Genomic DNA, 144,179 nt, shown 5'->3' with positions numbered 1-144,179 from the left:
TGTTACCCACTGTAATTGTCGTCTGGCCAATGTAGAACATGCCACATTGACAAGATCCGAGGGTCACTCTAAAAGAAATGCATACTATTTTTGTAAAAATACAGTTTTCATTCTGCATGTGCGAAAGTTTTAAAGTGTGTAGATACATCCTTCCTACTTGTTTTCAAACTTAGGTCAACCTGTTCCCGTGAGTGGCGCCGTCACAGCATGTCTTCAAGATGGCTGCTACACTTGACGTTCGTCAGAAGCAACGTGCTGTCATAGAATTCCTGTGCTGTGAAAACGAGACAGTGGGAAACATCCACAGGAGGTTGAAAACGGTGTATGGAGATGCTGCTGTCGATCGCAGTACAGTTAGTCGGTGTGCAAGCAGGTTATGTGATGAAAGCAGGCACAGCAATATTGAAGATTGTCCTCGCAGCTGCAGGCCTCGTACTGCACACACTCCAGGCAATGTGCAGAGAGTTAACGAATTAGTGACTGCTGACAGACGCATCACAGTGAACGAATTGTTCACGCTACACTGGGATAGGGGAAGGAAGTGTCTGCAGAATACTGGAAGTGTTGGCGTTAAAGAAGGTTTGTGCCAGGTGGGTACCCAGGATGTTGACAGTGGCTCACAAAGAAACAAGATAAACGGTATGCAGCGAACGTTTGGAACAGTACGAGAATGGTGGAGATGAATTTCTTGGAAGAATTGTGACAGGTGATGAAACATGCTTCCATCATTGTTCACCAGAGACGAAAATGCAATCAATGGAGTGGCATCATTCAAATTCACCCAAGGAAAAAAAAAATTGAAAGCCACACCTTCTGCTCGAAAAGTTATGGCTACGGTGTTTTTCGATTCCGAAGGACTCTTGCTTGTGGACATCATGCCAAGTGGAACCACCATAAATTCTGATGCATACGTGACGACACTGAAGAAACTTCAAGCTCGACTGAGTCGTGTTCGACCACATCGGCAAAAGCAGGATGTTTTGCTGTTGCACGACAATGCACGACCACATGTCACTCAAAAAACCGTGGAAGCGATCACAAAACTCGAATGGACAACACTGAAACACCTGCCTTACAGTCCTGACCTGGCTCCACGTGACTATCATCTCTTTGGGAAACTGAAAGACTCTCTTCGTGGAACAAGCTTTGAAGATGATGACTCACTTGTCCACGCTACCAAACAGTGGCTCCAACAGGTTGGTCCAGAATTTTACCGTGCGGGGTATACAGGCGCTGGTTTCAAGATGGCGTAAGGCAGTTGAGAGGGGTGGAAATTATGTGGAGAAATGAAAATATTATTCCTAAAGGATGTATCTACACACAGTAAAACTTTCAAACATATAGAATAAAAGATGGATTTAAAAAAAATTTATGTGCGTTTCTTTTGGAGTGACCCTCGTATATTGTAAATGCCTGGTTTCCGTAACTCCAGGTCATCTTTAACATTTCCCACAAGTCAGAGCAGATAAGCACTTATTAGCATGTCATTTAGATGGTGATTTGTCTTCACTTAGTTTCAGTAAAAATGATGTAGAGGAATTATGGGCAAAGTTTAAGCAGATTGTAAATCGTGGTCTGGAGGGTTATGTGCCTAGTAAGTGGATACAGTATGGAAATCACTCACCATGGTTTAACAACGCAATTCGGAGAATGCTGAGAAAGCAATGACTGTTGCACTCTCGGTTCAAAAGGGAATGTACAAATGACGACAAGCGAAGGTTAGCAGAGATTCGTGCATCTGTGAAAATATCTATGCGTGAAGCACACAACTGCCACCGTCACACCTTAGCAAAATATCTGGCAGAGAACCCGAGGAAATTCTGGTTGTACGTAAAATCGCTAGGCGGGTCTAAGGGTTCCATTCATTCCCTTGTTGACCAGTCTGGTGTGGCAGTTGAAGATAGCAAAATGAAAGCGTAAGTTTTAAATTTCACGTTCAAGAAGTTGTTTACTAAGGAGAATCGTACAAACATACCGTCATTTGACCATCAGACAGACTCTTGTATGGACGACATAGTAATAAGCATCCCTGGCGTAGAGAAACAACTGAAAGATTTGAAATCAAATAAATATCACTTCGATTTTACAAAGAGTACTCTACTGCATTGGCTCCCTGCCTAGGCTGCATTTATCGCGAATCTCTCGTCCAGCAAAAAAGTCTCAAGCGACTGGAAAATGGCGCAGGTGACTCCAGTATACAAGAATGATCAAAGAATGAACCTGAAAGATTACAGAGCAATATCCGTAACTTTTGTTTGCTGCAGAATCCTTGAACATATTCTCAGTTCAAATACACTAAACTTTCTTGAAACTGAGAAGCTTATGTCCACGAATCACATGGCTTTAGAAGGCATCGCCCCTGTTGTGTAGGTACATGGGGAAAGACCCTCCGGATATAGTAAAGCTAAAATTTATTAAAAAATGAAACAGCGATAACGATATAATCAAAGACCGACTATATGCGTCGCCAAAGCATTAACTATGAATGCACAGTAATGCGCAGACAAATGACCCTAAAACACCATTCACTTTTTTGCACATGACTTTGTTTCACTCTCTCGCATGTAGTTTTGTTACGCTGTACAGCACGGAGTATGATGGGCTATGAGTCATCATATGTGTTTCTGAAAAGAGAAGACTTAATAACAGTATTAAGTATTTTTATTGAAGTGAAACAGAACTAAGTAAGAAGAATTTCTTTATATTTTATCTCATCTTGAGGGTCACTGATGTTCCCTGGAATCTGCTGCCTGCATCTACAATTGAAGTTGAGGAAAAGAAGTCCACAGTCATATTTTTCGTAAAATTGACAGAAGGAGCTTTCAGAAGACGAGAAATATAATTAAAATATATATAGTGATGGACTCAGAAAAAGAAATGACGCAAGGTAAAGTGAATGAACAATAACACCATTTCGTACACGCAGAACATTGCATAACAATGCAATTGTACTAATATTCCTTTTTCCTTGCAAGAGAAAAGACAATTACCAATTTCTTTCATTCTTTCTTTTAATTATTTTTTATTATAATACACTGTGAAACTCAGCTTGGCCTTTTCTCACATGATATACTGCGAACTATGGATATAGGGCAACAGGCAGATCCATATTTCTAGATTTTCGGAAAGCATTTGACACGATGCCCCTGCTTGCTGTTAACGAAGGTATGAGAATATGGAATAAGGTCATAGATAGGCGAGTGGCTCGAAGACTTCTTAAATAACAGAACACAGTGCCCCAGGGAAGTGTGATAGGAGCGCTGTTGTTCTGTATATACATTTATGGTTTGGCGGACAGGGTGGGCAGCAATCTGCAGTTGTTAGCTGATGATGTTGTGTTGTACAGTAAGGTGTCGAAGTTTAGTGACTGTAGGAAGATACAAGGACTCAAGACAAAATTCCCAGTTGGTTTGATGAATGGCATCCAGCCATAAACGTGGAAACATGTAAGTTAATGTGGATGAGTAGGAAGAACAACGCTGTAATGTTCAGATAGAGTATTACTAGTGTCCTGCTTGACACAATCAAGTCGTTTGTGTATCTGAACGTAACGTTGCAAAGCGATATGAGATGGAACGAGCACGTGAAAACTGTGGTAGGGAATGCGAATGATCGACTTCGGTTTATTGGGAGAATTTTAGGAACGAGTGTAGAGGAGACCACATACAGGATGCTGGTGCCACCCATTCTTGAGTAGTGCTCGAGTGTTTTGGGATCCGTACCAGGTCGGATTCAATGTTACCAATGTTACCAATAGATACGAATAACATGCAGTTGTTATGGAGATCCTTCGGGAACTCAAATGGGAATTCCTGGAGGGAAGGCGATGTTCTTTTCGACAAACACTACTGAGTAAATTTATAGAACCGGCATTTGAAACTGACTGCCGGAACAGTTCTACTGCCGCCAACATACCTTGCACGTAAGGACTATGAAGGTATGACACTACAAATTAGGGCTCATACGGAGGCATATAGACACTCGTTTTTCCCTCGTTCTGTTTGCGAGTGGAACAGGAAAGGAAGTGACAGGTAGTGGTACAGGATACCCTGCGCCACGCACCGTACGGTGGCTTGCGGAATATACACTCCTGGAAATGGAAAAAAGAACACATTGACACCGGTGTGTCAGACCCACCATACTTGCTCCGGACACTGCGAGAGGGCTGTACAAGCAATGATCACACGCACGGCACAGCGGACACACCAGGAACCGCGGTGTTGGCCGTCGAATGGCGCTAGCTGCGCAGCATTTGTGCACCGCCGCCGTCAGTGTCAGCCAGTTTGCCGTGGCATACGTAGCTCCATCGCAGTCTTTAACACTGGTAGCATGCCGCAACAGCGTGGACGTGAACCGTATGTGCAGTTGACGGACTTTGAGCGAGGGCGTATAGTGGGCATGCGGGAGGCCGGGTGGACGTACCGTCGAATTGCTCAACACGTGAGGCGTGAGGTCTCCACAGTACATCGATGTTGTCGCCAGTGGTCGGCGGAAGGTGCACGTGCCCGTCGACCTGGGACCGGACCGCAGCGACGCACGGATGCACGCCAAGACCGTAGGATCCTACGCAGTGCCGTAGGGGACCGCACCGCCACTTCCCAGCAAATTAGGGACACTGTTGCTCCTGGGGTATCGGCGAGGACCATTCGCAACCGTCTCCATGAAGCTGGGCTACGGTCCCGCACACCGTTAGGCCGTCTTCCGCTCACGCCCCCACATCGTGCAGCCCGCCTCCAGTGGTGTCGCGACAGGCGTGAATTGAGGGACGAATGGAGACGTGTCGTCTTCAGCGATGAGAGTCGCTTCGGCTTTGGTGCCAATGATAGTCGTATGCGTGTTTGGCGCCGTGCAGGTGAGCGCCACAATCAGGACTGCATACGACCGAGGCACACAGGGCCAACACCCGGCATCATGGTGTGGGGAGCGATCTCCTACACTGGCCGTACACCACTGGTGATCGTCGAGGGGACACTGAATAGTGCACGGTACATCCAAACCGTCATCGAACCCATCGTTCTACCATTCCTAGACCGGCAAGGGAACTTGCTGTTCCAACAGGACAATGCACGTCCGCATGTATCCCGTGCCTCCCAACGTGCTCTAGAAGGTGTAAGTCAACTACCCTGGCCAGCAAGATCTCCGGATCTGTCCCCCATTGAGCATGTTTGGGACTGGATGAAGCGTCGTCTTACGCAGTCTGCACGTCCAGCACGAACGCTGGTCCAACTGAGGCGCCAGGTGGAACTGGCATGGCAAGCCGTTCCACAGGACTACATCCAGCATCTCTACGATCGTCTCCATGGGAGAATAGCAGCCTGCATTGCTGCGAAAGGTGGATATACACTGTACTAGTGCCGACATTGTGCATGCTCTGTTGCCTGTGTCTATGTGCCTGTGGTTCTGTCAGTGTGATCATGTGATGTATCTGACCCCAGGAATGTGTCAATAAAGTTTCCCCTTCCTGGGATAATGAATTCACGGTGTTCTTATTTCAATTTCCAGGAGTGTATATGTAGGTACAGATGTAGACTTAATAAATCATTCACACAGGAGGGCTGTACAAACATACCGTTGCCTGACCGTCGTACAGACTGCTGTATAGAAGATATAATAACAAGAACACTGGCACAGAAAATCAACTGACAGAGATGAAAACAAGTTGCCAGACGCATGTGGAACTGCAGTTCGGCTTTACATGGAGTGCTCTACGGCACTGTCCCCTTACTTAGTTTTCATTTCTCGCGATTCTTTTGCGCATTGCGAAGTCCCAAGAGACTGGAAAAAGTTTCAGGTGGCTCCTGTATGTAAAATTTCCGTCAGAACAGGCCTCGGCAAGCCCAACGGTACCGACCAACCGCAGTATCATCCTCAGCTGATAGGAAATGGAGTGGCATGTGCTCAGCACACCACTGTCCTGGTCATTGTCCGTATTAGTGACCGGAGCCGCTACTTCTCGATCAAGTAGCTCCGGACACTCACCCATCCAAGTCCTACCCAAGCCTGACAGCTCATAACTTCTTTGTTCTGACGAGTACTCGTGTTACTGCTGCGGCAAGGCCGTTGACGACTCCTATCCAAAAAGGGTAAAAAATGCACCAACAAAATTACAGTGAGTATTCTTAAAATAAGTATGCTGCATAATTCCATAACATATTCTAAGTTCGAATATAATAAATCTCCTTGAGATGGAAGAGCTTATCCTGTGAACCATGGATGATGGGTAACAGCCAGATTCCATATTGCTAGACTTCCAGAAAGTTTTTGACACAGTGTCCACTGAAGACTGTTAACAGAGGTATGAGCTAGGGAACAGGTTCACAGATATGTCTGTGGCTCAAAGACTTTTAAGTAATAGAACCCAGTACACTATCCTCGATGTCAGGTGTTCATGAGAAACGAGGGTATCATTAGGAGTACCCATGGAAGTATGATAAGATCACTCCTATTCTCTATACACATAAATGACGATGATGGACAAGGTGAGCAGCAGTTTGCGGCGTATGGGAAAGTGTCATCATTCAGAGACTAGGAGCACACAAGATGACTTAGATAAAGTTCCTATTTAGGTGTGATGAATTGCAGCTCGCTCTAAATGTAGAAAAATCTAACTTAATGGAAATAGGTAGGATACACAACCATGTAATGTTCGAACAAACAATAGTAGCGTACTGAATGACACATTTACATGCATAAATATCTAAGTGTAACATTGCAAAGTAATATGAAATGGAATGAGCATATAAGGACGGTAGTAGGGGAAGGCAAATAGTCGACTTCAGGTAACTGAGAGAATTTTAGGCAAGCGTGGTTCATTTGTAAAGGAGACCGCATTTAGAACACTAGTGTGACCCATTCTTTAGTACTGTTCGACTGTTTGGGATTCCCATGTGGTTAGATTAAAGGTAGACATCGAAGCAATTCAGGGATGGGCTGCTAGATTTGTTACTGGTAGGTTCAGTCAACACGTAAGTGTTAGAGATTTACTTTGTGAACTCAAATGGGAATCCATAGAGGGGAGGGGTGACGTTTTTCCTTGAGGAACACACTGCTGAGAAAATTTAGAGAACCTCCATTTGAAGCTGACTGAACGATTCTTCCGTCATTCGGTGGCTCGCAGAGTATGATGTACATGTAGAATTCTTATACTGTCCAGGTCTCGTTTTCATTTATTAACTTGCCTCGCATTTGCTGCATTGCGATGCCATTATTTTCCACCCAATCTGCTGTATCTATTATTCAAAGTCTCCAGAATATCCTCGAAATACATTTCTGCATTCAGAGCTAATACATCCATGACAGACATCTTTCTTTTACACTCTTGCGGATTTCAGGCGATATCACATCTTCAGCCTCATTCCTTCCAAGTATTTCAGAAGGACTTTTAGAGCGATATAATTCATATGCCCTAGCCTCTCATGCCAGATTTGCAGTGTTTATATTGTTTTTGACGAATTTCACCGAATTAGACTGGCTTCAAAACGGTTGTTCCAGTTTTTTGCAGCGTTAATAACTAGCTGTCTTCCAAGTATTTGCACTTTATCAAGTAATTCACAAAGTTTTCACTTGCTGAGTCCAAGTACCAGGAATCCGATTCATGAAATGCATCAGCCGAAAATCAAATTGCTTCAGAACTTACAGAAGCCTCTTGAGAATTCCAACTAACTGAATTTGCAGAAACTTTTTTGTTTTCGTTTCTTTAATTACAGTCAGCTGTTTTGTGTACCAAGTCACCACATTTATGACATTTAAAACTAAACCGGTTTTTTCATCTGAAATGTGTATGTCACTTTCGCTAACATTCGTGAATTTGGATTTACTTTTAGGTTTCCCATGACTGAAACTTTTTATTTACATACTAAACACCACATTCTGTCCCATGTATATTGCAGGTTTCTTCTTAGAGTTTGCACGTTTACTTTGCGATTCATCAGCATATTTTACACGTAGCTTAGCTTCAGACCTTCCGTAAATAGTATCTCGATTGCAGTTAGAGTGTCAGCGTATTCTTGTGGCTTTGTGAACCAAAGATTACACACAGCATCAGTTTCTTCAACCAGTCGACCAAATGTCACATATCAGTTTGTCAAATTCTAAGAGGTGCTCACTCATTGAACTTTTTGTTGGATTTAATTTGTAGAAGTAGCAGACTAGCAATGTTTTTTGAGTAAAAAGTGTCACACAAGGTTTTTCTCCATTCAAAACAGAACTGCAGCGTTTCATGTATTTCAGGTGTCTGATCTCAATTCTTTCTGTTGTATTTTAACATTTTTATTACATTTCATGAGATTTTTAGTTTGTATTTTTCAGGTTCTTTAATTCCCATATCAGCATATAGAAACATCTCTTGTATTGTGTATCCTTTTGTAGAGGGATCTAATTCAACTGTATCTTGGATTTTGAATTTCCAGCTTCGAAATTGTTTCCATCGAAAAGTGGCATTTGCTTTTATATTCTTGTGATACAATAACTTTCTAAGCTGACGAACCAGAAATATAAAAAATAAACATTTGCACATTAGTTACGTTTTAAACTTCCAACTATTTATTTTCCATCTCGGGACCGATAAACTGATGAAAAAAGCGATAGCAGAATGTGGTTGCAAGGGAGAAATTTTAGTTTTATTTATTCACTGAAGAAAGAACAATATGTTAGACATACTTTACAGCATCACATAATATTTCCACAAATCAAGTTGATACTCCGAGAGATGGCTGACAAGAGCGGCTGTAAATGAGAAATGCGTTTACGTTTATTCCCGTCAGCCACTACGCTGCGTGTCAAATTGCCTTTGTGAGTAGTAAGGTGCGTGTCCACTCGCAAGTAACTTCCACTAGTAACTTCTGCACATCCTTGTGAGGTGTTTACGTTATAACGAAACTCTGTAATAGTTTATTTCTACAAGTCGCTTTTGATGGATAATTTCAAGAAATAGCTGCAAGCACACCTACTCGCTGAAATGTTTCCACTGGAGCTGCGTTATGAGATATCAAGTGGAAGATTATGGTATCATGGCTAAAAACAGAGCAACTGCCCTGTTGTTGCTTCATTATTATTGAAGAAAAAGCGCTACAAAAAGCAAAATTAACCAAAAAATATATGTTTGTGTGAAGAAACGGATACAGAGAAGTACATGTTTAAGTTATAAGGAAACACTACTGAATCAAAAAAGAATCAGAGGGCTTATCTCAGATTAAATACTTTCTGAGAATGTCGTATGCTAGTTTCGAACATCTCTTGTCTATTGTACAATCAAATATTCGAAAACAGGATACAAAAACTTGGCAGCCTATGCCTTTTTAAATACTCTTCGATTTTTGCAAACAGTATTTATCACTTTCATTAGAGTGCATTTACGGTTATGTTAAAATGTAAAAATCTGTTTAAATTTAAAGATGTCTGTACTGTCATTACACTTCTCTTCTGGTGAAATAAAGTAATCTGCAAATTAATTTCGTACTTCCACGGTAGTGGTGGCTAATTATATATGTTTTGAGATTCCAGTGCCGTAAAACAAGGTAACTTTGGGACAGCAAACAATTTTCAGCATCTGAATTACGCGTCAACGCTACTCGTTTTCCATTTACATGCGTCACTGCTACTTTAAAGCTAGTACGTGCTTCCGTCTGTTCAACATTTGGGAGCTATCGCGCCATAGTTGTCTGAGCACATTGGATTTGTTTCTGGTGACAAATTTACAACTTTGTTTGTTTTCCGAAAAGTTTCATACGGCAGCGGGAAACTCTGGGAACTGTGCATGTTACTCGTACATTATTGACCCACAGTACTCGATTTTTGACGTTTCGCGCCAGTAACCCATAACAATACCTCTGACGAAAAAAAATCGTAACTGCAGATATTGAGATATGTTGCGATAGAACTTTTGTTACGGTTGAAGCGACGTAAAATTATGCCTACATGGTGCGAGACTAGATTGTTGTTTATCGAGACGAGTGCAGTGGCGGACATTCACCTCGTTTGCATGACGCCCCTGAAACCGGATGACGTAAAACGATTTCCCAATATCACTGCTGGGTGGTCATGTAAACACTTCAAATTCGATTCTGGAAATCTGCTTCCAGTTACCGGTTTTCCGATTCTGCAATCGATTCTCCCTCCTGGCGATTGACGTCATTCATTAAGACGTTATGAGGCATGGCCTGTCGCAGGCAACAAGGACATCACCCCAAAGTACCATTATCCAACACGTCGCATTGTGACGCGATTGACGTCATTCAAGATGACTGCCGTGACGTCAGTTGATGACGCGAGTACTGCTGCCCAAGGTGGCTGGAAAGTGCCACAGATCCCCTGCCAAGCCCCCATGGAGGGAAGCTTCAATTTTGTAGGGAAGATAGGTCAGTTGGGCTACCTCTAGACGTCGCACTCCGTAAACCATATTATTACTGCTGTTACCATAACACACCGCACACACTGGATGATTTTAAATAAATGTCATTTACAACATAAGAAAATTGGAGGAATTTTACAGCGTTGGCGTGGGTTTCCAAACTACATTTAAACTCATCTGTCACATTGACCCAATAGCTGATGGCTCTGCGTTCCGTTTCGACTTACTCCTCATATTTCAGACATTTATGCGATCATTGTTTCGTTGCTACAAATCCTCAGAAGGTGTCACCCCCCCCTCACCCCCCCCCCCCCCCCTCACAAAACTCCTTCTCCAACTCAAACAAGCACCGTCAGTCAGTCATTATGTCATAACCAACAGCGTGCCAGTGGACGGATGGGATGGGAAAGACACCATCGATGTACTCTAATAATGAGCATCACAGTTGATAGTGGGAAAAATTTTAGCAATTTTACTGTAATTTCAACACCGACTAGTGATGCGACAGCATATTTCCCAATTTCAGTATCATAGCTAAACCACCCCTTCTCCACTTTGCGAGTATCATTGTGAATGTGGATAGATGACTGTGCAGTAGGTCCATTCATTGTTAATTCTCGAACACATATACAATCAAAGTATATCAGACAGCGCTCTACATATTTCTAACACCTCGGGCATAGTGATTAATTTACGGTCTGTCTCTCTGTGTATGGGAGTCACAGAGAATTCTCGCTGTCTTAGGGTAAAATTAGAGAGTGAAAGACCCTCCTCACACTGCCATTGACCAACCTGCCCTGAAGCACCATCAGCAATTTAATCTGCAACTTTCTTGTAGTAGGCCGCTACATCCCATGTCTCATGAATGAATGAGTCCTCACCAATCCAAGTGCATAAGATTTCTCGAGATGCACCCATGTCGAGGAGGTTAGCACTCCTTATCGATGGATAGTAACAGATTTCAAAGCGTCGTGATGTAATAGCAGATGGTTAAGAAGAACAAGAAACGGATGATTTTTATGCGCAATGGAGCTCCAGATGGATGGATTTTTACGCAAATTAGCCAAGCTATCAACCCTAAAGTATTGTTCTAGAGTCCAGGATCAGTACCTGGAAGGTATTGGTAAGAGAGAACATAAACACACGCACTACTAAGGCTGCAATTTTCTGCACTTAAAACGGACTATAATGTTATAATGCAACCTATCAGTTGCATGGAATGTAGCGCTGTTAATATTCCAATGTAAGAAATATATTTCAGATACAGGACATACAGCCTTCTTCCTGGTTTCTCTATGATAAACTATGTTATTGAACCGTAAAACGAAAAAACTACTTCCTTAAAACATTGGCTCTGTATGATACGAGTACAATATAGCTTTCCGGAGATGTGTAGCGCCCACTGTTCACATCCGATCATGGTTTGGAAATTACACAATGCCTCCATCAGCCCTATATAAAATGATCGTTGGTAACGGCGAATACCTCTTACAAGGAAACAGATAAATGCATAGCACCAGGGCCGAACATGTGAAAATTACAAGTCATTCCGTCACTAACTCTGTAAACAGCACACCTGTCAGGCAAATGTGTGCACGGGGATTGCACTGCCTCACAAGCACCTATCGCTAACTTAGTTATGACGCTGACGTCTCGATTTTACACCCAAAATGCGACAGAGGGGATGGAGTACATTGCGTAAATCAAAGTTCGTTTAGAGGAATGTGTCACGTTTCATCACACATGAGATGGAAGTCCTCTGATGACCGACAGGTTTACCATTAACGATCGCAAGTAGACAGTGCTTTAAACCACGTACAGAACACATGGCTGTATACAATTAGAACGCAGGCTACGTCACGCAACTGATGCATCCTGACAGAACAATGGAAAAATTGACCTGCAGCAACTTCTTCCTCTCTAGAATGCATATCAGTCAGCCATTAAATCGTACCTGTTACAGCTCCATCTCATTCGATCACCCCGTCCACTCTCTGTTATCCTTTAACGCAGATGCAAGTAAGTTTAGTGACGGATGGTTCTCTATCTTCCTGAAAATCATCAGATACAGTAGTCAACTCGCGTGTATCACTGGTACCTCGATAGACATACAGTATAATGCTGCCTCGATGGAGAAAAATTGACTGTTCCCTTCCCTTCGCTTCGATGTCGACGTTTTTCGGATTTCTCTTGCTTCAGATACTTATTCCCATGTACAAATTTTTCGGCGCGAACCAGAAGATACGCAAGTACTTTCTCAATTTCCCCGCATTTCGGTGTGTATTCGGTCTATTTATACATATTCCCTCGTCATTTTTCGCAATTTTATCGATTTTACGTCAGATCTATCCATGCGATCATGGCATAACCCCTCGTCTGTGATCTAAAATTGCTTGTAAATGTAGCACAGATGCCAACACATACTCCAATTGCTCTGATCGGGAGGTGTAATATAGCACTGTACTCGATTGTGTCCAGTCGCCTTCACATCTGGAGAGCGTTTGCTCTGTTTTCTGTATGTTTGTGTATATACATGTCTCACAGATGGCTCCCAGGACGTGTAGTAGACCCGAGTTAGCGTTCGAGTAAGGATTCGCTGCGCGTTATCTCAGGATCGATGTCGGGATGCGGATCCACAATATGCCGCCCACAGGATAGGGTTTGCAGGTGGATCCACTCCGCACAATGTACGAAGCGGTGTTGGGATGCAGATCCACGATATACCACATTCGAGTTACCGTTCCAGTGTGGATCTGTGGCGCACTATATATATACATATCTGGACCGATGTTTGGAGGCAGAGCCACCACACATCGCATCTGGGATAGGGCTCGCAGGTGGACCAATCACGCGCTGCTTACGAAAACGTGTTCTATGTTCGAGGTTTGGTCCACCAGGGAGGGAATTGGATCCTGGGAGCCTTCCGCGAGACATGAATATACAAAAACACACAGAAAACAGAGCAAACACTCGCCAAATGTGGAGGCGACTGGACACAATCGATTAGAGTGCTATACTACACCTCCCGATCAGGGCAATTGGGCTATGTGTTGGCATCTGTGCTACATTAACAAGCAATTTTAGAACACAAAACGAGTGGTTATATCATGACCGCATGGATTAATCGATAGAATTCCAAAAAATGACGGTTCGATAACATAGTTTATCATAGAGAAACCAGGAAGAAGGATGTATGTTCTGTTCTTGAAATATATTTCTTTCGTTGGAATGTTAACACCGCTACATTCCATACGACTGATAGGTTAGAAACGTAAGCGATCTAACATCGTAGTCCGTGTAACGGCAGAACCTTTTATCAGTAGGAGTGCGTGTGTTTATGTTCTCTCTTACCAGTACCTTCCAGGTTCTGATCCTAGACTCTAGAACAATACTTTAGAGTTGATAGCTTGGTTAATTTACGTAAACATGCATCGAACTCCATCCGTCTGGAGCTCCATTGCGCATAAAAATCATCCGTTTCTTGTTCTTCTTAACCGTCTTCTATTACATCATGACACTTTGATATCTGTCACTATACATTGATAAGGAGTGCTAACCTCCTCCACATGGGTGCATCTCGAGAAATCTTATGCACTTGGATGGGTGAGGACTCGGCAAGCTCCATTCATTCACGAGACATGGGTTGTAGTGGCCTACTTCTAGTTGGTTACAGATTAAATCGGTGACGGTGCTCCAGGGCGGGTTGGTCAATGACAGTGTGAGGAGTGTCTTGCACTCTAATTTTACCCTAAGAGAGCGAGAATTCTCTGTGACTCCCATACACAGAGAGACAGATGGTAAATTAATCAGTATGCTCGATGTGTTAGAAATATGTAGAGCGCTGTCTGATATACTTTGATTGTGTATGTGTTCGGGAATTAGCAACGAATGGACCTACTGCACAGTCATCTATCCACATTCACAATGATACTCGCAAAGTGAGAAGGGGTGGTTTAGCTCTGACACTGAAATTGGGAAACATGCTGTCACATCACTGGTCGGTGTTGAAATTACTGTAAAATTGCTAAAATTTTTCGCACTATCAGCTGTGATGCTTATTACTAGAGTTCATCGATGGTGTCTTTTCCATCCCATCCGTCCACTGGCACCCGCTTGGTTATGACATAATGACTGACTGACACCGCTTGTTTGAGTTGGAAAACGAGTTTCGTAAGGGGGGGAGGGTGACACCTTCTGAGGATTTGTAGCACCAAAACAATGATCGCATAAATGTCTGAAATATGAGGAGTAAGTCGAAACGGAACGCAGAGCCATCAGCTATTGGGTCAATGTGACAGATGAGTTTAAATGTAGTTTGGAAACCCACAGCAACGCTGTAAAACTCCTCCAATTTTCTTATGTTGTAAATGACATTTATTTAAAATCATCCAGTGTGTGCGGTGTGTTATGGTAACAGCAGTAATACAGTAATATGGTTTACACAGTGCGACGTCTAGAGGTATCCCAGTTGACTTATCTTCCCTCCAAAATTCAAACTTGCCGCCATGGGGGGGGGGGGGGCTTGGCAGGGGATGTGTGGCACTTTCCAGCCACCTTGGGTAGCGGTACTCGCGTCTCAGCTGACGTCACGGTAGTCATCTTGAATGACGTCAATCGCGTCACAGTGCAACGTCTTGGATTATGGTACTTTGGGGTGATGTCCTTGTTGTCTGTGAGAGGCAGTAGATCGGAGCGTCTTAATGGCTGTTTAGAACCTGACAAAGACCTCAAAGTCGTGGCAGAAAATCAAAATGTTAAGCAGTGTACAAAGCGTATTAGAGCAGAAAAAAATAATGTTTCAAACAACGAGACAGGGCCACAGCGAGCGTCTCTTGCGGCTTAGTCTGTGGGATAGGGTTATCCTCCTACAGTACAGGTGATGGAACTTCAAACTGGCCTGTGCAGTTGATCAATACCTGTATGTTTAATAGTATTGTCACACGTGTTCGTTGCCAGCACGCATGTGGTATTTGTTTTCGACGCATGGGAGGAGGGAGATGTGGTAAAAATCTTATCTAGTTATCTATCGGATGAAGTTAGTTGAGATTTTATAGGTCGTAATTTTTCTGATTGATGGTACAGAATAACGAAGATAGCATGTTGAGGAGATAGATGTCAATGGACTACAGTATTTGTATGTAGTATTGTATTGTATTTAAAGTATTTGTATGTAGATTGGAGAAGCATCACAATGCAGTAGCAAAATCCACATCTTTCCCCCAGTTCCTTATTGTCTTTTTTACTACTTCATGTTGCAGGAGCAGGCTTCATTTCGGTCTAATGGTCAAAACACAGTTCTGTAGCAGTTACTCAGCTTCGTCTGTTTCTGCACGGATTGCAGGAGGTGGTAGATATAGTTTCCTTTGACCTCTACTCAGTTCTGACTTACACTGGAATGATCACGTGTGCAAAGGTGCACGGATGGTAGTGTAGAGTCTGAGGAGGCATTTGCACGATGCATAGGGGCTACCTAAAATGAGGCAGTAATTTTACTATAGCAGATAGATTCGAGAAAGGTGACTTGTTTAGAGATATGAGAGTGCCAGAAATATGATTCACTACTGGCTGTAATCATTAATGGACTTCTCCATAGGAATCAGCGCAGGTATGTGCTTGAGTGGAAAGACTTGATTCCAAATTCCAGTCAGTGTTTCTAGCGGATAACGTGGCATTAGAGATCTGAAAAGCTTGTGTACATTCCTTATGACCTCAATCATCACACCATCTACTACTGTTTGTGATCCTTCTGAATCAACCATTGCCTATAGCCCAGTGGATATATCACCAACCCTCTGACACTGCATCGAGACAGAATGTGTTACAAATACTATAGAAATATCTAGCTGGGGCGGTGCTAGGGAGTCGCAAATACTGCTTACATACCACGTTCCTTAGCCGAATCACTTTCATAATACGGTAATTTTATCAGGAGTTTTCGTTGTGGGCTATGTGTAACCATAGTGCTGGTCTGATACTATACACTCCTATGATCACCGTCTTGATATTTGTCTGGAAAAAACCACCTCATTCAGAGGTAATGTAGTACCTCGATTTATAAAGCCAGTATAGCTTTTAACACGGATACTAGTGTGCACATGTAGAACCACGACCACTTGTGACAGTAACATAAGCAGTTATTGCGATCGGGCTGATTACGTCTCTCTTTCTAAGACACAGTGGTAGCACTTGCAAGACAAACTTACGAGCCATGTCCACCCATCGCTGATTTTCTCTCAGTATTATTGATGAAGTATTATACTTAGTAGTAGTAGGGGCTGCATGATAGGTTCACCTTCAGCATCAGGCTTATAAAGTATGTGTTTGTGTTCCAAAATATGCAAAGGGAAGAGTATGTCAAGTCATAAGAATAGTACAGATATTTCTGTTTCTAGAGCCATAGCCATCAGCAGGATGCATTTCCGATACTTCGCTCATTGTCGAATGTTGTTCAACTCAAACTGCAATCGTAACATTTAAATATAAGTATAGCGATCAAATATACATGTGACTGATTTCGTAGGATGATTCCATGTATGCATGGCCTGTGGTGGGAGTGATTCACGTTTCCAGCTAACGGCAGAGGCCATCTGAATAGAGACAGCCGAATAATGAACTAATACTTAGAATGTGTTGGATAGCTTTGGTTATCGCACAGAAGCTTGAGAGGATTGAATATTGAGGTGTGTTTGTGCTGTATCTTTATTCCCTCCCATGTAAATTGTTTGGTTGACTGCTTCCACACATTTCCCGTCTTTATTTAGTTGAAAGAATATCGATTGTCATGTGTGCATCTAGCAAGTGGAAGATAGGTTTGCTGGTTCTCTAGCCATGAAATACACCGTAGTTGAGTTTGAAAATTATAAAGATGATTTGGAATCTATAACATCACCAACATCGTTATTTGCAAGTGGAAATATCAGTTTTCTCTATTCATTCCTAGTTACTTAGTGGTCTACAGCATGCACCACCTAGCTAAAGTTTTGGGTTTGTTGAGAAATAATTCCCAGTCTGCATCCTCAGAATTATGTTGCATGAGCGATCGGTAGGATAATGCTGTGTGCAAAGCAGGCGAAAATATATTTGTTCTTGTAATCCCAGAGTCTGGAGATAGGTGTAGAAAAAAGCGAGCAGGGAAGCAGGTGTGGACCAGAAACAGTAACGCGTTTGTGTCAGGGGGAAACGAGTCAGAATTTGTAGAACAGTTCTGAGAGCTACTTTGGCCAGCTGAGGGCGTTCTGGTCACCTGTCTGGAGTGTATGACCACTGACCTTGCAGGGAGATATCTAGTGCCGCCGTGAGTATATCTGTGGTGCTGTCTGTCGTCATGGTATGTGTACAAATGATGTTAAAAGGACGATTTTTGTACGACATAGGATACAAATTGTATGTTTGCTACATCAACATGGTACGCAGTGATATATTGCTGGGTTGGAGATCGGTTTCACGCTCTGATATTCAAGCTCCTGTCCTCAGTGGGATGGCAGTATAATTGAGTCTTTCCGTATTTGATGATATGTATGGCACATTGCGAGGTTTAGTTGTGGGTGCAATATGGGGATCAGTGTAAAATAGTTTTTTGCCACTGAAAGTCTCATTTGCAGAAAGAAAAAGAAAAGGTGGATGGAGCTTCCACACCGATAGCATCAGTAATTCGGTGGGTAAAGAGTCAATCATAATCCCACATTCATTCACAAGACATCCATTGTGCTGGGTTATAGGTGTCTCTACATAGTGGTGTGAACATTTGTGTATGTTGAAAGCAAGAAGGGTAACACATGATGGACAGGGTGCTATGTTAGGACCGCGATGAAGAATGAATTCGCATTTTCCTTGTTGTTCTACTGATAGTGGTGATGATTACAGTACACCAACCCATGTCGGTGATGTCTTTCCAAGCATTACGGGTGCAGTATTCTTTATCATTCATAGCACCTGACGCCTGTACTTCAAAACATTTGTTTGAGAGAATCTTGGTGGGATGCAGCACCTTCCAGAAGCGCTGATTGTAAGACTTTGTCAGATAATTTCCTAGGACTGAGGAGAGTCGAGACATATAGCCGGTGTGAGTGTTGGCATACCATAATTTTTTCGGGTGCTGTACAGATATAAAAGATAACTGCACTGTTTGTATATAATGTTTATATATTGCATTGAAAGTTACTGTGGCTTATGTTGTGGCATGAACAGAGAAGATGAGTGTGTGTTCTATCGTGAGGTATGTATAGATTCAGCACATTGATAATTGCGAAGGTATGAGAGAAATTTTTTATGTGGAAAATTATGTGCGCTGTAGATACTGAGATTCCTTCCAGAACCACAGCCATCAAGAGGAGACATCGCCTGTACATCGATTGGTGTCAGACTGTAGCATCAATCGTAATATTTAATTGTAGTTACACTGGTAAATATGCTCCTGGATTCCGATATTCTTGTGAGTTTTGTATGTATTTGATGATCCGTAGACAACTTTTGTGGGTTTAACTGTCAGTGCAATTTAGCGATCTGTGCAAATTAATTTTACCGCTGAAAGTCTCGTCTGCAGAAAACAATTGCGAACGGTGCTCCCACTGGACCCGCACTGCAGCTATACATCATCGCGCTAGGAAGGGTAAACTTTCACACGCCATTGGCAGTGGTGAGAGAGCGATGGGTCGCGCTGGCTTGCGTCCAGTGGTGGCTCACGGCGGCGTCTTCACTCCCACTCAATCATATCAGCAAGAGTGCCTGGGTGAACACGTATTTCGAGAGGAATTTCTCAGGAATCAAGTATGAAAGAGATGTCGTCACCTCATGCGTGCAGGAACTAAATGGGCAATTGTGTGTGGTTTGACAGCTGACAGCCATGTCACTTTGTGAGGCTGTCGGTAGCCTCCTGTGTGGCCTGGTGGACAGGGGGCGGCGGACGTCAGTATATGCATGTGGGCTAGATGCTGTGTCGTCACTATGCACTCATGGGCTACACACATTGCGCGAGTACCGTTAGAATCGCGGGAGAGAGAAAGCAGTCGAACAGATGAGAGGGATGATAGGACTCTCTGGTGGTGGTATTGTGTACTAAGTCAGTTGGAGTCCGGATCTTGTGGTGAACACACTGGATGGCCGTACTGCATGAAATTGTTTAAATAAAGACTTATGTCCAGCACTTCTCGAGTCCTTTTCCTGCGAATTCCTAGGTGGAGGTAGCGGTCGGGTGACTTAAGTTAGTAGAACTGCCCTTCCTTATCCGCCATTTTCTTAGTTTGGTAGAGATAGCCCAATTGACCTATCTTCCTGCCAAAATTCAAACTTGGCGCCGGTTCCTAGGATGAGGTGACGGTTGGATGACTTTGGTTAGTGGAGGTAACCCAAGTGACCTTTCGTTTCCGCCATTTCTTAGGTTAGTAGAGCATTTGAACTTCCCACCAGTGGGGGTGTGGCAGGGGGGGTGTGGCACTTTCCCGCCATCTTGGATAATGATACTTGCGTCATCAGCTGACATCATGGCTGCCGTGTTAGATGACGTCATCAACTGACGTCACGGACGCCATACGTCATCGACGCCATCTTGGATAACAGTACTTTGGGGCTGTACCTACCTTGGGCCTAGGTGACATCATCGCCGCCATCTTGGATACCGTACTTTGGGGCCGTACCCCCCCCCCCCCCCCCCCCATGCCCCAATACTTGTGTGCTCCACTACTGCCAATTGCCATATTACTTTATTTCTAGATCTGTGTAGTTTACCTGTCATGACTGGATGAACTACATCAAAATTACGAATATACATACATATGAGTTGTTTACAATTTTTCATACCATGTATAAAAAATGGTTCAAATGTCTCTGAGCACTATGGGATTTAACATCTGAGGTCATCAGTCCCCTAGAACTTAGAACTACTTAAACCTAACTAACCTAAGGACATCACACACATCCATGCCCGAGGCAGGATTCGAACCTGCGACCGTAGCAGTCACGCGGGTCCAGACTGACGCGCCTAGAACCGCTCGGCCACACCGGCCGGCCCATGTATAAAGAAATTGTTTACAATAAGGACACAGATAACGAGTGAAAACAGTATTATATTGTCCAGTCACCTTGGTCACTTTTGAAAAATTTTCCAATACAGTATAATGGGTGCTGTTAGAAGCCCTGTGCAATTTTCCTTTTGAATAATCCTGGCAGCAGACATTGCATAGTTCAAGGCAGTGTGTTGTACAGTTTTGGAGAAACCATTGGAAGACTATCTTGTGTTCCACGCAGTCAACAGCTTGGTATTTCAATGTTCATCTTGTTATTAAGTGTTTCTTGTCTCAAGCTAAAAACCCCATGATTTTCGTTTCAGGCAGTTTATTTGATTCGACTTGGTTTTCTGTATCAAGTGCCCACTCTACGCGTGACTGTTCAGTTGTGCTCACTCAGTTCCCTCAAGTAACGTTCTAAAATCAAAGAGTGTTAAGTTTTCAGTAACCATGTACAATGGATAAAAGAATTATTTTAGTAAAAAGGCGAAAATATAGATGGAGAAGCTAAAAAATGTTCACCGCCTCCAATGGAAAGAGTTCAAATGGAGTCACCACTGCCTGCTTCACCCAGCATCACATCATCTTCTTCTATTGAGGACGTCAAAGAAAATGATTAAAAGTGGTCAGACTGTTCGACTTTTGAATAAAAGAGCGAGTTTTGTAAAATAAATGCAGTTGGCTTATTCCTCGCAACAAAAAATTTGGCTGTGAGATCTGCCTAAACGTCCGACCTCTGGGCGTTGATAAAAAAAAAGTTTGAAAGTATCTAAGCAATAGGCTGGATCTAATATTACTAGTTTTGGGGCGAATTCGAGCCCCACAACAAACAGCACTGAGAAAAAAGACATTTGGCCACAAAGACAATGCTGCCAATGGAGCAGCTTTAAAAATTTTAGCACAGTCCCAGAAACAAACACCGGAAAAAGTTTGTTTGAAAACCATATCAAAAAAGTAAAAAGTCATGGCGAGAATCTTTTGCACAGTCTATAAGGTTGCAAAAGTGAACCAATCTTTATCACCTTTTAATCAGAAATCGATGTTCAAGAGCTCATCAATTAAATACAGGCAGAAATCAACATTCAAATAAGGCGTGTATGAATATCAATAAGCCCATAAGTGCTCAAGGACACCCATACCAGAAGACAAGAGGGGCTGCCTTCCCCACCCCCCACCCCCTAGCTCTTAGTGAAAGGAAAAATAGCGCAGTCAGGAAAAATAGCGCAGTCAGGCGTTTTTCTTTCAAGAATATGATTTAAATGTCGGTTTTACATATGAGTTTATCTATTGGTACTTACAAGTCGCCATTTATGTTCCAGAATATTAAAAATACTCCTTACTTCCAGGTCTTTTCCTCCCTCTCCCACTAGAACCATGCTATGGGCGCTCTTGTCAGTGTAGAAATGAGAAAACATGTTTCACAGGAAATAGTACAAGCAGACAATAAGTTTGCAATCATCATTGATGAATCAGCCACTTTAAGCAAAAGATCAACTCTAATTTTGTACATTACATTAAGTATGAAACCCCCTGTAATTTTATTTTTGGGTCTAGTTTAACTCTGAAGTGTGACCTCTCTTAGTATTTTTCATGCTATGTTTTGTTGCCTTGAAGGATGCAAATTAGATAAGAAAATTTTAAAAAGTAGACTAATTTCCATGGCGTGTGACAGAGCTGCAGTGGTGATTGGACGAACATGAAAACTAAAGAACTGTTCATTAATCCCGTTGACTTTTATGACTACCTTTCACAAGTGATTGAAAAGAGAATGCTGAGTGTAGAAGATGCGAATTTGATTAATTCAGCCTCTACAGTTGACACAAGCACGGAAGACTGTATTTTCGGCGGAAAAGATGCTGAGTTACTTGCAGTTCACTTTCAGTTGAACAAATTGAGATGCTATTAAAGCATTTTGCGAGTCCGTTTTTTACAACTGTACTTTGATAGAAATTGTGAAAACAAAACAAAGTAAATCATACCACAAATTTCCTTCTGTTGAAAAATCCATCAAGATACTTGCAGTGTCATCTAGTGTGTATGAAAGAGGATTTTCCCAAATGAATCTGATCACTGCTGACGGCTGAGTCTCTCTGTTAACAAAAACTGTTTCTTTATACCTCTTCTGAAGCCTAATGGCATACCATTGACTTGTTTTGACCTTCCAAAATATGTGGATTCTTGGCTGCTTTGAAAATAGCCAAAAAAAAGGTTAAAATAACATGTTAAGAAGTCTAAATTTCAGGAACATCACCTGAAAGATTATGGCACTGGAACCTCAGGAAATCATGCCCTGCTAACACAAAAGTAAATTAGAAACAATGAATATATATTCCTGTTGAATAAATTCCAATCTGTGCATTCCACTCTGCTATGGACACCAACACCAAGAAAACAGAGCGAGGAGGGATGTGCAACGAAAATATTTCGAAACTTCTGACAGTTTTACAAACTGTAATTTAAAAAATTCAAGTTTTTTCTTCTTTTTCAGTACCTTATTGTTCAAATTTACATGTGTTCACCTTACTGTAATTTCATTTTTGTAACCAATCCTGAAACGAGAAATAATATTTAACGTAATTAATAAATAATGTAATAAAAGAGCATTGGTGTATACGGGAATTTAATTTTTAGCGGTACAAATACTATATTCACACTTTTAAAATGTTCAAAAAAGTGTTCAAACAATATTTTAAGAAGCCTAAATTTCAGAAACACCACACTGAAGGTCACAGCACTGGAACCTCAGGAAATCATGCCCTGCTAACACGAAAGTAAATTAGAAATAACGAATATATATTCCTGTTGAATAAATTCCAATTTGTGCCTCTAGAAACTATTACCTGATATCTTAACCCATGTCATATCATGATGTCTCTTCTTCTTGTCAATGTTCTCCACATGATTCTGTGGAGTAACTGCTCATTTCTTATCTTATCGATCCACCTCTCTTAATCCTTGGTCTTCCTACAGTTTAATCACGCCTTACAATGCATTGCTCCACAAGCACTTCCCCAGAAAATTCTTCCTTAAATTAAGGTCTATGTTTGATGCTAATATGCTACATTTTTCCAGGAATGCCTTCTTTGCCTTTGCTAGTCTGCTTTTTGTGAGTAGGACGGTACTGATAATTTGGGCTAATGTAGCACTTTTTTGATCTGGTGTCAGATTACACCTGTGGCAGTTGTTTTTGCTAAATTCAATACCACTTCCACTCCCCTACCCTCTAAGTCTCATCCTGTTCGCCTCCCCCTCGCCCCTGTGTAGCTCTTAGCCAATTGCAATATAACTCTCATGGCCAACAGCACACAAGTTCCCCTCCCCATCCTCCTTTTTCAATCTAAAAATTCAATTACCTCTAATTCGAGGTCTGCACACAGGATCACCAAGAAACACAGTCAGTAGGTACTTGTCACTACCTACAGCCAGAATAAAAACCAGAAGAAGGTTGTCAGATCCAAAAGGAAGTCCATCAGTTACTATACATTTATGAATACGTTTGTTTGTACTTAAGTTTTGTTATTTTCACAGCAGTGCAAAGTGTCCCTGGTGCAGTACCGGCAGAACTGCAGGATCAGGCCACATAGGTGTTCCCTACATCACCATGGCAGTTGCGGATGGCAGGTAGTGTTATTCATCAGACCTGCTTTGTTTCATATTTTATTAAGACAGTTAGCAGAAAAGTATTGTGAATTTTTTCTGTAAGCACTCCACTTCCCATTGCAATCTGAAGATAGGTCATTCACCTTACACAAAACTGGGTAAAATAAATTAATTTTATTTATTATTTTAATTACACAAGTTTTCGTCATTCATGGTGTTTACACTGTATTGAGAAGACCATCAACAGTAATCATACCTGCAAATATTACCATAATTTATGATATAAGATACATTGATAGTATCAGTTAATGAAGTCATGGCATATTCTGCTAGATTTAACACCAATCTTCTCATTCACGATGTACAGTAGTATAATTATTCGATAATTTCCATCAATTTTAATTATATGCATACTGCATAATGTATGTCTGATGAAAAAGATCTGCACATTAAGCCAAGAAATGTCTATTGGTATGTGTAAACCAGTAAATGGCCAGTATGACACCTAGCGCTCTAAGGGGGAATAAAATAGAGTAAGAAAACATGTAATTACAATTAACGTAACACAACATGATATTTAAACAAATAGACTCTTGAAACTTCCTGGTAGATTAAAACTGTGTACTGGACCGAGACTCGAACTCGGGACCTTTGCCTCTCGTAGGCAAGTGCTCTACCATCTTTTCTCTTTCATTTTCTTCCGTTTTGTTCGTTGCATTTGGTCTGGGTGGACGTCACAAGACATCCGTTCAAGTTGATAGTTGATTCGTTTACTCAGTTTTTTATTACAGAGGGCGAGCAGCCCTCTGAACGAACACACTGAGCTACAGTGCCGGCGCCATCTGAGCTACCCAAGCAGGTCCCACAGCCCATCCTCACAGCTTTACTTCTATCAGTACCTCGTCCCCTACCTTCCAAACTTCACAGAAGCTCTCCTGCGAAACTTGCTGAATTAGCATTCCTGGAAGAAGGGATACTGCGGAGACATGGTTTTCCCACAAATGGTTCAAATGGCTCTGAGCGCTACGGGACTTAACAGCTATGGTCATCAGTCCCCTAGAACTTAGAACTACTTAAACCTAACTAACCTAAGGACATCACACAACACCTGGTCATCACGAGGCAGAGAAAATCCTGACCCCGCCGGGAATCGAACCCGGGAACCCGGGCGCGGGAAGCGAGAACGCTACCGCACGACCACGAGCTGCGGACGGTTTTGCACAGCCTGGGGGATGTTTCCAGAATGATATTTCACTTTGCAGTGGTGTGAACGCTGATATGAAACTCCTTGGCAGATTAATACTGTGTGCCGGCCGCGGTGGTCTAGCGGTTCCGGCGCTGCAGTCCGGAACCGCGGGACTGCTACGGTCGCAGGTTCGAATCCTACCTCGGGCATGGGTGTGTGTGATGTCCTTAGGTTAGTTAGGTTTAAGTAGTTCTAAGTTCTAGGGGACTTATGACCTAAGATGTTGAGTCCCATAGTGCTCAGAGCCATTTTTTTTTAATACTGTGTCCCGGACCGAAACTCGAACTCGGGTCCTTTTCCATTCGCAGGCAAGTGCTCTACCATCTTTTCTTTTTTTCGTTATTGCTCGATGCGTTTGGTCTAGGCGGACGTCAAAAGACATCCATTCAAGTTGATATTTGATTCGTTTACTCAGTTTTTCACAACAGAGGGCGAACAGCTTCTGACCAAACACGCTGAGCTACTGTGCCGGCGCCAACTCAGCTACCCAAGCGCGACTCACAGTCCGTCCTCACAGCTTTACTTCTGCCAGTACCTACTCTCCTAGTTTCCAAACATCACAGAAGCTCTCCTGCTAAACGTACTGAAGTAGCACTCCTGCAAGAAAGGATATTGCGTAGACATGGCTTTGTCACAGCCTGGGAGATGTTTCCAGAATGAAATATTCACTCTGCAGTGGAGTGCGGGCTGATATGAAACTTCTTGGCAGATTAAAACTGTGTGCCAGACCGAGACTCCAACTCGGGTCCTATGCCTTTCGCAGGCAAGTGCTCCTCAATATATATATATATATTTCATTTTGTTCGGTATTGTTCGTTGCGTTTGGTTTGGGCGGACGTCACAAGACATCCGTTCAAGTTGATTGTTGATTCGTTAACTCAGTTCTTCATTATGAGGGCCAGCAGCCCTCTCACCGAACACGCTGAGCTACCATGCCGACCCCATCTGAGCTACCCAAGCACGACTCACAGCCCGTCCTCACAGCTTTACTTCTGCCAGTACCTCGTATCCTACCTTTCAAACTTCACAGAAGTTTTCCTGCAAACCTTGCAGAACTAGCACTTCTGGAAGAAAGGATACTGCCGAGAGTACTTTGCTCGTGAAAGGCAAAGATCCCGAGTTCGAGTCTCAGTCCGGCACACAATTTCAATCTGGCAGGAAGTTTCATATCGGCGCACACTCCGCTGCAGAGGGAAAATCTCATTCTGGAATCATCCCCCAGACTCTGGCTAAGCCGTGTCTCCATAAAATCCTTTCACAGGAGTGCTAGTTCTGCAAGATTTGTAGAAGAGCTTCTATGAATTTTGGAAGGGAGGAGACGAGGTACTGGCAGAAGTAAATCTGTGCTGACTGGGCGTGAGTCGTTCTTGGGTAGTTTAGTTTTTAGAGCACTTGCCCGCGAATGGCAAAGGTCCGGAGTTCGAGTCTCGGTCCGACACACAGTTTGAATCTGCCAGGAAGTTTCGTATCAGCGTACTCTCCACTGCAGAGTGAGAATTTCATTCTAAATAAACTCTTGCTTGCTACATACCAAATGTATGTCGCCCTTGCATTGTTAATATATACACTCCTGGAAATTGAAATAAGAACACCGTGAATTCATTGTCCCAGGAAGGGGAAACTTTATTGACACATTCCTGGGGTCAGATACATCACATGATCACACTGACAGAACCACAGGCACATAGACACAGGCAACAGAGCATGCACAATGTCGGCACTAGTACAGTGTATATCCACCTTTCGCAGCATTGCAGGCTGCTATTCTCCCATGGAGACGATCGTAGAGATGCTGGATGTAGTCCTGTGGAACGGCTTGCCATGCCATTTCCACCTGGCGCCTCAGTTGGACCAGCGTTCGTGCTGGACGTGCAGACCACGTGAGACGACGCTTCATCCAGTCCCAAACATGCTCAATGGGGGACAGATCCGGAGATCTTGCTGGCCAGGGTAGTTGACTTACACCTTCTAGAGCACGTTGGGTGGCACGGGATACATGCGGACGTGCATTGTCCTGTTGGAACAGCAAGTTCCCTTGCCGGTCTAGGAATGGTAGAACGATGGGTTCGATGACGGTTTGGATGTACCGTGCACTATTCAGTGTCCCCTCGACGATCACCAGTGGTGTACGGCCAGTGTAGGAGATCTCTCCCCACACCATGATGCCGGGTGTTGGCCCTGTGTGCCTCAGTCGTATGCAGTCCTGATTGTGGCGCTCACCTGCACGGCGCCAAACACGCATACGACCATCATTGGCACCAAGGCAGAAGCGACTCTCATCGCTGAAGACGACACGTCTCCATTCGTCCCTCCATTCACGCCTGTCGCGACACCACTGGAGGCGGGCTGCACGATGTTGGGGCGTGAGCGGAAGACGGCCTAACGGTGTGCGGGACCGTAGCCCAGCTTCATGGAGACGGTTGCGAATGATCCTCGCCGATACCCCAGGAGCAACAGCGTCCCTAATTTGCTGGGAAGTGGCGGTGCGGTCCCCTACGGCACTGCGTAGGATGCTACGGTCTTGGCGTGCATCCGTGCGTCGCTGCGGTCCGGTCCCAGGTCGACGGGCACGTGCACCTTCCGCCGACCACTGGCGACAACATCGATGAACTGTGGAGACCTCACGCCCCACGTGTTGAGCAATTCGGCGGTACGTCCACCCGGCCTCCCGCATGCCCACTATACGCCCTCGCTCAAAGCCCGTCAACTGCACATACGGTTCACGTCCACGCTGTCGCGGCATGCTACCAGTGTTAAAGACTGCGATGGAGCTCCGTATGCCACGGCAAACTGACTGACACTGACGGCGGCGGTGCACAAGTGCTGCGCAGCTAGCGCTATTCGACGGCCAACACCGCGGTTCCTGGTGTGTCCGCTGTGCCGTGCGTGTGATCATTGCTTGTACAGCCCTCTCGCAGTGTCCGGAGCAAGTATGGTGGGTCTCACACACCGGTGTCAATGTGTTCTTTTTTCCATTTCCAGGAGTGTATGTGACGCCATAGTAAGTGTTAAAATACGCACATTGTTCTAGCAACAGAATTAGTATAATTTAATTATGTCATGATATTGTCTGTAAGCACTACAAAGCACGATTATAGCTTAGTATTCCAATTACATCTCTGAATATGAGATACTTGAATGTTTCACAAATTCTCCAATGCATTGCTTAAGAACAAAAGCATATCAACACTACATTACCCTGCATTATTAGTGTGACGTTACTATAACACTACCTTAGTGCAATGAAAGTTGCAAAATCGGAGTATGTCCACCTGCTACACATCGATATTTACGTTTTTATACCTACTTTTTTCCATAGTGTTACAAAGACCATATAATAGAAATGAGGCTGGACAACAAGCACACTGCAGTATGAAAAGCTATTGCTATAAATAACAGCCATGCAAACATCATGCCCCACAGCACATATCTGAATGGGGAAATACAGCCACCGTATACACACCAGCAGAGGAAGCACAGTGATGAGCTATCTGATGTAGAACAACTGTTCCTGAACATTGAGCTCTCGTTATCGTTTACTTCAGCACCTCTTGTCAGACTGCTACCATGTCAAATATCACCTATTAAGGTGATGTTATTCTGTGTAGTGTGCAATATAAATGTGTGTAATTAAAGGTTTATGCTCAGACCACAGGTTCAACCTAGTGGTAAAGATTGAAAATCCTCCATATAATGATATCAATGCAGTGCTTTCACACAACGAATGATGTGTATTATGTCACAATTTCTCAGCTATCTATATGTGAAACGTTCAATGGTTCAGCACCTCATGCATTACTAGGTACCTACTCAGTATGTGTTGGTGACAATCCAAGAGCAGTTAAGATATATATAGTAACTGTAATTCCGAGGAGTGCACTCATATTCAGAAATCAACATACAGAAAAAAAAGTTGTGTGTGTCATAGTGTCTTTTGTAAAAAAATTTTGATGATTTTTGTGCTTATGTACAAATTATGTATGGTTTGTCATCACCACCTGATATCGCTAAAAAATTAGGTGCATATCTGTATATATATGTACACCTCTCTAAATACGAAGAATATATTCAGAAATAAAGTGTTCTTAAAATTTCATATACTAGCAAAGCTCTCATGTCCTGTTTCTCAAGTAACAGTAGAGCAGTAAGAGAGGAGACAACATCCTTTCTATGACAGCATCATTGATGAGGTAGCACAAATGAGCTAATATATGCTGTAGGAACCTACATAAGTCTAAATGCTACATGGCACCATTAGTTCTGTTAGAAATATATTGCAAACAACTGTCTTAGCAGTTGACAGCGTCCAATGAAAACTCACCACTCCAGCAAGGTCTGCCTGTTAGAAGTTGCAATTGCTCCATAGATGAAAGAGTGAGGCTGTCTCCTCTCTCTCTATCACTCTCTAACACACGCACACACACACACACACACACACATACACACACACACACATATTGGTGTTCATTCTACCATCTCAGCATTTGGTGCTCGATATGCCATTAGCATCACATTGAATGTGGTATCCCTTTCTCTACAATGTTAAATGTGTCGTTACAGAAGTGGCGGGGACGCTAATCCAAACGCTCCACTAGCCGAATTGTGTGTGACAGAGCATTATCCTATTACAAATGGTAGCCAGTACTACCATAATTAATGTCCACCCTCAGGTTTGATATCTTAATTAACGGTATTAGCTGCAAAGTATTGAGTATTTCCTGTAATTTGCTGTAATTTAAGATGATTTTCGCAAGTCACCCTATCTAAGTACAACGCTGAAACTATCACTTCGAGGTGACTCATCCTTGTGTATAACATCGCTATGAAACTGCCCCTACTACACTTAAAATGATGAAAAAAAATCACTCAACACTCAATCACACACACACACACACACACACACACACACACACAACACACACACACACACACACACACACACACTACTGTAGTCTGTTGGTCGACTTAAATAACAGCTGGCATATCCAGCCAATGTTGCTGATTTGCAAGGGTTTGCCGATGTTGACGCTTGTGAGTGTGTGTTAACTCATCATAGGTGGTTATGCCCTAGCTAGTAGTGTCTTTGACCGCTTATGTTTCCACCTATGGTTGTGAACATAGTTTCCCAGAGTAAGGATGAAAGGAGTGTCTCGAGTGCCTGTATAATCGTGTGGCGAATTTTTGGATACTTCCTTGACAGTTTCAAACCGGTATTCATTGTGAAGATCCACAGTGCGGGTGTAACGTGAAGCATTGCTAATGATGTGTAGCACTTTCTTCGGTATGATCTTCACGTGGCTCAGGCGTGTAGGAGCTGTGTATCCCCAAAAGGGTGCTGCGTACATGATCAGAGGTCGAATCAGTGTCATGTATATAGACCTCGACACCCTCCTATTCAGTGTACTCTCCCTGTTGAGAATTGGATAGAGATATCTGAGCCTCACGTGCGCTCTGTTGGCAACATATTCTATGTGTAAGTGTGCATATGTAAGTTTTCGGTCCAGCCAGACATCGAGGTATCTGACTTTCTCTCAGAAACATATTGGGCATGTAGTGTACCTGTCTCGAGTGTCTGACGTTTGCACAGTAGCTTTGGTCTGCATGTGAACAGAACTGCTTCGCACTTGTCGATGTTTGCTTTAATATGCCATCGTTCCAACCAAGGTCGGCAGTTCCATCTGAATTCGTGAATTTGTGTTCGACGGTTTTCAGTCTTGCACAAAGATGGCTGTGTCATCTGCGTAGATGGCTAACGTTGTGTTTTGTGTTGCTGGAAAGTCATTAAGGTAGAGGTTGAAGAAGGTGGACTCCAGAATGCTTCCCTGGGGTACTCCAGCTGGAATACCGTGTTGTGTCGGTTGCTTGTCCTGCATGTCAGTATTGAAACGTCTGATCGTGAGATATGAGTGTATGAGACATACGAGTCCATCAGGGAAACCAGCATCGCTTAGTTGAGCCTCCACCGCCTCATCAGTTTGTTGCATGTTGTTAAATTCGTGTGCGTCTGGAATATGACTATCAAGCATTTACTTGAGCAGTATCCAATTCGTGCACTTGTGGGTCAGTATTCCGAGTGGTTCTGTGTCCTGCAGTGTTTCTTCCGTGTGTGTTATTACAAGCATGTGGTCTGAGCCCAGATCGTTTTCAACCATAAGGTTAAGTGTGCATGTGATGTCTTTGGTGAGGGCTATGTCTAACACATCTGTTCTGAGTTGGGCCTGTGCTGGCACGTACATGGGGATGTCCGGACAAAGTATAATGTAGTTTCGACCTAGAGCATGTTCATAAAGTTCCTTGCCATTGGAGGTACATATTCGTGGATTCTAGTATGGGAGTTTTGTGTTTAGATCTCCAGTAGCGGTTACCTGTGGTGCTATGCTGAGAACGGAGCTGATACCACGTGTTACTATGTTTTTAGGTGGGTTGTATAGCGATACCAGTGCGGCATTAGTTTTGTTGAACTTGATCCTGATGGCCGTAGCCTCTAGTCTCAAGTGCAGGTAGCCCGATGTTCGTGTGTTCTGTGTCTTTGTGTATGACAATGGCTGTGCCTTCCCCCTTCCTTACCGTCCGCTCGGTCGGTACGATAGACACAATAACCTGAGATATTCTGCTGTTGGTGAGGCGCAAGCAGTGTTTCGTTCATAAGGGCGATTCGGATACCCTTTGGCTCCTTGAACACAACCTTTTTGGTTCTTTTGTTTACGATCCCATTGCATTCCAAAACAGGATATGTGAGTTAGTGTTTGTGTTTGCGTTTCCGGTCTGGTGTGGCGTGTTATCCATAAGAAAAGAAAGAAACGGAGAAACATATATCATCGGAAGAAATGGATTTGCCGATCCAGATATCGGCAGCGAGAGTTAAGACGGAACATATTTATTCACCAGACCCAGGATCCTCGATGGTTAATTTGCTACCAACAGAAGCCACAGAAAATAATGTTCAAGAGAGGGTCCCAAATGCGCGAAGCGGGAACGTTAAGGTTCCATCATTTTGGATCACGAGACCGCAGCTTTGGTTGATACAGGCTGAGTGTGTTTTTCAGCTCCGCAAAGTGTTCGCAAACAGTGATAAATTCAATATAGTGGTCACACATGAGCTTGGAAGTTACAAAAGAGACAGAGGATACTTTGGGACAACAGAACCACGTCACGCTCAAGGAGACACTCATACACTGATGTACATTATCACTGGAGCAACGTTTACGAAAATTTTTTGCAGAAGACTGTATGGAGGACAAGAGCCCATCGCAGATACTCAGAAACCTTCGCACTTTGGCTGCACCGAATCTTCTTCTTGAACAGTCCTTACAGGTGTTATGGTTACAAAGACTTCCAAACAACAACTTTATTTCCGTGACAAACGCTTCGTTACAGGACCACCAGACATTGTCGCAAACAGTTTAGGGCAGGCCTCTAAGTATGCAACAATCAACAGTAGGCGAGAAGAGGGTACTGAGACAGGATACAACGAGAATAGTATGAACACCGTAGCAAACACGAAGTATTAACGAACTTCCAGCATGCTAGTATGACTGCAAGTCAGGAAAGAAAGTACAACGGAAAACTAGCCAAAGTTGCAAATTTCACATTTTTTATTTATTCGATGACTAGTTTAGAGCCGGGACCCATTTTCAAATCATCTTACATGACAGAAAACCAAACTTACAATCACGTACAGTACAGGTATTACCAAACTTTTAAGCAGACGCCAAAAATATAGAATGTATTGTTTCAAGATTTCCGTATCAGTTAGTGTGCGCTGTTACTGTTCTTTTGCACTTCATAATACGTATATATTTTTGACATGGTATTTGTATTTTTGGAAATACCAATTTGACTATCTTGTACGTAAATCTTGTAATGATACACATTGAATTTTAGCATGTGCTTAAAAATTTGATAATAGCTGTACTGTATATTATTATAAATTTGGTTTTTTGTCGTGTAGGATGATTTGAAAATGGGTTTTGGCCCGAAACTAGTCATCAAGTAAATTAAAAAAGTGAAATTTGCAACTTTGGCTGGTTTTCCGTTGAACAGACGAAGAATTCACATTTACAACGCATGCCTACAGGATACACTGTCGAACAGCTTGTCAGCACAAGTGTCCAAGCTCACCCTGCAAGTAGCTATGAGATATATAGTTACAACTGGACGAAGAGGAAGAATACTGAACCACAACCACCGGATGGGACAATGGTGCTGGTATTGCAAATGTTTTTGGGACCTTGCTCGCCAATGCACTCAACCCTGCAGTTACCCAAACTGCAAAGACGAGCGTTATATGACCCTAACGCTCGTCCGCAAACACACAGGCGCCAGGAACGGTATAAAATACGCGTAAATACAAATGCGATGTTGACCTCCAGGTATAGTTTCCAATGAATGGTTGTGCATGACTATGCTTCGGGTGAGAAATTTCTGATGGACACAGGGTCAGAAATCAGTGTCTATCCAAGAAAGGCTACAGACACAAGGGCAACTCAACACAACATGTATTGACAGCGGCCAACAATTCGAGAATTCCGACATATGGTGACAGATAACTGGAATTACAACTGAACCAAAATTTTCATCCTAGATATTTGCAGATGTACCTAGTCCTATCATAGGTGCATATTTTCTTTGCAATTATCGCCTCAAGCCAGATTTAGTCAACTGTCGATTGCTGCCAATTCATACAGGAGAAGCAATGTCTACAATGCGTTCCGAGTTGGGATTCTTACAGTGCGAGGTGCCCACAGCTTGCCACGTGAAGATGTACGGTACCTCTTCTGCTCCGGGATTCAATGCTGCGATTCTGTACCCGCAATGTCAAGGACCAAACATGGGTGCGCCGCGCAAAAAGAACCCCAGAAGGCAATGCGATTCAAGTTGATAGGCAACGTTTCAGCACTATTAGCGTACACCCCGTTTCACAAATTCCTGCAAGAGTTCCCAGGACTTATGGAACCTGCAAATGCCAGTAGCAAATGCAAACACTGAACACATGATATCTGTACAAGTCAAGGGCAACCTGTCTCCTGTAATCTGTGATGCCTGGCTCCAGAGAAGCGACTCGTAGTGCAGGCAGAGTTTGATCAGCTGCTGAAAACAGTTATTGTAACCAGTTCTGACAGAGCAGGGTCATCACCAATTAACATGATTCCAAGAAAAGATAAAGCCTAGAAGATGTATGGCGATTACAGAGCACTCAATGCACGGACAGTTCTCGACCGGTACCCCATTCCTTACATGATGGACTTCAGCAATACAATTAGTGCCGAGACAATATTAAGTGTGACAGATGTGCAAAAGCATATTCTTAAATTCCCATCGCTACGGTGGATATTAAAAAAACAGCAGTGATCACACCTTTTGGATTTCTCGAATACTAGTTAATGCCATTCGGTCTCAGGAACGCTGAATAGACATGGCAGATGTTCATGCAGAAAGCACTACAGGAGTTGCCATTGGTGTTTTGTCACATGGATTACATTTTAGTATTTCCTACTTTGGTACATCAGCATGCGGATCATCTGTGACAGCTTCTCTGCTGTCTACAAGTTTATGGCATCATTATTAATGAAGCGAAGTGTGTCTTGGGAAGAGTGAAGTTCATTTTCTGGATTACTTAGCATCATCAGCAGGGTTGACACCATACCTGAACTGGTCGAAGCTGTACAGCAAGTGCATCTTCCCATCATATACAAAGCCCTTCGCAGATTTTTGTCATGCTAAATTATAATAGATGTCATCTGTCTGGGCTAGCAGTAACCTAAGAGCCACTCACAATGTTGCTCACCTCAAAGAATACCACAGGCAACCGAAACATTCCATGGACTTTTGAGGCTGAGACAACATGCCGGATTTTTTAGGCTGAGACAACATGCCAGGGGCTCAAAGAACGTCTTTCGTGAGCAATGCTGCTATGATATGCAAAACCAGGAAGTGCTTGTAGCTGTTACGGTAGATGCAACCCAGACAGTGGTAACCACAAACCTGCAACAAAAGACAAATTGTAAGTGGCAGCTGCTTGCATTCTTCTCTAAGAATTTGACGCAACGACAACGAAAATGAAGCAACATTGGCTGTGAACTGCTTGCACTGTACCTGGCAATCTGGCATTTTCGCACAGCTGTAGAGTGGAGATATTCACAGTCTTCATGGACCACAAGCCCCAAGTTGCCATTTTTCAACCAACCACAGAGCTTACACCTCCATGTCAGTACAGGCACTTGAACATGCTTGTATAACTCAATTTACAACAGATGTGCGGCACCTACCACGAAAGAAGAATGCGGTCGCAGATCGCATGTCAAGGAACTGTGACACTCTATGATCTATTCACTGAGACAAGTTAGCAATCGAGGAGCACGTCAATTCTTTTCTACATAGTCTTCTCCAGGAAGGAGTGATTGAAAATGGAATGAACATATAAAATTAATTGTTGGTAAATGAGATGCCAGACTGAGATTCATTGGAAGACTCCTAAGGAAATGCAGTCTGAAAACAAAGGAAGTAGGTTACAGTACACTTGTTTGCCCACTGCCTGAATACCGCTCACCGGTGTGGGATCCATATCAGATAGGGTTGATAGAAGAGACAGAGAAGATCCAATGGAGAACAGCGTGCTTCGTTACAGGATCATTTAGTAATTGCAAAAGCATTACGGAGATGATAGATAAACTCCAGTCGAAGACTCTGCAAGAGAGATGCACAGTAGCTCGGTACGGGCTTTTGTTGAAGTTTTGAGAACATACCTTCACCAAGGAGTCAAGCTCCCTCCTATGTATATCTCACGAAGAGGCCATGAGGATAAAATCAGCGAAATTAGAGCCCACACAGAGGCATACCGACACTCTTTCTTCCCACGAATGGTATGAGACTGGAAAAGAAGGGAGAACTGATAGAGGTACTCAAGGTACTCTCTGCCACACCGTCAGGTGGCTTGCAGAGTATGGATGTAGATGTAGATGTAGAAGGGCTCATGGGGATTGTAACTGAAATGAGCAGCATTTCCAGAAGTCTCAGAACGAATTTGGTGTGACGTGGCAAGAAGTCAACACCACTCCTATATTCCATAACCTTTTCGCTAGAAGGTTTTCGAAATGCTGCACAATCTAACACACCAAGGCGTGCAAGTTACAGCTAAGATGGTCACTGGCAAAGTGGTGCAGCCCAAGGTGCAGAGCTTCTTGGGTGTGGGCATGCATGAGCTTAATATGTCAGTGAAACAAGGCTGGAAGGCATGTGTTCATACCTGCAGACAGGTTTTCGCATTTCCATGTGGACATTGTTGGTCCATTGCAGAGCTTTACTGGACAACAGTATTTGTTAATAATCAATGACCATTTTGCATACAATGACAAGTGGCATATACAAGAATTCAAAAATCCAAAAGGCGTAAATATGTTAGTATTAGGAATGTCTTCTATTGCCATTGGAATCTGGGGATACACATTTTGACAGTTGGTAATACTGAATATTGAAGCCTCATGCAACGAGTGAGCTAAGTCCTGTATTAGGAATTGGATACTATCTACTTTTGTTCTGGCATTCAGTGCCCTGTAGTCCCCACACATTCTGTATGTGTCGCTCTTCTTAGGCACTAAATGGATGAGTGAGGCCCATGCATAACCTGATTTAATAGTTCTACAGCAGCTGCTTTTGTGATGTGTAACTTAGCTGGAGTTAGAGGTCGTGCATTCTGGAAGACTGGAGGTCCTGCAGAAGTGTTTATTCTGTCAATAGTTCTGTCTCTAATGCCATATTGTGTTTGGAGTGTAGAAACACTAGATGAAAGGCAGTTAACATTAGAAAGGTGAGAAGATCCACTGATGTTACAGTCACTGACATGTATAGGCTCCTTGCCTACTGTGTGAAGTCCATGGTTGAGTAGAGTGCTTATAATCACCAACAATTCCAGATGGGTGATACATTCTGCCTCTTTCCCTAACCATTTGAAATCCTCGTTACCTCCATTATTCACAAATTCTAAGTCAGCCAGAAGTGTTACACATTTGTCGTATAAAATCTCCACCAAAGATGACGCCAGATCATCTTTGTAGGTGGTACAACCAGGCAGCAAATGACACACCTATTAAGATGCTTACGCTCAGAAGTCAAACCAGTTTGCCTGATGGGTCCAAGCATAGTGGACATTTATATGTTCTTGATAGAAATACAGATCAGTATCATCAGTATTGTCTTGACAACATGGGCTCTGAAATTGTGTTTGTGTTTCTTGTCAGGGTATTTACATTCTTTGTCTTCCTCAGAGAATCCACTGAAGTTGATTGTCATAATCTTTAATTTATGTATGATAGTCTGAAGATGAGAACAAAGAAGTGGGCAATGTTTGGTGTCAGAAATTGGGTTAATCCTTAACAGTGAGAACCAATGTTTGACATCAGCTAGTCCACTGTGTATGTCATGCAAAGATTTGTGTAACACCAAAATTTCATCCTCTAATTTTGCACATTCCATTTTCATGTCTATGTACATCTGCTGCACTGTAGCCAGCTGTCTAGTTAGTGAATGCCATGAGTCTTTAAATTTTTATCACAAGTATCTCAGTTGTGAGGTATTCAATCTGTTAAATTTGGACAAAGGTGGAAACAAAGGAGAAAACTCTCTCTCAACAATGTGATATCTGCCACCATGAATGTCCATACACATAGTGTGCCCAGACTTAGTAGACACTGCAATTGGTAGTACGATACATCTTAATAGGTGTGTCATTTGCTGCCTGGAGCTGTAGAAAGGATACTGAAATTGAAGGTCTGGTAGCTGTTTTTGGGTTTGTACTTATTTCAGAGCCCATGTTGTCAAGACAATGCTGATGATACTGATCTGTATTTCTATCAAGAACATATAAATGTCCACTATGCTTGGACCCATCAGGCAAACTGGTTTGACTTCTGAGCGTAAGCATCTTAATAGGTGTGTCATTTGCTGCCTCGTTGTACCACCTACAAAGATGATCTGGCGTCATCTTTGGTGGAGATTTTATATGACAAATGTGTAACACTTCTGGCTGACTTTCTGTTTCCGTCTCCATGTCTGGTGGATTGTGAACTATCAGCTTCAGTAACTAGGATGAAACAATCACTCACATCCATACACTCCCTCCTCTGCCATATGGCTTGCAGCAGGTATTTGTCCACAAAGCTTTGAGATATTGTTGCCACATAATGTTGTATAATGACAGGATCCAGGCTGCCCAACAACCATGTGATAGACCTCATAAAATGCTACAGAATGATGAACAAACACTTACTATTTTGCTTAATGGCAACCCCTCAACTATCTCTGTTCAGGGGCTTAAACCAGCATGGGTCCTGCTAGATGAAGAAAATGATGACTAGCCCATCAACAAGAGAATCTTACATCTACATCAGATACACGCCATGATGGTCTGCTGCTCTACTCCTACCCCCAGTTAGGGAGTTTGTACCGACATCATAACTTCTTTACACTATCAAGCTGTTTGGTAACAGAAAAAGTTGGGGAACTAAAATACAAATTACTATAGTATAAAATTCATGTTTGACCATCAGCTGCATTTTTATTTAAAACCCAACTATCAATTGGTTTCAGTCTCAGACCATTTTCACGGTTAGAGTTAAAACAGTTTAAGCCACATCACATCTGTCATTATTTAAACAATGGCCACATCTCATATGTAGACCATGTCATAAATTCCAGTACAACACACAGGACTTTTAAAGCCAAACATACTAATAATACGTGAAACAGAGCGGTACTGTGGAGCACTGTGTGAAAGCAGAACTTATATTTCACATTGCTTTGACTGAAGGGGAAGAAAGAATGCTGTCGTAACCAAGCACCTTGCTGGTGTAGGAAAAGGAAAAACGAAAATTTATCCATTATAGCCATGCTTAATCAACATTGAGAACCAATGCAAGTTCAGTAAAGTTTTCATATAACAACTTAAGTTAACTTCTCTTCTTCTTCTTCTTCTTCTTCAGTAGCTCTACAGCCCTTGGTGAGCCTTGGCTTCTTCAACAATCTTCCTCCACACTTCTTGGTTATTTGCTGCTCTTTTCCACCCCCGGACTCCCATATTGCTGATATCCATTATTACCTCATCGATCCATCTTCTTCTAGGTCTCCCTTTTCGCCTAACTGAATGGATCATACCTTTCATCATTTTCTTTGGAATTCTATCCTCTGCCATTCTCTCCAAGTGTCCTAGCCATCGTATTCGCTGTGATTTAACAAATTTTACTATGTCCCTGCCTTGTATTAACTCCTGTAATTCAGCATTGTAGCGTATTCTCCAGCCTTCTTCCTCCCTTATTGGCCCATAGATTTTGCGTAGTATTTTCCGCTCAATGCTTCTTAGAGCATTTTTATCGTGTTCTGTCAATGTCCATACCTCTGAGCCGTATGTGATAACTGGGCGGACTAGGGAATTATATATTAGCAATTTAGTTTTTCTTGTAACAAGGCTACTTTTGAAAAGCTGTTTCCTGCTTGTATTCTTTCCCTTATAACCTTTCCAATACTGTTATCATTTGTTATTAGGGCTCCCAAGTAGTTAAAAGAGGACACTCCATTGAAGTATTTCCCATTGATGTTTAGGTTTTTAGGGGTTCTTCTGGCCTCAGATTGTGACATTACCATATATTTTGTTTTGTTTACATTTACTATGAGGCCAATTTTTAAGGCTTCTGTTTCCATTGCCCGGTACGTTTCTAGGAGTGTATTGGTATTTCTTCCTACTATAGCAATGTCATCAGCGTATGCACATTTCTGGCTAGTTTTCATAAATATGGTGCCTCTTTTGTTGATTTTATTTACTGCACTATGCAGGGCAATGTTGAATAGGACAGTGGAGAGACTATCCCCTTGCTTCACACCTTTATTAAAGTCAAAGCTTTCACTTGTTCTGCTAAGGACCTTTACTTTTGCTCTTGTCTCTGTCATTGTCATTCTGATTAGTCTTATTAATTTAGCACATATACCAACTTCTTTCAGTACTCTGTATAGTTCTTGCCGATTTATGCTGTCAAAGGCTTGTTTGAAATCGATGAATAAGAAATGCAGATCTATATCATATTCATAGAACTTTTCCATCATTTGCCTTATCACAAATATTTGATCAGTTGTTCCTCTACCCGGTCGAAAGCCACACTGATATTCCCCTAGTATGCCTTCTGCACACTTCCGTATCCTTTCGTTTAATATACTTGTGAAGATCTTATAAGCTGTACTTAGGAGTGTTACACCTCTATAGTTTTCACATGCTGTTCTGTCCCCTTTCTTATAAATGGGGACTATTATTCCAATTTTCCAATTATCTGGCATAGTTTCTGTTTCCCATATATCTGATATTAATTGTGTGCAGTTCCTTTATTACAGCCTCACCACCAGTTTTTATTAATTCAGCAGTTATGCTGTCTTCCCCAGGGGCTCGATTATTTTTTGACTTGTGCACAGCCTGGGAGACCTCTTGTAGTGTTGGTTTTCTTGCCTCATTGGTTTCATTGTCTACTTCCAGCTCCACTCTTCCCCCCTGTGCGGCTGTCTCTTCATCTTCTAGGCTGGTGCTTAGTGTATCTTTGAAATATTCTGCCCATCTTCCCACTATCTGTTCTTCCTCCCTTATCATTTTCCCATCTTTACTGGAACAGGCCATTGTTTTTGGTTGGAATCTATTCTTCATTTTGCCTATGGCATGATAGAACTTTCTTATTTCACTCTGTTCCTTTAGTTCTTCTAGTTCTTGAAATTTCTTCTTATTCCACTCTCTTTTCTTTCTCTTGCACAGTCTGTTAGCTCTTCTCCTTAATTCTCTATATTGCTCCACATTATTTCTGGTTTCTCTCAGTAGCATTTTTGTTCTTGCCCTGTTCTTTTCCTCTATTGTTGACCTGCAATCTTCATCAAACCACTCCTGGGTTCTTCTGTTCCTTCTTATGCCTATTATTTCCTCTGCAGCATCCTTAATGGCTTTTTCAAACCTGTTCCACCTTTCATCTACTCCTACTGTGGTCTCTTCATTGCTCAACTTTCTGCTTAGTGTTACTTGGTATTTTTTTACTTCATCAGGGATGTTCAGTTTGTCTGTATTCCATTTCATCATCTTTCCCATTCTGTTGCCCTTTGTTAGTGACAGTTTCTCTCTCAAGACTGATTTTATCAGAAAGTGGTCTGAATCACAGTTTGGTCCTCTGCAGCTCTGTACATCCGTAACTGATGTGGAGTGGCGTGCAATCACTAAAATATGATCAATCTGATTGACTACTCCATTGGCTGCAGACTTCCAAGTACCCAGATGGATCCTTTTACGTGGAAAGCAGGTACTTTTAATAATCATATTATTCCTTGCTGCAAATTGGCGTAGTAAGTCTCCATTCTCATTGTTTTCTTCATGTAGTGAATATTTTCCAGAAACTCCATACAGATGTTCATTCCTCCCTATTTTTGCATTAAAATCTCCTATTACTAGCATCAGGTCATATTTAGGTACTGCACCGTATACTTTTTCCAAGTCTTCGTAGAACTGTTCTTTAATTATATCCTCTTTTTCCTCTGTTGGTGCATGTGCATTAACTATTGATATATTCCTAAATATAAAAAATGAGATGGACAGGAAGTGCAAAATGGCTAAGCAGGGATGGCTAGAGGACAAATGTAAGAATGTAGAGGCTTATCTCACTAGGGGTAAGATAGATACTGCCTACAGGAAAATTAAAGAGACCTTTGGAGATAAGAGAACCACTTGTATGAACATCAAGAGCTCTGATGGAAACCCAGTTCTAAGCAAAGAAGGGAAAGCAGAAAGGTGGAAGGAGTATATAGAGGGGCTATACAAGGGCGATGTACTTGAGGACAATATTATGGAAATGGAAGAGGATGTAGATGAAGATGAAATGGGAGATACGATACTGCGTGAAGAGTTTGACAGAGCACTGAAAGACCTGAGTTGAAACAAGGCCCCCGGAGTAGACAACATTCCATTGGAACTACTGACGGCCTTGGGAGAGCCAGTCCTGACAAAACTCTACCATCTGGTGAGCAAGATGTATGAAACAGGCGAAATACCCTCAGACTTCAAGAAGAATATAGTAATTCCAATCCCAAAGAAAGCAGGTGTTGACAGATGTGAGAATTACCGAACAATCAGTTTAATAAGCCACAGCTGTAAAATACTAACACGAATTCTTTACAGACGAATGGAAAAACTAGTAGAAGCCGACCTCGGGGAAGATCGGTTTGGATTCCGTAGAAATACTGGAACACGTGAGGCAATACTGACCTTACGACTTATCTTAGAAGAAAGATTAAGGAAAGGCAAACCTACGTTTCTAGCATTTGTAGACTTAGAGAAAGCTTTTGACAATGTTGATTGGAATACTCTCTTTCAAATTCTAAAGGTGGCAGGGGTAAAATACAGGGAGCGAAAGGCTATTTACAATTTGTACAGAAACCAGATGGCAGTTATAAGAGTCGAGGGACATGAAAAGGAAGCAGTGGTTGGGAAGGGAGTAAGACAGGGTTGTAGCCTCTCCCCGATGTTATTCAATCTGTATATTGAGCAAGCAGTAAAGGAAACAAAAGAAAAATTCAGAGTAGGTATTAAAATCCATGGAGAAGAAATAAAAACTTTGAGGTTCGCCGATGACATTGTAATTCTGTCAGAGACAGCAAAGGACTTGGAAGAGCAGTTGAACGGAATGGATGGCATCTTGAAGGGAGGATATAAGATGAACATCAACAAAGGCAAAACGAGGATAATGGAATGTAGTCGAATTAAGTCGGGTGATGTTGAGGGTATTAGATTAGGAAATGAGACACTTAAAGTAGTAAAGGAGTTTTGCTATTTGGGGAGCAAAATAACTGATGATGGTCGAAGTAGAGAGGATATAAAATGTAGACTGGCAATGGCAAGGAAAGTGTTTCTGAAGAAGAGAAGTTTGTTAACATCGAGTATAGATTTAAGTGTGAGGAAGTCATTTCTGAAAGTATTTGTATGGAGTGTAGCCATGTACGGAAGTGAAACATGGACGGTAAATAGTTTGGACAAGAAGAGAATAGAAGCTTTCGAAATGTGGTGCTACAGAAGAATGCTGAAGATTAGATGGGTAGATCACATAACTAATGAGGAAGTATTGAATAGGATTGGGGAGAAGAGGAGTTTGTGGCACAACTTGACCAGAAGAAGGGATCGGTTGGTAGGACATGTTCTGAGGCATCAAGGGATCACCAATTTAGTATTGGAGGGCAGCGTGGAGGGTAAAAATCGTAGGGGGAGACCAAGAGATGAATACACTAAGCAGATTCAGAAGGATGTAGGTTGCAGTAGGTACTGGGAGATGAAGAAGCTTGCACAGGATAGAATAGCATGGAGAGCTGCATCAAACCAGTCTCAGGACTGAAGACCACAACAACAACAACATATTCCTAAATTTACCTTTTAGTCTGAGTCTGCACATCCTTTCATTTATGGGTTCAAATTCTAGAAGGCTTTTCCTAACTTCCCTAGTTATTATAAACCCTGTTCCAAGTTGGCCTGTTCTTTCTTCTGGTCCACTATATACCAATGAGTACTCAGGTTTATCTATCTGCCCATTCCCCTGCCATCTTATTTCCTGTAGCCCTACAATATCATATTTGAATTTTAAAATTTCATTGGCTATCTCTTTCATCTTTCCAGGCTGAAGCATTGTCCTCACATTCCATGATGCTACTGTTAGATCCTTTATCCGTTTCCTTTGCCGGGGTCGTGATACATGCTTTCCATCCAGTTTCCGAGGCTTCTGTTGAATTTCCGTAATATTCTTTTTTTTACAGTATGGGGTTATTAACCCCATGCCCAACCCCCAACCTGGAGGACCAGGATTTGTATGAGGTTTACTCCTCTAGGGAAGCTGGCTTCACTACGCCTCTAGAGCCCTCCCTGCCCTATGTTGTGGGACACACTTTGTCTGGCTCCTCTGTCGGGACCAGTCCGGCTTGGGAGACCCTGCCAGTAGCTATGCTACTGCCGGCATAGCTCTCGACTTCACCGAAGAGAGGGACTTAAGTTAACTACGCCCCCTGAAATAGAAATAAAGTTGGCGAAGAGTTCTCGGGCTTCCAGCCGGGTGGCGGTGTCCTCAAACAGCGACGTTTCGACGAGTGACATACTCATCATCTTCTGGCAAAGTTCTAGTACATTGCTGGAAATTATATGAAATAGCCAAGCAAAAACTGTTCTGCACACAAAATTAAACTCAAATAATGTCAGATTTCTTAACAGTCTTTGCACTGCTCCTGATGAGGTTTAAAAAAGATGCCCACCTGAAATATTAATTGTTCTGCAACCATACTGGCACCCAGAATTAAAAGTCCATGCAAGTTCATGCAAATCACTCTCCAAACCAACATAGGTTCATACTGTGTCGTCTTCAGAACCATACCGCTGACCTGCTTGGTGTGATTCATGAGGTAGGTCTGCATGTACATTTTACAAATATGTCATGCAAATTGGCTGAACTATGATGAATTAGTCCCTACCACTGTGAAAACAATGTCATAGCCATCTAGTGGTGATTGGCAGAGCCCCTTGGAATCGCCCATACAGATGAAAAGAGTAAGGCCGCTAACTGCTGCACGACACCAGTGTAAGCTGTTGCTATTGGGAGGCTGGAAACTGCTGACTTCCTAAATGATCTGTGATGCCAGATGTTTCAGATATTAAGCTAATAAGAACAGATTTTTGGTGGTGGTGGTGGTGGTTAGTGTTTAACGTCCCGTCGACAGCGAGGTCATTAGAGACGGAGCGGAAGCTCGGGTTCGGGAAGGATTGGGAAGGAAATCGGCCGTGCCCTTTCAAAGGAACCATCCCGGCATTTGCCTGAAACGATTTAGGGAAATCACGGAAAACCTAAATCAGGATGGTCGGAGACGGGATTGAACCGTCGTCCTCCCGAATGCGAGTCCAGTGTGCTAACCACTGCGCCACCTCGCTCGGTAGATTTTTGGTACTGAGTAAATGTTAAAGGGGTGTGATGAGAAATGTGGCAAACGTTCGCACAGAAAATGTTGCTCACACTGGACTGACACTGGAGTAGGGTGGCTGGTAAGTGCCATAGCTTGTGCCGAACTCTGTTGTGATCAAATATACTGTGCCATTCTGGCACTGCAGTCGGACAGCTGGCAAGTGCCATAGCTTGCATCAAACTGGCGCTGCAGTTAGCTGGACCAGGTGGTACAGTATCTCATAGCTCCCATTTCAATTCAACTAAGTATAAAGTTTTTACAATTACAATTTTTTTAGTTTACATTATTTCTTATTACATTGTAATTTATGATAAGTCCAAGTTATAAGGGCATTTTCGGATAAGCCACTCCTTGACTCACTTTTTAAATGTATCCCTGTCAATATATTAACTTCATTTTGTAACAAGTTATTAAAAAACTGCTCCTTTGACATAGGGGCTTTTCACTGTCAAAGTTAATCTTCTGTTAAGCATATGAAAATCTTTCCTATGCCTTGTTCCATTGTTGTAAATATCCACATTTCTTTTTATAATCTTAGTGTCTTGTTTCACAAGCATTATAGTTTCTTGTATATACATGGCATAAACTGTGACAATATTGTGTCTAGTTAATAGGGGGTTGCAAACAGTACCCCCACAGCACTGATACAGTAGACAAGAAAAGATACGCTAATCCATAATACACAGTCCTTAGGGTTTCAGAATTAAGATACAGTGATAATCTTCTTAGTGCATATATACAGGGTGGTGGTGGTTTTTTTTTTTTTCAGATGTAATCAGCTTGATGCTTCCATGAAAATCGATCATCTATGCATAAACCCAAGAATTTACAATCTGTACAGGTTTTTGGTAGATTTTCATCAGTCACAATATTTTGTCTGCTTGGACCACTTGGTTTAAAATGAATAATATTAGTTTTTTCTATGTTTACTTTTAGGTTCTCTCTTTCAAAGTGAGCTCTTGCCTTTTCAGTAAAGTCATGTGTCTCTTCCACTAGGCTGGACTCATTCTCTGCATAGCAGACACCAGATGTATCATCTGCATACATAGTGCTTATGTCAAGAGAACTTGGGAAATCATTTACATAGCATATGAATAGGCCTGGACCTAAGATAGAGCCCTGAGGAACACCAAAATGTATATTTCTTATAATTGACCTCCTCCTCTCCAGTATTTCTCCATTAGAGTACAAAATCTCCATGCACTGTTGTCTATCCTTTAAATATGTTTGTAGCAATTGCATGAGTTTTCCAGTGACACCACTCTTCGCAGTTTTTGATAAGAGCACGTCATGATGTACTCTATCAAAAGCCCTTGAGAGGTCCAAGAATACTCCTGCTGCTTGGGATTTTTCTTATATTTTTTCAAGTACATTGTGGACAAATTGTACTGCTGTTGACATGGTACTTCGACCTCTTCTGAAACCATGCTGGAAATCAATTAATATGTCAGCATTGTTGTAATGTTCAAAGGTTTTTTAACATTATTTTCTCTATCAGTTTGCTGAAAGTTGAGATTAGGGAAATGGGTCTGTAGTTCTGTAAATGTTTTACTTCCCCCTTTTTGAGTATTGGTTTCACTACACAGTTCAACTTGTCAGGGAACACACCACCTTCGAGAACACAGTTTATTAGATGAACTAGTGGTTTCATTAGTTCATATTTACAATTCTTCAGTAGATATGGAGAAATTTCATCTAATCCTGCTGATTTTTTTCTGAGGTTATCAGTAAGCTGCAGCATGTCATATGTGCTTCTGTGTGTAGTGTACTGCAGTTCTGTTTGTTACAAGACTCAAATGAGTGCTGTATATCCTGTTTCATAAAGACATCATTTTTGACAGTATCTATGAAGTAATTATTAAAAATATTGCTGACAAGAAGGGGATTATCAAGACGTCATTTTAAATGCCGATTAAATATGGAACTGATGACATCTATGCCTCCTGAGATCTCTCCTGCCATGCACTACTTACATCATTCAAATTATATTAAAATGATGATATTTAGATACTAATGTTAACTCTGCACAGTGGACCACAAACAAAAATATCTCTATGCCAGAAACTCATCCAGCTGTAGATCTTTAGAGCTACTCATAAGAAGCTGGGATGGGTCACTAGTACTATAATAATTTTTAAAGTATTGAATTTTGTATCTGATTGTGTTTGTATTTTGTGTGCCTTTACTGGTGTATCAGTATTTTTTCACACAAATGTACGAAGGGCAATTTAATAAATACTGCACATTATTTCTTTTGGTTACACACTTATACTTTTTCAATATCCCTTTGCTGTCCTTCAGTACAGCCTCACTGCTTCACTGTGACTGAATCCCAACGTCTCAGAAGCTCTGGTATTCCATCCAGGACACAACTTCTACTCATCTGTTGAACGGCTCAGGTAGTGATGGTAGAAGGCTCTTCCAGAGAAAGATAATAGGTTTTATCAACTTCTGGAACAAATCAAAGTCTGGTTGACTCATATCCAGGCAGTAGGGAGAATACGGTAACAATTCCCATCCATATTCAGACAGTTTTTGGGCTACAACATGAACGATGGTGGTGTCTTCCAGGTAGGCCACTGCTGTGATAATACCATGCTACCTTGCAGCTTCGGCAGTGTCCGCACGCAGATGACGGCATCTTGTCTTTCACCGGCTACATCGGTAACATTGTGCAGCTTCGGCGGCAAATTCAGAAACTTATCATTGGTTTTCCTGGCCACCTTTTTTGTAGCAGCCTTGTACTTGCAATAGTCACTCCCAGTGTCCATTACATGCTTAATTATATTTTGACACAAGAGACCAATCAGTGCAACGATACGGTAGTGTGTGCTTGCCTAGATTGGCATTCTTCCGCTCACAGTAGCCAGTCTCATCTACACATGAATTCCAGTTAGGGTCCACAAGTCTATTGCCAAACAATCTAAGTTCATGTCAATGAAAAGTTATACAGTTGAAGTTTCTGTTTATATGTATGTCTGTTTTCTGTTGACCTTGATATTACTTAATAAATATCTTTGTGATACTGTAGGTCTTTGTTTTTAATTTTTCAACAACATGCATTCTCATTCCCTACAATGTCATTTATTTTGTTGTGAGTTTGATGGAATTAAATTAATTTTATATCAAGTTAAACAACTCATTAGGTGATGCACATGGGGGCCACTTTTTAAGGAATGTCAGATTTCCTTGTGATATTGATAAATGTGGTACCTCTTGGCTGTCGTTTGGCAGATGGAGAACTCCTACCACCATAGGTCAGCTTGCAAACATTGCTAATATGTGGGCAAGCATTGTTGGGGAGAATGTGTGGCCCAACATTGAGCAACTGAGGTTGGGTTTTGTGCAGGTATTGCATGAAGTTATGATAATACACTGCTGTGACACCTGTTCCACATGAGACACTATCTGTCATGATGATTCCTTGGTGTTCTTCAGCAAAAATCATCATTTGCTTGAGATTTGATTGAGTGTGTCGAAACTTGTTTGGGTGTGGAGCATCTGAAGCTCTCCACTCACTGGATCATGATTTGAACTCTGGTTCAAAGTCTCTGATCCACATTTCATCAATAGTGACAGTTCAACACAAGAATCCTTGACCATGGTTGAATAGTTGTTTGAGCAGAGTTTCAACGTCCAGATGTTTCTGCTTCTCTTCAGCAGTCAAACAGAGGGGACCCACCTCGAAAAAATTGTTCTCTTCTTCAAATCATTTGTCAGAATACGGAATACTGATGTGGGGGATTTCCCATGGCTTCAGAGAGTTTCCCATAGGTCACACTGCAGTCTTCTTCCCACTGGTTTCTCTGATATTCACCTAAATAAGGTGGGGGGGGGGGGGTGACAAACAGGGTGCACTTTTAGCCCTTATGGCTCTCAGCACTGTATTTCTACTCTAGTCAAGCACCCTTGTTGGTAGATAGTACTAACTGAATTTAACAATTACCGCAAATGGCAGTTTGTATTTGGAGCTGGTTGTTTACCGTGCAGGAATTGGCTTTCCTTTGCAGTGTCAACGTGGACTCTGTTGAACCTGTATTAAGCACTAACAGAAAAGAAAATTATCAGGAAAAGTTAGCTTCAAAGGTAGTAGGGCCTCCCAGACCAGATCTGTTGTCTGAGAAAGTGACAAAATCAAATAAGCGTGACTACAAGTGAACATTTAACAGAGAAGTGTATAATAAGCATTAAGTTCTTGCGTGAGTACACTGTACGAATGCCTGATTTTCAGCCTGGAAGTTAATTCATTAACTAATACATGAATTAGGGGCCTTGTACATTTGTCCAAAAAAATTTAAAAGAGCATGAAAACTTCCACTTACACAAAAATGTGAAACGGGGAGTAGTGAAAACTTAAACATTATTTCGTCCTTACCATAAACTGTACTTAATTACGTGCAAAATAACAAAATTCCACAAAAACAATTCTTCTTTTTTCCGACAAGTTATGCATATGATTATTATTATTATTTTCGATTATTCCCATTTAAGAGAGCGTTTGAACTTGAATTCCTTTATGATGATTGTTTGTGTTTTTTCTGAGCCCAAATTTTCTTCATGTGTTCACTGTGTTGTTTCTTTCGCTCCGCTGTTCATTTGCATCCTGGTCTCTTCTGTGTTGTGGTGTCAAATTTATGTTTTTTGATGATGTTCCTGAATTCAGTTCTGTTTTCTGCATCGTTTACTGTTATTTGTGCTTGTCTGAGGTCCTCTTCAACTTCTTTTATCCATTTTGTTTTTCCCCTGCCTGAGTTGATGACTTTAAGAATTCGCTTTGAAATTCTGTTTTCATTCATCCTGTGGATATGTCCGTAGAACTGCATTCTTCTTTTCCTTACTGTATCTGTAATCTTGTCTGTGTATTTATATAATTCTAATGTTGGTCTCTTCTTCCAGATTCCTTGCTCTTGTATCGGGCCAAAAATTTTCCTGAGAATTTTCCTTTCTTGTTTCTCTATTTCTTTGATTTTAGTTTGCCCACCTATTTGTGTTGTTTCAGATGCATACAGTGCCTCCGGAAGTACGACAGTGTTGTAGTGCCTCAATTTTGCGTTAGTGGATATGGACTTTTTGTTATAATAGTTCCACGTGAGTTTATATGCTTTCTGTAACTTTTTTATTCTTTCCTCATTGGCCTTTAGGTTGATCCCTGATGGCTGAATGATTTCTCCCAGGTATTTAAAATGTGGTACTTGTATGATTTTCCCATGGGTTGTCACAATAGGCAATTTGTCTTGTGGCACTCTTTCTATGTACTGGGTTTTCTCATATGAGATTTGCAGGCCAGTTCTTTGTGCAATTTCGTGTAACTTCTCTATGGCGTTAGTGGCTTCTTTTCTATTATTTGTATTATTTGTATTATTATTATTATTGTTATTCTTATTACTGACAGTGGCTAAAGTTGTATAAATGCTAATAAGCATAATTACCATACAGCAGAGGCTATTAACTTTGCACTCTGATATTTATGTGAATTTAAAAATTTGTAAACACCCAGAATGTATACCTACGAGCCGCCACTGTGTAAGTTACAAATTTCTAAATAAAACTGCCTAGAGCTGGAGTTGATCATAACAACTTTTTTCAGCTTGTGTTATGCTATCTGTAGGACATTTTATACCTTTAGGTATGAAATAAAAGATTTTGCTAACAATATTAAACACCCTCGTTTAACCTAAAGTAAATTTTAAAAAACAATAATGAAGGTCAGTTCTCTTTCAGTTTTGTAATAATGGACAAAATTATTCCTTCACAGCTGTGTTAGAGTATTTAAAACAAAGTCAATAAGATAAGCTGTATGTCCTGATAGTATAACTGAAGTACCCAACTCCTCAAACTGCTGTCTACAACATGGTCAATAATGAGTACTACATACTGCTCTTACAGCACACTATTGACAACGAAAAATTTATTTCCTAACGATGAGCCATTTCAGAACACTATTCAGTAAGACATTATTGAATGAAAATAAGTATAATTTGTTAACATTCTGATCTATTTCTTTATGGCTATTGCAATAATATAACATGTAAAATGAGGCTGTAATGAGTTACTTCACTCTGTTTCTCTAACAGAATTTTCTATCAACATTTATGCATAAAATATTTGAAGATTCTACTATAGTATTAACTTTGCCAGTACATTACAATTGCCATTAGTGTTGCGCAGTTCAGCATGTGGAAATGGGTATGCTTAAAACAACTGCCAGAATATTCTTTTGTCCACATATGCATGTTTAGAGTGCTCAAGTGACCCAAAAAGGGATCTACTTCTGTTTAACGTAAATTAGCTTGGATGTCATGTACAAATATGACAAACAATAGTGGGCCTAAGATTAATCCTTCTGGAAATCCATTCAGAAACACTTTTCAGTCAGAAAAACCTATTCTACTTACAACTGCAGACTGCTGCAGCATGGCTTCCTACATCTTTTCTGTGAAGTGTGAATAAGCAATTTTTTATCTATACAGTTTATTTGATATTGCCCCAGTAAGTCTAGAAGAATATTGTAGTTTGCAAGTCAAAACACTTTTGATAAGTGCACAGAGAATACTAGTAATATTTTGCTATTAGCAAATTCAGTTTTCCATTGAAATCATAGGTTTCAGTATAACTTTTATCTTACTCATCAGGAATGTATTTTTACTCCTTAAAAAGAGAATAGAGGTAATTCTCAAAATGTTGAGTGTTGATTCACAATTGGATAATGAGACTATAAGTATTTTGATGGGAAACTAACACAGTAATTATGATGCCAGCCATATTACATAAATTCTCGAAGGAAAACTTAATGACATGACAGCAAATTTTCACTTGAGCTCCATTTAAGAGAGACTGATGATTTCCAATGTGCACATCACCATTTGTTTTCTGGTTTGTAATTGTATGTAAATCCATATATTATCAACAGAAATAAAAACACTATAATAAACTGGGCTCTTCAGTTATTTGTTGTCATAACAAAACAAATTAAGACAGTTATTTGCATAGCTTTTTATACATTTATTTTTAAATTAAACCTCCACAGTGCCTTTTGACAGCTTTACCCAACTTACAAACCTTAGTCTGAACTAATGGAACATCTAAGCAAAGGTGGTTTTATACTCACTGAAAAAAGATATAAACAGATGTATATGCACAAACCCGAAAGTGATACGGCACAGGGCACAGCTGATGGTTCATAAGGAGGACACCCCTACCAGATTCACTGTAGATACTAGAAGCAGCCCAGCTTACGTGTTGTTGCAGTAACACCATGAGATATTGAGGAATCATTGCGCATGAGAGAAAAATACTCTGTTAGTTAAAATGCTCAAAATTTAGCATAAGAGGTTTAATAAAGAAAGCGGCTTATACAGATATCTGTTTTAATTTTGTCAAATGATGGAGACTCTCACCCTTCATTCTTTCCATAGTGCTTCTCAAGCCTTTGCAGATGTGATTCTTGTTAGGTCATGTTGATCAACACCTACCAGTGAGTTTCTGTGGTTCAGAAACTCTCTTTGGCTAAGTACATGACACCACCTATCATCTGAAAAATCTCTTATTTAGTGACTTTTTAAATTTCACTATGAACTTTACATTTACTTGCTGTTCCCTTTTAGTACACGATATTTTCTGGTGGAATGCAATAATATGTGTGTGTAGTAAACTGTGCGCCTACAGCCAGAGTGTTGATCGAACAAAGCTGTAAAATGCTGAAATGTGGGGGCAAAGCGGAAGGAAACAGATGCACCTCACATTCCACCCACAACATATAGTTAAGTTTATAATAAGAAAGGATTTCATTCTTTTTGTGTTGAATTTGTTTAATTTACACTTGTACAACAAATGGAGGGCTGCTAATACAGAGAAGCGAAGTCTTACATACATTACAGCAAACAAAAATTATGTGCCTTTTCAAAATATCAGCATCAGTAAAATGTCCTCCTTTCTGTTTCTCATGAGTATTTCGGTAGAGATTTGATTACCATAGAGATCTGAAGTGCAAACTGTTGGAATATCCAAGCTATTCACACATCTACTCCTGAATCTAAACAGACTTGTAGCTGGAAAAAATTTGGAGGCCAATTTTTTGTTGCAGCTATAATTAAGTATTTTGCAGATTTTCAGTCACTAATCGATGGAATCTACTCACTGGCAAAATGTTCAACAAGTTCACTAAACTAAAAAGCTGATTAGATCTTTTTTTTTACTTTCCATTTTTCTGGGTGCAGAAGAAAATGCATCTGACATCACGGTTCTGCAACACAGAGTATCTTACGACAACAGGCTCAGTCTCTTGTAGAGTGGGCTTAGAGGTGTTTTCTTTTTTGGTGTAGCAATTTACAATGGAAGTGGATATACAACTTTATTCAATGGAAAAAGTGTTTGTTTCTAAATACCACTAAAAAAAGGTTTAGTTCTAGCCATTTCTTCATGTGAATAAATCCCATATTAACTTACAAGGAAAGGTCGCCGGTGGTGGGATCAACTTTATGAAATCCTGCTGTAGGTTAAGCGCCCAAGTTTCAAACCTTGCAGCCATTGACCCTGGTTGGCCCTTGTCTGCAGGTAATAGAAAAAGAAGAAAAAAATATTGGAATTTCACGTGATGCTCTTCACCTTTAACAGAGTATGTTTACCAGACTGGTTGTGTAGTACAACTGTTGATGAACGGTCTCATGTGCAAAAGGTTGTGAGTTCAAATTTTGTTAGGTCCTCTGAAATTTGGATTAAATCTATTCTTTATTCCTATTCCTTTGTCACATCACTTTAATCAACATATTAATGTTTTCAAATTCCTGTCTTTCTTTTTTCTTCTTCCTATCATTCTTTTTCCAGTTGGGATCTTTCTACATGTGGTTTTATTTATTTTTATGCACTGAATTTGATTTAATTTCTTCTGTTGCATACCCTATATTTTTTTCCATATTACTGCATTATTTTTTTTGTTCACCATTTTGTTTGAATTTCATTTTATTTATAATCCCTTTTACATTTAAATTTTCATCTGCATTACTTTGGCCATAGTGGAATAAGAACTTATACTTTAGATGGAGGGCAGTAGAGGAGGTACGGAGGGGGGTGGGGGGATGGAGGGGGGGGGGGGGGGATGGAGGGGGGGGGGCGGTAAGTAGCGAAAAGGAGAGAAATAAAAATAAGAAGAAATTAAAAGACTGAGTGTGGTGGTGAAATGATGGCTGTGTAGTGCTGGAATGGGTTCAGGGAGGGGGCTGCATGGGTGAGGACAGTGACTAACGAAGGTTGAGGCAAGGAGCGTTACGGGAACGTAGGATGTATTTCAGGGAAAGTTCCCACCTGCGCAATTCAGAAAAGCTGGTGTTGGTGGGAAGGATCCATACGGCACAGGCTATGAAGCAGTCATTGAGATGAGGGGTATCATGTTTAGCAGCGTGTTCTGCAACAGGGTGGTCTACTTGTTTTTTGGCCACAGTTTGTCAGTGGCCGTTCATGCGGACAGACAGCTTGATAGTTGTCATGCCTACATAGAATGCAGCAGAGTGGTTGCAGCTTAGCTAGTAAATCACATGACTGGTTTCACAGGTAGCCCTGCCTTTGATGGGATAGGTGATGTTAGTGAACGGACTGGAGTAGGTGGTGGTAGGAGGATGTATGGGACAGGTCTTGCATCTAGGTCTATTACAGGGGTATGAGCCATGCGGTAAGGGACTGGGAGCAGGGGTTGTGTAAGGATGGACGAGTATATTGTGTAGGTTCAGTGGACGGCAGAATACCACAGTAGGAGGGGTGGGAAGGATAGTGGGTATGACATTTCTCATTTCAGGGCACGACAAGAGCTAATCGAAACCATGACAGAGAATGTAATTCAATTGCTCCAGTCCCAGATGGTACTGAGCTACAAGGGGAATGCTCCTCTGTGGCCGGACTGCGGGACTTTGGGAGGTGGCGGCAGACTGGAAAGATAAGGTGCGGGAGTTTGTTTGCGTACAATGATGGGAAAATAATTACGGTCAGTGATGGCTTCAGTGAGACCCTCGGTATATTTTGAGAGGGACTGCTCATCACTGCAGATGTGATGACCACGAGTGGCTAGGGTGTACGCGACTTCTTGGTATGGAATGAATGGCAGTTGTCAAAGTGGAGGTATTGCTGATGGTTAGTAGGTTTGAAATGGACGGAGGTACTGATGTAGCCTTCTCTGAGGTGGAGGTCAACATCTAGGAAGGTGGCTTGTTGGGTTGAGTAGGACCAGGTGAAGCAAATGGGGGAGAAGTTGTTGAGGTTGTGGACGAATGTGAATAAGGTGTCCTCAACTTCAATCCAGATGGCAAAGATGTCATCAATGACTCTGAACCAGGTGAGGGGTTTGGGATTCTGGGTTTTTAGGAAGGATTCCTCTAGATGGCCCATGAATAGGTTAGCATAGGATGGTGCCATGCGGGTGCCCATAGCCTTACCATGGATTTGTTTGTAGGGAATGCCTTCAAAGGAGAAGTAATTGTGGGTGAGGATATAGTTGGTCATGGAGACTAGGAAGGAGGTTGTTGGTTTGGAATCCATAGGGTGTCTGGAAAGGTAGTGTTTGATAGCAGTAAGGCCATGGGCATTAGGAATAGTACTTACCCCCTCCCCCCTCTGCACCTTCTCTCCTGCCCTCCGTCTAAACTGCAACACTTTACTGTCCGCCACTCCCACAATACTATCCCTCCCCCTCCCCGCCCCAGCCTCCTCCTTACCCCCACCCAGTCGCCACTCCCATCATGCGCTGGTGCTGCTGCTCGCAGTGTAGTTTCAGTTATCTGAGACTGTAGACGTGTGTGCAAGTTGCATTTGTGTGAGTGTGTGTGTGTGCACGTGTGTGTATGTGTGTTTACTGCTGACGAAGGCTTAATGGCCGAAAGCTATGAGTGTGTGAATCTTTTTATTGTGCCTATCGCGACTCAGCATCTCTGCTATATGGTGAGTAGGAACTTTCCTTCTCTGGTATTGTTACATTCCATCCAGGATTCTCCATTATTTGATGTAATTTATACTTTAAATTTTGTATGATGTTAACTATCCAAAAAATGTATGTCTTGTAATGAAAAATACATTTTTGACTATGATAGACAAATAGAAATAATTAAGTTCACATGCGCAAGGGTCTCAAGTGGAAAAGAATGATAGGAAAAAAACGAGCAAGTACTCATAAAAGTCAATATGGTGATTAAAATTATTTGACAAACCAACAGAAATAAAGACATTAGATTTTATCCAATTGATTGAACAAAAATAGTGATCAAAGTTGTTTCAATCAAGATTTCAAAACAAAAATTTCAAAGCACCTGATGAGAATCAAACCCACAGCCTCCCTCACATGAGACCTGTACTTTAACTATTACATTGCACAACCACTCCATTAAGTATCAGTTTTTTAAAGCTGAAGAGAAGAATGCAAAATTCCAAAATTTTGTCGATTACTCGCAAACAAGGGTCCAACAGGGTGAACTGCAAAAGGCTGTGATACCTGGGACCTTAACCTAAGTCATCGTACAGATGCATTGAAAAAGTTGATCCCACCACTGGGGGCCTCTCCTTGTTAGAACAAATGTTCCAAGAAAAGAACAAAAATGCAGGCATTTAAATCCACGTTTCGAGATGTTTATTTTGTGCACGTTAGAAAGACTTTTGGACGGTGACTGCCACAGCTGGCTGACATGGTACTTCACTAAAGCTCTGTATACTAGGCTTAAGACAACCTGACAACCACACTCCTAAATAAGGAACAGTCTTGCACTGACACTACACCGATTTGCACACCCAGTCAAGAGAGGTCAGCACAGTTCAATATTCCTCGAAATGCTTTACAAGGTCCATGACAATTTAACTATTTTTTATGAGACACTAGTGAGAGATATTTCTATCCCTAGTCTGAAGTCTGATAGAAGCACTATTTCCAAATGTGTATATTAAAATTATGGTTGCTGTTTTCCCCAAGCCTGGAACAGAACTTAATATAGGTGTACTGTTTTTCCACATTTGTGGTTACAAACTGACAACTTTAAGAATCCATGATAATGGAAAACCTCTCTACTCTCCACAGCTGAGATGCATGCACACAACAGGAATGTGGCATTGTGACATGCTCTACACAGATTAGTAAGTGCTATTCTAAAACCACCTCCATTAATGCAATAACGTCATCACTGTAACTCTGATGTTCCAAACAGGTTTGAATGGCAAATATATAAAACCATCCACCTCTTCTGTGCACTGATACTTTCAGAATGCTAACACTCAAATTCTCAATTTGTGTGGCTATTGTATCAGTACTTGCTGTATTGATAGCTTATTAATAATGATACTGCATACACAACTACTGAAATAGTCCCCCCTTCCCCCCTGAAAAAAATAAATGTTTCGTTTTATCCAGTTAAAGCATTGCAAATGGTAGAATTTTCTTGTCAGTTTCTTGTTTACAAGGTGGATTTAATATCTGAATGTACAGGGACCGTAATTAAGGTTCCAGTTTCAAAACGCTGAAGAAAGAGAACAGCGACTCACACCCAAACCTCCAAATGTCAGACACTCAGATCTGTGCCAAATGTTGTATGTCGATAGAGTATCAAACCAAAACTCTGACTTAGTTCAAACTATGTGCTGTTGTCCAGCAGAATGGGCGTAAACCCCTCTAATGACAATTTTTTCTCTCTCTCTCTCTCTCTCTCTCTCTCTCACACACACACACACACACACACACACACACACACACACACACTCAGAGTCACTCATTCAGGGACAAAGGCTTCTTAATAATGGTTGCATATGAAGTAGTGTGTGAAGCAAATTATTTTAGTACACCCACATTTCATGAAACCCACATTTGTGCATACACCCTATAATTGCAGAATGAAAGCTTGTGTCTGGAACAGAGCTCTGTCGAAATTTCAGTGGGTCTGGGTCCATCAACAAGTTTAGCCACTATCTATCCACGACAGTGAGAATTATAGAAATGTGGAGAACACAACTAACTGATTGTATGTGAGGGACTGCAACTTTAGAAGATTATTCTGTTGTTGCAGACTAATCTCTTCTGGAGAATTTCGAGTAGCATCGGCTATTTTATGAGTCATATGCTTGTACATTCTGAAGAAATGAAGATTGAGGTGTTTGGCAAACGGAGTTTGTGTTTGTTGGAATATGTGAATCGTGATTTTGTCTTCTGGTAGGTTATTTTGTACATACACATTATGAAGAACACTAGTGCCTCTGTGGGGCTCGTAAGAGTCAAATATTAATAGAAGTTCCTCTTCACTGACTTGTTCCACAACTGCTTCTTGTAGAAATGTCCTGAACAGTTCCTTTGTCAAATTTCCAGAGGAGTGAGAGTGGACAATTACATTTGATGCTGGGAATATGGACTGAGGTATTTGAGTACGCAAAGAACAAGGCTCCTGAAGGACAATAAACAGCTTTGGAGCATGTCTGTCCATCTGTGAAAGCAATGGAATAATTGTGTACATATGGGTTGTCATGTGAACGGACTGTACAACCTGCACAATACTTTTAAAACCTCTAGTTGCAGGAGTGTGACCCGCAGACATCATTTTCAATCCACTTTCATCGGTATTGCAGATATTTATGTCTCTGTAGGCTGTCATGAGTGCACGAGTTGTTCATTGCCAGTTCTCTGCCGTTTTCTGGACGTTATTTCTGTTGTAGCACATTTTCATTGCAACAAAAGATTTGACTTTACGGCTTACAATATTGATTCCAGCACAAGACCCAACTGTCACTGGCATCAAATCTTGGGAAATTTAACTGACCCACTTCTGTTTTGTGCAAAATTTGATGTCTACATCATGAACACATCGACCTTCCTGGCTGCGGTGTTTGAAAATCTCGATCACATGTATTGTAATATGCTTGTACTTCTGCTTCACAGACATTAACTCTCCACTTTCTCCACTGCCGCTTCCATTCATACAACATACACTGTGCAGGACATCTAGTGTGAAATCTATTTTTCATTGCACGCATCGTGCATTGTGCACATGTATCTATATAAATGTACTCTACAGGTTTGCTGCTTTCAGTTAACGAAGTGAAAGCAGATTACCCAAAGAAAATTTCTATAAACTCTGAACAGTCTTTTTACATATCAGGACAATGTTCTCCCATATAACTGTTTCATGCATAAAAAGTTAAAAAAACTAGTCATCAGTGGGGTTCGAACCACAGAACCTCAGTACAATGACCTAACACTCTACCAACTCACCCACAGATGCTTAGTCACAGTTATGCTTTTGCTTTGTTCTGGTAGTTCTGCTGATACTTTCAATTAACATTTAAGCCCCTTCTGCTAGATGACAGCACACAGTATGAGCTAAGTCAGTTGATACTCTATCGACTTTCAATGTTTGGTACAGATCTGAGTGTCTGGCATCTGGAGGTCTGTGTGTCAGAATGATGCCAAATTTGAACAGCATATTATCGACACAAGGGGAAACATTATGGGGGGATGGGGGGGAGAACAAGATTACCAACACATAGTGCTGAAAGTGTCATAACGTAAATAGACAACATTTGTGGCATTGTTGGTTAGGTAAGCCCATAAACTACATCAAGGTTGTACCACATGGGATGGGAAAAATCAGTTTTTCATTGTCTTGAGGCCAAAAACCGTATAAAACACATAATGGCATATGTTTTTAATTGTCCTGGGACCAAAAACTGCATAAAAAGCAAAATGGCATGTGTTTCTAATTGTCATGATACTGGCGCAAGACATATTCAGTATGTTCTCCACGGCTTTTCCCCATCCGTTGAATTGAAAAACAGCATGTTCCCCACCAGACTGTAGTGTCTCGGGGTTCATGTTCAGTATGCATTGCACAATGCATGCCTTCAATTCAGCTACATTCATAATTGGAGCACTGAATACAACATATTTCAGATAACCACACAGCCAGAAGTCACACGGATTAAAATCAGATGATCTGGATGGCCTGGCTGTAGGGAAGTGATGACTGATAATTATAGGATTTCTGAAATGCCTCTGCAACAGTCACTTCACTGGCTGTGCAGTGTGCAGAGGAGCGGTATACTTCATACAAATTATCCTACCTACACATCCACGCTGTTCACGGGTTGGAATGACGATGTGCAGAAGACCCTCATAGCGTTTGCCAGTGATGGCACACGTAACAAGACCCGAAGGACTCATCTCCTTGAAAAAATAAGGACCTATGATAAAGGATGCTGTCAATCCACAACACACCACACCACACCACACAGTCACCTATCCAGAACGAAGTCTACTGGTCGATGTGCATGTGGATTTTCCATTGCGCATATTGGCGAGTCCTTGGGGATAGAAATGGGCTTCGCCTGCACATGGAATACTCCATGGTCATTCACTATCCACTTCCATGTGAGCAATAATTCCAGAGTGAATGTTTCTTTTGCTGGCAGATTAGCAGGAAGCAACTCCTGAACATGGGTGATTTTTGTGGATAGTAATGCAGGACATTTCATAGGATTTTAAGCACAGGCATGTCCAACATTTGGGCTATTTCCTGAGCACTGCATGTTTGCACACCACTACACCACTTGGGCATCTCAGACACAAACTGAAGAACAGCCATGTGCCATACATTGCCAGTGAGCACATTCCGACACCTACAGTGGCATCTATTGGTCAAATTTTCGATATGTGACTTTTTTTTGTTTTTGTTCCATGATGTTTCCCTTTGGGTTAATAATATGATGTTAAAATTAGACATCATTCTAAGCAGCATATGAAACCGGAACTTCAATTATGGACACCCCATGTGTTTCACTAGAATTTTCCTTTCTCACTCCTGTTCTACACACAAAATAACAGAAACAATGAAACTACAAACAGAGAACAATGTAATAAAAAAAAGTCTGACAATTAAATCTAGTGAGAAGGCAGTATTTTTCAGAAGCCTAAACACATGCAAACTGTAGGCAACATCAGAGTGGAAAGAAGTGAGGGTTCAGTCTCACCTACCCCACACCTCACTTCTCACAGGCATTCTTCTCTCTGCCTACTGTATTTTAAGTTATTTCTTCTGACTTTGCTTTGTACTTTTTACATTAATTTGTCACTCTTTTTCTTGTTCTACACTAACTTTAGGACTTCGCAAACACTGTAATCTCTCTTATTTTGTCCTTAAGCTCCTTTTGCTAGGTTACAATAGAGAAAGTGCATAATTTTACAGTCAGTGTAATCTATTGCTTCTTATCCAGTAGAACAGTACTTTTTGAAAAAGAATTCACTTTTTCTCCAAGGAATGCGATGTACGTAAGTAGTATGAACTGAAATGGAGTTACAAATCTAGCAGCACCCCTTAAATCCTTTGATCTCCTTACATTCTAATGACTGAGGAGCCGAAACACTATCAGTACTCATAGAGGGGTCAAACAATGGTCCTGAATATTGTTTCCTTTGCTGCAAAAGTATATTTCTCCAAATTTTATGTATATTTAAGGCCAAGCTGCCATTCATTATAATAAGTAAATGTTTTGCACAAGTCATTCAAAATCTTCCTATAGTTATTCAAATATAAAAATTTGCTGTACACAACAATTGCACCAATACAGAATCTGAGATTTCTGCCACCACTGTCTGACAGAAAATAAGAAATCCAAATGCTCTTCCCAAAATTACATATTTCTCCTAACATACTGTAACAATGTTATTATCAGTAAGAATGTGAACAAACTATTTGTGCTGGATTTATATGAATAGAACAGCCAACTGAATGTAAATGTTATAACTATAAGGAAAAGGTAATTAAGAAAAATCAACAGACACAATGAGTGAACACATGAAGTTGTTTAAAGCATGTTTATTATGAAAGGACAGTCAAATGACATGACTTATTGCCTGGTACTGTGAACATATTATTCACACATCTTTAAAAACTCAGTCTTCAAAGACATCACAATCCAGTTATCCTCAAAATAGAATAAAACTCAGAATACAGTTAAGAAATAAAATAATAATTATAAAAGTTTGGGTAAGCCAATAACATTACCAGATCAATATGTTTCATAAGTATTTTAAGCCATCTTTTACACCAAAATGCAACAATAATAATTGGAAACTGAAAACATAAAACTTCACTGCCCTTGTGGTTTTCAGGAATCTCTAACAGCAGCTGGCACATGACTTAAGTTTTTTGGTTTAAGTTAACAGAAGTTGTAATTTCATATTAATTTCTGCCATGTAGCAGTGCAAAGCTATAAAGTAAAATGCCTAAGGCCTACAAACAAATATGAATTAAATTTTTCCTTCTGAATGTATTAGAGCAATCAATATTACTGTAACTGATTTACTGCTTACAAAACCCCTACAAAGCAGTAGAACAAAATGTGTCCTATTTAGGACAGTATGCACAACACCAAAACTAAAAAAAAGAGTTAGAAACAAACAATCAAACAAACAAATAAAATACTATTCAGTATCTATTAATGCAGTGATCTACTCCCCTTGAAAACTTTTTCATGGGCAGACACCACTAAAATAAAATTTACAGCCAGAAAACATACTTTCAGAATGGGAAGTCCATCCAGAGCAACTGATATTAGATACTGTCAGAAACTATGTTCAAAAAAATTATTGACTTTAAATGCTTTATTAATTATACCAATTTTATCAGCTTCTAAATATTTAACACGCAGACATGAAGCACAACCCATTACTATCACAACACAATAGTTAATTCAAGGAATAACTTACTGTTATGCCAAGACGATTTTACGAAAAAATTTCATTAAGGGAAGCTGACTGGCCATAAGTCTGATTAAAAAAAAAAAAAAGATGGCAGACTGGGCAGGAAAAAAAATGGTTACATTGATAAAACTATGGCGAGAAATTGCATCATGATATTGATTGTGGGGAAGGGGTGGAGGGTGGTGGTGGAGGGTGGGGGGAGAGGGCAAGGGGGGAGGGAGAGAGGGAGGGAGGGAGAGATACCGATCATTCGTGTAGGGGGAGGACATGGTAGGTGTCAGAGACTTTATCCGAGTGAAATCACCACTTGAAAGCAGTAAATGATATAGAAATTACTTAAAGGAACTCAATTTCATTAACATAAACATCCAGAGAATAAATAAAAACTATCAGAAATGTGAAATGATTGTTCCAAGGATAGCATTAAGTAATTTCCAAATCACTTTCTTCATCCGAATCACTGTCTGGCAACAGAGGTAATGACTGTTTATGTTCACTGTTTTCATATGACAAGTTTGATGTACGAGAACTGCTTTCTGAGTTAGTGATACCATTTACAGTCTTCTCTGCTATATTGTTATTCGCACTTGAACTGGTTTCTGTAGCAACTGGCTTCTCCCATTCAGCTAGGTCACGTTTAACAAGTTCTGCTGCAACAGGTACATCCTAAAACACAATAATTAACTGTTTATTGTCTAAAAAAGTTCTAAATATATACTGACCTACTTTAAAAATGTCAAATAGCAGGTAGTGTACAAATTGCTAACACAAGTTTTTAAATGCTGTCACAATCAATTCCAAGAATCATTAGGTCTTATTGAGGGAAGTACATCTTTACATTATTGTGGAAAATGTGCACGAGTCACTGTAATTCATTTACAGATATTTGCACTTTCAGTAGGTACAAATAAATGAAATTATTCTGATTAATCCTTGAAACTTTGCTTCTATATTTAAACTCCAGCAGGTTTAAAAAAGGTGAAATTATTTAAAATAATACCTGAATCACTGTTGAATCTCCTGTATAGGGCCAACAACACTGAATACCTAAATACACTTCTGCACATTATGTGACACATTTATACAGCGCAAGGTACCTTGGGTCCTGTGGTGTTGACAAGTGATACACACGGAACAGGACTGCCTTCACGCTCTTGTCGCTGGTCTGTACGTGGCCGTTCTCTGTATCCATCCACTCGTGCCATAATTACAACCCACTGTGCCACATGGCACAAATCCTCCATGAGTTCCCTAGCTTCTTCTGACCACTGATCACCTCTGAAATATAGAAGGTATCAAATATAATCTTGTCCAGAACACTTTAGGATATGGGAAGGGAAACTTCCTCATCTCTGACCGAAGAATTAGGTATTATATAAGCTCACCTGAACATCAGGAAAACAGCAGATATGGAACAAGGATAAGTACATCACTGAGAAACCAAGATATCGTTTTCAAACTTACTAATGAGAAAGGAAGATCACACTGTAACATCCCCCTAACAATAAGGTCAGTAAAAAATTTCTTACATCTTCTTCCTAGTCCACATCTGTTGTTCAAATGGTTCAAATGGCTCTGAGCACTATGGGACTTAACATCTATGGTCATCAGTCCCCTAGAACTTAGAACTACTTAAGCCTAACTAACCTAAGGACATCACACAACATCGAGTCATCACGAGGCAGAGAAAATCCCTGACCCCGCCGGGAATCGAACCCGGGAACCAGGGCGCAGGAAGCGAGAACGCTACAGCACGACCACGAGCTGCGGAACACATCTGTTGTGTATAGTACATTTGTATTTCAACTCTGTAACTCAAAAGTGCTACAGATTTTTGGTGCAGACTTTAGTTGAGAGCAAAGTATTTATATAATTGAAGTTTTTACTTTTTCCACAAGCCAACAAAGAAAATTATGAGCAGCTGATGTGTATATAACGCTCTGAAAAACTTAAGGATGAGCTAGATAAAGTAGCATAACATATTAACTACTTGGTGGAAATAAATGAAAGTGCGGGAGCATGCTGCCAGAGATCTCCTGGTCCCGCACAGAAAGTTAGATGTCAAACGGCACAAGATCAGCATGACTACGTGCCAAATGGGGCTGGTCCTGCAACTTGAGGCAGCTGAAGGAAAAAAGTGTGTGTGTGTGTGTGTGTGTGTGTGTGTGTGTGTGTGTGCAAGTAGTTATGGTGGGCTGTTGTGGTGTTTGTAATTACAACATGGCCCAGAGACAACATCTGGATCACTTCACATGTGAAAGAATCACTGGGAACCTGGAAGAAGGATGAAGTGTGACAAGTGTGGCTCAGGGATTTAGTACTAATCACAGCACTGTTTCACACGCATGTGGTGTTGATCAACAACAGCAGCACATGACCACTACATTGTGCAATAGGTAAGAAGGCATCCACATCAAACAGCAGTGGAGGTGCAACCACATTTAATAGGACTGGAAGGCATGCAGTCTTATCTTGCAATGTGGCACAGTGACTGCGTGGGGGTGGCTCTTTGCCCAAAGACCCACACATTGTGTTGCACTGACAACTGCACATGTGTGGCACCATTTATGATGGTACTTAGAGCACAGAGACTCCGACTAGCAGATTCAGTCCAAATAGCGATTCTGGACGTACCCTCATAGATGATAAGATGGGAAAATTTAGTGCCCCCAAGAACATTAACAAACATGATCGTTTTTGTGGTCCAGGTTTTATGATGTGGGGAGGCATAATGTTGTACACTCTCCAATCAACATTACTATGATACTCCTTTCCAAAGAGTGTCATTTCAGGATGCATTCTGTCACGATTTCATTTTTATGGATGACAAAGTGTGACCACATTACGCAGCAAAGGTAGAGCAGTTCTTGGAATGAGAGGATATTCAGCAGATGGAGTGGCCTGCTTGTTTCCCCCGACTTAAATTGCATCGAGCACAAGTGGAGTGCAATGGGGATACATATTACTGTATGTCCACAAACATCAATGAGCATTCAGCAGTTGCCAATAGAGATGGCGGAGGACTTTGTGAAGTCCCTTCCACGAGAACTTTTCATCAACCTGGTTGCCAGGATGGGAGCACATTGCAGAGCATGCATTGCTATCCATGGTAATCACATCCTACTAAGAACCATGTCCCGCCTTTTATAATGTCCAAGGGACCATCAAGAATCACTGTGACTTCAGTGTGATTATTGTCTTTGAATAAACTGTCATTTTTAATCATCCAATTGTGTATTTCTTCCAGTTATCTTCTGTATTATACTGTACGATTTCTTTATATGTACAGTCTAAGTTTCGTTGAGCTATTTACTTGGTAGTGACACACCACGTTAAACTTACTTTTGTCCATATGTTCTGCACACCAATGTAGTTTGGAAAATTTGTATTGAACGAAAAAATAAGTTACATATCTGAAAAATTTGTTGCAGACAGTTTCAGTATTCCACGAAGTTCCAAAACAGTGCACACTCTACTGCAGATGAAAGTTTCATTCTGGAAACACCCCTTGGCTGGGGCTAGGCTATTTATTTTCAGAGTGTTAATCCAACGACATACAAAGAAGCAGTTGTGCTAAGTTTGGAAAGCACGACAGAAGTACTGTCAGAAATGAGAGTGTGGGGTGTGTGTTGCATTTGCCTTGATAGCTCGGTCAGTCAGAGAATATCGTGAGAAAGGCAAGAGTCTGTGCTATAGTTCCAGCCCTGTACATAATTTTAATCTATCAGAGATTCACTACAGTGCATGTTCTGCTCCAGAAAATTTCATTCTGCAAATCTAAGTTGTCAATATATTATATCAGTGGCTGTCCAACTGTGGCCTGTAGGCCACTTGTGGCCTGAATTAAGAATTCGTGCAGCCTGTGGTTCTCAAGCAGATTTTATAATAATATGCATCTATCAACTAACAGCTGAATTCAAAACCATCATCTACTGTTACCAGCTTCGAGTTGGTTTTCCTGCTCAGGAACAAACAAAAATACTTAGAGAGGCAGTAATATTTTTAAGACATGTTTAATTGTAATTGATGTTGGTGAATTCGGCAGCGAGACAAGTAAAACAAGTGGGGGCAAACTTGTTAGCAAAATAATTGCATCATATTTTACACGTACATTGCAAATTTTAGAATTTGCAATGTGTAGTCCAATATTATGCTAAGTACTGTGGAGTGCACAGCAGAGAGAACTTTTTACTGTATCATATATTAAGCCTTTAGTCCTGTTTCATTCATGGATGGAATGTGGGAAGAATTACACCTTGTACACCTTTGTGTGAGCTGTTATCTGCCTATTTTATCTGTGATAGAGACTTAGGGGGCTGAGGAATATTCACAGTATCTACCCTGAAATATAGTTCTTGAAATCTGATGCACAGACAAGTCGTGCACAATGTTATTCGAGACAGAGTACGAAGGTTTCTTTTCTATCGTTTTCTGATATTACATAATACATTAATAAACTGATAAGTTAATCATGGTATTTAACTCCTAAAATAATCAGCAACAATTTTGGAAACCATTCAGTGGTAAAGATATATAAATCATTTATTTTGTTCATCTAGGTGAATGATCAATTTGCATTTGGATTTGTATCTGAAATAATTAAATTTACAGAACAAAGCGGACTGTATATGAACAAATATTGCTGTGAACGCTACAATACAGTGGTAATCAGCAGTTCACGCTTATTTTATTCACTGTGTAAGTCACATTTTAAATTTTGCACTCACATTAAAAGCAATTTTGTGTAAAAGAGTTAGCAGAATTGTTAACAAAACATAGCTCACACGTGCAGAGTTACCTTAAAGTATGCACAGCTGTCCTGATTTATCTAACACTATTTAGATTGTTACAAAAAATGGGTGTTCTTTTCCAGGATAATAATGATCATTATTTACTTAAATTGCATGATGTGTTGGGGACAGATATAAGACTGGCACACGCTGTAGATAGATAAAAGAGTCTGCACATGTATGTAAATGCAATGTTTAACTATGTGGATGTGGAAAGCTACCTAAAAAAAAAAACACATCCAAGCTGGCCAGCACATCGGGCCCTGTCATTAATAAGTGCAGTGGATGTGATTGTGGGCCAATGCACCTCCCCGTGTTCCAGGAGTGGGCACTTTAGCACACTCAGTTATCCATGTGTGTTGTAGAATAAAACTTATCAAATGCAAAAGACAACTGGCTGCATATTCTGCCTACATAAATTCCCAAATAATGCTAAGCCTCACGCAAACAAGTGTATGAACAGCTGGATGAGAAATGGTCGACAATCTGAAAACAAAATCTGGTATGCCAACCTGTCAAGAAATTGCTCATAAATCATCTACAGATCTGCTACAAGTTTCTACATAGGCAATCAACTCCACTAACAAAGTTATCAATGAACCAACACAAAGTTAACAATGAACCAACCTGGACCATAAATTCGGCCTCCACTAACTGCAAACCACTCCATGATATATGACTCAGCACTTTCATTTTTGGTAAACAGATTTATCACTACTGAACTGTTGAAAATGGCTTTGAAAGAAAAATAAGAAATTATGTTTTGTGTACTTGCGTCGCTTTCCCTTTTCTGTTCCACTCACAAATAGTTCACGGGAAGAACGATTGCTGAAAACCTTCCTTGGGGGCTTAAATCTCTTTAATTTTATCTTCACAGCTTTTTTGTGAGATATACATCAGAGGAAGGAGTATATTGGCTGACTCTAAACTTCACCACACCTTGAGACAGAACACGTCTCTTACAGCATCTGACACTGGAGTTGGCCGAGTACCTCTGTGATGCTTCTGCACTTACTACAAGAACCAGTAACAAAACATGCTGCACTTCTTTGGATCCTTTCTATTTCATCTATCAATCCTATCTGGAATGGATCCCAGACTGATGAGCAATATTCCACTACTGTTCAAACAAGTGTTTTGTAAGCTACTACATTCATTGATGGACTGCGTATCCTGAAGTTTCTTGCAATGAATCTCATTCCTACATCTGCCTTAGCAGCGATTAATTCTTTGTGACTGTTAAACTTTAAATCTCTCTGTATGCATATTCTTGTATATGTTATGGAAGTAACTGCTTCTGGCGATTGTTCTGCAATCGTGAATTATACAATGAAGCGTCTCCCTGTCTACATATTCACAATACATTACATTTGTTTATGTTGAAGGCCATTTGCTGCTCTCAGCATCTAGCGTCAATCCTCTGTCATCTTCCTGCATTTCACTACATTTTTCAACAGTTGCATCTTCTATGTAGACAACACCATCATCCACGAAAAGTATCAGGGAACTTGTGACGATGTGTATTGACATTAATATATTGTGCGAAAAGTAGTGGATCTGTAGCGTTCCCTGAGTGGTAAGCATGAAGTTACTTTCACATTTGAAGACCTCGCTCAACTGACATGTTGTGTGTTACTTTTACATCTGAAGACTTCTCTGCATTGAGAATGACGTGCTGTGTTCTGTTTTCTAGAAATGATCAATCCAACCACACGGCAGATCTGATATTCTACACACTTGTATTTTGTTCATTAGACGGCAGTGTGGAGCTGTGTTGAATGAATTCCAGAAATCGAGAAACAAGGTACCAACCTGGACACTTGTATCTACTGATATCTGGGTCTTGTGGGCGAACAGAGCAAGCTGGGATTCGGACAACTGTTGTTTTCAGAACACATGTTGATTTCTACAGAGGAGATTTTCGGTCGCCAGAAATGCCACAATATGTGAGCACAAAACAAGTTCCAAAATTCGACAACACACCAACATCAGAGATGTAGGCCTACAGTTTCACGCACGTGTTCAACAACTTAGAAACACTTTGATAATCCACAGACCTACAGTTAACTGCTGCTAAAAGTTGGCAAGTTCTTTCGCATACTCTATGTAGAATCATACTGATATCCTACCAGGTCCAATGGCCTTTCCTCTGTCGAGTCATTTCAGTTGCTTTTCCATCACTTATTTCGAAATTTGGAAAAAAACTTTGCACTTTGACCTTTCCTGTGTCGTCCTCTGTTTCAAAGCCGTTATGGTCATGCACTGTCAGGACAGATGGCTTCAATCCACTTACTGATATAATGTAAGACCAAAACTTCTTAGAATGTTCTGTCAAGTTGGTTGGTAGAACTTTACTTTTGAATCTGTCAAACGTTTCATGTTGGCCCTACTTATGCTAATTTTGGCTTTGTTTGATTTTTGTTTGTCTGTGACACTATGGCTATGTTTAAATTTGCAATGAAGCTCTCTCTGCTTTTGTTGCAGCTTTCTAGTGTGGTTGTTGAGCCAAGGCGTGTTCCTTTTATTCCTCACAACTTCACTTGGTACATACCTATTTAAAAGATATTGTACAATGCTCTTGAACTTTGCCCACTGATGCTCAAAACTGTTAGTACTGGAGATTAACTTTTGATGTTGACCTGTCAGATAATCTGACTCTTGCCAAACAGAAACATTATCCCATCTTTCTTTGTTTTCCATTTAACAGCCACGTTCAGTGATACTGTAATGGCCTTATCATCACTTATTTCCCTCTCTACACTAACTGAGTCAAATGGTTTGCATGTCACAAGCATGTTCAAGAAGATACCTTCACAAGTCGGTTCCCTATTTAACTACTCAAGGTAATTTTTGGATATGGCACTTAGAAAAATTTCACACTATTCCAGACCCTGATGACCGCACTAACCCCCCCCCCCCCCCCCCCGCCCACTGCCCCCCCTGCCCAAAAAAAAATCACTTGAGCCTTCCAAGAAGTTGAAGTCCTAACCTAGTACTATAACATGCCCAGGAAACTCCTCATACGTTCCACACCTTCTGCTCCTGAGACAAGGGGTCTACAAAAGCATCTGATGACTATGTTTGATCCACCTTTAACACTTATCTATACCCAAATTATTTTGCATTCAGAATCTGTATTAATCTCACTAGATAGTACGGTATTTTTGATGGCTATAAACACACCTCAACCACCAGCATTCAACCTATCTTTGTGATATATATTCCACTTGGAATTTAGAATTTTATTGCTATTGAAATCTGATTCCAACCACATTTCTGTGCCTACTGCTGTGTTGTTACTATTTACATGTGAGACTAGACCTCTTTTCAGACACTCTTGCAGGTTTCTACAAAGAATTTCTCTCTCTTATCTGCTATCACAAACTGTATCCTTTTGGGACTCAGAATGCATCTAATCTGGCCTGTGGATGGATTTCTCTGGACTAAAAAACACCAAATCTGCAGGTCACATGTAATTCAGTACCCTAACACATGCCTGATCTATTTAAGGGACTCCTACGTTCCTCCTCCCGAAAGTGGGGGTCGTGAAATTCACATCCAAGATCATCACAGAATTGTCAGAGCCTCTGGTTTAAGCTCCTACTTGGTTCCAATCCAGAGGACCACGATTATCTCTGGGAATAATGCTAGCTGCCTACACCAAGTCAGCCAGCCACCTGTAGAAACTGAGGATGGCCTCTCAATCTAGGTGGCATGCGTCATTTGTGCTGACATGAACTATGATTTGCAGCTGGGTGGGCACAGTATTTTCAATCGCTGCCAACAGAGCCTGCTTCATATCTATGATGAGAACCCCCCCCCCCATACCCAGAGTGCAGACAGGGTGGACACTGGCCCTCTTCCTCGACCTGTCGTATCACTGGAGCTCCCAATGACAAGCAACCTCACCCTCTGTGTTTGTCAGAGATCTACATCTACTTCTGCATACATACTCTGCAAGCCACAATATGGTGCATGACTTAGGGTACGTTGTACCAACACTAGTCATTTCCCTTCCTGCTCCATTTGCAAATAGAGCGAGGAGAAAAAACTACTGCCTATGTGCCTCCATAAAAGCTCTAATTTCTCTTATGTTTGTAGTCCTTATGCGAAATGTACATTGGCAGCAGTAGAATTATTCTGCAGTCAGCTTCAAATGCTCATTCTCCAAAATTTCTCAACAGTGTTCCTCGAAAAGATCATCATCTTTCCTTCAGGGATTCCCATTCGATACGCCGAAGCACATCTGTAATATTTGCGTAGTGATCCAAGCTACCACTAATAAGTGTAGCAGCCTGCCGCTGAACTGTTTCAACGTATTCCTTTAATTTGACCTGGTGGGGATCCCAAACACATTAGCAGTACTCAAAAACGGCTTGCACTAGCATTTTACATGCGGTCTTCATTACAGATGAACCACACTTCCCTAAAACTCTCTCAATAAACAGAAGTTGATCATTCACCTTCCCAACTACAACCCTTACATTCTCATTCAATTTCATATTGCTTTGCAATGTTATGCCTAGATATTTTATCAACCTGACTGTCAAGCCGCACACTGATAATGCTATATTTGCATTATGGAATTGCTTTTCTTACTCATCTGTTTTAAATCACATTTTTCTACATTTAGAGCTAGCTGGCATTCATCACACCAACTATAAACTTTATCTAAGTCATCTTGTTTGCTCCTAGAGCTACTGAATAACACCACCTTCCAGTACACTACAGCACTAGCAAAGCGTCACATACTGAGGCTCATCCTGTCCGTCAAATCATTTATGTACACAGAGACTAGCAGGAGCTCTGTCACAATTCACTGGTTAGGAGCCATTCATATATCTAAAAACTTATTCTGTATGCTCATACCTTTGTTCACAGTCTGGTGGGGCACTGTGTCAAACCCTTTCAGAAATCTACGAACATGGAATCTGCCTGCTGCCCTTCATCCATGGTTCGCAAGATATCATGTGAGAGAAGTGCAAACTTAAGTTTCGCATAATGGTTTCTAAAACCATGCTCATTTGTGGACAGAAGCTTTTCCATCCCAAGGAACTTTATTATACCACTCGGGAAGAGTGATCACGGATCAAAAAGGCAAGGGATCCTGTGCAGGCTCGGAAGTACTTTAAGGAGTGAGAAATATCTCAAAACTGTTGTTGAGGTGTAATGGATCATCTGTGAAGCCGGTACCTATGTTCGCCTTCCAGTCAGAGATTCATGATCCTGCTGCTGTTTGCCATTCACTGTCAGGTAAGTGTCAACTGGCTGGGACATTCAAATCAGAAGGCACAGAATCATCATGGATCCCAGGCAGTTCTGTCAGCTCCAGAGGTGCCAAAGAATTTGTATCACTTCCCCCAATGCAACCACGGTCCAGAGCAGCAGCCTGAAGCCTGCTGACCACAACCAACACAGCTTTCAGCTGTTTACGGACAGTGGCCAATTCCCCCTGCATTCGTACACAACAAGTGCAGTCCCTTGCCAGCTTTAATATATTTTTATCTATATCACAAGTAATGTAATACTTCTCCAAATAGTCACTGCGTGCCACCTAAGTTCTGCTGCTACACTACTTGCAATTTATACTATACAAGAAAGTGGACTCTCACAAAGATAATGCACTAGAATTTATATATACACTATTCTGCACAGTTTACTGTACAATCCCCTTCTTCACAGAAGTATATAGAAACAGAAACCAGAAAAAAATATTGTGTATAGAACAGAAACATCTGCTACTCCACCACACTTGTCCATTTGGCTATGTGCAGCCACTACACGCACAATATTACCAAAGGATCAACAGACACAGCACCAACCGGACATGAACATGGATCATATGGAGAGGATAATATGTAATGAACCTCGCCGTTGGTGGGGAGGCTTGCGTGCCTCAACGATACAGATAGCCGTACCGTAGGTGCAACCACAACGGAGGGGTATCTGTTGAGAGGCCAGACAAATGTGTAGTTCCTGAAGAGGGGCAGCAGCATTGTCAGTAGTTGCATGGGCAACAGTATGGATGATTGATTGATCTGGCCTTGTAACACTAACCAAAATGGCCTTGCTGTTCTGGTACTGTGAACGGCTGAAAGCAAGGGGAAACTACGGCCGTAATCTTTCCCGAGGGCATGCAGCTTTACTGTATGCTTAAATGATGATGGCGTCCTCTTGGGTAAAATATTCCGGAGGTAAAATAGTCCCCCTTCGGATCTCCGGGCGAGGACTACTCAAGAGGATATCGTTATTGGGAGAAAGAAAACTGGCGTTCTATGGATCGGAGCATGGAAGTCAGATCACTTAATCGGGCAGGTAGGTTAGAAAATTTAAAAAGTGAAATGGATAGGTTAAAGTTAGATACAGTGGGAGTTAGTGAAGTTTGGTGGCAGGAGGAAAAGACTTTTGGTCAGGTGAATACCGGGTTATAAATACAAAGTCAAATAGGGGTAATGCAGGAATAGGTTTAATAATGAATAAAAAAATAGGAGTACGGGTAAGCTACTACAAACAGCATAGTGAACACATTATTGTGGTCAAGATAAACACGAAGCCCACACCTACTACAGTAGTACAAGTTTATATGCCAACTAGCTCTGAAGATCATGAAGAAATTGATGAAATGTATGATGAAATAAAGGAAATTATTCAGGTAGTGAAGGGAGACGAAAATTTAATAGTCATGGGTGACTGGAATTCGGTAGTAGGAAAAGGGAGAGAGGGAAACGTAGTAGGTGAATATGGATTGGGGGTAAGAAATGAAAGAGGAAGCCGCCTGGTAGAATTTTGTGCAGAGCATAACTTAATCATAGCTAACGCTTGGTTCAAGAATCACGTAAGAAGGTTTTATACATGGAAGAACCCTGGAGATACTAAAAGGTATCAGACAGATTATATAATGGTAAGACAAAGATTTAGGAACCAGGTTTTAAACTGTAAGACATTTCCAGGTGCAGATGTGGATTCTGACCACAATCTATTAGTTATGAACTGTAGACTAAAACTAAAGAAACTGCAAAAAGGCGGGAATTTAAGGAGATGGGACCTGGATAAACTGACTAAACCAGAGGTTGTACAGAGTTTCAGGGAGACCATAAGGGAGCAACTGACAGGGATGGGGAAAAGAAATACACTAGAAGAAGAATGGGTAGCTTTGAGGGATGAAATAGTGAAGACAGCAGAGGATCAAATAGGTAAAAAGAAGAGGGCTAGTAGAAACCCTTGGGTAACAGATGAAATACTGAATTTAATTGATGAAAGGAGAAAATATAAAAATGCAGTAAATGAAGCAGGCAAAAAGGAATACAAACGTCTCAAAAATGATGTCAACAGGAAGTGCAAAATGGCTAAGCAGGGATGGCTAGAGGCCAAATGTAAGGATGTAGAGGCTTCTCTCACTAGGGGTAAGATAGATACTGCCTACAGGAAAATTAAAGAGACCTTTGGAGAAAAGAGGACCACTTGTATGAATATCAAGAGCTCAGATGGAAACCCAGTTCTAAGCAAAGAAGGGAAAGCAGAAAGGTGGAAGGAGCGTATAGAGGGTCTATACAAAGGCGATGTACTTGAGAACAATATTATGGAAATGGGAGAGGATGTAGATGAAGATGAAATGGGAGATATGATACTGCATGAAGAGTTTGACAGAGCACTGAAAGACCTGAGTCGAAACAAGGCCCCCGCAGTAGACAACATTCCATTAGAACTACTGACAGCCTTGGGATAGCCAGTCCTGACAGAACTCTACCGTCTGGTGAGCAAGACGTATGAGACAGGTGAAATACCTTCAGACTTCAAGAAGAATATAATAATTCCAATCCCAAAGAAAGCAGGTGTTGACAGATGTGAAAATTACCGAACTATCAGTTTAATAAGTCACAGCTGCAAAATACTAACGCGAATTCTTTACAGACGAATGGAAAAACTGGTAGAAGCCAACCTCGGGGAAGATCAGTTTGGATTCCGTAGAAACACTGGAACACGTGAGGCAATACTGACCTTAAGACTTATCTTAGAAGAAAGATTAAGGAAAGGCAAACCTACATTTCTAGCATTTGTACACTTAGAGAAAGCTTTTGACAATGTTGATTGGAATACTGTCTTTCAAATTCTGAAGGTGGCAGGGGTAAAATACAGGGAGCAAAAGGCTATTTACAATTTGTACAGAAACCAGATGGCAGTTATAACAGTCGAAGGGTATGAAAGGGAAGCAGTGGTTGGGAAGGGAGTGAGACAGGGTTGTAGCCTATCCCCGATGTTATTCAATCTGTATATTGAGCAAGCAATAAAGGAAACAAAAGAAAAGTTCGGAGTAGGTATTAAAATCCATGGAAAAGGAGTAAAAACTTTGAGGTTCGCTGATGACATTGTAGTTCTGTCAGAGACAGCAAGGAACTTGGAAGAGCCATTCAACGGCATGGACAGTGTCTTGAAAGGAAGATATAAGATGAACATCAACAAAAGCAAAACGAGGATAATGGAATGTGGTGGAGGTAAGTCGGGTGATGCTCAGGGAATTAGATTAGCAAATGAGAGACTTAAAGTAGTAAAGGAGTTTTGCTATTTGGGGAGCAAAATAACTGATGATGTTCGAAGTAGAGAGGATATAAAATGTCGACTGACAATGGCAAGGAAAGTGTTTCTGAAGAAGAAAAATTTGTTAACATCGAGTGTAAATTTAAATGTCAGGAAGTCGTTTCTTAAAGTATTTGTAGGGAGTGTAGCCTTGTATGGAAGTGAAACGTGGACGATAAATAGTTTAGACAAGAAGAGAATAGAAGCTTTCGAAATGTGGTGCTACAGAAGAATGCTGAAGATTAGGTGGGTTGATCACATAACTAATGAGGTGGTATTGAATAGAATTGGGGAGAAGAGGAGCTTGTGGCACAACTTGACAAGAAGATGGGATCAGTTGGTAGGACATGTTCTGAGACATCGAGGGATCACCAATTTAGTATTGGAGGGCAGCGTGGAGGGTAAAAATCGTAGAGAGAGACCAAGAGATGAATACACTAAGCAGATTCAGGCTGCAGTAGGTATTGGGAGATGATGAGGCTTGCACAGGATAGAGTAGCATGGAGAGCTGCATCAAACCAGTCTCAGGACTGAAGACCACAACATCAACAAGAATAATGCCATGTGAAATTCTCAACACTTCACTGAGGTTATCCACTGATCCTCACATAGAATCATAGCAGCCATGTTGATGCTGACTTCAGTCAGAGCGGAAGCCAAAACACCAGGCTCACCTTTCTCTGAAATCCTTGAACAAGTAAACACTGCTGCACAAGATAGTCCACCTACACCATTTGCTTGCCACAGCTTTTCGTAAGTTGCAGTGGCTGCACGGTTTAAACAAACAAAGAATTCTCATAACGCGCCGTGCTGCACCTATCACGTGACCTCCACAGTTTGGTACATGAAATGCAAAGAACGTCTACACAATAGAGCATTACTACCAAACTACTGATACGAGAGTGCTGCCACCTTTAGACATTATATATATATAAAAAAAAACCTCTCTTTTCAGATATTCATGATACAGATGGGAAACTATCATGGAAGTTACAGGAAAAAAGCCAGCCCTTGTAAAAGTCAGCCCTCATAATTACCTCAACTTCCTCACCATACAACCTTGCACCCTATGTCCAGAATCAGTGTCACAAAGACAACACAAGCAACATGTGTCCAGTGGCAGTAGCTTAACATCTTTTGCTATATTTGGTGAACACGCTTTCGAAAATGTCATTATAGAATATTCACGATATTAGCTAACAATGAAGTGGCAAAAGATGTAAAAAAACTGTATGTACAATTACATAAGACAAAACAGATTTAGGATGTATAATGTAACAAAAAAATAAAAAAAGTATCATTTATTTATTAACTCGTCCAGCGATTAGCTCATGATGATATAGGAGTTGTCATCATTATACAATGAAGTACACAGCATCCACCACCATCACTTCTGAATTTTTTGCAGATGTTCCAAGACATAAAGGCAAATAAAACAAGACCATCCTGTAAAATAAGGAGTAAATGAAGCGGCATAAGTTGAGCAATCACAACAGAAAAGAATGCATATGTTATATACGAGGGTCATCCAATAAATAAGGTAACTTTCTTTTGCCTCAAAGCACAGTTTTGTTCACGATTTAAATAAACCTTATTTTTCCTGAATTCTTTCCTTATAAAGCTCTATTTTTTAATATAATTTCTGTTCAATCCTTTATTTAAGTGCTCATTTTATGCTCGCCAAACTGCATCATAACTTCTTGCCTTTCAAACTCAATAATATATAAATTTTCAGTTGTTGCTATACAATGAAGTTCATACATTTTCTCTTCAGTTAGTTTTATGGGAAGAGACCAAGTACTTGGTGGGTACTATGTCTTAATAAACATACAGAACATCATTTCCACAAGGTTGTTAGTTTACATGCATGCTTTATTAAGCACCAGTAACTACTTTCGAGTATGTGCCGATTTTTATGTGCACAAATGGATGTGGAACTTATGAGGATAGTGCATCCACAACCATTTGTGCACTAGAGAATGAGCACATGCTTGAAACTAGGCACTGGTGATTAAAATACTGATTTGAACAACAGCTTGGTGGAAATGCGGTCATTCTTTAGACCATGGAATTTGTATGAAAGAATAGGGTGTAAGAACAAGAACCTGATGGAGTCTCTTTACCTTTTGCAGATGATATAACTTTTTTATTCTCTCGATGTAGTCCCTAAACAGTTCAACCAACTTCTGGAGGCAGAAGCGGAGGCAGGATTTTTGATCCTGTTTTAGAAAAAACAGTTCAGAACAAACATTATATCTATAGTCAGATGACTAATGGTAAAGCAGGGGTAAATGAGTAAACAGCCTTTAACCTAAGCAGCCATATGATGCAAGAACCAAGTTTACATCTATGCCAAACTTAAACAGTACCATACAGTCCTCCCACTAGACGCTCTACATGCAGATGACTTCCTCACAATTAATCATAGCCAAACACTAACAAACAGAAAGTCAATACATGGCTCAAACAATGCAAGGAAGCGCTCCAAGGAAGAAGAATGTGAACTTGTTAAGGAAATGTGATAGAGAGAGAGAGAGAGAGAGAGAGAGAGAGAGAGAGAGGGGGGGGGGGGGGGGGGGGGAGCTGGGGACAATTGTTTTAAAAAGAATTTTGTTTAGATTCCACTTATTACATGGTTTTCAGCAGTAGATTTTTCTTTGAGAATTCTGTAAAGCTGGGACGGCCACGAATTCCGCACACACTCGTGAAGCTCTATCGCCTGGCTGCACACTTACCCCACTACCCTGCTATGCTGTGAGCACAATGTTGTTGATACATGCAGCTGTCACTATCTCAAAACCAATCAAAACTTTTTCCACCATAGATAGGAGACCTCGTGTCTCCTTGTAAAAACAACATATACTGGGCATGTATGCAATGTCATATATCTAAGTTAATGTCCCATTAGCATTAAACAGACTTCTGCAGTGAATTAATGAGAAACAAAAAGGAGTTGTACGAAAGTTACAGAAACAATCTAGTCTCGTTATCAAATGCAAAAGAAATGACAAACTAAATGTTCAATACTTCAGGCTGTTATCAGATTCCAATCAGAGTCAAATGATGGAAACGAAATTAATCATAATACATACGTTCATCCATCTTCAAGATTACATCAGTTCGTAGAAATTGATCAGCAATAACTTACTTTGGCTTAACATTTGCGAGGCAGCATTCAATAGCCTGGAATCGGAGTCTTAAGAAGTCTGTTCGCAAGTGAAACACCTGTTTCTGCTTGACATCAGCCGAGTCCCCATAATCAAGATAGAAAAGCAGCAAGTCACTTTCTTTTGGATCGTACTCATCCAGAGTAACATTTCTCACTATGGCCCTATACCACATTTCATCATTAGTAAAGGGTGCTGCTACTAGCTGTCCTACACTTATCTGAAATACAAAAACTAAATATGAACAGTAATAAGGAGAAAAGTGAAGCAGAAATAATGAAATGATATTTTACTGATAGAAAATTATCTGTAGAGGCAAAATGAAAATATGATTTACTCACCTCATTTACTCTATGAATTTCTTGATTTTCCTCTTTGCTGTAATACTGCGTCATTTCTTCTACGAGATGGTCTAGTTCAACTGCATGTTGTCCCACCAACTGAAAGAAAGAAAGAGTTCCTACTAGGAATCTGTTTTCTCCACCCTGCCCCCTCTTGTACATGCACACACGCACCCAAATTATATTATTGCGAGTTGTCCCAGCTCCGTACACCCTTTTTGCCATCCCATTCCTCTTCTCTCCAATCCTTACTATGATAATACTTTCATCTTTTGTTCAGACATCTTTACATCTTGACCTTCCTCTAACTTTTGATCTCGCACTCCTTTTCATCGGTTTCATAGTGATCACATACCTCTCACCTGCCACACTTAGTTGTGTGCACTATGTTATAGCTCATGCAGGATACGGTGGCCGATGCGCAGTGACCAGTTCTCATCCAAAGCACTGGGTGAGTTCATTCATTTGTTCAGAAAGGGAGGCCGAGAAACGTTTGTCACCTTTCGGCTTGTCGGCGATGACAGACTTGACATGCACACTCTGCAATCTTTTTCAAGTGATTTTACAAAAACTATTCAGTAAAAAAAATTCATTTTTGCTTTACTTACAGCTTTATGTGAGGCTCATGATGAAGTGTCTTACTTTTACGTAAATATCACAATAACTATGACCATTAATGAAATTGTGTGTACAGTGTGAAATTTGGAAAACTGTGCAATCAAAAACTGAGGTTGCTACGATTTTGTGTTTGGTGCACAATATGTTGTGTATGAAATTTAGCTAACATATTGATTCTTTAGACTTGGGTACAGGTATCTGTCACCAATCTCGAGAAAATTGATCTAATGTAGCATACTCATTTCCAATCGCGTCATGCTGGCGATACAGCCAGAGTGAAAGATCCACAATGTTTCTCGTATTTCATAAATGGTTTCAGATATCTAAATGAGATTCTGACAAATGATAGCACCCTAAGAGGAGAGTATTTGACCTATCATTATTATGTAAAACTCAATTATCTACCGTGTTATTCCAATAATTGAAGACTTCTTCAGTGAAAGAATGTAATTTTTAAGAGCCGTCAATAGCTGGTGAAACAAGAAGTGCTGTGGGTTTTAGAACAACATATATGAAGACATCACACTTTTTTACCTTTTTCTTTACAGAGGATGTGACTTTACTTTTACTCAGTTTCTCACTTAATAAACCACTGTTTCAGAATTCTCTCACAACAGTGTAAACTACGTTGTGTTTTGGCCAAAGAAGTAAATTTTGACACGACAACCAGAGAAATGCATGTAGGTTTTACTCAAAATTCGCCACTTATGACACTTCTCTGAAAGCTGAAAATGGTTAACAAACCAGGCAAAAATGGATACCTGCATCTTCAATGGAATTCTTTTTAAATACTAACAAAAGTAGAAGTGACAGATCTTTTTGAATGGTCACCTTGCAAGTGTGGGCATGGAGGGGACCCAGTTAATATTTACAAAAAATGTGAGTGTAGGCTTCAGTTGATGACTTTCCTCCTACAGTGCTCCGAGTGACCCCTGACCACTAACCACTGCCGCTCTCCCCCATGCTTCCCCAGCTGACTGCACATCTATTGATCACAGCATTTTGCATGCACTAAATTACTTATTTTATTTACACATCTAGTTAAACAGGACCAAATTGAGGAGCAAATCTCCAAGGTCATGGAATGTGTCAGTGCATGAAATAACAGATAAAATAACATGTTTATGAACCACAACCCCCCCCCCCCCCAAAAAAAAAAAAAAAAAAAAAAAAAAAAAAAAAAAAAAAAAAAAAAAAAATTAAAAAAATAAATCAAGGAACTCCTCAAAAGAATAGGTGGAGAAACTCTTCAGCCTCTTTTTTTTTTTTTTTTTTTTTTTTTTTTTTTTTTTTGAAAGGACGTAGATTACTGTTAAGATTTTTGAATTCTTGTGGTTGCTTATTGAAAATGAATGCAGCAGTATACCACACACCTTTCTGTACAAGAGTTAAGGAAGTGTGATCCAAATGCAGACTGGATTTCTGCTGAGTATTAAATGAGTGGAAGCAAGCTGCTAATTCTTGAGGATAAGCTGAGATTTTTTAACAAGAAACAACAGTACACACACACACACACACACACACACACACACACACACACACACACACACACACACACAGAGAGAGAGAGAGAGAGAGAGAGAGAGAGAGAGAGAGAGAGAGAGAGAGGGGGGGGGGGCAATGTCAAAATACTCAGACTAGTGAACAGGGGTTGAAAAGAGGTTTGTGAGCTTACACCACTTATTGCCCGAACTGCCCGTTTCTGAGCCAAAAATATCCTTTTAGAATGAGAAGAGTTACCCCAAAATATAATACCATACAACATAAGCGAATGAAAATAAGCAAAGTAGACTAATTTTCGTGTCAAATGATCACTTACTTCAGACACCATTCGAACAATAAAAATGGCAGCATTAAGTCTTTGAACAAGATCCTGAACTTGGGCGTTCCACGACAGTTTGCTATCTATCTGAACACCTAGAAATTTGAACTGTTCAGTTTCACTAATCATATGCCCATTCTGAGAAATTAAAATGTTGGGTTTTGTTGAATAGTGTTTTAGAAACTGTAAAAACTGAGTCTTACTATGATTTAGTGTTAGTTTATTTTCTACAAGTCATGAACTTTTGTCATGAACTGCACTATTTGAAACAGCGCATATGTTGCACACAACATCCTTCACTACCAAGCTAGTGTCATCAGCAAACTGAAATATTTTAGAATTATCTGTAATACTAGAGGGTGTATCATTTATATAAATAAGGAACTGGAGTGGACCTAACACTGATCCCTGAAGTACCCCCCATTTGGCTGTACCCCACTCAGACCCCACATCACAGCCATTCTCAACACTGAATAATGACCTTTTGCTGTCTATTTTTAAAGTAAGAGGTGAGCCAATTGTGAGCTACTCCCTGTATTCCGTAATGGTCCAACTTCTGGAGCAGTATTTTGTGATCAACACAATGAAACACCTTAGTTAAATAAAAATTTGCCTAGCCTTCAAAACTTTCTGTTTAATCCATTCAGTAACTCGCAGAGAAAAGAGAATATAGCTTTTTCAGTTGCTAAATGACTCCTGAAGTCGGACTGTACATTTGATAGCAAATTATGCGATACAAAATGATTAATTATCCCTACATACACAGCCTTTTCAATAACTTTAGCAAACACTGATGACACAGAAATAGGTCTAAAACTGTCTACATTATCCCTTTCTCTTCTTTTTTTATAAAGCTGCTTTACTACTGAGTAGTTTAATCATCCAGGAAACTGGCCAGTCTTAAAGGAAAAATTACACAGGGTGTATCATTTATATAAATAAGGAACTGGAGTGGACCTAACACTGATCCCTGAAGTACCCCCCATTTGGCTGTACCCCACTCAGACCCCACATCACAGCCATTCTCAACACTGAATAATGACCTTTTGCTGTCTATTTTTAAAGTAAGAGGTGAGCCAATTGTGAGCTACTCCCTGTATTCCGTAATGGTCCAACTTCTGGAGCAGTATTTTGTGATCAACACAATGAAACACCTTAGTTAAATAAAAATTTGCCAAGCCTTCAAAACTTTCTGTTTAATCCATTCAGTAACTCGCAGAGAAAAGAGAATATAGCTTTTTCAGTTGCTAAATGACTCCTGAAGTCGGACTGTACATTTGATAGCAAATTATGCGATACAAAATGATTAATTATCCCTACATACACAGCCTTTTCAATAACTTTAGCAAACACTGATGACACAGAAATAGGTCTAAAACTGTCTACATTATCCCTTTCTCTTCTTTTTTTATAAAGCTGCTTTACTACTGAGTAGTTTAATCATCCAGGAAACTGGCCAGTCTTAAAGGAAAAATTACAAATATGGTTAACTACAGGACTAACATGTGCAACACAGTACTTTAATATTCTGCTAGGCACTTCATCATATCCATGAGAGTACTTAGTCTTCAGTGATTTAATTACTGACTCTGTCCCCCCCTTTGTCAGTATCACAGAGGAGTATTTCAGACATCAGTCTCGGAAAGGCATTTTACACGAGAGTTATATGATTCCCTGTAGAAACTAAATTTTTATTTAATTCACCAGCAATGCTCAGAAAGAGATAATTAAATACTGTACATATAACTGACTTATCAGTAACAGATATTTTTACCATGAATTGATTTCATACTGTCGACCTTATGCTGCTGACCAGTCACTTCCTTCACAACTGACAATATGATTTTAATTTTATCCTGTGAATTAGCTATTCTATTTGCATACCACATACTCTTTGCCTTCCCAACAACCTTTTTAAGCACCTTCCAATACTGTCTGTAATGGGCTACTGTAGCTTGATTGTGACTATTGCTAAAATTTTGATACAATTCCCACTTTGTTCTACAAGATATCATTAACCCTCTAGTCAGCCACCCAGGCTGGCTTTTACTGTTCATACCCCCTTTAGAATGTTCTAATGGAAAGCAACTCTCAAACAGCATGAGAAATGTGTTAAGAAAAGCATTATATTTGTCATCTATGTTATTGGCACTATAATCATCCTGTCACTTTTGTTCCTTAGCGAGATTTAAAAGACTCGCTGTCGCTGTTGGATTAGCTTTCCTACATAGTTTGTAATTATATATGACTTTTGTTTGAGTACAAAAGCCTTTTAGTGTTAAAATTTGCACATCATGGTCTGAAAGGCCATTCACCCTATAGCGTCCCCAGTAAAATAATACGAAAAGACTTAAAAAACAGTACCGTATTTACTCGAATCTAAGCCGCACTCGAATCTAAGCCGCACCTGAAAAATGAGACTCGAAATAAAGGGAAAAAAAATTTCCCGAATCTAAGCCGCACCGGAAATTTGAGACTCGAAATTCAAGGGGAGAGTAAAGTTTTAGGCCGCACCTCCAAATCAAAACAAAGTTGGTCCATTGTAGTATGAGACACAATTTAGGTCGAATGAATGATGATAGAGCTACAGTAGTTTGGTTTGAGTCGTAAGCTTAGCAGTTAAGCTTTACCAGGTAGCCATTGCTATGCGTCAGGCGCTTCCTTTTTCACGTGCTTCGTCTGGTTTGAATCGATTGCTTATTTTGCTTTGATCTGATAAGTGCTGTTTTCTTTGTTATAGGTGTTTACGTCACTCAAAGCTGAAAATGCTTTACTGTACTGTGTCACGCATTGTTTGTCGCATTCTGATGGTGCGTGTTTACGGCCTGTCGCCGTTCGCGGCATGGCTTGCTTTTGAGCGCGCTACCACCGCTTACAATTACAAAAAAAAAAAAAAAAAAAAAAAAAAAAAAAAAAAAAAAAAAAAAAAAAAAAAAAAAAAAAAAAAAAGAGAGAGTAATCGTCTCATTTGCGAAACAATGGCAAGAGACTGCTATTTGTTGTTACTCACACCGCTGCTTTCTTTGATAATGATCAACAAGAACCAAATAATAGACTGCGTATGATAGAACATGTTCTGAACAAGAGTTAGGCGAAAATGTTTCTCCGTTTGAAAATCTTTGCGACCGCTTCTTTAGTACATCAAATTCTGTACAGAAATTAGAGTCATCTTAGAATTAAAAATCTAGTCAGTTGCCGTGCTTCATTTCTGACTGTATTACTATTAGGCATAAGAATAATACAAATATAAACATGACACGATACGTATATTCTTCCGCGTTTGCTGTTGTCTCACTCTAGTTTCGTAGTTTATTAGGCAGACAGGATTTCAATGAGATAGCAGCAAACACGAAAGAATACATGGCAAAATGTTGATATTTGTATTATTCTTATGGTGAAGAGAATACTGCATGAGATTCACATTTCATCAGGTTCCTATTAGCAACCATCTCTTCTCACAGGTAGGAAAAAATTCAGAAAGTAGAGTTGGCCATATTGACAAACATCCCAAACAGTCTTGCATGTCGGATTTTCGTAGTACATTGAAATTCTGCTACATTCGAAGATGAACAATACGGAATTTGTATTTACTTCATTGGATAATGTATGAAAATGCAGTGGTCGAAACTCGGGGTGGAGAAAAAAAGCTCGTCTTCCACCTTTTTTTTTTTTTTTTTTAATTTATTTACTGACGCGGAGGTTTTGGCGCCAGTATTTATCTTGGCGCCTACAAAGCATGCCTGTGTAGCACTACATATATTCGACGGCAGAAGTTAGTTGTGGCGGCACCTACCAACATTTTTCAGAACTTCCACTTGCTTTGCACTCGATTCTAAGCCGCTGACGGCTTTTTGGATTACAAAAACTGGAAAAAAGTGCGGCTTAGATTCGAGTAAATACGGTATTTATAAAGAAGAGACATTTAAAAATTGAATAATATACATTTTTCTCATGTACTCGTATTATAATAATTTCTCTGTATAAGCTTTGAGGGCAAAGAAATATAACAAAATGATCTAAAGAGATGACAAGACACGCTCTTTTGTTAATTTTTTAGTCGTCTTCACTTCTTCTCTTGTCTTGGTTGCGTGTAGACGGACTTCTTGAGAGTGCTGGCAAATGTAAGCATATATGCACTAATTATGCAGATAATATATTGGTTTAATATTATTGTTCACTTTTAATTTGTAAGAGGTGATCCCAATTTCATGTCCGCCTTCCCTTGAATTAACCTGCATTCGAGTAATTTACAATTCAACAATCGCAGCGGCCGATGCAGCCAACAACGCCATTACGTGGCGATATTAACTTGTAAAAATTAGCGGAAGGGATAAACTCGCCCGCTATTAACATAATATACATTTTTCTCAACAGCCGCCCAACGTTGCAGAAAATGCGTAGCTTTAAGATTCTTATTTTCAATACAACAGCCGAGGCCAGTAGTGTAGCGCTTGACACAGTCACGTCGATTAAATATTTGGGCGTAACATTGCAGAGCGATATGAAGTGGGACAAGCATGTAATGGCAGTTGTGGGGAAGGCGAATAGCCATCTTCGGTTCATTGGTAGAATTTTGGGAAGATGTGGTTCATCTGTAAAGGAGACCGCTTATAAAACACTAATATGACCCATTCTTGAGTACTGCTCGAGCATTTGGGATCCCTATCAGGTCGGATTGAGGGAGAACATAGAAGCAATTCAGAGGCGGGCTGCTAGATTCGTTACTGATTGGTTTGATCATCACGCGAATGTTAGGAACTCGGGTGGGAGTCTCTGGAGGAAAGGAGGCGTTCTTTTTGTGAATCACTACTGAGGAAATTTAGAGGACCAGCATTTGAGGCTGACTGCAGTACAATTTTACTGCCACCAACTTATATTTCGCGGAAAGACCACAAAGATAAGATAAGAGATATTACGGCTCGTACAGAGGCATATAGGCAGTCATTTCTCCCTCGTTCTGTTTGGGAGTGGAACAGGGAGAGAAGATGCTAGTTGTGGTACAAGGTACCCTGTGCCATGCACTGTATGGTGGATAGCGGAGTATGTATGTATGTAGATGTAGCCAGAGCCAGGACTCCGACTGCACTGCAATGGTTAACGGAGGTAAGAAAAAATACTCTTGAGGGTGTGTGGGCAACAACTGTAAATAATAACTAAAGATTTTTGCTTTAAAGTGTACTGACTAGCCGAGAAAATAAATATGAAAAAATTTATTCCATTGTTCAACTTATATGACCATGTTTTAAGATTCAGAGAGTCTAACGTTCATTAACGTAACAAAAATTTCCACTGAAGATTATTATTGTTAAAAAGGAGAACTTCACAAAAGCATTTAATTGTAAATCAAAATTGAATGAAATATCATTTTGATTAAGGCCCACCACGTAAGTCAGCAACAATCACCATTACCAATAAATTTTTGTGGGAAATAATATATCAAATTACAACAGTTGACAGACCCGAGAACCCTTTTACTAACAGAATGCCCATCTAGTAATGAAGAATGAATAAAAAATATTGTCTCTGGTTATTCTACTGTTCCCCTGCACCCTAATTGGAAAAAAAAACACATTCTGCATCAGACCATATGAGTTTAGATCTATCAACATCCTTTTTCTTGCACAATCATGAACAAAATTAATATTGAAGTCATCACATATAACTGATTCCTGGTACTTCCATAAAGTGAACCAAGAATCCTCTCTAGCTTGAGCAGAAATGCTCTGAAGTTATAATTATGGAACCTATAAAAAACAATTAGAAGTTTAGCTTCACTAAAATTAAACTGCCCCAGAACAACATTCAAATATCTGTTCAGTGCAGTGGTGTGATATGTCTATGGACTTAAACGGAATATTGTTTTTTTTACGTACATGACCACTCCCCTACTCTGCAAGGAACTCCTTGAAAAGAGCCAGCTAATCTGTATCCTGGTAGAAGAAGCCTCTGAATTGTCAAATTATTTAAGTGATGCTCCGATGTGCCAATAATGTCATATAAGAAGTTCACAAACTTTATCTCCAATACCTCTCATATTTTGATGAAATATGTTAATTTCTTCTCTATTTGGAAACATTATGTTCTCCGAGGGTGAGCCCTTAGTTAGAGGGACTTCCTTTAAGCAGGTATACCTATCAGCTGACTTCAGTCTAAAAAAAGGTGCAGCTCTAACACCAACTACTACAGGAATTTTTCCATGAGTGATCCCACCACACTCACTACACTGTCACATATAAGCTTTGCCAGCCATCCCTTCCTATACCTATTTAAGTTCAGGTCATGAGATATTACAGAATCACAACCACTGATTAGTGCTACCCATAACTTATTCTTAACCCTCCTACACAGTCAGCCCCTTTCCCCTCCAACCATCCTTTCCGAGACAAATATTCACATTAGTGGCCTACAGCACCATACGATGAAGGTATCACAGAACCATTATTTTCCACACCTCATGTAGCTAGACACTAGAATTGTGGTGCTGGTGGAAATTAGGAAAATTTAGACCTAAGGTAATGAAACTTGTGTTATTTTTCCCAGCACCATGACCCTCACATTCAGCTGCATAGAGTCCAGAAAAACATTGCCTGTCATTTTTTTCCTAGCACTGTCTTCATGAACTGAGCTATTTGTTGGAGAAAGGGATGTATTTTTTTTATAACAAATTTCATTAAGGAGTAAAGATATAGAAGATGTAGCTAGCAGACCCAGTTCTTTGAACAGAAATTGACAGGACGTGAATTCACACCACAAATAATGCATATTACACAGTTTGCGACTCTGAAAACTTTTGTCTGACTTTAAAGAGTTGGACCAACATATAAGACAATAAGATATCACAGAATGAAAAGTATGCCAGCTTTTTTTATTGTATTGCCACTAACCTGCACAAAGAAACAGCTCGGATCTGTCAAAGCAGAAACAAAAACAGGAATGTAGCCATCTCCTCCAGCAGGATTCAGTTTCTCTGACACATATGACTTGTGGCTCTGGTAAAAACAACAAAGTACACAAATAAAAGCTGCAAGAAATAGGGTCGAGTTATTAAAATTTTGATTAATTCACATATTTTTAATACCAAATATTCCAATGCACCAGGTTAAAACATTTAATTCAGAATTAAGCAATTTTACAGTTAATTAACTCTACATTTCCTATATTTTAGAATTAGATGTTACTGTCATATCATCTCAGTTATTTTCTCAAATATACTGCCTCATAATTTTTCTAAAAGTAAACCACGTGATAAGTGAAGTATACTCAAGAGACATATATGAATTTTTCTTTTAACAATACCTTTATTCAACCTACAGACATTTAGACACAATCACCTTCAAAATATTTCCGGCTCTATTCTCACACCTCATGCTTATCCTAGAGTTCTGGCACGCACAGAGAAGTACGCTGCAATTAGGGCAATACCAGCTTGTTTCTCTCCTGCTTCCTTTGTCAGTGGATTGTCTGATCTTCTCTGAACAAATCTTGCAAACCCATGTTAGTAGTTGCGTCATCTCAGATGATGGAATTTTATCAGGAACGTGTTATCCTGCAAGCTTATTACTGATAGCTACACTAGGAACAATTTCTTAAACTGATTTCATGCTTTTCTGGAAGAGTCCTCTGGCAGTTTCCTAGAACTGTTCCCACCAAGATATTTCTCCCTCCAACTCCGAATCATGCACTTATTTCTCTAGAGTTTCCTCAATTTCTCACTCAACAGCGTGACATTTTTAATAGGATTACAGAAAACATCAAAGCCTAATGAATACATGCATGAATCTCATAACACAAGCACAATGGCTCACTCAGTAACAACAGCAGTTCTTTCATTACATACTGCTTCTATTGAAGCGATTAGATTAGATTCAGTTTTCATTCCACAAACCCAAAAATGAGATGATTATTGTGGGTGTAGAGCATGTCAGAAAGAATAAAATAAAAAAACATAAAACATTTGAATATGATACTTACTACCCTAATCATTTGAAGAAGATTGTCAAAATAGGTAAATACACTATAGTAAACTGGAACTGCTAATATTTACAGAATTGATACCCTGCCAGAATGAAACATTGTCATGCACTTTTAATAAATTTGTCATACACAAAATACCTAATCTTGAGTGTTGTGATCAAGTGCTGTCAAAACTGAAATAGATTTCTATATCAGAACCCTTAAGAAACCCAAACTGTGACTTGGAAAATATATTATTTGCAATTAGATGCTTGAACACAACCTTTTCAAATATTATTGATAAAGTTGGCAAAAGTGAAATTTGTTGATAGTTTGATGGTATCTCTTTATCCCCCCTTCGTGTAAAGAGGCTAACTTCAGCATATTTTAGGCAGTCTGGAAATGTTCCACTGATAGAGAGATTGATTACACAAATAATTTAAGATAGGACGCAACTCACATAAGCACTCTTTAATTAACTTCATTGATATGTTATTATAACCACTAGAATACCGAGCGAGGTGGCGCAGTGTCTAGCACACTGGACTCACATTTGGGAGGACGACGGTTCAATCCCATGTCCGGTCATCCTGATTTAGGTTTTCTGTGATTTCTCTGTATTGCTCCAGGCAAATGCCGGGATGGTTCCCTCGAAAGGGCACGGTCGACTTCCTGTCCTAATCCGATGAGACCGATGACCTCGCTGTTTGGTCTCCTCCCTCAGATAACCGAACCGAACCCACTAGAATACTTAAGATTTTAAGGATTTTATGATGGATGCTATTTCTTTGGGAGATGTGTCATTTCCATTTTACTGAATTTGTTTTTAAAGACTGGTCTCAGATACTCCATTGCACTGTTCACCAAATCTGATAACCCCATGCTGTCAGAAACAGAAACAAAGTACATGATGAGGTTTGCAACACTGCTTGCACTTGTTACCGATGTCTCATTTATTTTTAGAGCTATCTGTTTGTCTTCCTTTTTGGCCCCGCCTGTCTCTGTCTTCACTATATTCCATACAGCTCTTATTTTGTTGCCTGATGTAATTATCTTTTGCTCATAATAAAGCTGCTTTGCTTTCTGGATTACTTGCTTAGTATTTTGCAGTATTCTTTGTAATGCATTACAATGCTATCAGAGCTGTTCCAAGACAGTAGATACAGTTTTCTTTTTGTCCCACATGATATCTTTATTCTTTGTGTAACCCATGATTTATTCTTTAACTTCTGTTTGATATCAGTTATATTTAGGAGAAAACAATTTTTAAAAGTAGAAGTAACTTTATTAATGAATGCTTTGTATTTTCTATCCGAGTCAGAGGTATTGTAAACATCTATCCGGTTCACGTCTTTGAACAATCTTCTAAATTCTCAATTTCTGACTGATTTATTACCCTCCTGTGCTCAGATTTAATAGATTTTTTTTCCCCTGACTAGTTTCAACATTTAACACAAGAAGCTGCATGTCATGACCAGACAGCCCATTTACTGTTGGTTTTCTCCTATGAGTACTTTTCCTAGATTTGTCCACAAAGATATTATTAATAGCAGTCTCAGAGCATTTACATACACTATGTGATCAAAAGTATCTGCACACCCACAAACACACATGTTTTCCATATTAGATGCATTGTGCTGCCACCTGCTGCCAGGTACTCCATATCAGTGACCTCAGTACTCATTAGATATCATGAGAGAGCAGAATGGCGCACTCTGCGGAACTTACGGACTTTAAATGTAGTCAAGTGAATGGATGTCACTTGTGTCACATGTCTGTACGCTAGATTTCCACACTCCTAAACATCCCTAGGTCCACTGTTTCCAATGTGATAGTGAAGTGGAAACATGAAGGGACACGTACAGCACAAAAGTGTAAAGGTCAACCTCATCTGCCGACTGACAGAGACCGCTGACAGTAGAAGAGGATCGTAACATGCAACAGGCAGACATCTATCTGGAGCATGACACAGGATCTACTGCAAGTACCATGACAGTTAGGCGGGAGGTGACAGAACTTTGATTTCATGGTCGAGCGGCTGCTCATAAGCCATACCTTGCTTGGTGTAAGGAGCGTAAACATTGGACGATTGAACAATGGAAAAACGTTGTGTGGAGTGATGAATCACAGTACACAATGTGGCAATCCAATGTGGGTATGGCGAATGCCTGGTGAATGTCATCTGCCAGTGTGTGTAATGCCAACAGCAAAAATTGGAGGTGGCGGTGTAATGGTGTGGTCGTGTTTTTCATGTAGGGGGCTTGCACCCCTTGCTGTTTTGTGTGGCACTGTTTTTAATGGCTATCACTAACAGGAGACAGATTAGACAATTAATGTTGACTTAAAAGCAAAAGTGGATGCTTGAAACGTCAAGTTCAGAAAGCCTTTCTTGACAAATGCTCAGACAGTTACTGAAGTAAATTTAAAATCAAATGCAACAAATACTAAAATAGACCAACAAGCCAATAAATTAGATGAACACAATGCTGAATCACGACTGGGATGTATACAGATAATGGAAATTAATTAGAATTGGAATCAACAACTAAATTTTAAAGGGAATTACACTTGGTACAAATGAAAATCTGATTTAGTACAAATGAAGTAAATGACCATCTTGGGAAATTAAATACAGATCTGAACCAAATTTCAGACAAGTGTTAGATTTAATGTTTCAAAACAAGGCACAAATTTAAAAGAAGTACAAACCATGGGAGGAATAATTTACTGAACAGAAGTTTCAGCAGAATAAGGAATCATCTATTAATACACCTTTTACATCAAGTATTACATGTGAACAATCTGTCTTGGAGACATTATTTAAACTTAGTGGACAGTTATACCCAAACTAGTGTGACAAATACATACTTGTCTTTTGTGGACTATGTAGAATTAACTGCAATGACTATAGTTGTCAAATATTATTTCACATCAATTTATAAGGAATGTTCATGTTAAGCGCAAACCCACAAGTGTGCATTAGCTTATGTGGATTGTCTTCTTCTGTCATCCAGTAAGCTAACATAACATAAAAGAAAGACACAACTTTTTGGTACATTTTTACTACTGAGAGTATAATTTACTTTACTATTTGACCACAGTGATGAATCGTGGGTTTTACATTACTTGATGCCTTTAATATTGCTTTGTAACTTGTCATCAATATTTGGTGATACCTGATGATGGTAAATTTTAATCAGTAGCTACTGATGCTGAAATACGGCTTTTAAAAAATTTACCATGCAACACTTGACTACATCATTAATGAATTATGACCATTAGCATCTATTTTTGTCACATATTTTGGAGCAGCTTTCCTAAAGAGAGGTAAAATTAAATAAAGACGCTACTAATTCATTTTCTGATGATTTTCTCTGTGTAAATACCAAGAGAATTTCAGTGCCACACTTCAACTTGAAACTATGACAACAACTAACTAGTGCCCTAAAATTGTACTACACTGACACTTCCATAAAAGAGAGTAAAAGGAATATTCTTTACGAGTTTGGCAGTTTTTTTCCTGAACAGCCAACTATGAGGGGTGAAAAAAAAAAAAAAAAGAAAAAAAAAAAAAGGAATTATTTTTTAAAAGCAATATATTGTCAGAATGTTTACAAAACAACATTATCGCCATCAAAACACTCTACATTGCAACTAATACATTTGTGCCACTGGTGCTTCCACTGTTGGAAATATTTTTTTCAGTCATCTTTAGAAATGGATTCTTCAATGTTGTCAAATCAGTGTCCTTTCATGCCCCTTTTCATGTATGGAAATAACAAAAAGTTGCACAGAGCCAGGTCAGAAGACTAGGGCATGTGGAGCAGCAGAACCATGCCAATTTTAGCCAAAAACTCTCTCACAGAGATGACTGTGGGTGCAGGTGTTTGTTATGGAGGAGAAACCACTCTCCTATCTACCACAAATTGGATCTTTTTTGACAAACACTCTTGTGCTATCTTCTTAAAACTTCCAAATAAAATGTTTGATTGATGGACTGACCAGAGAGAACACACTCTGAATGAACTGAGCCCTTGGCATCCAAAAAAGCAAATCCAGAACGAGGTTTGTCATCAATCAACATGTCGCCATTTTTAAATCTGGCAAACCACTCATACACTTGAGTTTTTTCCATGGCATCAGCTTGGTAAGCTGCTTTCAACATTAAAACAGTTTCAGCAGCATTTATACCAAGCAGAAAACAAAATTTCACAGCTGCACGCTGTTCACTTAAACTTGCCGTCATAACAACAAAACAAGAACAAAACAGCCTTAGCAAAAAAATCACCAGGTTGTCAACACAGGCGGCAATGAGTTGTGCTGCACACACCTAGTGGCAGTAAGCTCTCCCCACAGCATATTTTATTATTATTATTATTATTATTTCTTTACTTTCTCAGACGTTAAGTCTGGTTAAAAAAATGGGACGTGATGCGGACCTTGATCAAGCGTCACTTCCTTTTAACTGTACGGTATATGTTATATTGCATTTAGGAACTTTCGGGTAATTGAACATGTATCAATAATTACGGATTTCTGTAATTGTATATATAAGTTTGGATGTAGCTGTATTGTATTGATGTACTGGTGGATATTGTGTGGTATGACTCCTGTAGTTGATAGTATAATTGGTATAATGTCAACTTTATTCTGATGCCACATGTCCTTGACTTCCTCAGCCAGTTGGATGTATTTTTCAATTTTTTCTCCTGTTTTCTTTTGTATATTTGTTGTATTGGGTATGGATATTTCGATTAGTTGTGTTAATTTCTTCTTTTTATTGGTGAGTATGATGTCAGGTTTGTTATGTGGTGGTGTTTTATCTGTTGTAATGGTTCTGTTCCAGTATAATTTGTATTCATCATTCTCCAGTACATTTTGTGGTGCATACTTGTATGTGGGAACGTGTTGTTTTATAAGTTTATGTTGTAAGGCAAGCTGTTGATGTATTATTTTTGCTACATTGTCATGTCTTCTGGGGTATTCTGTATTTGCTAGTATTGTACATCCACTTGTGATGTGATCTACTGTTTCTATTTGTTGTTTGCAAAGTCTGCATTTATCTATTGTGGTATTGGGATCTTTAATAATATGCTTGCTGTAATATCTGGTGTTTATTGTTTGATCCTGTATTGCAATCATGAATCCTTCCGTCTCACTGTATATATTGCCTTTTCTTAACCATGTGTTGGATGCGTCTTGATCAATGTGTGGCTGTGCTAGATGATACGGGTGCTTGCCATGTAGTGTTTTCTTTTTCCAATTTACTTTCTTCGTATCTGTTGATGTTACGTGATCTAAAGGGTTGTAAAGGTGGTTATGAAATTGCAGTGGTGTAGCCGATGTATTTATATGAGTGATTGCTTTGTGTATTTTGCTAGTTTCTGCTCGTTCTAGAAAGAATTTTCTTAAATTGTCTACCTGTCCATAATGTAGGTTTTTTATGTCGATGAATCCCCTTCCTCCTTCCTTTCTGCTTAATGTGAATCTTTCTGTTGCTGAATGTATGTGATGTATTCTATATTTGTGGTATTGTGATCGTGTAAGTGTATTGAGCGCTTCTAGGTCTGTGTTACTCCATTTCACTACTCCAAATGAGTAGGTCAATATTGGTATAGCATAAGTATTTATAGCTTTTGTCTTGTTTCTTGCTGTCAATTCTGTTTTCAGTATTTTTGTCAGGATGGCTGGATGGGAATTTAGGTACATCTCCTCCTGAATAAAAGACTAGACTTATGTCATTCAATGTGAAACTAAAATTAACAAAACTTACTGATGAGGAATCAGTGGCAGCAGCAGTCAGACACAGAGCTTTATCTGGTTTCCTAGGAGAGCGGTTGGCAATACTCTCTTGCATTTTTGACCGTATCTCTCGGTCCTCCTCCACCTTCTCTTTTATTAATGCTATAGCCAATTCTATCTGTTCTTCTGTGCCTTTAATGACCACTCGTCGCTCAGGTTCCACATTACCACCATCTACAAAATACAGTCATTTATAAAAAACATTAGCTTTTCCAGTATAACGTCAGTATTTGAGGAGGCAAGGAATTTCAAGACACTCTGCAGCTAAATAATCCTTAGTTAATAAACAGAACTTATAGTGCTCCATGTACATACTTACATGTATCTCTAGATGATGAATATCTATCTATTTGTATTCTTGCAGAAGATGCACTCGATATATTTCGGATATTTGTGCCATTTTTACCAATTATTCTGCCACAAGCTGACTGAAAATAACAGAAAAAGAAGGGAATAAACTTGTAAAAAAAGTTATGTCAGATATCAGCAGTTCAAGCTTATAAGAAGCTAAAATATTATTAGATATGTTGTTATTCAAGTTATGGATGATCTGGATTCGTCAGTGCATTGAATATAGTAAATGTTAAATGTAATTTATTTTTTTTACATGTAAAGTATTTGTTGCATTAAGACTCTGCTTTGATCATAAGTATTAGCTCTAGAACAAATTTTGATAATTTTCATTGTTAAGTATGTAACAGATGTATAAGATAATAAGATAGAAATATAGTTGTTAATGAGTCAAAAATACAATTATCATTTCAGTCATAAATCATAAAAAATAATGGGAATAAATGTAACATTACACAAGCTTGAAAACTACGTATAGGGAAAAATAATTTTGTTTGCAGCTCAACACCTCTGAAGTTAAAGGTATTGCATGAAAGAAGTGAAAAACTTTTTTTTAATTCACGTTTCTTTACAGTCACTTTTTATCTGACATTTGGCATCTCAGAATACTGTTCTAAGGACATTAGTTGGAGCCCATCTTCTTACTTGTCGCATCAAAAAAACAATGAGTAATTTATATTCAGTATATGAATCACCATTAACTACTACAGTTCTGAAATATTAAATATTTTCAAAATAAACAGTAATGCATGCACAATTTAAATATATGTCACCCACTCCAACAATGAGCACAAACTACATTTAGTTTGGATAATCTCTATACTTCATTGCAAGAGTAACATTCAATTGGCATTGCACTAGTGTGATGTTGAAACTCACCTCAGGCACAAAGGTTTCCCGTGTTGTTATTAATGGCTGGTTCATAATTATGTTACGAATCATTAAGCGTGCCTTCTCAGCTGCTTCTGGCATTCCTCTTATCTCACAAATCCTATTGTAAATCTCTTCTTCCTCTGTGCCCAGGGAATTCAATGTTGAACATAACTGATAATAGTGATTTAAAAAAACACACAGAGGTACAAAAAACTAGCATTTTATGAAATACATTTTCAGTACGTACTTTCTTCCTTCATAGAGATTTTTGTGCATGTTTCCTCCTGAATCTGCTTTATGTTGGACCCACCTCGTCCGATGACTACACCAACACTTTCTTTTGGAATCTTCACTTCTAGTGTCACATATTTAGCGTATCTAGCTTTGTCAATTACTTCGTATTCATCTTCATTCTGCAGATAATGCACAATGAAAAATGTTAAATACTGGTACGAAACATAAAATACGAAGGCAGATCGGAAAGAAATGTACAATAATTTTACTACTAAAAAGTTTAATAGGTGAAAAAAATCATGCTTGAACTTGCAATGTTCTTAACACATTTCTCCTATTGTGGTACCAGTTTAATATGCCCTGTTGATAGAAGTTTGTTTGGCAGGGTAAGTCACCTGCAGGCCACTGATTTCACTTCTGCAGGCCAGTCAGGAAGTTCTTTATGGGATCAAACAGATGAAAATCAGCTGATGCAGGGTATGGACAATATGGAGGATGCTGGAGCACCTCCCACAAAAATATGGTGATTTTCTCACTAACAGGAGCAGCGACATGGGATGGGGAGGGGCAACCATTGTCATGAAGACGTTTGACACCGTCAGCCTTAATATTGTTGTGTTTGTTATGAAGGTTATGATGCAACTTCAATAAAGTTTCAATGTAGGCTGCAGTATTGACAGTGGTCCTGTGTTCAGCAAAGTCCACCGATAACACACCACGGATATCCCAGAACACTGTCATGAGCACTTTCCAAGCAGACTGAGTAACTGACTTTTTTTGTACTGGGGAACCAGCATGTTTCCATTCCACAAAGGCCTGCTTGGTTTTGGGTGTGTAGTGGTATGTCTATGGCTCACCACCACTGACTTTTCAGAAAGCCATGCCCTTCTGCGGCATAATGTGTTATATGATCCAAGCTTGACAACAATTACTAGACCTTGTGGTTGTCTGTAGGTTCTCAGGCAACCAGTGAGCATTAACTTGACAAAGTTTCAACGTGTTATATACAATATTGTACACCGCACCATATGAAATGTTGAACTGCTGTGATAAGGTTTGCAGATGGTCCATACAGTCGTCCCTATACATGCTACACATTTCCCTGCGAATTTCACTGTGCTTATGCCCTTTAGCCCACAAATTCTGAACTACACTTCATTGCTCTTCACAAGTTGGCGAGAATAATGTGCCACATTTAGTTCATAGTTCAGGCTTCTCTCGCTAGAGCTGCACATGAAAACAAAATACCCTCTGTAGTGCAAACTTCAAACTGTAGCACCATGAAATTTCAACATTCCAGCTGTAATACCAGGGAAGAAAGAAAAAAAAAAAAAAATTATTGTGCATTGCTTTCCGATCCTCCCTAGTACACCTTATATTAAGAGTAATACTTCTTTATTTACCTGGCTATGTTAGGTTTTTCGGACACTTTCTCATGTATTCTATTCTTAGCTATTCACTTTAGAGATAACATCACAATTTGCATGAAAAATCAGCAATAATAAGAAAAACTGTAGTAATGAACATAATTACTAAAATAAATAATAATATCAGTCCTATGAACATTGGGATATGTTCATTTATCATGACACAAAATATCTATTCCACAGAAATAATCAAAATAATATAATGGCATTGCAGTAGTTAAAAATTACAATAAAATAAAATAAAATAAAAAATAAATCTGGCAGAAAGTTACTAGCCCAGGAAAAGATGAGAAACAACATACAAAAACAACAGCAGAAGTTTCTTACATCTGAAAGTATAAATACAAATGACTGTATCTGTATAACTTCCTGGCAAATTAAAAATGTATGTCGGACCGAGACTCAAACTGAGGTACAGATGGAAGTAAAGCTGTGAGGACGGGTCCTGAGTTGTGCCTGGGTAGCTCAGTCAGTATAGTACATTCCCACGAAAGGCAAAGGTCCCTAGTTACAATCTCGGTCCAGCACACAGTTTTAATCTGCCAGAGAGTTTCATATTAAGACACACTCCATTGTAGAGCGAAAATTTCGTTCCGACCGTACCTATCTTACTATCAAACAAGAAAAAGGGATTTCAAACAATCTGAAGTTAAACCTGTTGCTGATTTGATTAAGAACAATACCAGTGTTTGGTTGTGCAAGGGTCACAAAAATTGACGGCAAATAATTGTGCAGTTCACATGATTTAAAGTTCCACAAACCTTACATAATCTGTATTCAGGCTGTTATGTGAACAATTATGGAGCCAGATCAATTAAAGAGTGGACACATGGCACTTGCTGTTTTCCAGGAGGCCCGTCATGTCTCTGGAGCAATAGCAGGGACAATTAACATTATAATATCCCAGTGGTTTCTTCGGCTATACTTAGCTGCCAGATCATGTAGTTTGATACCATAGTTGCACTGGCAGACTACCAAGTCCAGTGCTCATGGGCGTCACTGTATATTTTCTCCCAAACCTCTGTTGAACAGCAGTTACTGGAGCCAGGGGAGGAGGTGACACACTGAAATACTCAAAATATTAGTGCTGAAGTTTTTAGCATTGTTAGACAATATGCTAACAATCCTGATGACAACCCATAGGGATAGACGTAAACATAAAGAGGCAGACATGTAAAGCAGAAATGTGCACTGTATAGAACAGTTTCATCCAAACTTGGTACATATATCACTTATTGCCTGGGAAAAACATGGGGAGCATGATTTTCCTAATACTGCTGGATAATTGGTAATCATTTCAACTGAAAGTCTGAAGATCATAATCTTTTGCCCCCACCCCGTGTATTCGTGAAATCAGCATGTAAACTGGTCAATTTGTGGATAGTAAGACAATGAAACTGACATTGTTGAATATGTATTCTCAGAATATTACACTTTAGACAGACTCTTCAAAGTGGTAGACAGTTGACAGCTCCAGCCGTAGAACTTTTTATGTATTAGTTGATTCACTAACTCCAAATTAAAACTCAATAAACTGAAAATAACTCCACTACACAAACAAGAGCTCAATGAAGTCATTTTGTCCACTCACATAAGAGAACTGGACAGAAAACGTGTGGGAGGTATAGTCTGCCTGTAAAATGAAAAGCAAGCAGCACTTCGGCAGGGAAAGCTGCCTTTCATGGAAGAACACTACAGCTGCCACACAGGATGACGGACTCAATTTCCCCTCTTAGTAGTGTAGAATAGTGCGCAGCAATTAACATAGAATCTGTCCACATGCGTGTCTTGCATTAGCATTATTATTAACTCACATCTGTATTCAATGTAATGGTAATGCTCTTTGCTGAAAATAAAACACCTTCTGTGGATATCTGCTGGTTGGTTGTTTTGGGGAAGGAGACCAGACAGCGAGGTCATCGGTCTCATCAGATTAGGGAAGGACGGGGAAGGAAGTCGGCCGTGCCCTTTGAAAGGAACCATCCCGGCATTTGCCTGGAGCGATTTAGGGATATCACAGAAAACCTAAATCAGGATGGCCGGATGCGGGATTGAACAATCTTCCCGAATGCGAGTCCAGTGTCTAACCACTGCGCCATGCACATCTGTACATAGCATTGCCAGTGATTCATAAGGTGCACTGCAGAGGGTCTGTACAACTTTGTGAAACACCCTGTAGCTGTTTTCTGTGACATTGGTTAATTAAATATGGTACACACATTTTGTGTGTGTTTTTAACCCCCTCATTTAACAATAAAAATTAATTTTATACCATTAAAACACTATTTTTAATGACCTACAATTTTTCCATCCCCTGCAATGCAGACACAGTCAGTCCCAGAGAAAAAATGAATAGGGCCTTTTGTAGGAAATTTAATGTAGTTTAATTGTGTACTGCCATACAGTTTTGCTAGAAGCATCAGTTTTCGTGTTATTCAACAGGAATGTAAAAGAAGTGATCTTTAAATGCTGACACACTCCCTGCCGCACTCACACGTTGGAAATTTTAGTAGTATGTCGTTCATGGCACTCCCTCTTACCTCTTCACAAAAATTTGCACATACACAAATTTTTTCAGGTATTCATGTTTCTTTAGTCTGGGCTAGCTGGCTGGCACAGTGACCCTCATCAACAGTTCACAAGATTGGTTCTATCTGGGATTAGCAGTCTTCTTGAATCACCTACGAGGCCTGCTAACACTTATGGCTGTCTGGATGGGTTGTGCAGACTGTAATGTCTGTGTTAATTTTTGCACCCAGTGCCCCAATCCCGTTTAATTTACACAATGGGTATTTGTGACCATAGCCAAATAATGTACACTAAAATCATTCCACCAACAGACAAATACGAGAACTATGCTCAATGCACTGTGCTGTCTGTTAACTGCTCCAACTTATATTTACTTCTACATAAAGTGTGGTAGCTTCCAGCTGTTTTCAATGGAAGCCTATGCACAACAGTATTGTTATAGTCTGTGGCAGATGGCATTTACAGAAATTTAGCACCACCCTTTGTTAGTGTGTGGCATGTTATATCGTTCATTACCTCTGCATTGTTACAGCACAATCTAACTAATACAACAATAGAAAGATGGGGATGAGGAGGGGGGGGGGGGGTGCAGCAGGGCGGGGGATGGACAAAACAGGCCAAATGGCATAATAACCAAAGCAAATCTTTGGATGAACCCTGTCAGTGATGGCAGCTTGATCAGTATTCAGCTTACATGGGTTTCTAAGTGCAGTGAGAAGAAAGTAATTCAGGAAGGAATGAAATCAAATGGGGTCTTACAAGATGTTCTGCAATAACCTGGTATTTTGCAAGATGTTATTGAGGTGTCACCAATGAACAATAATTCTATGAAAGGTTGTTGTTGTTGTTGTTGTCGTCGTCTTCAGTCCTGAGACTGGTTTGATGCAGCTCTCCATGCTACTCTATCCTGTGCGAGCTTCTTCATCTCCCAGTACTTACTGCAACCTACATCCTTCTGAATCTGCTTAGTGTATTCATCTCTTAGTCTCCCTCTACGATTTTTACCCTCCATGCTCCAATGCTAAATTTGTGATCCCTTGATGCCTCAGAACATGTCGTACCAACCGGTCCCTTCGTCTTGTCAAGTTGTGCCACAAACTCCTCTTCTCCCCAATTCTATTCAATATCTCCTCATTAGTTATGTGATCTACCCATCTAATCTTCAACATTCTTCTGAAGCACCACATTTCGAAAGCTTCTATTTTCTTCTCTTCTTGTCCAAACTATTTATCATCCATGTTTGACTTCCATACAAACACTTTCAGAAACGACTTCCTGACACTTAAATCTATACTCGATGTTAACAAATTTCTCTTCTTCAGAAACGCTTTCATTGCCATTGTCAGTCTACATTTTATATCTTCTCTACTTCGACCATCATCAGTTATTTTGCTCCCCAAATAGCAAAACTCCTTTACTACTTTAAGTGTCTCATTTCCTAATCTAATTCCCTCAGCATCACCCGACTTAATTCGACTACATTCCATTATCCTCGTTTTGCTTTTGTTGATGTTCATCTTATACCCTCCTTTCAAGACACTGTCCATTTCGTTCAACTGCTCTTCCAAGTCCTTTGCTGTCTCTGACAGAATAACAATGTCATCGGCGAACCTCAAAGTTTTTATTTCTTCTCCATGGATTTTAATACCTACTCCGAATTTTTCTTTTGTTTCCTTTACTGCTTGCTCAATATACAGATTGAATAACATCGGGGAGAGGCTACAACCCTGTCTTACTCCCTTCCCAACCACTGCTTCCCTTTCATGTCCCTCGACTCTTATAACTGCCATCTGGTTTCTGTACAAATTGTAAATAGCCTTTCGCTCCCTGTATTTTACCCCTGCCATCTTTAGAATTTGAAAGAGAGTATTCCAGTGAACATTGCCAAAAGCTTTCTCTAAGTCTACAAAACCTAGAACATAGGTTTGCCTTTCCTTAATCTTTCTTTTAAGATAAGTCGTAAGGTCAGTGTTGCCTCACGTGTTCCAACATTTCTACGGAATCCAAACTGATCTTCCCCGAGGTCGGCTTCCACCAGTTTTTCCATTTGTCTGTAAAGAATTCATGTTAGTATTTTGCAGCTGTGACTTATTAAACTGATAGTTTGGTAATTTTCATATCTGTCAACACCTGCTTTCTTTGGGATTGGAATTATTATATTCTTCTTGAAGTCTGAGGGTATTTCGCCTGTCTCATACATCTTGCTCACCAGATGGTAGAGTTTTGTCAGGACTGGCTCTCCAAAGGCCGTCAGTAGTTCTAAAGGAATGTTGTCTATGCCGGGGTCTTGTTTCGACTCAGGTCTTTCAGTGCTCTGTCAAACTCTTCATGCAGTATCATATCTCCCATTTCATCTTCATCTACATCCTCTCCCATTTCCATAATATTGTCCTCAAGTACATCGTCCTTATATAGACCCTCTATATACTCCCCTTCCACCTTTCTGTTTTCCTTCTTTGCTTAGAACAGGGTTTCCATCTGAGCTCTTGATATTCATACAAGTGGCTATCTTTTCTCCAAAGGTCTCCTTAAATTTCCTGTAGGCAGTATCTATCTTACCCCTAGTGAGATAAGCCTCTACATCCTTACATTTGGCCTCTAGCCATCCCTGCTTAGCCATTTTGCACTTCCTGTTGACATCATTTTTGAGACGTTTGTATTCCTTTTTGCCTGCTTCATTTACTGCATTTTTATATTTTCTCCTTTCATCAATTAAATTCAATATTTCTTCTGTTACCCAAGGATTTCTACTAGCCCTCATATTTTTACCAACTTGATCCTCTGCTGCCTTCACTACTCCATCCCTCAGAGCTACCCATGCTTCTTCTACTGTATTTCTTTCCCCCATTCCTGTCAATTCTTCCCTTATGCTCTCCCTGAAACTCTGTACAACCTCTGGTTCTTTCAGTTTATCCAGGTCCCATCTCCTTAAATTCCCACCTTTTTGCAGTTTCTTTAGTTTTAGTCTACAGTTCATAACTAATAGATTGTGGTCAGAATCCACATCTGCACCTGGAAATGTCTTACAGTTTAAAACCTGGTTCCTAAATCTCAGTCTTACCATTATATAATCTATCTGATACCTCCTAGTATCTCCAGGATTCTTCCATGTATACAACCTTCTTTTAGCTATGATGAAGTTGTGCTCTGTGCAAAATTCTACCAGACGGCTTCCTCTTTCGTTTCTTACTCCCAATCCATATTCACCTACTATGTTTCCTTCTCTCCCTCTTCCCTTTTCCTACTCTCGAATTCCAGTCACCCATGACTATTAAATTTTCGTCTCCCTTCACTACCGGAATAATTTTGTTTACTTCATCATACATTTCATCAATTTCTTCATCATCTGCAGAGCTAGTTGGCATATAAACTTGTACCACTGTAGTATGCGTGGGCTTCGTATCTATCTTGACCACAATAATGCGTTCACTATGCTGTTTGTAGTAGCTTACCCGCACTCCTATTTTTTTATTCATTATTAAACCTACTCCTGCATTACCCCTATTTGATTCTGCATTTATAACCCTGTATTCACCTGACCAAAAGTCTTGTTCCTCCCGCCACCAAACTTCACTAATTCCCACTATATCTAACTTTAACCTATCCATTTCACTTTTTAAATTTTCTAACCTACCTGCTCGATTAAGGGATCTGACATTCCACGCTCCGATCCGTAGAACGCCAGTTTTCTTTCTCCTGATAACGACGTCCTCTTGAGTTGTCCCCGCCCGGAGATCCGAATGGGGGGACTATTTTACCTCCGGAATACTTTACCGAAGAGGATGCCATCATCAATTAACCATACAGTAAAGCTGAATGCCCTCAGGAAAAATTACGGCTGTAGTTTCCCCTTGCTTCCAGTCGTTCGCAGTACCAGCACAGCAAGGCCGTTTTGGTTAGTGTTACAAGACCAGATCAGTCAATCATCCAGACTGTTGCCCCTGCAACTACTGAAAAGGCTGCTGCCCCTCTTCAGGAACCACACGTTTGTCTGGCCTCTCAACAGATACCCCTCCGTTGTGGTTTTACACCTGCAGTACGGCCATTTGCCATCTGTATCGCTGAGGCATGCAATCCTCCCCACCAATGGCAAGGTCCATGGTTCATGGGGGGGGGGGGGGGTTAAAAAAGGTTAAAGGTTAAAAAAGTAAAATTAATTGTTATCAGAGTACAGACAAAACATGTCATAGTTGTCAGTTACAACACAGAAAAAAATGATAAGAAAGAAAAGAAAAACATATTTATATGGACTTTTGGGGCAATAAGAAATGGTCTAATAGGTATAGTTTTAGGAACAGTCAAACTGTTACAAATGGCGAGTTGTGAGAACATCTAAAACTGCACAATATTATGGACACCTGAGAGAAAAGAAAACTTAGGGGAATGATATCAGCCTTAGTTGTTATCAGGCAATGTAAATGGTTGCAAATATTTAGAATGCATGTATGAAAAAAATGTGCCGCAGATAATTCAGGCTACATGTACTTTACAGGCGAGTGGAAAAACAAACAATTTGATTGTGGTGAAGACCTGGACAAAAAGCTAGGGAGGATTTTGAAAAAATCATGGAAAATGAAAGTAAATTTAGCTGTTCACAATTTCAAACTGTATAATACATGACTGGACAGATTATGGTACCCCAGTGCCACAGTATTCTATAGGCCTTGGCTTAGAGGTAGGTATTTCTGTACTTGAAGGATGCTGGTATAAAATTTTTAAGTTTCACACCATAAAGAAAGATAAAACAACCTGCAAAAATAATAATTTTAAAAGATGACTATTTTGGCAGAACTGAGAAATCTTAAATATTTATTGGACAAAGAACAGCAATTAAAATACCCCTAACTAAAAAGTTAAAGAGTTTTTTCCTTTTTTGGGGGAAATTGTAAAAACAATTTAGTTTCAAAATACCATCCTCGTGCCAACCAATCCTATCACATAATGAAGAAACTGGGGTAATTCTTGGTTCAAAAGAGCATGAGCAAATGGTGACATGCACCACTTAGTACAGATTCATATGTCTGTAAAATGATCGATGTGCAAAGCAGACAACTACCACTGTCACACCTGTAAGACATTGGCCCCTTACTTATCTTGCATTTATCATGAATCTCTCGCCCAATGCAAAGTTCAAAGTGACTGGAAAAAGTGCAGCTGACTTCACTTTATAACAAGGGTAAAAGAACGGAGCCACAAAATTACAGACCAATATTTGTAACGTCTGTATGCAGCAGAATTCTTGAATAATTCTCAGTCTGAATATAATAATTTCCTTGTGATGCAAAAGCTTCTGTCCACATCTCAGCATGGTTTTAGAAATCATCACTTGTGCAAAACTTTGATTGCACTTTTCTCGCACAATATCCAGTAAACTATGGATGAAGAGCAACAGGCAGATTCCAAATTTATAGATTTCTGAAAAGCATTTGACACCATGCCCCAACGCAGACTTTTAATGAAGGTGTGAGCACATGGAACAGGTTCCAAGATATGTGAGTGACTTGAAGACTCCTTAAGTATTAGAACCCAGTAAGTTGCCCTCGATTATGAGGGTTTGTCAGAGAAAAGGAGTATCATCAGGTATGTCCCAGGGAAGTGCGATAGACCACTGTTACTTTCTATATACTCAATTGATCTGGCAGGCCAGGTGAGCAACAACCTGTTGCTGTTTGCTGATGTTGTGGAGTATGGGAAGGTGTCACCATTGAGTGGCTATAGCAGGATACACAATGAGTGTTTGGGATCCGCATCAGGTCAGATTAAAGGAAAACATTGAAGCAATTCAGAGTCAGATGCTAGACTTTTTACCAATAGATTCGAACAACACTTAAGTATTACAGAGATGCTCTAAAAACTTAAATTGGAATCCCTGGAGGGAACACAACGTTCTCTTCAAGGAACACTATAGAGAAAATTTAGAGAACCGGCATTCAAGCTGACTGTAGAACGATTCTGCTGCCACCAATGTACATTTCGCATAAGAACCACGAAGGTAAGGGAAATTAGGGCTCATACAAAGGCACACAGAACGTCTCTTTTCCCCTCGCTCTATTTGGGAATGGAATGGGACACGAAATGATTGATAGTGGTAGAGGGTGCCCTCTGGCATGCACCATATGGTGGCTTGTGGAGCATGTCTGTAGACATAAATGTAGACGTAGAACTGCTGGGTATACTGAGCAACTAAACATTCTAAGTTGGTGTAAACTGTGTAACTGCATGAACTAATTTTACATTAGTTATCCCATTTCAGCACTGGAAGGTGACTGCTGGAAGTAATAGGGTGACAGGAAATACAAAAGCCCTTGTTACTATGGAAACAACCAAGAAGGGCTTCAACACACAGAATATTCTACCGGAATCTGATGAAAAGTGGGGAGGAGCAGATTAAAGTGTGAAAGAAGGAAGAGAACAACCATAATTTCCACACATAGCAGAAAATACGACTGAAAATGACCCCAGCCTCTGCGAGTAAGCTCTTTGAAGGGCTGGTCCAAAAGGTACCTGTTGCACCCCCACTCCCCCAATGGTATGTCAGGTCCAGCATCTGTAACGCTAAAGGTGATGCCAAGCCCATAATCAAAACAGAAGAGGATCTGAGCTTTGTACAGTCGCAAGATGTAGAGAGGTCTATACCCCAGCTAGTGTTACCGAGTCAGCAAAGAGTACCAAGATGTGAACTAGCGCGTCTGCTGAAGTTGGCAGATATGGGAAGGCCATGTCAATCGGGCATCAAAGACCAGTCCCATAAAGCAATAAGATTCCACCACATTGAGCAACTGGTCGTCAAGGTAGAGTTCTGGGTGTCAATGGACAGTATGAAGGAGACAGAAGTGCATGACGCAGGTCTTCATGGCTGAAAACCAGAACCCATGGGAGAGAGCCCAGGAGTGAACATTTTGCATGGTGCCCTGCTGTCAGCATTCAGCAAAATCCACAGCTGAGGAGCAATAATAAATGCAAAACTGTCAGCACAGATGATGATGACGATGTTAGGTTTGTGGGGCGCTCAACTGCATGGTTATCACCGCCCATACAAATTCCCAACCTCTGCTCAGTCCAATCTCGCCACTTTCATGAATGATGATGAAAGATGAGGACATCACAAACACCCAGACATCTCAAGGCAGGTGAAAATTCCTGACCCTGCAGGGAATCGAACTCTGGACCCCATGCTCGGGAGCAAGAATGTGACCGTGAGACCATGAGCTGCGGACCTGTTTCCACAGAGGAAGGGTGACACTGTAGGGCACTGTGGGAAGTGCCAACTTGAATCTGAAATGCAGGCTGTGACAAGAAGTATTGGACAAAAATGGGAGTGGGCCCCAGAGAACCCACTCATGCACAGTGATGAGGATGTGGTGATGCCATATAGTGTCATAAGCCTTTTTTGGAAGTCGAAGAAGACAGTGATAAGTTGTTGACTGGATAGCAGACTCTAGTCAGACCAAACTGTCAGCAGTAGAACAACCATCACAAAAAAATCACCTTGCGACAGAGTCACAAGATCCAGAGACTCAAGGTATCAACACAGTTGCTGGCTGATCATCGTCTGAGCTTGCAAAGAACGTTAGTGAGACTAATTGGCCAAGAGCTGTCCATCTCAAGAGGGTGTTTCCCCAGTTTCAGAATGGTGACAAACACAATCTCTTGTCATGGAAACGGGAATACACACTCGTTCCTGATAAGGTTGGTAAGAGCAAGCATGTAAATTGGCAATCCACCTATTACTGTTTGTGCAACTGTCTGTGGATGCGGTCTGGCCCTGGAGCTCTGTCGGGACATCGTGCTACAGTACTGAGGAATTCCCACTCACTGAATGGAACATTATGTGGCTCCAGGCAACATACAGTGAAAGATAAGTTAATTTGCTTCACCCACTGTTCCATGATATGAAATGCAGGGCAGCAATTCTCAGATACAGAGGCTCGAGCATAATGTAAAGCAAAATGTTCAGCAACAATGCATGTGTCAGTGTAGACAACAACATTCAGAGAGATAACAGGTACACCACTGTGAGACTGGTGTCCAGAGCAGCATCAAATTTTGCCCAAACCTGTGAGGGTGGGGTACAAAGTCCAATGACAACAACATACCATTACCAGCATTCTCGTTTCTGTCTTTTTATGAGGTGGCAGATCTGGGCACAGAGCTGTTTAAAGGCAATGAGGTGATCCATTGACAGATGTCATTTATAGCCTTGGAGAACTCATCTGGAATAACTAATGGCCACGGCAATTTTTGGGGATTCACCAAGTTACTATGTTCCGATGGGGAAGTCCTGAGGAATAGCAGATTGCTAAGCCAGCTGCCTATAGAATGGCTGCAGTTGGGCTTTGGACAGCCACATGATACATCCATGTGGTGGGGTGCTAACAGTGGTGGCAGAGGCAAAGGCATCCCAATAAGCTTTGTTGAGAGCTCACCTGGGTGGATGCCCACAGGAGTGACGTTGAGAAAAGGTCATGGAGATTGGAAAATGATCACTGTTGCACAGGTAATCATGCACTCTCCAAAGGAAGAAGGGGAGAAGACCTGGGCTGCAAATGGAAATGCCAACGACCAAATACAGCCCATATGCCACAATGACGTGTGTGGGAACACCAGTATTTCAGATGCGAAGATCAAGCTCTGGGAGCAAGTTTTCAACAGCTTTACTGCAGCAAACAGTTTTAGTTCACCAAAAAAGGTCATGGGCATTGAAATCGCCCAATATTAAGTGGGAGGGGGAGTGGGGGGAGGTGGGTAACTGAGAAAACAGTGAATGTATTTTGGGACACTTCAGGAGGGAGATACATATTACAAACGGTGAATTTCAGAGACATCCTCACATGAACAGCCACAACCTCCAAAGTCATACTGAGTGGCAAGTGTTTGCTACAGACAGATTCAGAACATATGTGCGAACACCGCCCAACAGGCTTTCATGGTAAGTGTAATTTTCAAAATAGCTCCGATGGCTGCAGAGGGTAGGAGCCTGCATTACTGGGAACTAAGTTTCCTGAAGAAAGATGCAAAAAGAAAAAGAAACACATACGAGACATCGTAACTCAGCCAGTTGGTGGGAAAAAACAACAGTTCCACTGGATGATCATGTTATCAGTATCCTATGGAGACATTAAGGGGCCATGGAGGCTGGTCATGCATCAGGGCTGCCTACTGTCACCAGTTGTGAGACTACAGCATAGATACAGGGTGTATACACAGACAAGAAAAGAAAATAATTCCAGGATTTGTCGGTTAAAAATACATTTTCTCCCAGGTGAAAATACACTTTTTCCTTGTTAAGTGACAGTATACTTTTTCTCGGAACAGTAAAACTTATCAATCCTTTGAATGGTTATGGTTTTACACACCAGTGTACAATTTCCCGGCCCTTTAGAAAACCAATCTCAGTAAAAAAAAAAAGTTTTGGAGAGGTATTTGAAGTGCAGCAAGATGTACGCTGCATATTTTCATATTATGAAAGTATAAATTTGAATTCCACCAAACACCTCATGTTACTTTCGGAAGCAATGAAATTGAGATTGCAATGCACTTTTGTAAGCCAGTCATAGCTCATGTCACGTGATCTCACCAGCCGATGCCAGTGGATATTAAGAGCATAGGACACATGACGTAGTCAGCCAAGCAACATCACTGTTAAGTAGCACTTATACACAAACTGGAAAAGTCAATGGTTTAAATTAATATACATAGTGTAACTACAAGAAAAGCAAAACTTTCACATATAATATTGATCTTTTTTGCGGGTGTTACACTTTAAGCTACATCACACAAATGTGACAGTAAAATTTTTAATGACGACATAAAGTCTGATCTTCTGGGCTCAAAATTTTTCTAAATGGTCTTCCTCAAAGAGTTGATTTTTAAATGAGAGGCAAATGCTCTGTGATTTAAGAAATTCATTGATCGAACATAGTTGAACTTGCATAAAAGGAAATTTACATTGAAAGTAATGCTTTTCAAACAACTATTCCAATATTTTCCTGCGGCCTGTTAGAAATAGGTTCGTTTCAGCAGTTGCACGAGAGTGCCAGGTAACAGGTGTAACCACACTTGCGCAGCTGTGATGGTGTGGGAAGCCTGTATGCTCGTACGTATAAAACACTGAAAGATCTTATATTATGTCATAAAAGAAACAAGACATCAGAGGATACTCCAAGAGCATCGGAATTTCGTGACCCGTACCAAAATAGATAATTCAGCTTACAGTGCACATTCGTACGTCCAGATTCAGATGTAAATTTTCTTTGAGAACCAGTACATATTATCTCACATTTGGTTCTTTATTATGGCATAATGCCATACGTACTAGAAGATGAAATTATGCACTTTTGAAATGCAGTGAACAGTTGAAACTGGCCAATAGTGTGGAATTAAACACTTCGTTTCAAATAAATTGACTGCCTCAGCAGAAAAGATTAATAAAAGCCAAATTTCTTTAGCAAACTGACAAAAATAACTTCATTGTTCTGCAAGGCGATTAATGCTCGACTGTTAGAAAGGTAGAAATAAAATCTGAAACTAATAACATATTTTAGCCTTTTGTAATTATGTGAATGTATTTTTTTATTTCACATGATAGCTCCCGGCCACAGAAATCCGTTTTGTTTTCATTTGACGCGAAAGCAACAAACGAAGAGGAAACAGCAAAATCACTAAACGTAAACACAGGTCATGTGGAGACTACCCACCTCCCCACTACCACTCAGACTGCTCTGTGCATTAGCCCCGGATCTATGATATTTCCGTGGCAATATTAGATAGTGGTTCCCTCCCCCCCCCCCCCCCCTTCCTCCATCCCTCGAGAATTTGAGATAGGATACCAAAAATTTAAAATCGACTTTTCAAAAATATGTTCATTTTGTAGCACATATCTTTCTGAAGAATCTGATATATACATGTGTTCGAGGAAATGTAAGACATGTTATTTGGTCTTACGTGCACCGAAGTGCAGTGCCACGCCTCTACACACAGCATTCTTCTATCACACGCCATTGTACTTCGCTATGTGGAATTCAAATGTATAATATTTTGTAATGGATGCCATCAAACTATATTCAGGACAGTGGAAATTAAAATGTCCTGTGGTGTCTCTCCTGCTACCAATTGGTCAGTTTAACATCCAGCCCCTCTTTTTTTTAAAAAAAAAACAAAAAAAAACACACCCCCTCGCAATTAATATTGGATGGGATTATTTGTATCCCAGAGAACAAGAACTCTTCAGAAAATTTGCACTCTTTAGTGCCTATTAGCTAATAACTTGCTTTTTTTGTGTAACATAAAATTAAATATATGATACATGAAATCAATAAAGACAAGTGAGAAGCAAGATGGTACACATTTCTTCAATCCTCAAGTCCTAGCATTTTTTCCTCTCTAACCCTGCTACGGCTTAACATGGTGTCCTTTCCTTTCTGCAATAGGATCTACTACCTCATCAAACTTCATCAAACGTTTTGCCACAAGAAAAAACGAAAAGTCGTTGTCCAATACTGAAAAAGCTGTTAATACAAACAGACCCACAAGCTAAACATATAATCATGTCTTATTCGTACTATACTGAGTCTGTAAAATTTCCTTATTTGCTATCCATCCTGGTGTCACAATTTTAACGGGCAACAGTCTAGCAAACTATTCATAGATGTCTCTCTCCAAAACATCCTAAAAGGTACCACAGCTGGGCCTGTTTTTTATAAAGAGGGTGATTTTACCTGTAAAATCAATTGGCTTGTGAAAAGAGGAAACCAGCTGAACAATTGATAACTAAAGATGCAACACAAATCGAGCTCTAATTTCAGTTTGTGGGCGAGTCCATTTGCGTGTGGGGCTACTTATCTGATTCTATGCATTCATTACATGTGTTGTCTACTTGGTAATCTGGTAGTTATATGCTGCGGGATGTACTTATGTGGCGAAAGCTTACAATGAAGAAATGAGTGAATGAATTTTGATATTCTCCTCTTGCTTAAAACAATATGATGGTGAGATCTAGCCTACTCATTTAGAAACAAAATGATAGATGTGAGATTTCAGTATTTATGCTGACACTCCCTTCTCCCCTGATGTGACAGATATATATGTATATGTGGCCTACTGCAGAACTATGTTCTCTGAATTTTATTCACTGCACACAATTCCATCCACAGGATGAGACGTGATCTACAAACTGTCATAGTTCTGCATGCAAAGTCTAATGATTCCCACTCAACTGTGACATTAATCAACCAACAAAAAATTAAGAAGGGTTAACACTTACAATTAGTAAGAGGAACATGGTTTGTTGTGAGCTGTCAATTGTATTCACACGAAAAAGATGTCTCACATATCTTTTCAAAAATAATATGCTTAACAGAACTTACATTTTTTAAAAGAATATACAGCAGCACAGCACTAATGCCCGAAAGCGAAAGTGCAACAGCAATAGGAACAAGAGGTAACTTAATATTCATTGTTGAGCTAACAGCTGGGTTCTTCCATCAATTCTCACAAATGTACAGCCTGCAAAAAGTAAGAAATGATGACAAATCAATAAAAGTTAATACCCATTATTACATTGAGAATTAGAACAACATACAAATTCACAATCAACAAATTAATTGTATTTTTTAAACACAATACATTGATGGATTTTTCCTCATTTGTGCTCACATTTTTATTCGAATTCTGTTTCACTGGTGCAACTTTGGCTAGTTTTGCATTTGTGAAGCATACAAAGTACCTCTGCAGTTTGGCGCCACAAAACTGATAGGTCCACTGTCGCTGCAACAGTAGAAAAAAAAATTAAAAAAAAAAAAAAACCTGGAAAAATATAAATTAAAATCACGAAATAGCATAGTTGACGGGCCTAGTGCCAGTTTATGGGATGCTTAGATAGTATATGCAATATGTTTACAAGTGTTAAAGTATCTATTAACTGGTATATAATACCTGCCATCTACAGATTTCTGTATAATGCACTCATTTTAATTTGATAAAAATGAAAAAAAAAAAAAAAAAAAAAACAATTTTTCAAACTTTTTTACAAATGAAACCATTATAACCAGGGTTAGAATTTTTAGGCACAAATTTCAGAAGAAAAAAGGAAGGGGAAGAGTGATAAAATAAGGTTAAAAAGTGCTCATTTAATCAACTAATTCAAAAAATTCTAATTTGTAGAATTCTCGGGTGTCTGGCCAGGTCACATAGTAATTCCTCCACAATACTTCAGCAAACAGACAAGTTGCCATCTTCAGGTGGTTTCTGATGAATGCTGCACTGCTCCTCTCGATATCCTATATACAACGTGTGTCCAAAAACTGACGAAACATTTCTTTTTTTTTTTTAATTTATTGCCAATATATGTACAAAGCTTAAAAATTCTTCAAAGGAGTTACTGTTAGCTCTCAACACATTTTTACAGCACTTCACCCACGATTGGTAAGCCTCTGGAAGGCCTTAACATTGTCACTGCCTTTTAGATGTCCTCACTGCTCTCAAAACAGCATCCTTTGAGGGTCATTTTAATCCTGGGGACCAGGAAGACGTCAAGTGGAGAGAAATCGGGACTACAGAATGACTGCGGCAGCGCTGTCACGTTGTGCTTGACCAGGTACTTGCGAACACGCAGTGATGTGCGGCTGGGTGCATTGTCGTGATGCAGCAGCCTGGTAGTAGCAACATCTTTTCACACTTGGAAGACCGTTTTTCTTAATCTTTCCAGAACATTGACTTAGTGGGTTGGTTGGTTTAAAAGAGGGGGGAAAGGACCAAACTAAGGGGTCATCAGTCCCTTGTTTCGAAGGAAACAATGCCACAAGGGTGAGAATAAGACAATGAGACTTACAACACAAAACAGAATGAAATGATAAACCACAACAACAACTCCAGGGCAACAAACACTTAAGAGGGCAAAAGGGGACAAGAAAACCACAAAGGCGCAAGAAACAGGTAGAAGAGGTTAAAACAAGAAGGCAGGTTATCATGGCTGGCTGACCATAAGGATAAAAAGGAAAAGCCAGCCACTCTGCAACACATTAAAACCTCCACCATGAAAGCACTAGGGTGGAGGACACACAGGGACAAAGGACATGTGCTAAAACTTACAGCAAATGATAAAACTCACCCTCACGAATAAAACGTAAAACTAAAGCTGCCATTGAGGCATTGTCACCCAACACCCGAAGGTAGGATGCTGGGAAAGTTAAAAGTCCGCCACAGAGTGGCTAAAAGTGGGCAGTCCAGCAAGAGATGTACGACTGTCATTTGTGGGCCACAGCGACACCGAGGTGGGTCCTCGCAATGGAGAAGGTAGTCATGCACCAGCCACGTATGGCCAATGTGGAGCCGACACAGAACCACAGAGTCCCTGTGAGAGGCGCGCACGGAGGTCTTCCACACATTCGTAGTTCCCTTAGTGGCACACAGCTTGTTGTGCATACTGAGGTTAAGCCATTCCGTCTCCCCCCAAAGCCACAAAACCTTGATGCATAATACTGAATGCAGGTCAGTTTCAGAGAAGTTGATCTCCATAAGCAGTTTCTGCATAGCCTGTTTGGTCACCATGTCAGCAAGCTCGTTGCCTGGGATTCCGATGTGACCTGGGGTTCTGACAGATACCACTGAACGACTGGACTGTTCCAGGGCATAGATGGACTCCTGGATGGTTGCTACCAAAGGATGATGAGGGTAGCACTGGTCGATAGCTTTTAGGCTGCACAAGGAGTCAATACACAGGAGAAATGACTCATCTGGGCATGAGCGGATGTGCTCAAGAGCACGAGATATGGCTGCCAGCTCTGCAGTGAAAACATTGCAGCCATCTGGTAAGGAGTGCTGTTCTATATGTCCTCCATGAACATATGCAAAGCTGACATGACCATCAGCCATCGAGCTATCAGTGTAAACCACTTCATGGACCTGGCACATGTTGAAAATCAAGAGGAAGTGACAGCGGAGAGTCGCAGGGTTAACGGAGAGTCGCAGGGTTAACTGAGTCCTTAGGGCCAAGTAAAAGGTCCAGGCGAAGCCACGGCCTAGGTGTACACCATGGAGGTGTTTATGAATGAACCTCAAGTATAGGTGGTAAAGGCAAGGGCTGCAGTTCGGAGAGAAGAGATCGCACACAAACTGCAATTGTAAGCCCTGACCCGGGCCGCCGATGTGGGAGATGAACCGCCATGGACGCGAAAATGAGACAGTAATTCAGAAGTGCAGGAGAACTACAAACGAGTGCAACGTAACTGTAGAGCAATTGTGCACATCTAACCGGCAATGGAGGGACTCCAGCCTCAACCAGGACACTGGTCACCGGACTCGTCCTAAAACTCCTGTCGCTAGGCGAATGCCACAGTGGTGCACAAGGTCAAATACACGCAATGCTGAGGGCGCCGCCGAACCATAAACCACATTCCCATAGTCAAGGCAGGATTGAACAAGGGCTCTGTAAAGCTGTAGCAGCGTAGAGCGATCTGCACCGCATTTGGTGCTGCTCTGGCAGTGGAGGGCATTGAGGTGCTGCCAGCACTTCCACTTAAGTTGACAGAGGTGAGGAAGCCAAGTCAATCGGGTATCGAATAGCAGTCCTAAGAATCGATATGTCTCCACTACGGTGAGTGGATCGTCATTAAGGAAAAGATCTGGTTCCAGATGAAGGGAACGATGCCGACAGAAGTGCGTAACACACGACTTTGTGGCCGAAAATTGGAAACTGTGGGCTAGAGCCCAAAACTGCACCTTGTGGATGGCTCCCTGCAGGCACCGCTCAGCAACACCAGTACTGGTGGAGCAGTACGAAATGCAGAAGTCACCTGCATACAGAGAAGGTGAGATGGACGGCCCTACAACTGCTGCTAGACCATTGAAGGCCACTAGAAACAGAGAGAAACTCACTATAGAGCCCTGCGAGACCCCATTCTCCTGGATAAGGGGGGAACTGTGGGAGGCACCAACTTGGACATGGAAAGTACAAAGCGACAGGAAATTGTGGATAAAAATCGGGAGTGGGCCTCGAAGACCCCACTCGTATAATGTGGCAAGGATATGATGTAGCCTGGTCATGTCATATGCTTTTCATAAATCAAAAAAGACGGTAACCAGGTGTTGGCGTCTGGAAAAGGCTGTTCAGATGGCAGACTCGAGGGACACAAGATTATCTGTGGTAGAGCGACCCTGACAAGCTGCCCCGACACGGAGCCAGTAGTCCATGTGACTCCAGGACCCAACCCAACTACCGACACGCCATATGTTCCAGCAGCTTACAAAGAATGTTGGTGAGGCTGATGGGCCGATAGATATCCTCATCAAGCGGATTTTTACCAGATTTACGCATTGGAATGATGGTGCTCTCCCACCATTGCGATGGAAAGACGCCATCGCACCAGATCCAGTTGAAGATGATGAGGAGATGTCGCTTGTAGTCAGATGAGAGATGTTTAATCATTTGACCGTGGATCTGATCTGGCCCAGGGGCTATGTCGGGGCAATGCGCAAGGGTACTGAGGAGCTCCCACTCTGTAAATGGGGCATTAAAGGGTTCACTGTGGCGTGTAGTGAATGAGAGGACTTTCCTTTTGAAGGTGCGAATTGCTGGGAGGTAGTTCTCGACGCAGAGGCTAGAGCATAGTGCTCAGCAATCGCGTTTTTGTTGGTAGATAACATGCCATTGAAGTTAATGCCAGGGTCACCTGTTGGGGTCTGGTACCCAAAAAGACATCTGATCTTTGTCCAGACTTGGGAAGGCTATGAGGTGCTCCAGGCAAGGGTGCCACTTATGCCCCCGTAGAGCTCGCTGACACTCCTTAATTGACTCAGCAACTTCTGGCGACCACCAAGGGACCACCTTCCACCGGGGGCATCCCAAAGAGCGAGGGATCACATTTTCCGCCACAGTAATAGTTGTTGTAGTCACCTGCTCAACCATCACATTGATGTTACCGCATGGGGGAGATTCAGCGGTGACAGCAGAGGTGAAAGTTTCCCAGTCCGCCTTGTTTAAAGCCCAGCTGGACAGGCGTCCCTGGGCCTGACCCCAGGCCAATGACAGGAGGATGGGGAAGTGGTCACTACCACACACGTCATCACGTGCTCTCCAATGGATAGATGGGAGAAGTCCTGGGCTGCAAATGGATAAAGCAATGGCCGAGTAACTACCACAAGCCACACTGAAATGTGTTGCAGGTTTCCTGAAGGGCAATGCAGAAAGCAGGTGTAAAGCTCGACAGTTGCCGTATCTTAGCCAAGTGGTGGAAAAAACCACCACAATTCCACTGGAGGATGACATTGTGAGACTGTGAAGGCAGGGAACATTCAATGAGACGGATTACGCCTCAGGGTCACCAGCTGCCACTGACTTATTGCTCGAGCAGTCTATATCCATTGTGTCTGAGGGTCCGGCGAGATCCAAGTCCTCAGCAGACGCCAGAATCTCCACCTTATCCCCAGACGCAGAGCTTGTAGGTAGCGATGGTAAGGGTACTATTGCAATTCCCTTGGTCTTGGGGGTCTTCCTGCTGGATTTCTCCGGCTGGGAGGGCTTCACTGATTCAGTCTCTGGGACTGAGGATCGTGAAGCCGTACGACCAGCTGCTTTTGGGCACTTCAGCCACTGACGGGCGTCATCTTTCCCATTAGCAGATTAGCAGAAGCCTGGGAAGGGAGTGACCCAAGGAACCCCCACCTGGTGAGAGGGGCTGAAGAAGCCTTATGCTTCTCCATCTCAGAAGTGGGGACTTGTGTCCCTGATGGTTTGGGTGGGGGGTGGGAGGGGGCAGCAGTGCTCCCAAGGTAGGTGATGCGGGAACAATAGGCGGGGGGGGGGGGGGGGGGGGGGGGGAGAGAGAAGAGTGTAGCTTTCTGGCTCTCAGAGCCGACTGGAATTTGTGGAACTGATGAGGCTCCAACTGTTCTCGAAGCGGTGGCATATGAGGAGATCACAGCCACAGGATGTAGGCACTCATATTTTCTCTTAGCCTCAGTGTAGGTCAGTTGGTCCAGGGTCTTGTATCCCTGATTTTCCTCTCTTTCTGTAAAATCCTGCAGTCTGGCGAGCAAGGTGAATGATTCTCTCCGCAGTTGACACAGATGGGAGGCGGGGCACATGGATTATTGGGATGCGATGGACATCTACAATCTCGACATGTGATGCTGGAAGTACAGCGGGAAGACATATGGCCAAACTTCCAGCGCTTAAAGCACCGCATCAGGGGAGGGATATATAGCTTGACATCACAGCAGTAGACCTCCCCCATCACCTTCACCTTCTCGGGTAAGGTGTCACCCTCAAAGGCCAAGATGAAGACACTGGCGGCAACCTGATGATCCCTTGGACCCCGACGGATGCGCCGCACAAAATGAACACCTCGTCGCACTAAATTGGGTTGCAGCTTGTCATCGGACTGCAAAAGAAGGTCCCTGTGGAAGATAATACCCTGGACCATATTTAAGCTCTTATGTGGCGTGATTTTAACAGAAACATCCTCCAACTTGTTACAAGTGAGTAAACTCTGTGACTGGGCAGAGGATGCTGTTTTTGTCAAGACTGACCCAGATCACAGTTTGGATAAGCCCTCCACCTCCCCAAACTTGTCCTCTAAATGATCTACAAAAAACTGTGGCTTCACTGAAAAAAATGAGCCTCATCAGTTCTTGTAAATACGAGGTACCAGGGTGAATAAGGTTCACTGCCATCCTTAGCCTGGCGTTCCTCCCACGGTGTGGCCAGGGAGGGGAATAATTTAGGGTTGTACTTTCTTGCACTGTGCTTAGACTTGGAATGCTTAGAGACTGCTGGTGTTTGATCATCAGCAAGTGATAAAGACGTAGTATGCTTCACCACGCATTATCTGCCCTGATGCCACTCATTCCGACCAGGGGCCTTCCCCATGGGCGCCACCAAGCCACAGCAAAGGCCACCTGGCAGGATGGCCATTGCTGGGAGTCCTGATGCCCCAGGATGATGGGCATCTATTCCTTGGCATATGTGGGGAGTTAACAGCGCAGGCATCAGCAGAGTGATCCCTGTGGTGTCAGGGGGCTAGAACCAACAAGGTACGTGGCAGCCCCACCACAACAGACTGGGCACCATGCTGGATATGAGGTGCAAAGAATTCCATGGTCATCGTCGATGCAAAAAGCGACACTGAATAGTGCATGGTGGAAAATGCACCCAGGAAGGTGTCCTAGCCAAAGAGATGGAGAATGAGCTGGACTGCAGTGCGACTATGAGAAAGTGTTCGTACATCCATATTTAAATACCATCAGGTAGGACATCAGCTGGTATAATTTTTATTAAAAATGAAACTCTTCCAGCTGTACTTAAGATGTCATATTTATTTTTTAATAAAAATATGAGAAAGTGGGCTAGAGATCTCAAGGCACGATGGACAAGATGCACCACGTATGGTGCCCTTCCCCAATTGGCTCACTCTTCGGGAAAATTTTGAAAACTGGAGGTCAAACCCTACAGGGGACCATCACATAAAGGCCAAAACATGTGAGACTCCTTTTAGTGGCCTCTTAAGACAGGCAGGAAAACCTCGGGGCCTATTCTAATCAACGGACCTGCAGGGGGGCATTGACTTAACAAAGAGCATTAACAATCTGTCCTTGGGGTACAAACTATTTGTGCACCACACCCTTTCTCTCAAAGAAGACAATCAGCACCGTTTCTACCTTGAATTTTCTAACCCTTGCCTTCTCGGGGATGCTGAGGTGTATCACTCCAAACTTAGCTGCTTCATTTCCAGGTCGTACAGGAAAGTCCATGTTTCATCGTCAGTAATAACATTGTCCAAATAATACGGTTCAATGTCCACATGTTCACGCAGTTCACTCGCGATTAACACTCAACTGGCCATTTGTTTGTACGACAGAATTTTTAGCGCCAGCTTGGTGCACACCTTTCTTATGTACAACTCCTTCATAGCAGCGTCAAACAAGGAACTTTCTGGAATGTTTAAAGTGTCAGCTAAAAACCAAACACTCAATTGACAGTCAGAATTCAACAATTCACCAACACGATTCACATTGTCTTCATTTCTGTTTGTTGACTGTTTCCAGAGTGAGGGCCATCGTTCACCCCTTCCTGGCCCTCCTTGAACTTCTTCACCCACTTCCTAACTAGCACACAACTCATCGCAGACTCACAATAGGCTTTCTTTAACACTGCATGAGTCTCTGATAACTTGTTATCGAACTTTGCGCAAAACTTGATCGCCCAACATTGTTTGACTGAATCATGACAAAGTCACAAAAAAGAGATGCACTTATTGAATGATGCTGATGATGCTACTGTTGCTCTGAGCAGACTGAACTTTGGTGCCCTCTAAAGATCGTCCTAGCTCACTGTGACCAATAGTGGCGTGGCAAAAAAATATATTTCATGACTTTTCGGACACACCTTGTATGCTGGCTGTTACCACAAGAGGGAGCCCGAGACATCGGGAAGGAGACAATCCATAATTGGGTTTATGGCAATAGCAAACAGTACAACACTTAGCACGGAGCCCTGGGGTACCCCGTTTTCTTGGGAGAAAGTACGGGAGAAAGTAGTGTTCACCCGCACTTTAAATGTGCGCTCTACCATAAATTCACGAAGAAAAAGGGGCAGCCGTCCTCGAAAGCCCCCAAGAGAACAGTGTGTGGAGGATGCCTGTCCTCCAACAGGTGTCATATGCTCTCTCCAGATCAAAAAATATTGCTACTGTTTGGGATTTCCTGAGAAAATTGTTCATGTTGTAAGTGGAGTGAGCAACGAGGTGGTCAACGGCGGAACGATGCTCTCAGAAAGCGCATTGGGCAGGTATTAAAAGACTTCGGGACTCCAGCCACTAGGCTAAACGGCAATTCACCATATGCTATAAAACCTTACATAAACTACTCGTGAGAGAAATGGGGTGATAACTGAAGGGGAGATGTTTGTCCTTTCCAGGTTTCGAAACAGGAATGACGATAGCTTCCCGCCATGTCGGTCCAAATTCGATTATAAAGGCGAATGAGGTAGCGCAGACTATGGTATGATAAATGCAGCAACATTTGGATGTGGATACCATCCGGTCCTGGGGTGGAAGAGCGAGAAGAAGAGAGTGCGTGTTGGAGTCCACACATGGAGAAAACAGTGTTATAGCTTCTGCGATTTTGAGAGGAGAAAGCAAGGGGTCGCACTTCCGCTGCACGTTTCTTCGGCAGAAAAGCTGGCGGGTAATTTGAAGAGCTTGAAATCTCAGCGAAGTGTTAACCCAATGAGTTAGAAATTGCAATGGGGTCCACTAAGGTATCATGCGCGACAGTGAGCCCAGAGACCGGGGAGAAACTAGGCGCACCAGATAACTGTCGAATCCGACTCCAAACTTCCGAGGAGGGAGTGAAGGTGTTAAATGAGCTAGTAAAGAAGATCCAGCTTTCCTTCTTGCTATCGTGGATGACACGACGGCATCGCACACAGAACTGCTTACAGCGGATACAGTTGGCCAAAGTAGGATGGTGGCGGAAAAGCACGTCACCGCTCACATATTGTGTCACGGCATGCCTCATTCCACCAAGGAATTGAGGGGCGCCGGGGCAAACCGGAGGTGCGAGGTATTGAACATTCCGCAGCTGTAAGAATAACATCTGTAATATGAGTGACCTCATCGTCGACGCTAGGAAAGTGACAGTCATCGAATGTCGCTACAGATGAAAAAAGTGTCCAATCGGCTTGAGCAAACTTCCAGCATCTCAGGCGCATATATGGCCGTTGTGGCTGCAATCTAAGGACACATGGAAAGTGGTCACTCGAGTACGTATCAGCAAGAGTGAACCATTCAAAGCACCGAGCTAGCGGAACAGTACCGACCGAAAGGTCCAAATGAGAGAAATTTGTCGTGGAGGCTGACAAAAATGTAGGGTCCCCAGTGTAGAGACAAACAAGATCCGCTTGGTGGAAGACGTCTACCAATAGTGAGCCATGTGTACAAGGACGTGGAGATCCCCAAAGGGGGTGGTGGGCATTGAAGTCCTCGACCAGCAAACAGGGGAGCGGAAGCTGACCAAGAAGATGAAGGAGATCAGCTCTTGCCACTGGTGTGGACAATGGCATGTATACAGTACAAAGAGAGAAGGTGTATCCAGAAAGGGAAAGATGGACAGCAACAGCTTGGAAGGAACTGTTTAAAGGGTGGTAATGGACAGTATCATGGAGAAGAATCATGAGTCCTCCATGTGCTGGAGTGCCATCAACAGAGGGGAGATCAAACCAGACTGACTGAAAATGAGGGAAAACAAAGTGACTGTGGGGACGCAGCTTTGTTTCCTGAAGACAGAATATGACCAGCGAGTAGGATCATAAGAGTATCAACAATTCATCCCGATTGGCTCGAATGCCGCGGATATTCCAATGGATAATGGACACAGGGTGGTCAGAAAACGGAAGAATGTGACCAAGGTTGCCCTCAACTCAACGACTGCTCAGAGCTTGCGACCAATAGCGTGGAACGGCATTCAGCCGAAGGCAGATGATCCTGATCCATAGGTTGTTTGGGAGAAGCTCCTGCCACCAGTGATTGGCCGGTCGATCGGCCACCAGCCGTGCGCCGCTGCGACACACAAGACGGACGTGGACGGTTACCGCCAGGTGGTGCTGTAGATGAGACACGCCGTGGCGGAGAAGGAGAGGAACTGGGTTTCTTATTAGCCTTCTTGGAAACAGGACATTGAGATTGGGGAGGAATCAATGGATGTGAAGTCAAGGTAGGTAAAAAATCTTCACGAGTAGGCTCTTTTTTTTTGGAAGTCCGGGTGTCTGATTTTGGGGCTCGTGGTTTAGCAGAACCCGATGAAGGGTGAGCCATAGAGTGAGCAGGTGATAGTGGGGAGATTGTGCTGGCCGATCTGACAACTGTGGCACTAAAGGTGAGATCACAAGTCTGTGTGGGTGAATCCTTTGTAGGCCAAGGAGAGGCAAGGACAGTGCTGTATTTACCTGCGTGAGGCACAGTGGGCTTTCGACTTGTGAATAACTTTCGAGCAGCAAAGGTCAACACCTTTTCCTTCACTCTGATTTCCTGAATGAGCCATTTGTCTTTGAAAATGGGGCAATCTCTAGAGGAAGCAGTGTGATCACCCATACAGTTGATGCAACGAGGGGATGGAGGTGGACAAGCACCCGCATGGGCATCCTTGCCACACGTAATGCATTTGGCCGGATTGGAACATGACTGGCTGGTATGATTGAACCACTGACATCGATAGCAACGCGTAGGGTTTGGAATGTAAGGGCGAACGGAAATTATCTCATAGCCCGCTTTTTCAATGGAAGTTGAACTCTGTCAAATCTCACGAAGACAGTACGGGTTGGAACCAAGTCCTTGCCAACCCTTTTCATGACTCGATAAACAGCCATTATGCACTGGTCAGACAGGTAGTTTTGAATTTCCTTGTAGGACAATCCGTTGAGGGAGCGTGTATAAACCACCCCATGTGATGAATTTTAAGTGCGGTGCGCTTCCATCCGGACAGAGAAGGTGTGTAGCAGTGAAGTACACAGCAATTTTTGTGCCTGGATGGCACTGACTTTTTCTAACAACAAGGTGCCATTTCATAATTGGGAAAAACACTTTACAGGACCTGCAATTTCGTCGACACCTTTCTGAATAATACAAGGGTTGACTGTGGAGAAGTCTTGACCTTCATCCTACCGAGAGACAACAAGAAACTGTGGCACTGATGGTAGAATTGTCCATGGCTGAGACTCATTTAACTTTCGCTTGTGAGCAGACATAGTAGATGATGAGGAAACCATTGCGGAAGTATCCCCATGATTACCGGCGTCTCCAATGGCGTGCTCCTTCCTTGTGGGGGCCGGGCCCTCTCTGAGGGCACTCCCGCCTTAGGTGATTGTTCACACCTCAAGTCACACCTCCCGAGAAACGGACGGAGGGACCAATTGGCACTTTCGGAAGGTACCAGCTCGGGTAATCACCCCTCCCTGGGCCTGGCCGTCACCAGGCGGTATGTACGTGTCCTACCTGTCTACCCGGGGCGGGGAATTACGCATTACCCAGTCGCCGGCTACGCATGGGAATGCGTGGGTCAGTCTTCAGACACACACAGGGAGGAAAAAAAGAAAGGGAGGAACAAAGAAAAGGAAAAGAAAGAAGAGAGGTCTCAACGCCGCAGCGAAGAAGAGGGTAAATAGAAGAGGTAAGGAAAAGAGAAGAATAAAAGGAAGGACAGAGACTTGCCAGCAGAGAAAGTGAAGGAGAGAGACTGTTTTACAGTTTCAAGAATCCGTCTCTGGACGTAGGCACTAAACATACTGCCAGGGGGGAGAAAGGGAAGGGAAGAGGCGGTGGTGAGGGGTGGAGGGGGGGGGGGGAAGATGGGGATGGGGAAGGATGTGGAAAAGGGAGGTATGCAGCCTGGAAAGGAAAGACGGCCACACTAGCTCGGGGCCCTGTGCACACTACGCACGTATCCACAAAAGAGTTGTGGACCCCCTGGGGGGAGATGGCAATGTATGTGTCAGCTGAAGTATCATGGAGGAATTAAAATGTGACCTGACTGGACACCTGAGAAGTCTATAAATTAGAATTATGCTGGGAAAACATCAGATCACATATCAAGCACCTTTACAGGGAGAAAATGCTTCAACAGATGAAGATGTTGGACAAGCTGCAGAACAAGGAGCAGGTGCTCTGCTAACTCACATTCCTGCTTAGATGTTGAGATGGCAACACGATACCATCTTTTGCCAATATCACACAAAATAAGGACTACAGCAGCCATTTGCACCACAAAACAACCCAGCTTGGTGCTGGTGAAAGAAAGAATCCACTATACTGAATGCTGTCTGGACACCATCTCAGAAGATATCGGAGGTCCACCTCAAGACAGCTTTAGCTCTCTCTCCCGCATCATGGAAATGGGCTGAGGCTGTCACAGTGTACAGGCAGACAGCATATGAGGAAATGCTACCACTAAACAGATGTTAAGTCTGAATGGTCTGCAGCATGGTAGAAAACCACCCAAGAACCACTTAAGCATACCGTGATCAACCACCAATTGTGGACATCATAAGAGTGAGAAACATGTCACCTATGCTCTATCAGCTGATGAGGCCGAAGAAATACGCTGTGAAACATGTTGCACGCTCACCAGGGCCACAGCCACTGGAGTGCAACCTCTCAAAGGCAGAGAGAGAGGCCACCTGCAAGCTATACAATGATGCTGAGCTGGTTGTCCTGCTTGCTAACATAGGGAACTCTATGGTACTGCCCCTACATTCAGAATATAAACAGAAAGTGTATGAACTTCTCGACGACACCGTGTATAGGAAGATAGGAGGAAACCCAACAGGTCACCTCCAGAGAAGAAGCATTGAAAGTCTTTGCAGTACCTTTGATGCAAGAACTGCCAAAAAGCTTCGACCATGAGCTGCTGCACCACAAACATTGTATGGGCTGCCAAAGGTCCACAAAGATAATATCCCACTGCGTCTGATAGTAACAAAGGAGCAGCAACACATGGATCAGCCCAACACCTGACTGCTTTTCTGAGTCCAATTGTAGGAAAATGTGAACATCACATTAGCAATTCTACTCACTTTGTAAAACATCTACAAGAACTTTGCCTCCACAATTGTGACTTGTTGTTGGGTTTCAGTGAGTTATTCTCTTAACCAGCATACCATTGAAGGACTCCGTGGAACTGATAAGGAAGAAATTTGACACCAATCTGACGAGGCTCTTTGAGTTTGTACTCTCTTCAATGTATCTTCTACTCAATTGTAATTACTATGGACAGACAGATGGTGTCGCTATGGGACATCCCGTCGTCAGTTGTAGTGAATTTGTTCATGGAAAACTATGAAGAGAATGCCCTGGATCAAGCTCACTGCTTCTATCACTACGTGAATGACATCTTCGTCATTTGGCCACATGAATGGGACAGTGTAAGCAAATTTCTCCAACATCTCAACTTGTAGCACTCCCACAGTCAGTTTATGGTGGAAGTGGTACAGGATGCTGCCCTTCTGTTTTTTGATGTCCTAGTGAAACAGAAACCTGATGGCAACCTGGGACACAGTGTGTACAGGAAGCCTACACACACTGATCTGTATGTCACCACAACTCAGTGTGAAAGCAATATATGCACACTAATTCACAGTGTACAATCAGTCTGTGACCAGTGGTAAAGTTGCTTTATAAAAAAGGAGAAAGGGATAAGGTAGACAATTTCAGACCAATTTCTATGCCATCAGTGTTTGCTAAAGTTATTGAAAATGCTGTTTATGTAAGGACAATTGATCATTTTATATCACTCAATTTGCTATCAAATGTACAGTTCAGCTTTAGAAGTCGTTTAACAACTGAAAATGCTATATTCTCTTACCTCTGTGAGGCACTGGATGGGTTAAACAAAAGATTTCAAACACTAAGCATATTTTTGGTTTAACTAAGGCATTTTATTGTATTGATCACAAAATATGGCTCCAGAAGCTGAACCATTACGGAATACAGGGAGTAGCTCACAATTGGTTCCCCTCTTACTTTAGCAACAGACAGCAAAAGGTCATCATTCACAGTGTTGAGAATGGCTGTGATTTGGGGTCTGAGTGGGGTACGGTCAAATGGCGGTGCAACATTGGATCAGTTTCAAATAGTGCAGTTCATGACAAAAGTTCATGGCTTGTAGAAAATAAACTAACACTAAATCATAGTAAGACTCAGTTTTTACAGTTTCTAAAACACAACTCAACAAAACCTGATCTTTAATTTCACAGAATGGGCATATGATTAGTGAAATTGAACAGTTCAAATAGATAGCAAACTGTCTTGGAAAGCCCCTTTTAGAATCTCGTTCAAAGACTCAATGCTGCCATTTTCACTAATCGAACAGTATCTGAAGTAAGCGATCATTCAATATGAAAAGTAGTCTACTTTGCTTATTTTCTTTTGCTTATGTCATATGGTATTATATTTTGAGGTAACCCTTCCCATTCTAAAAGGATATTTTTGGCTCAAAAATGATTTTTTATATATATTCTTCACTGTTGTTTCTTGTTAACAATAATCACAGCTTATTCTCAAGAATTAGCAGCTTTCAATCAGTTAATACTCAGCAGAAATCCAGTCTGCATTTGAATCACACTTCCGTAACTCTTGCGCATAGAGGTGCGTGGTATACGGTTGCATCCATTTTCAATAAGCTACAACAAGAATTTAAAAATCTTTAACAGAAATCCACATGCTTTCAAATCGAAACTGAAGAGTTTTCTCAAGGATCACTCCTCCTGTTGAGGAGTTCCTTGAAAAATTAAGGCGATCAGTATGTTATATTGTTGATTTCCTTTACTTAAACTTACAGCTTGACTTTTTTTTTTTGGTTCAGAAACATTTTATTCTATCTGTTATTTCATGTAGGATGGGTACGAAACTCACTGAAACACTGCAACAAGATGACGCCACCACTTGGCTGATAACCCGAGAAGAATTCATCAATGCACAAATTGTATCTACAGACCAGAACAGTGGTGTAAATTACTTAGAGAAATTAAGATTTAAGAACTACCACACCATGAACCTGAAAATTGTTTTGAGATTATGAATTTTGCAGCAGTCAAAACAAGTTGCATTACTCTTTAAAAATACTGTATCAGAAACAGAAGAAAGGAAAAAAGTGGACTTATTTAAGAAGATGCCTGGGAGAAAATATAAATATCAAACATACCTTGCAGCAGTAGGTTTTTACATTACTAACAGCAATGACTCAGCTACTACAATCATTTTCCGAAGGAAGGAAAATTGTTCCGCTGAAACTACGAGATACGCAATCATTGAGATATTTCATTCCTCCATTTATGATGGTTTACCATCATTCCAAAGAGAAATCAGCTTTACAAAAATGCACTACTATAAACAGAAATCTTTAATTTTACACAAAATCAAATAGTATTTATTGAATAAAAATCCTTGTACTGTTATTACCAAAAGAACCTAGTGCCAGTTAATGTTGTTATATTGTGGAACTTAAAAGTTTGCCTGTTGACCAACCACAAATTCCAGTGGTATCTAACTAATAGCCCCCAATGTAATGTGATCCCCTCCCCCTTCTCTTCATATAACGAAACTTACAATGACATCATTTTGATAAAAAAAATTGGTGTTTAGTGATTGTGTACATAAATTAAAAATAGAACCACTATGCCATTCCATAACATACCTTCATAGCATAATGCCTGTTAGTGGAACACCATTTGCCTACATTCCATGAGGGACAATAGTAACCTCCTCCATTATAAAAGGCTGCTGACACAGTTTCCCAGACAGGCAGGTGTAAAAGTATGAAGAATGTCATTTTCAATTATGATGTTTGTAAGATTGTAGGCCTATATGGTAAAAGAGCACTCCACAAATGTATAAACTGTTGTGAAATGAGACCTTTAAGTAATTATGTGCCTGGATTATATGAATTAAACTTTTAATTATTTTTTACCATTTATGTTTATTAGTCTTCTAATGTTGTAATAAGCTGACATGTACCATTGTTGTAAAGCATGTGCACCCACATAAAAACTATTAAATTTTTATTCCAGTGTTGTGTTAGCATTCATGATATCTTTATCAGTAAGTTTATGAAAAGATCTATTTTCTTGGTAAATGAAATAGCGTTTTCTTCCAGTACTGCAATTAGACAGTAGCCATACCTGTATGGACCACTGTTAAAATGTGTAAATAGGTCTGGGGAAACAAATCGGTCTTCTTGGAGGCATGGGTAAGTATAAATACCTAACAAAGGCGAATTCCCCTGAATCAATGGTTCAACTACGAACTGATGTGTTACAATTATGGCTGCAAATACACCGGCTTGAGGCTAAACTCACTCCATATTTATTTTGCGTCCGTATTCCACGGTTGTGTCGACCATGAAAACGTTTAGCTTGTGAAGCCCACGGATGGAGGTTACTATTTTCTGCGACATTTCTGTTCTCTTGCTTTCTACTTTATTTCAAAGCGGAAAACGTATTAAAAATCACAAAGTATTTTTAATCTAGCAAATGGCAGTTTGAAATATCATGGTTAATATTATGTATACAGTGACTGATTAAATGTCTTAAAACTCTGATACCAAATACTTCTGTTTTGCCCAACGCGGTTTCTCTACAAATTTCACTAAGTCGCAAAGTGAATGAGAAATTTTCCGAGAGAGACGCAAATATGGCGTACAACTGCCTCGTACGAAAATTCTACAGTTTTAGACCGAATATGATGCAAACACTAGAGAAAAAATTAACGTACCTTCTATGTATCTTCAGACAGACCACTGCAAGCTTTCAAGCACACAAGCGACAAGGTGGGTCACACACATAAACATAGTGATGACACAATATCATTGTAATCCCGTCGAATGGACCACTATACGAATATCGGACTGTTATCTTGAAAGTTTTAAGGTAATGCTTATTAATTAGCAACGCAAAAATCACTTAAAACCTATTATTTATATTTACTTAGTACTCTTTTTCAAATATCACATTCTGTTGTTTCGCTTTCACCAAATTACAGCAGGTTTGCCAACTAGCGACACATACGGAAAAGATACCATTGGATAAGATTGATATTACTTGTTTTCCTTTTCCCCCATTCATGATATTTTCTCGTGGGAACTATTAAGTACATAAATATTTTTCATTTATGTTTATATTTTATCTGACAAGAGGTAGCAACTTAATGGTTTTAATTTGAAGGTCAAAGCGATTCAGCTACATTCACCGTAAAATGCATCATGTTTCTACATCTGTATCCACACTCCGCAAACTACTGTGAAATGCATGGCAGAGTGTATTTTCCAAGGTACCAGTCAGAGTTTCTTCCCATTCCATTCATATATGAAGCAAACAAGAATGATTGTTTGAATGCCTCTTTGGACGTTTTAATAAAACTAACATAGTCCCCACGATCCTGTAAGGGGATTGTAATATATTGCTAAATTCTTGAAGTTTTATAAGTAGGCTTCCTCGGAATAGTCTGTTCCTAAGTGTTTACCTGTTGAGTTTCGTCAGTATCTCTGTGACAGCCTCCCACAGGTCAAACAAACATGTGACGATATGTGCTGCTGTCCTCTGTACTATTTTTTTTCTTTACTGTGATTTCATTCCCCTGCCCCATATCGGCAGGGGAGGGCTGTCAGCGGCACAATCCGCCGCTCTTTAGCCGAGTGACGTGACAGCTAATACAAGAAGAAAATGTTACATATAAAGGCGATAAAAAATGGGGACAGAAAACAGAGTATGGGGAGATAATGGAGGTAAAAATACACTGACATGGAGACGTTCATGGGGGGACAATTGAAGAAGTCGACATAAAGTTAAAAAACACAGTTGGCGATTCATAGAGAACAAAAAAGACACTGAAGTCACAGGCATGGGTTAAAAGTTGGCCACAGTATTAAAAACACTCCAGAACAACACACTTTAAACCCACTTGGAGCACACACGATGAAGAATAAAACTGCCAGGTGGGACCTGCCGAGAGAGAGGCCTGAGAGGATGGAAAAGTAGGGGAGAGCAAGGTGTAGCAGGGGAGGGGGCAGGATGAAAAGAGTAGGGGCATCAGGAGGTGCACCAAGAGGCAGGAGAGAGGTGGGGCGGGAAATGAAGAGGGAAGACAAGGCAGGAGGGAGTGCAGAGACACTGAAGCGGAGCACAGGAGAGGGAGGGGTCGTAGGAGGGAAGGTCTCTAGGGAGGGGGGAGAGGGAGCCCTGAGGAGGCAAAAGGAAGGTGGGGTTACAGCTGGTAGGAAGGGTAGACGTCAGGGCAAAGCTCATCATCCAGGAGGGGTAGATGCTCGAAGTTGCATTGGGAAAGGAGGTGGAGGGTGTGGAGATGGAGAGAGGGTGGGACATAATGGTAAAGGTGCGGCAACAGGCTGGGGGTGGAGAGGAAGGGAGACACCAGGGGGTGAGGGGTATTCAGACGGCGGACAATATACAGGGTGTGGATGTGTTCAAGGAAAAGGAGAAGGTGGGGGAAGGGGATAAGGCCATAGAGAATGCGTGTGGGGGGCGGGAGGCTGATGCGGAAGGCGAGGCGGAGTGCATGGCATTCGAGGATTTGGAGGGTTTATAGAACCGAGGAGTGGCGGAAATCCAAGCAACGCTGTCATAATAAAGGATGGGACGGATCAAGGATTTCTATGTGTGAAGGTTGGTGGAAGGATGCAGACTCCACATCCAGATGGACAGGAGTTGATCTGTACTATGTTCTGTTCATCATAAGAATAAACTTGATGTAAACATTACACCATGTATTCTTGCGCATTTGCTCGAATCTCATTGGATTTCGTTTCACGTGGAGCAGAAGCCAACCTGTGTCCCGTACAGTCAATAACGATCATAAGGATACGTTTTATGCAGTGTTACATGCACATAGACTGAGCGATAATTCGGGACAACAGCTTTAGTGGCGCATTAAGCTTGGACTGCACAGGTCAGCCAGCTGGTCCAACTAACCTGCAGTGATGTGAGCAGTTGGAGTTCAGACGTTAGAACAGATTTTTAAAGAACATGAAATAGTATTCAGCAAAACTGCAGCACTATCACACGCATCTTAGGTGTACAGGCGCAAAGCATAAAATGCTCTCATTCTCGCCTAACACAGTATCTTAATTACAAACAAGAGTGATGAAAATTCCTAACTTAAACACAGGGTAGTTCTTCTGAGCAATCTATGTGTGATGCAAAAGTATAGAGCAGGAATTTCACTATGTTGTTGAATACTGAAGCCGCTGTAGGTATTAATTACAGTCAATTGTCTGGTATAGAATAAAACAGACCTTTATTGCCTCGTGACATACAATTTCAAGCCATTGACTTAATGTACAGGAGACTCGTCAAAACACAATAACTGGTTTACAATTTTCCTTATAATACCAGTAATATAATACATAGTAGTAAATAATTACTTAATTAAACAATTAATAATTTTTCTTCAAAATTAACAAACTTCTAAATATGAACAGTCCAAAGTACTTGCTCTCTTCATCTCAAATTTTCAGGATGTCATTTATGAATTCTCCTACTGAATAGTAACATTTCTGCATGAGTTTTTCATATAAGTATTTTCCTAAATTTATACCGAGCAGTTCTCTTCCTTCTACTTTGTTATAAATTTTCATACCCACATAATATGGAGTCTGAGCATAAAGTTTTAAATGGTGGGTGGAGAGCATAAAATCATTTTGATTTCTGGCATTGTAATCATGTCAGGAATGATTTGCTACAAATAAATCGGGGTTACTGTGTACAAAGATAATCAGCTCATACATGTATAGTGAGGGAACACTTAATATACTTAGATTTTTTAGGAGTGGGCGACATGATTTTCTTCACCCTACATTGTGCATATTTCTAATGGTGGTTTTCTGAAGTTTTAGTATTCGACAAATATGGTTTGATTTACCCCAGAATACAATTCCATACCTTATTACTGACTCAAAGTAGCTATGACATTCTACTTTTCTTATGCCCATACTGATAGCATTGTACAATATCCTCATTGCAAATGCTAGGCCATTTAGTTTATTTGCAAGTTACTGTGTATGTCATCCCCATGATAGATTTTTGTCTAGTTTCATTTCTAGGGATTTCACATAGTTTCCTGGTTTCTGTGACTGACCTAAATATCATTAAATTTTGCTTGTTTTGCTTTAAATTGCATTAATTGAGTCATGTTTAATTTTAACCGATTTAAATCAAACCAGGTATCTAATTTTTCTTAAGTATTTAATACAGTTTGTGGAAGTTGATCGGTATTATTACTTTCCATGATTGAAGATATGTCATCTGCAAATAAAACTGACTGACACTTAATATTAAGTGGCAGATCATTTACATAAAACAGAAACAGAATAGGACCTAAGACAGAACCTTGGGGTACTCCATGTGAAATGGTTTTCCATTTTGAAGTATAAGTTCCTCTCTCTGATGATATAACCACTCATTGTCTTCATTTGGTTAGATAGGACTAAAATCATTCTAATACTGTACCCCTAATTCAATACTTTTCCAGTTTACAGAGTAGCAAGGAGTGATTCACACCATCAGAGGCATTTGATAGGCCACAACAAATTCCTGTGGCATGCAGTGAGTTGTCTAGAGATGAGTTAATTTTATCAACAAAATTATTTTTAGCAGATAGTGTGGTTTTGCCTTTTTGAAATCCATACTGATTAATGAGATTTTTTAAAAATTATTCTATGAAATTTTGAATTTTTATTGTGGCTACCTTTAAAAATAGTTTTGATAGTAATGGAAGAAGAGAGACTGGGCAATAGTTTCCCATATGTTCTTTTGTGGTAATGACTTAGTTCCTTCCTTATCAGTACCCAAGAGATATCTTTCAGTTCTGGAACTGTTGATAACGAATCGATCAACAACAGAATCCATGAAGTCACCCAGGCACTGCATCTTCTCCTCTCTTTTATGATGTGCCATTCTTCGGGTATACCCCGCCAGTGTTCGGCAGTGACATGTGAAAAAGCTGCGTGCGTTAGTTCCAGTACTTCTGGTAACTTAACTTGGCTTCAGATCCGTTATGTTGCGTTCATATTGTAACGGTATAGCGGCAAATGGAAAAATGCAGCATTTGTATGTTGTGCTCAATGCTGTGAAAAAGATTGTTTTTCGTGTTTCTATGACACTCATCATTCTGTTTCGTCTGAGACTACATCTGTGGTACAAAAAAATAGACAGTCCAAATAAAGAGTATTTGGTATTTCATTTTTGACCTGAAAATTAAATTGTTACGTTTTCCTAATTTAAGCAATCTTTGTTAACAATCTTTCATAAAATATCGACAATTAATAACTTATATTTGAAATGAAAACAGGAATTTTGCACGCAATATGTAATTAGAAACAAGAAGACGTGCATTATTCATAAAAAATGATGATGAATTTTACAATTACGATATTTAGGAATTACAAATGGAAAGAAAAAAATGACCAACATGAGACTTGATCCAGCGATCCATAAACAGCATCAGAATGTACTATGCTACCGATTCTGCTATACATCCAATGTGCCTTTATATCTCTACTGTATTAAATACAGTCTCTTAAAAAACTTCAACGCCGATTTTGTCTGTAAATTTATGAAAAACATTAAGAACAACCTATTTCTCGGCACTTTTTAACCATGTTCTACATGCGTGGTTTACTACAGAACAAGAGGCAGCCTCAAACATTTTCATACTGCATACCATCACCGCGACAATCAGAGCACAACAGTACAGAGACAGTAATTGTACACGATTTTTTAAATAAAAACTACGCAGCTAAAGCATGAATAAGAAAAACGATGATAGCTGTCAATACATCAGAATATCTTGAAGTTTCATTCAACCAAACTAAGTAATAGGATATCTAATACATAAGTAGGACCCACTTCCAAGAGCGTAACAGCACAAGTGTATGTGTGCTGTGGCTTCTGACCAATCATCGCTTTTATGACTGTTTACATCAGGTTTATTCTTATGATGAACAGAGTATATACATTCAATATCTCCTTTTAGTTATATTTGGTATGGGTCCAACACACTTCAGCAATATTGTAGGATGGGCTGCATGAATAATTTGTAAGTAATCTCATTTGTATGCTGACTGCATTTCCCTAATATTCTACCAATAGGCCTACCTAAGGCTGATCCTACCTGATCGTTCCATTTCATGTCCCTACAAATTACAAAGTGTTACACAGGTATTTTTGTGAGCTGACTGATTCCAAAGATGACTCGCTGGTACTGAGGTCACAGGATACTGTATTATTTGGTTTTCAGAAATGCACAGTTTCACATTTTTGGACATTTAAAGAAAGTTATGAATCCTTGCACTACTTTGAAATCTTATCGAGATCTGACTGAATGATCGTGCTACTTTTCTCAGACAGTATTTATTTATATGGAGAGTGTGCAATAAGTAAGTTTCCTTAGTTCATATATAAAAAAATTACACATAATATATCATGCTGAAATAACTTTATTGACGCTGTACAACGCATTTGTCACTTTTCCACATAGTCGCCACGTTTTTCCAAACATTTTTGTAACATGATACAAGGTTTTCCAAACCATTGTTGTACCAGGTTGGTTCCTGTGCTTGTAAACACCTGTCCACTGTTGGTGCGACTTCATCATCAGTGTTGAAGCGACGTCATTTGATTCGTGGGAACATGTGAAAATTACTTGGGGAGAAGATTTGGTGAATATGGAGAATACAGGAACATTTCCCAGTTGATTCTTCCAAGCTCCACTTGGGCCATTCAAGCTGCATGAGGCCGAGAATTATCATGAAGGAAGAGAATTTTGTGAGACACAAGTCCAGGACGTTATTTTTTCATGACATCTCGCATATTCCTCAAGACATTACAGTACCTCTCTGTATTCATAGTGGTGTTGCGAGGCAGGTAGTGTACGAGTAACGCTCCCTGACAGTTCCAAAAAGTGGTTGCCATAACCTTCCTTGAATAATGCGTGACCTTGGCCTTTTTTGGGGCACTTTCGTCACGTTTCTTCCACGCAATGCTCTACCTCTTTCATAGAGGTCTAATGGTGGACCCTGCTCTCATCCTCATTTAAATGCTAGTAGAGCCTTCCCCATAGACAGACGTTGACTCCCAATGGACAATGACAGCAGATAGTTGTTTTGCTACGAAAAAACGAATGACAGATAGTAGCCCACAAGTGGATGCACTTTTTAGAGGTAACTCCATTCTAACTGTCTGCATACAGGCAGGATACTGTAATATATACTGTGAGCCAGTGTGAGAGTTGTCAACGCATGCCATGGGTACAGTTTATTCTGCAGAGAAATAAGATAGAGAAACTTACTTACTGGATGACCTTCGTAGATAACTGCATTATCTGCAAAAAGTCTGAAGTCACTACGAATTTTGTCTGCGAGATCATTAATATACAACAGGAACTCAGACAAACTGGGAATATGTAGACATATAAACCGTATCAGAAGAAGGGCAGACAATTATTATGAGAAGCAAATGCCAGTTCAATAACCAGAACCCTAACAAATTGAAATAATGAAAGTAAAATGACGTGGGACATAATCAACACTGAATGACATAGCCAAACAGTGAAATAACAGATATTTTACTAAGTCAATGAGAAATGAGAGCAACATCGTTACAGTTGGAACAAAAGTTGCTAATATATTGATGCTATACAAAAATTAAATTCGGACAGAAGTCGTTAACAATCGAAGTGCTCTAGAAATCTTGAGCACCCACCCCACACAGTGTTCCTGGAACCGTGACAAAAGCAGAAAGCTTTATAATAATTGAGAAATTAAAATCCAAGAAGTCTGCAGTAGATGATGAAATATTAAATTAACGAAGAAAATGTGTGAATGAAGAAATCACTGAACTTCTTTTGGATACAACAAACTGCTCATTTATGGAAAGAGTATTTCCACAAAAAATAAAAATCAGAAAAGCAGTATCAATATATAAGAGAAATGTCAAAGTTTCCCCAAATAACTACAGTTCAGTATCTTTAAACTCTGTTTTCTCAAAAATACTAGGGATGCTCTTGTATATGAGGAAGACTACATTCCTAGAAAACATTGTATTCGATTCCAGTACAACATGGTTCCCAAAAAGGGAAATCTATGAAAGCTGCTATCTTGAGTCTAACAAAATCAGCTATAGATGCACTAGACAAAAAAATCTCTGTACCTGCTGCATTCCTGGATTTGTCTAAAGCCATTGACCAATCATCCATAAAGCACTAATAGAAGAACTTGAAAACTATGGTACACATGGACATGCAGTGAAATGTATTAAATCACATGTCCATAACAAAAAGCAGTATGTGACAACATGGTCTCACGGTTCTAGGCGCTCAGTTCGGAACCACACGACTGCTACGGTCGCAGGTTCGAATCCTGCCTCGGGCATGGATGTGTGTGATGTCCTTAGGTTAGTTAGGTTTAAGTAGTTCTAAGTTCTAGGGGACTGATGACCACAGATGTTAAGTCCCATAGTGCTCAGAGCCATTTGAACCATTTTATGTGACAACAGTATCTAGATGCAGACCTGAAATCAGAGATATTAAGTATGGTGTACCTCAAGGATCTGCACTTGGCCAATTCTGTTCAACCTGTTTGTAAACAATATTGAAGGCAATGAGAAGGATAAAAATTACTGTAAGCTGATAACATGAGATTAGTGATTGTAGAAGAGCATCTGGAAATACTGCAAACAAGTGCCATTATTTCAATGAATTATTCAATACAGTGGGTCATAGAGAGTGACTTTATTGTAAATCTACAAAAGTACAACGTTCACTGAGTTCACAAACAGAGAAAAGGAAGATCTCATAGATACAGTCACAGATGAAATGAGACTGGAAAAAAATACCTCTATAAAATTTTTAAGAACTGCACTTGAGAATAATCTCTAATAGAGACAACATACAGACAATGTCTGTTATAAACAAAGCACCAATATTATGAAACAGCTTCCACTTAATTCTAACAAATAATTTCTATGTACTGCATGCCATGCTTTTGGAACCATTCTTACAATATTGAATTACTGTTTGAGCGATAATACAAAAAGAACTTTTGTATTTGAAAAAAAGGCCATCAGAACGATTTTGAATAAAAAAAGGACTCCTGCAGAACTGCCTTCCTTAATCTAAAGATATTGATATTTCCTACCATGTGCATATACAAAACAATAATTTCATTAATCATGGCAGTACATTACAAGAATCAAATGCAGCTGTTCATTTATATGACACAAGGAATAAATGCTAGGTGAGAAGTATACCATGCAGACTGAGAGCTGTTGAAAGAGATCCTCAACACTCAGCTGTACAACTGGTAAAGCGCCATCCAAAGAGTTTATGTGATACTATGAGCCGAAAAAACATTCAAGAAACTTCTAAAGGATTACTTAACCGAAAAAGAATTTCGTTATATAAAGGAGTGTAGTACGAGGAGGGCTATTATTAATTGCTTGTATGTACTGTAAGCACCTGAAAATATTCCATTATATAGTATGTAAATAACTTTAAGACCTAAATATAATTCGAAAAAAATGTATGTAACATTACTATCATCATTATCCATTTGATACTTATGTTGTAAAATGAGGGCTAAATATCTTAAGATATTAGGTTAAATTGACTAGTCCTATATTGCAAGTACACATGATGTATGTAATGTAATCGAATGAGACCCAATAAAAATCAGTCAATCAGGGGTCCCAACAAACTTCCTTGTGGCATATCTTAAGTTACCTCTACTTATGTCGATGACTGGCCATTCAATATAACATGCTGCATCCTCCCCACCAAAAACTCTTCAATATAGTTACAACCATCACTTGATACCCTCTATGATAATATTTATGATTATAGGTGTAGATGTCTTACTGATTCAAATGCTTTTTTTGAAATCGGCGAATACTACATCTACCTTATTTCCTTTTAAGGATATCATGTGAGAAAAGTGCAAGTTGTGTTTCACATGATCGATGTTTTCGAAATTCATGCTGGGTGCCGTGGAGGAGGTCATTCTGTTCGAGATATCTCATTACATTTGAGTCCAGAATATGTTCTAAGATTCTACAACAAATGGGTGTCAAGGATATTGGATGGTAGTTTTGTGGATCACTACTGTTACATTTCTTGTAGGCAGTTGTGAACTTTGCTCTCTTCAGATTACTAAGCATGGCCTTCTGTTCAAGGAATCTACCATAGAGTATAGTTAAAAGTGGGACTACTCATACGCAGATTTGGTGTACAATTGATGCTAGTAGAGATTCCATCGGTTTCCGGACTATTGATCAATTTAAACGATTTCAACTGTTGCTCGACACCACTGACACTAATAATTGTATCTGCAGTCCAGAACAACAGCCCATATACCACACTCATCGACATGCAGCTCAACATGTAACACCTATTTTTGACTTCATTTGTATCTGTATCGATATTTCTATGTCAGTTTGTAGTGATGATAATGTATAATGTTTTATTTGTCATGGAAATTTTTTGACTATGTATACGTGTTTCAGTTATCTGAAATTTTTGAACAATGTTTTTTAAATTATGTGAGTGAATTCAGATAACTATTGAAATAATTGTTATGTCCTCATCATCATCAGTGTTCTGCCAAAAGGCTGGTTTTCAAATGTTAGTTCTCCTAGCTGCCCGGTCTTCTGCCATCCTCTTCAGGTCAGCATAATTTGCTTTTCTCTTTATGTCATCTATCATCTTGTATCTCCTTCTTCCTCTCAATCTTCTCTCATAAATCAATCCTTCCAAAGCATCTGCTATCAAGCACTCCCTTCTCAATGAATGTCCCAACAAGTTCTTTTTCCTTTCTCTTACAAACTTCAGCAGGCATCTTCTCTCACCAACCCTTTCCAATATTCTTTCATTACTCACTCTTTCCATCCAGCTTATTCCCTGTTCCATCCAGCTCTTCCCTGTTCAGCATTACTACTAGTTTCATGTGTGTCAGTATTTGGTTTTATGAACTGTTGCACTTAATTATGTGTTGTTGAGAGGCATATGTTGCTGTTTACTATCTCATTGGCCATTGTTATGTAATTTACGATAAATGACTTGGTCCATAATTAGGGAACATAGGGTTAAATGTAAAAGATGTGGGGAAGCCCCACAGCTATGGAAGCAGTCGACAGAGTGGAAAAGGTGTGGTTGCCGTGCAAGTGGCAACTCGCCCTTTACAATGAGTAAGGAGTCTGGGCTGAGCAGTGCTGTGGTTAAGATCTCGCTAACAGAAGCGGATTATGGTAGCTCATATCCCTGGAGTTTTGAGGCCAGAAGAGCTTAAGGGCAGTATTTATCGGCCTTGGATGCTGAATTTGGTGAAACCATTATCATGGCATTGTTTTGCCCTATACAGGTGTTATTTCGACGTTATGAAGGTCGGTAGTAGGGCAAGGCCAACAGTACTGCCATGACTGCATCACTGCCAGGTTAGTAGCCACTGCAAATTGCGCCTCCAGTCTCATCAGCTTCCAATAAATTGCTTTGTATTTGGCACTCTGTAAATGGACCAGGTATTTGAGAAAATTACTCTATTTTAATAATAATCATGGTGTTACTAAAAACTCAGTCTTACACCCGTGATCATCCCAAATCACAAACCTGGACAGGATTCCTATCCTAGTGAATATAATTCCGAGTGTCCTGATTTATTATAAGAAAGTGGCTGAACTTGAATTTAATGTTGTGTTGTCATTTGCATAGCCAACTATAATTTTGAGCGGGTCAAAAGACTGCTTATGGAACCACATTTATTATTTAGAGAGCTCTAGTTTGTTGTGCTTAATTTAACCAATAATTAAAGATAAGAATACTTACCTTTTTTCATGCGTATTGGTGTAGTTTTGTTAGTGAGCACGGTTTTTCAGATCATGAAAGTTTAAGGGTCCTCTCGCCTAGTTATTTAAGGAAGCAATGCAAAGGCTCCTTCAGGGGTAGCTCGAATCCCAACAATTTTGGATGTTATTGTGTGTTTCTTGAACATAATGAATGTCTGAACGAAGGAACCATAACAAAAGAAAGAAAGAAATGCTTGCAGTCATTTTTATAAATCCGATCAATCGTCCATAAATCATGTGGACAGAAATATGAAATAATTAATTATTAAGTCGTAATTCAAAGAATTTGGGATGTTATTGGGTGTTTCATGAACATAACGAAAGTCAAAAAAAGCTTGTAATCGTTTTTAAAAAGTCCCGTGAATCATGCATGATTGTGTCGACACAAACGTGAAATAATTAATTATTAAGCTCTAATCCCAAGAATGTGGGATGTTATTGTGTGTTTCATGAACATAACGAATATCTAAACGAAGGAACCATAACCACAACGAAAGTAAAAGTAAGCATGTACTCATTTTTTAAAAAAAATCGATTAATTGTGCATAAATCATGTGGAGAGAAACGCGAAATAGGAAGAAATTGAAGTGTTTCATATTTTTATAAAAGCCAGTGGATTGTACATAATTATTCTAGGCAGAAACGTTAAATCGAGAAATTAATGTGGTTCCAAAGATAATTCCGAATGTTGCTGGAGTTTTAATTTTGCCTTCATGTTGCAGATCAGCTCAGAAAATCTTGCTCTTCAGAAATAAATTATTGCTGATGATTATAATGTATAATGTAACCTGTTTATAACACATCATTATTTTTCTTTATTCACTGTATACTGTGAAAAACAATGATATTTCATTTATAATTTTACCCACATTTTAATATTTAAGCAGTATCAACAACAAAAAATAAGTTTCCTAGTAGTTGCCAAATGATGTTGAACACTGACTGTCACAATGGGTGAGTTACATGCAAAATAACCTCAATAGCCCACAGTTTTTAGCAGCACCAAGTGATGTTTCACATGTGATGGTGGAATACTGTGTTTGTTTATTCTCTCAATACACATGGTTTAAATTTTGGGGGTCTTTGGCATTATTACTAAAGCTATTTTCATGTTGCCTAAGAGTCATACAAAAAGTAGCTGAAAATGGCAACAGCACTCACTGCTTTCAGTTGCTTAAAATGCTGGTAAATGTGACTTGCATGTCATTGTTTTTTCACAGTATGCAACATATGAAGAAAAATAAAGACATGTTATAACAGGTCAGTACATTATAACCATCAGCAATAATTTATTTCTGAAGAACAAAAGTTTCTGTGCTGATCTACAGCATGAAGGCAAAATTAAAATTCCAGCAACATTCGGAATTATCTTTGGAGCCACATTAATTTCTCAGTGCAACGTTTCTGCCCAGAAGAATTATGTACAATCCATTGGCTTTTATAAAAATACGAAACGCTCTAATTTCTCTCTATTTCACGTTTCTGTCCACATGATTTATGCACAATTAATCGGATTTTTTAAAAAGTGACTAGACGCTATTTTTTACTTTCGTTATTGTTATGGTTCCTTCAGAGAGACATTCATTACACCAAGATGTACACGCATAAAATCAAAAATTGTTGAGATTACAGCTTAATAAGTAATTCAACTGGGATGAGCATACCACACAACAGCTGTCACTTCGTTTGTACACGTCTATTTACATTTAGCTTCCACGTTATTGGTGCAACCTCTGTGGTACAACTGCAAAGATCTATACACGTACTTATGTAGTCGATTTAGGTTATTTACGTCACGATGTCGTAGCGTTACATCACTATGACTAGCGTGAGAAGAATGCTACCCCTCCTTCAGAGCCAGAGTAGTTAAATTTGCATCCTGTTCAGTTGTCACAAAACGAGTTTAAGAAAGAACTGTTTACTGTGTTATCTATTATAATGCAAGTTGGTTAATACTTAAGCGTAGAGACCCTGTATTAGGCAATTAAGTTATATGTCATGATCATTAGTAGTTCCCCTGATTTAAATGCAGAACTATTTCAAGCTTTTCCCTGTCCAATACTGCTACTAGTTTCATGTGTATCGGTATTTGGTTTCATAAACTGTTGCACCTAATTGCGTGTTGTTGAGGGGCATACGTTGCTGTTTACTATCTCAATGGCCGTTTGCTTATCTGATTTACTATTTAACAATACATTTATCTGCAAGGTTAGGTTACTGTGTTAAAGTGTGAACAGATATAAGGAAAGAATTTAGTGTGAGTCTCAAGGAAGGTTAGGTTAGCGACAGCACTGCCTTGTGATTTATCAATTTGCTTGACAGAAGAATGCCTAATCGGGTTGGCAACCTGTTTTAATAACTAATTTTACAACTTGCTTTTGTGCAGGGAGAACAACTGTTCCTGACCCACC

The 144,179-nt window shown here is 40.6% G+C and overlaps 1 protein-coding gene across 2 annotated transcripts; it reads right to left on the bottom strand.

Moving 5' to 3' along the window:
* Window positions 1-61,998: 61,998 nt before the first annotated feature.
* On the bottom strand, window positions 61,999-130,902 carry LOC124595733 (tudor and KH domain-containing protein homolog). Of its 2 annotated transcripts, XM_047134607.1 has the most exons (12): window positions 130,637-130,902; window positions 114,036-114,146; window positions 113,747-113,885; window positions 97,439-97,604; window positions 97,198-97,331; window positions 96,287-96,395; window positions 95,939-96,141; window positions 89,097-89,201; window positions 79,773-79,871; window positions 79,413-79,651; window positions 63,998-64,178; window positions 61,999-63,566 (listed from the first exon to the last, which is right to left on the bottom strand). In XM_047134607.1, the coding sequence occupies exons 3-12, from the start codon at window positions 113,834-113,836 to the stop codon at window positions 63,324-63,326; spliced, it is 1,569 nt and encodes a 522-aa protein (XP_046990563.1). In that variant the 5' UTR covers window positions 113,837-113,885; window positions 114,036-114,146; window positions 130,637-130,902; the 3' UTR covers window positions 61,999-63,323. The 2 variants fall into 2 exon arrangements, with proteins under 2 accessions (XP_046990563.1, XP_046990564.1); XM_047134608.1 differs by lacking the exons at window positions 113,747-113,885; window positions 114,036-114,146; window positions 130,637-130,902 and having other exon boundaries at window positions 97,198-97,362; window positions 97,439-97,554.
* Between the last annotated feature and the right edge of the window lie 13,277 nt (window positions 130,903-144,179).

The sequence above is a fragment of the Schistocerca americana genome, chromosome 2, assembly GCF_021461395.2.
Source record: "Schistocerca americana isolate TAMUIC-IGC-003095 chromosome 2, iqSchAmer2.1, whole genome shotgun sequence".
In the NCBI taxonomy this organism is placed as follows: Eukaryota; Metazoa; Arthropoda; class Insecta; order Orthoptera; family Acrididae; genus Schistocerca; species Schistocerca americana.
This window is presented reverse-complemented; position numbering and strand designations above follow the sequence as displayed.

Excerpts from the sequence above, each read along its gene's own strand:
- LOC124595733 (XM_047134607.1), bottom strand. The coding sequence starts at position 113,836 with ATGAATATTAAGTTACCTCTTGTTCCTATTGCTGTTGCACTTTCGCTT. Across the intron at positions 96,142-96,286 it reads TTCATCATCTAGAGATACAT|ATGGTGGTAATGTGGAACCT; the intron begins GTAAGTATGTAC and ends TGTATTTTGTAG. Across the intron at positions 79,652-79,772 it reads AAATTCATAGAGTAAATGAG|ATAAGTGTAGGACAGCTAGT; the intron begins GTGAGTAAATCA and ends TTTGTATTTCAG.